General features: G+C 48.8%; 1 long non-coding RNA gene across 2 annotated transcripts; it reads left to right on the forward strand.

Moving 5' to 3' along the window:
- The first annotated feature begins 62,211 nt into the window (after nucleotides 1-62,211).
- Nucleotides 62,212-121,260, forward strand: LOC139049562 (uncharacterized). Of its 2 annotated transcripts, none has more exons than XR_011508403.1 (5): nucleotides 62,212-62,420; nucleotides 74,206-74,416; nucleotides 109,424-109,634; nucleotides 112,537-112,801; nucleotides 121,056-121,260. It is a non-coding gene; the product is annotated as an uncharacterized lncRNA (long non-coding RNA). The 2 variants fall into 2 exon arrangements; XR_011508404.1 differs by lacking the exons at nucleotides 62,212-62,420; nucleotides 74,206-74,416 and adding exons at nucleotides 87,048-87,077; nucleotides 97,799-98,007.
- Nucleotides 121,261-126,922: the final 5,662 nt, after the last annotated feature.

Raw genomic sequence — 126,922 nt, forward strand, 5'->3', positions numbered from 1 at the left:
GCCTGATGGTCTGATCCGAGTGGTTGCTGGAGTTCACCCACTCATATAGCTGAAGCCAGTCTTCAACATCAGTGTCGTCGGTGCCAGGAAAGGTTCCTGGGTCGCGGGGTTGTGCTAGAATGACGGTGGGCGTGGGTGCCGACGGGCCCTTAGCATCCTCTCCTTGTGCTTTATTGTAAATGTAGCCAGGGAGCGCCCTCTGCATAAATCTGTCTTGATAATGATCCCGCAACCTCCACCAAAACCGTTACCGGGTTAAAAACAATTAGACGTATATTTAATTGATGTTTATAATAATCATAGCGGCTGACAAGATGGTAGACAGCGCGCGAAGTCCAGAGAGTCGTCTTCCGACTAAGCTGACAACATCATCTTCGTCAGCGCGTCACAATATAAGAGACTGGCAATTACACTAAAATGGGTATTGTGAATTGTTCCAAATCAAAAGAAACACCCGGTATATTACCGCCTCGACGCCCAAGGCATTCACCATTCTCGTGGCGAAGCATGTACGATATGTTCTTGCTGGGGTCGTGGGAGGCGGTGGGCGTGCGTTTGGGATCCAGCTCACAGCCGATGGGCATTATGGCCCGAGTTGGCTCAGATGTCAAGACACACTGGGCCAATCAGGGCACGCGTACCGTTTTCAGACGGACAGGAGGGGGCACATCAATCTTGACAGTGGTTGCTGGCACCGATCACCCAACGTAGAAACCTGCTGCTTGAAAGCTACGTATAGTTTGATTTTAACGCGTAGTTGAAGTTCGCTAAACTGTAGTGGTAAGCCTAGGAGCCAGTGCAGTTTGCTGATTTTCTGCCGGTTCTCAATCAACTGCGGTAGAGGAAGGAGTCTATGTGGCATAATGTTCTGGCATCTATGTGTCTATTGAGCATGTGTATGTGTTATGTATGTGTGTTTGTTATGTAACGTGTTTATATGTATGTGTTTGTTTGTTATGTATGTGTTTGTATGTGTGTTTGTTGTGTAATGTGTTTATATGTATGTTTGTTGTTGTGTATGTGTTTGCTCTTCGGCACATGAGTATTCCACACCGCTGCCCATTGGAATATAATTACATAGTCGTGTAATCTCGACTACGCGTTTCCTGCGAGACCCGAAAGAGCCGCAGCTTAGTCACGCAACGCGAGTCAATAGACTTGCGTTGTTGCCTCAAATAGCTTTAAGTATAATGGTGGTGAATCCAACTTTTTGAGATGATGGTGAGGTTCCTGCGATTAGCAGTCCTTACTATGATGGATGTCAAATTGTTGATGATATGTCGTCATATGTTGTCATTGAAGTCCATGCCATCCGTGAATCGGCAGACAAACCAAGTGGCAAGATCGCTCACAAACACAGGGCGGCGGGAGTGAACGCAGGCTCTCCCCGGCTCGCCATCGCTACCGCTCCACCACAGCATTCGGAACGTCCCCGTATCATCGTACACACGCACAGATCTCAAACGCTGAGGATGTCTTGAACGGAGCAGAGTTCTACCTGCACATTGTCGCTTCAACTCTTCATTGAGCCTGTATTTTTAATGAAGTTTGACCAATTTTATTACTTAGCCGCCGTGGTGGCTTTGCAGCGAAGGTGTTACGCTGCTGAACGTGAGGTCATTGCATGAAACCCCGGCTAGTGGATCAGTGGTTCTTTTTGTGTCGCAACGTTTATACGTAGTGTGGCGCAATACGGCAAATAATGATAGTACTGGTTAACGCTTTCCCCGCAGGGGCTCTGCGTAAGCAGGCGCTTGGTGTGTTGCGACACCACGTACCCGAGCACACGAGGGTTGGTCCCTCCCGCGTGTAGCCATGCGCGGCTCAGCCGTGTCCGGGGAAATCGGGATACTGGAGGTTGAGCCGATGCCGGGTGTTTGGACCTTTAAGGCTCCCAGGTGGAGGCAACACACCTATTTGCCCTCTGCTTCAGGTAGACGGCACCCCCGGACTGACCCACCCGGGGTAAATCGGTAGTTGCCTTTTCCTCTCTCTCGCTCTCCCTCCAACCTTCGTCTTTCTCTTACTTTCCATCTTTCCCGTCTTCTCCTAGCTTCCGCTCCCTTCAAATTTTCCAGGCAGCAAGGGTTAACCTTGTGTGAATAACCAACCTAGGTTATCTCATATTTGGTTATAGTGATAACATACAGCTGGCGTTTGCAGGACCTGTTCTTACACTCCGTGTAGCGTCCCCTTGTAGGACTGCACGGTGGGTGGCTGGCGTTATTGCCGAAAACTGAATCCCTTTGTGGCAACCTCTTTCCCTCCGCTTCCTGATCGCCTTGAGAAAAGAGGGCACACCGATGACATATTCCACTTTTTTGGTCGGCAAAAAGAATCTTTCCCTTGTTTTCACGTGATCCTCTCCGAAAAACCAGCTAAACCAGTTCGAACAATCTCACCATTCCTTGTTTCGAAGACATTGACTGAAGTCTTTGGTCCAGGTTATAAGGCGTCGAGGATGGCAAGCGGTGATCTCCTCTAGGAACTCTGCCATCAGAAAAATTATGGGAATATAACAAAACTAGTATCATTTGGGGAAACCCAAGTAATTGTAACCCCGCACCCTACGAAGAACACAAGCCGTGGTGTTGTCTCGGACGATGACTTGCTGGAGCTCACTGAGGATGAACTCTTGCCGGGCTTCAGTGACCAAAATGTTATCAATGTTAAAAGAATTAAGATCAGGCGGGAGAGCAAAAAAATCAAGACCAAACAACTTATATTGACTTTCGGCTCATGTATTCTGTCCGAGTCTGTAGAGGACGGATACATCAAGCTCCGTGTTAGACCATATGTGCCAAATCCCCTCAGATGTTTCAAATGTCAACCTTTCGGCCACAGTTCGCAAAGCTGCCGAGGCCGTCAAACCTGTGCGACGTGTATTGCCCACGAACATATTTCTGAAGCTTGCATGAACACTCTCCATTGTGTAAACTGTGAAAGGGACCACGTCGCATACTCGCGGTTGTGCCCATCCTGGGAAAAAGAAAAAGAAAGAGTCACAATCAAAGTTACGGATAACATATCGTTAAAGAGGCACACAGGCGGGTACCATACCTGCCAAAGGAAAGCTTTGCCGAAGTGGCGCGTTGTCAGGGGGCAGCGTGACAACGGCCTCCGGTGGCTGTACGACCTACAAGCAGTGAGTCGGCAGTTACGCCGTCTGCCCCGACGGTGGTTGCAGCTAGCGCTGCTCCGCCAACTCAAGAAATGGGGCCGTCGACCCCGAAGGTGGGCGCAGCCGATGCTGCCCCAACCTCCCCGGCCCCTTCCAGCGCTGGCAACAGCCCGCGCAGCCAAATCCCCCAGGTAGCCCCATCGACCTCCGGGCTGGTTGGAGCAGGGGTCTTGCCCTCTAAGGCAGGACTCTCCCTGGTAACTTCTCTCTCGCAAGAGCACGTGTCCAGCGCCTCACAAGAGGCAATGGACACTACACCTATCCCCATGGCACGCCAAGCGCCTAAGGAGCGGCAAAGCTTCATCGAACGCTCCAGAAAGGGCAAAACCCCAATTACAGGGCCTCGAGAGAGCTCTGTAAGCTAATCTCTGAAATCTCTAATTAACACATCTGTTTCTGTACACACAGCACCTATTGACTTCCAATATGGATACACAAAAATACAATGGAACGTAGACGTCTTCTTGGAAACCTTGATGATGTGCGGGAGCTCATCCAAAAACACAATCCAAAAGTGCTGCGTTTACAGGAAACGCACCTAAAACCGCAACATACAAACTTTTTCCGACCGCATGTCACGTTTCGCAAAGATCGCGATGATGCTGTTGTATCATCACGCGGTGTTGCCATTTTTATCCATAAAAGCATTTAGTGTCAGCGCTTACAGCTACAAACGCCCCTTGAAGCTCTGGCAGTTCGAGCTGTTCTTCTAAATAAACCCGTCACCATTTGCTCGTTTTACATGCCCCCCACGTTACAAATTAAACAAACTTGAATTTCAGTCCTTTATAGATGAATTGCCTGAACCTTATGTTGTTCTCGGCGATTTCAATGCGCACAGCTCCCTTTGGGGCGACTCTCGTATAGATGCGCGAGGCCGTCTTCTTGAACAGTTCCTTTTTTCTTCTGATGCATGCCTTCTGAATAAGAAGAAACCCACATATTACTCTCTTGCAAACACAACCTTTTCTTCAATTGATCCCTGCATAGCTCCCCGTCTATACTGCCTGAACTCGATCGGAAAGTTACGAACAATCCTAACAGAAACGACCACTTCCCCATACTATTAAGAACACTTAAAGAGAACGAATATCCACCACAGGCTTCTAGGTGGAAGATCGGCACAGCTGACTGGGTGAAATTCCGAACCCTAACTAGAATATCATGGGATGACATGTCCTCGTTAACAATTGATGCTGCTGTGGAGTATTTTACAGCCTTCATAATAGATCCCGCATCTAAATGCATACGTGAAGTAAGTAGCTCGGCATGCAAACGGCGAGTCCCGTGGTGGAACAATGAATGTAGAATCGCACGTATGAGTCAGAACAAAGCGTGGGGGTTGCTTTGCGCTTCGCCCACTGCAGATAATCTTGTCAACTTTAACAAAGTAAAATCTCAAGGCAGGAGAACCTGCCGACAGGCCAGAAGAGAAAGTTGGCAGGAGTGTTTATTGAGTATTAACTCGTTTAAAGATGAGACGAAAGTCTGGAACAGGGTAAATAGAATTAGAGGGCGACAAACATATTCACTCCCTCTGGTAAATACACAGGCCGATACACTGCAAGATGGGGCAGACTCACATGGGGAGCACTTTGAGAGCGTGTCAAGTCCAACAAATTATTCACAATCCTTTCTCAAATACAAACAAATAGAAGAATGTAAGCCTTTCATCAGAAAATGTCGACAGAATGAACCATACAACTGTCCTTTTAGTATTTCCGAGCTGCGAGATGCCTTGAGTTCATGGTAGAGCTCCGCACCGGGTTCTGACAGAATCATGTATGAAATGATCAAAAACCTACACAATGACACCACAGTTACATTACTCACAATTTTCCACACCATTTGGGCTGCAGGATACTTTCCAACTGCATGGAAAGAAGCAATTGTGGTCCCTGTTTTGAAGCAGGGGACAGACCCATCCATGGCGACAAGCTATCGCCCGATAGCTCTTACAAGCTGCCTGTGTAAGCTTTTTGAAAAAATTATTAATCGCAGACTCATACATTTCTTTGAACTCAACAATATACTTGATCCCTATCAATGTGGCTTCAGAGAATTCCGGTCGAAAGCAGATCACCTTGTACGCATTGAAGGATATATTCGGGACGCATTTCTACATAAGCAGATTTTCTTATCAATATTCCTTTACATGGAGAAGGCATATCACACAACATGGCGCTACGGCATCTTGCGAGACTTGTTGGAAATGGGCATCTCTGGCAATATGCTGAAAATAATAGAAAGCTATTTTTGAATCGCATCTTCCGCGTGAAAATTGGCAACGTATTATCGCGACCTTTCAGCCAAGAAACAGGAGTACTACAGGGAGGCGTGCTGAGCTGTACGCTCTTCATCGTGAAGATGAACACGCTTCGTGCTTCGCTACCACCTGCCGTTCTTTGTTCTCTCTGCGTGGACGACATTCAAATCGGCTTCAAATCCTGTAACCTCGCAATATGCGAGAGACAGGTGCAGCAGGGCTTGAACAAGATTTCCAAGTGGGCAGACAAAAACTGATTGAAAATAAACCCTCACAAAAGCTCTTGTGTGCTTTTTACAAGAAAGAGAGGCCTAGTTCTCGATCCTTCCTTAGAGCTGCGAGGACAACGAATACCTATCAACAAAGAGCACAAATTCCTAGGTATTATATTTGACTACAGACTCACTTTCATTCCACTCATAAAATATCTGAAAGAGAATTGTCTAAAAACAATGAACTTAATGAAACTTCTATCCCAGACTACATGGGGTAGTGACAGGAAGTGTTTAATGAACCTATACAAGAGCCTAATTCAGTCTCGATTGGATTATGGTGCTGTAGTACATACCTCTGCTGCCCCGAGCACGCTAAAGATGCTAGATCCTGTTCACCATCTAGGCATCCGGTTAGGCACTGGCGCTTTCAGATCAAGCCCGATTGAAAGCTTAAATGCGAAATCAAATGAATGGTCTCTCCATCGACAGAGAACTACATCAGCCTTACATATTTCCTGAAAATCCACTCCAATCACTAACATCCATGCTTTAACACTGTTAACGATATGACGTGTACTGCACTTTTCCCATATTCGACCCTCGATAAGACAGCCTTTCTCGCTTCGTGTGAGGGAGCTTAGTCATGAAATACATGGCCCACTCCTCAAGTTTCACATAATGCATCCAACCAAGTCGTTACCACCTTGGGAATGGCAGGTCGTAGAATGTGACATATCCTTTTTAGAAGTAACAAAACACGCAACAGAGATCTAAATCCGAATGCATTTTCTAGAACTACAGCACAAGCACTCCTGCCCAGAGTTCTACACAGACGCTTAGAAGTCAAATGCCGGGGGTGTCCCATGCTGCTGTCGGTCCATCCTTATCAGAATCCGGTGTACTGCATCTGGAAACAAGTATCTTTAAGGCCGAGGCATACGTATTACTGTCTTCTGTATAGTATATAACAAAATCAAAACTTCCAATAGCAGCGATCTAAAATCATAAAATCTCGTATTTAATGAACCTATTCCGTCTTGTGTAAAGCGTACTCATCTAACCAGCATATCATAATATGCCGGGTACCTGGTCATAGGGGAATCGAAGGTAACGTTCTGGCGGACGAGATGGCCACGTCGATCGCATCGCGAGCCGTAAACCCTACCGCTCAGGTGCGTGTCACACATCTGAGGCCTTTCTTGCGAAGGAAGCTGCGAGCCCACTGGAACACATGTGGGACACGGAAACGAATAATAAGCTCCACCTGGTAAAGCCAGTTAGGATTTTGGCCCTCTGCAACAAAATCACGCCGAACAGATGTCCTATTCTGTCGTCTCAGAATAGGACACACATTTGACACCTTTTTACTTACCGGAAATGATCCTCCAACCTGTGGTACATGTGGGGAGAGGCTGACCTTGCTCCACGTTCTCCTGGAGTGTAGGGAAGCTAAGTCTGAGAGAATAAGGCATATTTTCTTAGCATACACGCAGCACATTCCTCTTCATCCTGTAATGTTCCTTGGTCCAGAACCGCTTTTTAATACAGATACACTCCTAGGTTTCCTCAGAGATGTGGTCTTACATATCATTAGTCCCATGCATTCGTAGCGCTTTGTCTGTTCGTAGCGGCTCCTCTCTTCAGAGGATGCCGCTGTGATAGCTGTTTCTTATAGCACATACCTCCAGGCCCTTGTGTTTCAAGGGTTCTAAAGAGGCAGTAGTGCTCTAGTAAATTTTTTAGAATGAGATATATTTTATACATCGTATCATTCTTTTGAAATGCATCTCAATGTTCATAGTACAAGTCACACGTCATCGCTTATATTATTAGACAGATTTTACGCGCTTTAGAGCAAGTATCTTTAAAGCCACTTTACATCCACGTCACACCAACTTCATAGAAATCATAATTACACTGCAAACTCATTATCAAAGACATGGCGCTCTTTGGTAATATTTGGTTCTTGCGCCATTAAACCTCTATTCATTTATGGTTAATGCCTTAGCCATCATGGAGGCCAAAGTAGCCACAAGAGTCCATAGATGAGGCTCGCACCGTGCGACCTGTTGGTGGCGCCACCCACCACCCTGTTCAAAAGGGGACGCTCACAGCATCCTTTCATTCAGCCTGTTTTTGCTGCCGTACCCTCCTATATATTTAAACCTACCGACATAGAGTTTCTCACTATTATCGCCGAGAACCACCTATAGGGGTGCTGCGAGCGCCGCTCGCGTTTAAACCCCTTACATTTTGTATTGCAGTGACTCTCCTCCTCCGCCTTCACTCCTCCTCGTTTTCTCCTCTTTTTCACGCTCCCTCCTCGACCGTGGCACCGCCTACACAGCTCGAGCGTAGCAACGGCGCTAACATGAGCTCTTCGCCACTCTGTAGACGCTTCTCGAGCAAAAATGGCGCTGATGGACGGCGCGAGGGCACACGTGATGCTATTAGGCCAAAAGCGACGCGCCGTTGGCCTCGGCCAGAGCGTGCAAAGAGGAAGCGGCATTCTACAAAGCGTGGCAGTACTTTACGAAGTTTAAGGGGCTTTATGCTCGCCTGACGTCAGTGCACGGACTCGCGCCTGTCGTCTGCTGCGGTTCGGGCAGTGTCCGGACGCCTTCTGCAGTGTTTCCGTTTGTTCGCTCTCGTTCCCAAACCTTGTATACTTATGACGGGCCTCGCAAATATATATTTTACGATGACTTCCTTCGAGAAAATGTAATCAAGGAGATTATTTCCTTGACGACAGTACATTTCTCGAAGGCTTCGCTATAGTGCCACGCGAGGGAGCTCACACCAGCCCATTACGGGGTTTTCATGCGTGGATCTACACTTTCCATTGGAATCTCACGTGAATTATAAAAGCACAGACGCAAATGCTCAGCACTTAAGAATCTAATTAGGATTCCATACCCCCCATGGTTCAATATGCGTGTCACAATTAAATGCTGACAATATATGACTTCTACAACATTTATCTTGATTTTAACCCGCTAAAAAATGTTTGCTCAGGACAAATAGTTCAAGGTATAACATCCAATTGTTCTATTTCTTCACAGAGACCCTCGGCACTAAGACGAGCACTTAACTACCCCTGCAGTTTAGATTCGGCCAGCACCACTTGCGTTTTTAACTTGTTCTCCAAATTCGGCCATTCTTCACCGGTTAAATTTAAGTTGCGCTAACTTGAAGCAAAGCTGATTGATGTTTACAACTCTTTGAAGCACACAAAAAGGAATGTAGCAATAGTTATTCCCCTTTCCCTGCTACACGTTCAACACACTCGAGCAATTTACTGGTGCTTCTTGCTTGAGAAACAGACATGAGAAATCTGTTTGGAGAACTGACGCAGGCTGCTCCGGTCGAATATTTGAGTGAAATATGCCTTTTGGACTGGTTCGCTGCAGCCAGCAAGAAGCCGAAGGCCCATTCATGAGCAGTGCTGCACCTAATTATGGTATCATTGTTCTCCAGTGGAGGTCAAATGTTCATGTGAGACTTGTGGTGTCTTCTTTAAGAGGTGGGTACGCGACGTTTTCTTTTATGCACTGACGAAGCAAATAGTTTTCTTTCTGTGTAATTAAACAACGCCGGATAGAGACATGTTGAGGAAGAATGTGTTTGCATTTTCCATTTCAACGCAGCCTAAGCTGCGCTGTAGTGCCTCGAGTATACTATAGGCATTGTAATTGGAGCTGTAAATAGCTGCGTCATGGTTTCTATTCGAAGTTGTACTGAACTGCTTCGTTTCGCGAACAATGGGCGCCTCGCCATGACGACAGACTTTTCTTCCGTTGCGGGAGGAGTGTGCCATATCGTCGATAAAAGCTACTGAGGGTCCCTATGACACACTTCATCGCCTGCATTTGGTTTCTTCTCTCTCTTAAAAACGAAATTTTCTTTCGTGTGATTGATGTTATGGTATTCGTGAAATAAATAAATAAATAAATATATATATATATATTTATATATATATATATATATATATATATATATATATATATATATATATATATATACTTTACATACTTTACAGGATGCGCCATCGCCTATCTCTTCCATTTAGACCTTAATACAGTTACAACATTTGATTAAAACAACTCACCGGAGTGATAAGAGGTATGATGAAAGCTTCGCTGGGCAGAGTCCTTCTAACACGTATTCATAATTTTGACACCAAATATCAACGTATTTCGTCCATGGAAAATGCTATGTCTCTCATACTTAAGTAATGAATGTTAAGTGATCATAGGAGCATCATAAATAAGTTCGCGTTTTGAACTTCCAGACGTTATTTTTAAGCAAACTTTGTTTATAGACAGGGTGCATATATGCATTGCCAGACCAGTAGACGCCATCACCGCTACATAGCTTGCGATATCCAAGTCGCAAATTTTCATGACTCACACGCTTTTAAAGAAAAACTGTGGTCCACGTATGGCAACAGAAATAATCCGAAATAAATTTCTGTAACTATGGCTCAAGCCGCCAATACCCCAAGCACGCACCAAGAAAACGAGCGTGCCCGGCAGCCGAGCGAGCCGGAGCAAGCGGCGTCCTGGCCGTGACGTCACTCGCTAGAGGACGCCGCTCCCAATTCTCTCCGCTAATAACACCTAGAGGGAAATCTGCCGCCACCGTCTGTGGGAGTTTCCTAAGCGGCGCTGTGGCGTCATGGGAACGACGGCATATGTGTCTGCGAGGCATGTGCTGGCTGGTTTTGTAAGAGGCTATCATCTAAAACGTGAATACCGCTGCACAAATAACGCGTTCCTAAAGCAAAATGTTCATGAAATGTTTACATCCACGCATATTCCATTTCCCAGGGAAGTTTACTCACCTACAATGCATAACGAAGCGAAGAAATGCAAGAACAGACGACAAATTATTCTAACGCGAGCGCGAATCTTGCCAACTTTGGCGGCCTGCTGACACTTTTTACATTTAATATAATTGTAGATGGAATAAAAATTTCGATCAGTTAAACATGACATGCTTTTGTGTAAGAATAAAGCTAAAACAAAGCTAAAACAAACCAATTATAAAGCTAAAATGAATCCTTGTGACAGACGGAACGCTGCTGGCCAGGCACGTCTTCAAGGTGTCCTGGCTCTCCGAGAACGATGCCAATCCGAAATCACAATATACTGCCATGCCAATGCATACCACGGCGCAGCAGCGCCAGATTTCCCTCTAGGTATAGTGAGAAACTCTATGCCTGCACATCGGCACCATGAACGCAGACAACCGATCGTCGCGCCTAGTTCCGTCGCTGACAACCATATGGTGGTGCTACCCCAGACTGTGAGGCACAGAACAAGCTCTGAGATATACAGAACCTGAATTGATTAAGAAAGAAGCCAGGCTGAGCAGGTTTATCGGCGCCCCTATAAGATGGTGCCACACCACCAGCATGACTGTCCTCCTGCCGAGCTCAAGTGTATTTGCTGCTCTGGTGTCTGTGTGCCACACCACACGCATTCCGGCCGATTATGATTTGTGTGCATCTTCATACATAAAGTTTTTATTCCATTATAAAATATTTAACCCTTAGGTATATCTGTCAATTCGTTTATGTAGAGATGCATTGACACAGGTGTCACCGTGGAATGCCCCTTCAATTCAATCCAGTTTGCAATGTGTAGCCAACCTCACATCGAACATGGGGCACATATACTATTCAGCATTATGTAGCAAAGGATGGCTTCCATTTGAATCCTTAGTCACTCGGCAGTGCAGGTATGGATGTAAGAACGTAGAGCCTACGACAAGTTCTATGTATTTAGGAATAGGTGTAGTGTGCTTAGCTGTAATAAGTACGCTCCTTTCTATTAGGCAGACATGCTTTATAAGATATCAGAAGATTCTGATTAAGTTAGCCTCCAGTAGTGCATTTGGAACCACCCTACGAATAGTGAGAGTTTGGGTCACCGATAAAATTTACCTGGAAAAGAGCTGACGGACTATATTTTGAAATTAGAACCCTCCAAGTTACTAATCTGCTTGTATGCATAGAGTACTATTATCTTGTTGGCTAATACCGCTAGCTTGAAGTGGCACATGGAGGTTCACATGTTAACTTGCAATGCACCTTTCTGCAGGTTCCATTCTAGTTGAGGCATAGGCAGGCCTGATGCAATCATTGCAAATAATTACATATTTCTTCAAGAAATTTATGTTTCAGAGTGAGGTGAGCCATTTGAAGACAGAGTACCATTTGCTTATAATGGAATCAAACCTTCTGCATGGTGTCAAATTTTTTAAGTGACATGACGCATCACATTTGGCTACTTAGGTTGCCCTGGAGAAATAGAAGGAAAAAGCAACTGTTAAGTCTGGGTGGCGACTGGTGAGCTGTTAAGTCTGGGTGTAAGTTAAGTCTAAGGAACCTGTAGGCTTGTGTGGGGCAGTTACACACAGACCGACCATTTCGCATGCCTAGCGGCATGCTGCGATCTCGGCACTAAGGCTGATAGGCTAGCCACTACCTCCATAAGGTCAAGCAGAACTGGAGGGGCTGGCAGATTGGTTTACAAGAGGATGATTCCTTCGAGACCAGTTTCAACTTATGCTAGCTTATCCTCACTTCACCTCTATCGGAAATGCCTTGTGATTAAGCGGGCACTGCAGTCAAGAAAGTCTAACTTCATGGGCTCGGGTGGAGCACTGGAGCAGTCAGGAGCCAGAGGAGAAGGTGGCTGTCTTTCCAGCACAGTTTTCGTGAAATATTCCTTGTTCCAAGCCATGCATTTACAGCAGGGCTCTAGGGGGTGGAGGACAGGGTCAGGTCAGCAAGGCCGTACCGACATCTCCCATCGACTCGTGATAGCGCATATCAGCACCAGTGAATTGCATTGGCCTAGTTTACACCTGAAAACTATGCATGTTCGCATGCACTGTGAGGAAATACGTGTTTCGTTAAGTTCCACCTATTTACCTTGTCGTTTATTTTAATACTACGCATGATCCAAAGTAGGCGGCATGCGGACCCTCATGGCACTTCGTGAATGCATTCACACAGTTGTCCAATTTATATTGACGTTATCAGCACTTTGCACATTGAGTTTCCCACGGTAGGAATGTTAGCTATGCTCATATCGCTGGGTTTTGAAGCATCTACTTGAGTCAGAATGAATGGCCCAACTGACCAGCTGACGAAACCTAAGGCGACTCTCATGCACACACATTCACTTAAGGTAAGGACTGCATGGTTGTGTTTATCTCAGTTACTTGCCTTTTTTAGTGTTATGCACCAAACTGCAGTGATCACTTGATCAAGCAGCGCATCTAGAATGACCGTCTTTTTCAATTAACAAATATTTTAAGTAGGTCATAGAATACCAAAACAGGAGTGTTTGGACCATACTAAGAGCGCGTGTGCATTACCAATGTCATTTCTTCCACTAAAAATAACCGGAACTAGTCATTCTGTTTCTTCAATATTCCCTGGGGGAAATACGACACTGAAACGGTTAAGGATGCATAAAAACTAAACGTTCTTCAATTTATGAGAACAATGTTTTATTATGAAGCAATTGTAAGAGTTTTCAAAGGTCTGCAGGGACCATTACCTGCAAGAAAATTTCATACTAGTGCAGCTGGTGTCATTGAAACCAGTTGAAACATAGTAGGAATCGAAAAAGCACATAACTGCATTATAATTTCAATTCCTGGAAAAAGGTTGTTTTAGTTGCATTACATGACAATAGTAAATAGCCACTAAATTCTTTTGAAGCATTGGGCATAATAAAATGCACATGAATTGAAACGTTAGATGCTATCAGTGCAAGTATTGAAACATCGAAAATGAGCAAAAGCCAATTGTAATTTTATTTAGCGCACTGAAACAAACTCACACAACTGATTTAGTAATGATCAGTTAAACGCTTCAACGCAACAAAGAAGTGCTTGTCTGCAAGGGAAACAGCATAAATATCGTAATAATGAAAAGTGAAACGACTTCCTGTGATTCATACCTACAGAACTAAAGGCGTACAAACAGCTGAGCTTCCATAAAAAAAGAATAAGAAAAACGTGAAAAGCAAGTAGGAACAATGAGAAGTGCAAAACAAATGAGTATTGATGCACAACACATGTCAGGTGCACTTGTCGTCGCATCATCATCATCATCAGCCTGGTTACGCCCACTGCAGGGCAAAGGCCTCTCCCATACTTCTCCAACAACCCCGGTCATGTACTAATTGTGGCCATGCCGTGCCTGCAAACTTCTTAATCTCATCCGCCCACCTAACTTTCTGCCGCCCCCTGCTACGCTTCCCTTCCCTTGGGATCCACTCCGTAACCCTTAATGACCATCGGTTATCTTCCCTCCTCATTACATGTCCTGCCCATGCCTGCACATGTCCTGCACATGAAGGGCACTAAAACAGCCTCTCACATTAGTGGAAGTGAAGATCAGTGTGAGCTTCCCCAAGTACCTTTGAGGACATGAAGAGCTCTAACACTGCCTTTCACTGAGTGGATGCACAGGTGATCCTTCAATAAGGACTTTTGAGGATTGCTTCGGGCATGCAGTGCACTGAAATGGCCTCCCGCCTATGAGGATGCATGGCTGTTCGTTTAATGCAGACTCCCGCAAGAAGTTCTCAGGACATGAACGGCTCTGAAACAGCTTCTCACTTCAGTGGAGGCTTAGGTGAACCTTTTATGCCGACTTTTGTGGGAAGCTTTGATGGCACAAGTGTTCACTGAAATGGCGTCTTGCCTGTCTGGGTACGCAAGTGTTGATTTAGAGTACTTCTTCGTGAAAAGCTCTGAGGGCGCGAAAGGCAATGAAATGGCCTCTTACCTGTGTGGTGCGCAGGTGTTTGTTCAGAGTACATTTGGGTGAGACTTAAGCTTTGAAGGCACGAAGGGCACTGAAATGGCCTCTCACCTGTGTGGGTGCGCATGTGTTTGTTCAGAGAACATTTTTGTGAGAAGCTCTGAGGGCGCGAAAGGCGATGAAATGGCCTCTTACCTGTGTGGTGCGCAGGTGTTTGTTCAGAGTAAATTTGGGTGAGAAGCTTTGAGGGCACGAAGGGCACTGAAATGGCTTCTCGCCTGAGTGGTACGCAGGTGTACGTGGAGATAAACCTTTCGCGAGATGCTTTGAGGGAAATCAAGGCAGCGAAGCGGTCTCTTGCGTGCGTGCGTGAACAGGTGTCCGTTCATGACTTTCGTGGGAAGCTCTGTAGGCACGAAGCGCACTGAAACGGCCTCTCACCTGTGTGGTACCGCAGGTGCTGGTTCAGATGACTCTTTTGTGAGAATCTCTGAGTGTACGAAGGGCACTGAAATGGCTTCTCGCCTGTGTGGATGTGCAGGTGCTTCTTCAGGGTAGATTTCACCATGAAGCTGAGCATAGCATAGGACAGAACTAGCAATGAAATGGCAGCTCACCTCTTTGGATGCACAGGTGTTGCTTTAGATAAAGTTCTTGTGAGAACTTCTGAGGGCATTAAGGGAAATGAAATTGATTTTCGCCTGCGTGTGTGTGCAGGTGTTGCTTCAGCTTGAACGTTCGCAAGAAGTTCCGAGGGTGCAAATGAAATTCGTACACACGCTGGCCTGCATGGATCCTGGTGAGCAATGTAGATCTCAATTTATTCACCTCATAGGTACAAGAGTTACAGCGGTGGTGGTGGTATCTTTCATGTAAGTGCATCTGCATTTGCTGGACAGCTGGAATATTCCTCAATTCTGCACGAAGAAAAGAAGACAGGTTACCCGAGTAATGTTTTTCACTTAAAAATAAAAATGTAATTACAAAATGCCGAAGAAATCAGATTACATAGATACTAGCGCTAAGGATCAGCCTTTTCTTATTTCAGTGTGTTGGCGGTGATTTCTGATTACGTCAGACCACAGCAGGTCAACAATTTTGATTTTGAAAATATATCTTTATGATTGCTCATGACAACATTTATGACTTTGCACAAATTCTTGCTTAAAACATTTTTTACCTGCAATAAATAGTGAGAAGACTAGGAGCATGGTATCAGTGCAAACTATTGTTGCAGCCAAGTGAGACCAGCCCGAACATTCAGCAATACCACCATGGGCATGATGACCCAATTAGGAACAGCAGTTCGCCTGGAAGTAGGTTTCACGGTATTATCTATTGTGGTAGATAGATACATTTCCGAAATTTATTCATAAATGCTGCCACTCACTCGAATCCAAGGAAGAATGAATATACAGAAAATGTAATAAAGGGACAAAAATACAAACATGGAAAAATATTATTATAGCCAAACAATACAAATCAGAAATATGACTATATAATTTCAGGGTGTACCAGGTACTTGAGAACACAAATCTCGAGACCCCCATCCTCTTGGTACATAATAGCTGCGAATACTTTTCTGCTGCAGGTAACAATGGCAGAACTTCAGCGATCACAACATTCTTGAAGGTTGCCCGATCATTCGTGTTCAAAGTTCAAAAAGAACTCGAAGCTGCCAAGGATGATGTGGCGCTGTCTCACAAACTAAACGTAATTGTCAGCCTTCTGAGACTTTTAGGACACGTAATTCGTTTGTAACGTCCAAGGTATCACTGATGAAGACCGTGGAAAGACGATAGGGGCGCACACAAAGTAGGTGGAGGTTGACGAGGCCGCTGTCGGACGTGTGATTCTTCTTGACTTTAGCTAAAAGCCTTACCCTATGCAGAGAGGATAGTTCTTGTCTGCGAAAACCTAGGAGGATTGCCTGACCAGACCTAAGCGTCTCCTGATCAAACTCAAACACCCAAAGGAGCCCGTAATGTTCTGGTTTTTCTCCGATGAGAAAGACTTCATCCAGGACCATAAAGCGAACCTCAAAAATAATCGGTGGCTGTGCAAAAGCCTCGAGGATTTTCCAACTGTCCTGCGCACAAAATTTCCATCATCATTGATTTCCAGGTGTCGTGAGCAGTGAAGGACACTTGATGCCACCACATTTTTTTTCTCCAAGGTGCCAGAGTTAACGCTGTTGCTTTTACTGATGTATTGAACATGGTTGTGAAGCCCTGGATTATTGCTGCAGCCCGTGAGAGGCAGTATGTTTTCCAGCTAGGCTCTGCACCATCCCACACAGCCCATGCCAAACAAGAATGGATGGCCGAAAACCTCCACGACCACGTTACTCCAAACATGTGGCCTCCCAGCTCCCCAGATCTCAACCCCATGGACTACTACGTATGAGGCGTAGGTAAAAGGGAGTCCAACACACACCCACACAATACCCTTGAGACTCTCAGGGGCGCTATTGTTGATGCAATGGCAAATGTTCCGAAGACACACCTCATCACAGCCTGCGGTCTGTTTCGGCAACAAGTGGAGTCTGTGATTGTTGCCCTTGGCGGTTTCATTTAATGATGACATTCATTGCATGCATAAGCTCCTGTATACAACGTTAGCCGTAAACAATCTATATCCAGTATATGTGTCTGTTTGCGTGTGGGCATAACCCGCTACTTTCAACAATGGTCTTAGGCAATTCATTCCATTCTTTGTCTTACTCGCGGCGTCAGCAGCCCGCGCTCCATGTTTGGCGCCCTGTCAAACGGTAGCGATGGTGCGAAACAGCATGCCGATATTAATTTTAACCGGGTTTCGGGAATTACAAGATCTCCATAGCTTTTTTTGTGAAAAGAATTTAAACAAAGGAAGTCATCAATTTGAAGTGGGGCACATCTACGACGTGAGGGAAGTGTTGAACTCGCACTGATCGGAAGTGACTGCTTGGTGTATTCCGCAAACGAAAAATAACGCACCAGCGAGATGCGTGAAGCTCACCGTAAGTTACTTCGTTATCCACGGTGTGGACGCATGAAATTATAGGCGACATTGATTCCTGAAGATCGGCGACAGCACACAAATCCTAGCGGGGAGCTGCGATTGCCGTGCTGGCATCGCAGGGAAGTGCAAGGACGCCGCGTTAGTTTCCCTGTATATACAGGACGGCAAATACGAATCCAAAAAATCTCATACAAGAACGTGGGGCGTACGTACGACTCGTAAGACCTACCCGAGGTATTCTAACGTTGTTCTCCCCAAGCACAAAAAAAGGGGGGAGGACCTTACCGGTTGTGTTATACTACGTTGGGAAAATATTTTCGCCCAAGTTACTGGCAGTGCGATACTTTTATGTTGCGATTTTCCAGTGCGTGCAAAGGAGGTTCCAATAAACGACGCCGTCAAAAATTTTGGGGATCTCAACTGTCCCTTGGTTGATATGCTGGGCGCATAAGGGTGTATGCCAGCTCAAACAGCTGCAACCCCTCCTCAAATCTCTAAGCAAGCCCTAGCGCTCTTTGAATGGGAGAAGATTGGGAAAGAGTTCCACTGCTTTACTGCGGTACGGTGTGGGAACAAACTACTTTGTTTTTCTGTATATCCTGGTACGCACTCCAGGAGTCCCGTTGCTGCCATCATTGCTGTAAAAGCAAACAATTCACGTTAACGCGCTTGGCATAATGCCGGAACATAAAGCGGCTGATGCCGTCGGACGAGCGCTATCCAGTGTTGACGCCGTTCTGCTTCATACGGTCGGCTTGGAAACCTGTAAAACTTTGTTCCTCGTGAGTTGGTGTAGGTGCTGTTGCAGCCCACTACGCAACAGATCGTGTTGCACTTCACCATTGCTCAGAAAAGGCAACAGCTACGTGCGAAGCAGTGCGCAGTCAGGCTTTCCGAACGCAAGCGGGTCGGTCGTATCCTGCCGGTTCCGCGCTCGCCTCCGCGAGGGGCGCCCTTGTAGACGCTGGAACTACGTTCGCAACCTGCCTATACATTTACCTGTATTTGGACTCCTGTGAAATTGCGTTAAAGGTCCATAAACTTCTGAGAGCGCTCATGCAAATGCTTTCAATATGCTCGGCACACCTCATGTGTTCTGTTAGAATTACCCCGAGGTTCTAATAGGTAGAAACATCCTTCGGTATTGTTGCCAATGAAACAGCGAAAGTGAAAGTTGTCTCCTTGCTGCTTATCTTCATAACACATCAGGTATTGACGCTCCAGCTCAGTAATGTTCAAGTGTCAAATCTTATGGCTATTGCTGAACTTAGTTTCATCGGCCTATGACTTAGCTGCTGAGTGCAATAGATCCACACAAGGTTCTATCTAAAATGAGAATCAACTATATTTACTTTGTCATTGACAATTAGGAACAGGAAAGGTCGCAAGAATGACCCGGGTGGTAAACCTGATATGAAAAGAAACGCCTCAAATACGACTGCCGACTTTGACGTACTGAACATGGTTTTCGAGATAGGATCTGATTAAATGCAGGTTTGGTGTCCGTTCGGACTTCATAAACTTATATGGACCTTTATGTTCGAGCATTTATTCAACAGCGCTGGCAAAATCTAAAAATATTGCCACTACTTCATCCCTGTTCATCATCATCATCATCAGCCTGGCTACGCCCACTGCAGGGCAAAGAATTCTCCCATACTTTTCCAGCAGGCGTTTGGTGTTTTGCGACACCACGCACCCGAGCACACGAGGATTGGCCACTACCGCGTGTAGCCGCGCGCGGCTTAGCCATATTCGGGGAAAAGAGGGTCCTGGGGGCTGAGCCGATGCTGGGTCTTCGGATGTTTAAGGCCCCCCGGCAGAGGCAACACACTTCTTTGGATTCTGCTTCACGTAGACGGCACCCCCGGACTACACCCACCCGGGGGAAATCGGCAGTCACCTTTTCCTGTCCTCTCCATCTTCGTTTTTCTCTCTCACCTTTTTTATCTTTTCTGTCTTCTCTTCACTTCTTCTTACTTCCGTATTTCCTGGCGGCAAGGGTTAACCTGGTGTAGTTTATCCAACCTTGGGTCTATTATATTAGGTTATAGCGGCTATGTACAGCTGGAGTCTGCGTTTCCTTCGGGTCTTGTCGCGTCTCCTTGTTGGGCTCGATGGTGGGTGGCTGTCATGGCTGCCGAAATTAAATAAACATATGTGGATTTATCATGCTTCCCCCGTCTGTCTGATCGGCCTCTAAACGAACGAGGACGCACCGATGAAAAGTTGCTGGTTTCTTGTCAACCTAAGATAACGTTCGCACGATTTCACGTAATTCATACTGAAAATCCTGAAAAGACAGAATCATTTCGCCGTTCACGGTTGCGAAATGTCTCACTGACTCTGTTGGTCCAGGCTACAAAGTCAAGAAATGGCTAGCGGTGACCTCCTGCTTGAGGTCCGTCATAAACAACAGCACGACAAGCTCCCAAATCTGGTCTCCTTCGGTAATGTAAATGTAAGTGACTCCACATCGATCCATGAATACAAGCAAAGGAGTAATTTCCGACAACGACCTGTTGTATCTGAGCGAGGAAGAACTTCTAGAAGATTGAAAGGAACAGAACGTATCCATAGTAAAGATAATTTTAATCAAACGAGAAACCAAAGAAATTCCAACAAAACATCTGATCGTTACCTTTGCGTCCAGTGTGCTGCAAGAAACATTAGAAATAGGCTATACTAAAGTTCGAGTCCGACCATACATCCCGAAACCTCGGAGATGTTTCAAGTGTCAGAGGTATGGCCACGGCTCACAAAGTTGCCGCGGCCGAAAAACCTGCGCAGCGTGCGGTGTCCAGGATCACCTTTCAGATAATTGTAATGGCGCACTCCACTGTCCCAAATGTGGCGGTGGACATGCAGCTTTCTCTAGAGCTTGCCCTACATGGCAAAAATAAAAAGAATCACCCCCAAAGTAAAAGAGAAGATTTCCTTCCTGGAAGCGCGAAAGCGCTTATCGTTTCTTCATACCGCATGGTATGCTGCTGTGGCGCGTAAGGGGGCAACGCCTCAACAGTATCCGGCTTCGGCCCGGAACACAAAGAATGTGGTCGCGGCAGAGCCACCAGCCCCCCAGGCGACAGCAGCCGGCTCTGCTGCTCCATCTCTGAAGGAGGGTGCATCGACCTCTGGGTTGGTGGACTCCAAGGCCCTGCTTTTCCAGGCAGGCCCTAAGGTGAAAACACCCCGCTTGTGTGAGCGGAAGTCCAGCGGCTCCCAAGAGTCGATGGACACACCCCCGAGCCAGAAAGCACATCCAGCGCCTCGGGAGTGGCGCGAGTCTCGCGACTGATCCACAAAGGCAAAACCCGTACCATAACCACGGGCCCTGAAACAGTTCCATAATTCATTTCTCTAACTTGACTCCTCTTGACACACAGCAACAAACACAAACAATATGGATAAACAAATATTACACTGGCATGTGAGAGGTCTGATCCACAACGTCGGTGATAGCAAAGGACTCTTACACAAATACAATCCAAAGGTGCTGTGTGTTCAGGAGACACACGTTAAATCTACGCAAACAAACTTTCTTAGGCAATACGCTATTTTCCGGAAGGACCAAGATGATGCTGTTGCATCGTCCGGCGGGGTAGCATTAATAGTAGACAGAGGCGTTGCTTGTCGGCAACTGCAACTCCGAACTCCTCTGGAGTCAGCTGCTATCCAAGCAGTGCTAATCAATGAGCAAGCTACTATCACGTCCGTATACATCCCCCCAAGTTATCGACTCTCTAGCACAACATTTCAAAGCTTTATTGATGAGTTGCATAACCCTTACGTAGTCGTCGGTGATCTAAACGCGCATAGCCCATGTGGGGCGACTCTCGCTGTGATGCGAGAGGACGGCTTGTAGAAAACTTCCTATTCTCTTCAAGTTCCTGCTTTCAGAACAAGGAAAAGCCAACATTTTACAGCTCTACACACAAAACATTTTCTTCGATAGATCTAAGCATAGCCTCTAGTACAATTGTGCCATATCTGGAGTGGGATGTCATTTATAACCCTTATGGAAGTGATCACTTCACCATCGTTCTAAACTTTAAAAAACAAAGTGAGTGCCATGCAAATTTTCCTCGATTGAAAGTTGGCTCGGCCGACTGGACGAAGTTTCGCGAACTAACACAGCTGCCCTGGAATGATATCTCTGAACTTAGCTTAGACGACGCAGTAGCATACATAGCGGCGTTCCTTATTGATGCTGCGTCGGTATGCATTCCCCAAATGAATGGGTCGCCCTCGAAGCGACGTATTCCATGGTGGAATGAGGGGGGTAAGGAAGCCAGGAAAACGCAAAACAAGGCTTGGAACCTCCTCCGTAACTCTCTAACCACAGAGAATCTGAATTATTTCAAGGCGATCAAGTCGCTAGGTAGACGAACGCGCCGCCGCGCTGAACGAGCAGGTTGGAAAAACTACATAAGCAGCTTCAATTCATATACAGACATACGAAAAGCCTGGAACAGTGTGAACAAAATCAAAGGCCGTGAAACTCATCCCTTACCCTTATTAAATACACAAGGAGACACTCTTGAGGATAAGGCAGATTGTCTAGGATCACATTTTGAACACATTTCCAGTACATCTCATTACACAGATACATTTCTAAAATACCAGCAACTAGCAGAACAGATTAATTTGGGTCGAAACAGCTCATCCAATGAAGTATACAATCGTCCATTTGGAATGGCTGAGTTCCAGGCCTGACTGAACTGTTGCAACAAGTCCGCCCCAGGAAGTGACAGAATAATGTATGAGATGATCAGACACCTACACCCTGAAACCCAAGAAACACTACTGTCACACTTCAATTCTATGCTCTCCCAGGCTACATTCCATTTGCCTGGAAAGAAGCAATGGTAATCCCCATTCTCAAAGAGGGCAAGGACCCTGCCTCACCCGACAGTTATAGGCCTATAGCTCTGACAAGTTGTCTATGCAAATTATCTGAGAAGATGATTAACCGTCGCCTCATCCATTTTCTTGAAAGCAACAAGACGCTCGATCCCTTTCAGTGTGGATTTAGGCAGGGTAGATCCACAACAGATCACCTTGTCCGCATCCAGACGAATATCCGTGATGCCTTTGTCCACCAGCAGTTTTTACTGTCAGTATCTTTAGATATGGAGAAGGCATACGACACAACCTGGCGCTTTGAAATCCTCCGTGACCTGTCTGAAATGACAGGAAATGAGAGTTCGAGGCAGCTTGCTGAACGTGATTCAGAGTTACCTCTCCAATCGCAAGTTCCGTGTTAGAGTTGGCAACGCTCTGTCTCGCCCATTTACGCAAAACAGTGCCAAAGAACACACCACTGAAACTTGTGAGAACGCTCTCCACTGCGTAAACTGTGATGGGGAGCACGCCGCGTACTCGCGGTCATGCCCATTCTGGAAGAAAAAAAAAGAAATCGTAACGATCAAAGTGAAAGAAAATATCTCATTCAAGGAGGCACGCAGATGGGTAGCAGACCTGCCAAAGAAAAGCTTTGCCGAAGTGGCGCGTGAGGGGGCAGCGTCACAACGGCCTCCGGTGGCTGTCCGACCCACAAACAGTGAGTCGGCAGCTACGCCATATGCCCCCGTGGCGGTTGCAGCTAGCGCTGCTCCGTAAACCCAGAATGAGGGATCATCGACCCCGAAGGTTGGCGCAGCTGAGGCTGCGCCGACCTCCCCGGCCCCTTCCAGCGCTGGCAACAGCCGGCGCAGCCAAATCCCTCAGGGAGCCCCATCGACCTCCTGGCTGGTGGGCGCAGGGGTCTTGCCCTCCAAGGCGGGACTCTCTCTGGTAACCTCTCGCTCGCAAGAGAACGTGTCCGGAGCCTCACTAGAGGCAATGGACACTACACCTGTCCTGAATGCTCCAGAAAGGGCAAAACCCCAATTACACGGCCTCGAAAGGGCTCTGTAATTTAATCTCTGCAATTTCCATAATCACTACTTCTGTTTCTGTACACACAGCACCTATTTACTACCAAAATGGATACACAGATAGTTCAATGGAACGTCACAGGTCACCTTAGAAACCTTGATGATGTGCAGGAACTCATCCAAAAACACAATCCTAAAGTGCTGTGTTTGCAGGAAACACACTTAAAATCTAAACAGACAAACTTTCCCCGAAAGTATGTTACGTTTCGCAAAGACCGCGAGGATGCTGTCGCATCATCTGGCGGTGTAGCCATTATTGCTGACAGAAGTGTAGCGTATCAGGATTTAAAGCTCAAAACGGTCCTTGAGGCCGTGGCCGTTTGAGCCGTACTTTAAAATAAGCTCATTACAATCTGTTCTCTGTATATACCACCACATTATCACCTTCACAGACGCGACTTAGAGTCATTGATAGATGAGCTCCCGGACCCCTATTTTATTCTTGGTGATCTTAATGCACACAGTACTTTGTGGGGCGATCCACGCTGTGATGCGCGAGGTCGTGTCATTGAACAGGTGCTTTTTTCCTCTCGAACATGTCTCTTGAACACGAAGGAGCCCACATATTTTAACCTGGCCAACAAGTCATACTCTTCCATAGATCTTAGCATTTTAGGCTGTTTCGTAAACACCCGGCCACTTGGCCTCCTCTGTCTCTCCGGTTGGAAGCACTCTCAGAAAATACAGGGGTCCCTCTTATACACAGTGTCCTTATGGCTCCTACACGGCTTCCACCGCCTTGGGAGTGGCAGACTATCAAATGTGACATCTCTTTCTTAGAAATATCAAAACAAGCACCTGAGGCTCACATACCATCACATTTTCTTGAACTTAAAGAGAAGTACTCCTGTGACGAATATTACACAGATGCTTCGAAGTCTCCTGCTGGTGTTGCTTACGCAGCTCTCGGACCCTCATTTTCAACATCTGGGCCACTAAACCCACACACCAGTACCTTTACGGCAAAAACGTAGGGCGCAGAAATGTCGCTAAGGCTGTTGTCTTTACAGACTTCTTAGGTGTCGTGAGAGACGTAATTAGCTTACGAAAGCATAAGAATCCCGTTTTGAATGAGCTGTATAGATTGTTGTGATCCGCATATATGTGCAACCAAACGATTATCCTATGCTGAGTACCTGGCCATAAAGGTATAAAAGGCAACGTAGCTGCTGAAGAAAACGCTACGTCAGTGAGGTTTAGCGACACAGATGGAAATATCCCCATTCCTGCCACAGACCTAAAGCCCTCTCTGCGCCGTAAATTGAGGCAACATTGGCAAGCAGAGTCGGATACACAAACATTGAATAAGTTAAAGGTCATAAAACCAAAACTACGGAATTGGATAAGTCAGAAAACAGCGCAGTACAAGGAAGTGCTTCTTTGCCGATTAAGAATAGGACACACTTACAGTACTCACTCCTACCTCTTGACTGGCGGGGATCCTCCTACTTGAAGTAGGTGCGATGATAGCCTGACAGTCCTTCATGTTCTTATCCAATGCTCTGCAATAGAAAATGAGAGGAAAAAGTATTTCCCTTCTGCATATCGGGAAAATATACCACTTCACCCTGGATTTTTTTCTTAGTGATGAAATGCTTTTAAACTGCAAGTAATCTATATTATTTTTATTATTTATTTATCAATACTGCAATCCCCATTGGGGATTTTAGCACGGCGGGAAACAATACATATGTAAAGAATACTATAGCATAGGCAACTAAAACAGTACAAATCAGGTTAACAGAGCTTAAACATAGCAGTGCCACAGCAAGAAAACAAATTGTTACTCAATACTTGAAACAAACGCCGAAAGTGATGATTTTAAAACTTCGTCATTGGCTAGATGATTCCATTCAACGACTGTTCGGGGAAAGAAGGAATACTTAAAACAATAATGACGTGTACTAAATGGGGTTATTGTTCGGCTATGTGGCTGTCTAGTAGCATAACCAGATGAAAAAGTAATTATTCCCGTGAGATGACCGTTAATAAGTTGAAAAAAAATTTTAGTCGTGATACACGATTTCTTTGCAATAATTAGATTTCTTAGCGGAAACCGACATTCTGAAACTAATTTGGCCAGGAAATTTTACCACGTGATTACCAGCCCATGTATTCGAGGGCCGTCTTGATGGTTTAGTGTAACTGTTGTCTCGTTTTCGTATGTTTTTTATCAAAACACAGCTGCCATCGTCAACGTCCATAACTAATCAGTGTCATTATTTTACTTGCTATAGATTTACGTCATTCACAGCGAAAGTTTTTAGGCCCTTGTACAGCCATGTCACACCTGCCATAATAAATTCACTGTCCACGCCATTGAGAATAAATCCTTTAAATTACCATTAGTCATGGCGCTCTTTGGCCATAACTGGCCCTTGCGCCATTAAAAACTACATATCATCATCATTACTGGTATCTCAGAAATGTATCTGAATAGTGGGATGAGCTAGAAATCCTTTCAAAATGTACCCCTGGAGAGTCGGCGTGGTCAATGAGTGTGTCTCCTTGTGTATTTACTAATGGTAGAGGATGAGTGTCGCGACCTTTTATTTTGTTTACCCTGGTCCAGGCTTTTCTTTCACCTGTATAAGAATTATTACTAGAGATGTATTTTTGCCAGCTTTCCCTTTTGGCAAGGCGGCGCGTTCTTCTACCTTCTGATTTTATTTTCTTGAAGCTGATCAAGTTCTCGGTAGTTGGGCAGTCGCGAAGGCGACTCCAAGCCTTATGTTGATTTTTGCGGGCTTCCTTACACTGCTCATTTCACCAAGGAATATGCCGTTTAGAGGGTGATCCATTCGTTTGAGGGATATATATTGATGCAGCATCAGTTATGAATGCCGTCAAATGTGATACTCTATCATCGATTGAGAGAGTACAGATGTCATCCCAGGCCAAATGTGTCAACTCTCTGTATCGTTTCCAGTCAGCACAGTCGACCTTCCAACGTGGCAGATGTGGGGAACACTTATCGTCTTGTGTTAACTTTAAGACAATTGGGAAATGGTCACTCCCATATGTATTTTTGATCACGTCCCACTCCAGGTATGGAACTAGTGTACTTTAATTTATACTTAAGTCAATGGATGAGAACGTTTTGTTCGCCACGCTGTAGATGCTGGGTTCTTTCTTGTTTAGTAAGCATGCATTGGAGGCTAAAAGAAACTTTTCTACTAAGCGCCCTCTCGTATCACCATTAGAATCTCCCAGAGGGTGTTATGCGCGTTCCAATCACCTACTACAATGTAAGGTTCGGGGAGTACTGCGATAAAGCTTTGGAATTCTGTTGTGGAAAGTTGATGGCATGGAGGGATGTACAGAGAGCTAACTGTTACTAACTTATCAAATAGCATGGCTCTGATTGCCACTGGCTCAAGGGGTGTTCGCAGATGTAAATGTTGGCAAGCGATACCTTTATCAACCACAATAGCAACACCGCCTGACGAGTCGAGAGCGTCACTGCGATCTTTTCGGTAAATGGCGTATTGTTTGAGAAAGTTAGTATGTGAAGAATTGAGGTGTGTCTCTTGCACGCACATCACCCTTGGATTAAACTTGCGAAGGAGTTCCTTAATATCATCGAGATTGTCAATTAAACCTCTCACATTCCAATGCATTATCTGTGTGTGCATATTGGAAATGTTTTATGGTGTGTGTCAAGAGATCAATTAGGTTGGCTCAAGAGACCTTTGAAGGCCCCTTGATGCGCGGTATTTCTTTTTTGCTGGCGCACTCCAGGGAGCAACGCCGTTCCTGCGGCGTCTGAGAGGCCAGAGAAGTCTTTGTTACATCCATCGCCTCTTCAGAGGCGCCCGCTCAGCGGGCACTCTCGGGAGTTTTTCGGGCCTGTCTGCACGAGCAGTGGCCCTGGGACCGGAGGCTCGGAGGTCTGCTGGCCCTTCGTGGTAGTGTGCGGAAGAGCAGTGGGTGCTCCCGCTAGGGGGACTGATGGCGTAACCGCCGTCACACTCCGTGTGGCTTGCGCGGCCGCCAGAAGATGTGGCGCTGCCCCCCGGCGCGTCACATCAGTGTACGACAGATTCGATTGGTAATGGAGAGAAAAACGCTTGCGCGCTTCTGGAAAAGAAATGTTTAGTTTGACCTTCAGTTCGATTTGTTTTTCTTTCTTCCGTGACGGGCACGATCGCGAATATGCGGGGTGGTCTCCATTACAGTTAGTGCAGTGGGTTGCGGAAGAACAGTTATCGGATGTGCGGTCTTTAGATGCACATTTTCCACAAGTAACACGCCCTCGGCAGCTCTGAGATCCATGCACAAAACGCTGACATTTAAAGCATCGGCGCGGATTGCGCTGTATGGTCGCACGCGAATTTGCAATATCCGGTCTCTATCGAATCAGGCAGTTCACTTGTTCCAAACGTTATTATTACATGCTTTGTTGGAATTTCCTTGTCATCGCGTCTTAACCTAATTAGTTGCACATTTACAACGTTTTGGTCTTGTCATCCATCCAACAGCTTGCTTTCACTGAGGTCAAGGAGGTCGTCATCAGAAATGACACCACGCACAGTGTTCATTGACCGGTGGGGGCCCAGAGAGACAGGAATGCCACCAAACGCAACAAGTTTAGTCGGTTTGCTGTATTGAAGCTTGTATTGATATTGTACGGACTGTCTTGGTTTCATGTTGACTATGTATTACGTGGTATTTGGGAAATATTTCTCTTGGTTTCATCAGAAAGTTGAAGGTTTCATCGGTGCGCCCCCTCCTCAGGGGGCGATAAGGGAGTGTGGGGTAATTTGAAGCAATATATAGGATTACTGTGTTCGGTAGGAATGCCCGCCGCCCACCTCGGAGTCCAGCCTGGGGACGTCACAGGATTAGAATTGTTCTATTCTGCGTACGCCAGCGGTACGTTCCCACTATAACCTAATATATATATATACCCAAGACTGGATATATTACACAAGGTTAACCCTTGCCGCCAGGAAATAGCAAGTTAAAATAAATGAGCAAAAGAAAGGAAAGATGGAAAAGTGGAAGAGAAAGACGAAGGTTGGAGAGGAGGACAGGAAAAGGTGACTGCCGATTTCCTCCAGGTGGGTCAGTTTGGAGGTGCCGTCTATGTGAAGCCGGGGCCAAAGAGGTCTGTTTCCTCCGCCGGGGGGCCTTAACGGTCCAAACACCCAGCATCGGTTCAACCTCCAGGATGCCCCTTTCCCCAGACAGGGCTAAGCCGCGCACAGCTAAACGCGGGAGGGTCCAACCCTCGTGTGCTCGGGTACGTGGTGTCGCAACACGAATCGCCTGTTTACGCAGACGCCCCTGCGGGGGGTTGTGACAGGAGATGCGGCTTCTATTTCACGTCGGATGATATAAAGGACGTCGTCAGAGCGATCGGGCGTGGGCGGACTGCGGAGGTCTTCGCAGGTAGACGTAGCAGCCGTGTTGGGAAGGCGGGGAAACGACTGGGCAATGCGCGACTCTTAGCTTCTTCAAACCACCGGCATTCGGTAATAATGGCTTCCATAGTGGAAAAATTTTTGGAAACAAGGAGGTGCAAGGCATCATGTGTTAGGCCCATAATGACGTGCGCAACTTCATCAGGTTCGGACATCTTCGGATCCACTATGCGGCACAGAGCGAGCACGTCCTCGATGTACGTGAGGTAGGATTCAGTGCACGTCTGGACACGCGAAGCGAGGTCTTTTTGGGCGGCGCGCTGACGTGCAACAGGCTTGCCAAACAAATCTTTCAGCTTCTGTTTACAGATTTCCCAGCTGGTAAGTTCCTCCTCGTGGGTCTGAGACCAGACGCGTGTCGTGCCCGCGAGGTAAAATAACAAATTAGCGAGCGTGCTGGTCTGATCCCAGTGGTTGCTGGAGCTCACCCGCTCATCTAGTTGAAGCCAGTCTTCAACATCAGCGTCGTCGGTGCCAGAAAAGGCTTCTGGGTTGCGGGGTTGTGCTAGAGTGATGGTGGGCGTGGGTGCCGACGGGCCCAACGCATCCTCGCATTGTGCTGGCATTGTAAATGCAGCCAAAGAGCGCCCGCTGCGTAAATCCGTCTTGGTAATGATCCCACAACCTCCACAAAAATGTTACGGGGTTAAAAACAGTTAGACGTATATATACAGGATACCCCCGCAGGGGCGTCTGCGTAAGCAGGCGTTTGCTGTATTGCGACACCACGTACCCGGGCACACGCCGGTTGGACCCTCCCGCGTGTAGCCGTGCGCGGCTTAGCCGTGTCCGGAGAAAGGAGGATCCTGGGGGTTGAGCCGATGCCGGGTTTTCGGACCTTTAAGGCCCCCCGGTGGAGGCAACACATCTCTTTGGCCTCTGCTTCACGTAGACGGCACCCCCCGACTGACCCACCCGGGGGAAATCGGTAGTTGCCCTTTCCTGTCTCTCTTTCCCTCCAGCCATCGTCTTTCTCTGACTTTTCATCTTTCCTGTCTTCTCCTGGCTTCTTTTACTTCCAATTTTCCAGGCAGCAGGGGCTAACCTTGTGTGAATAGCCAACCTAGGTTATTTCATGTTTGGTTATAGTGATGACGTACAGATGGCGTTTACAGGACCTGTACATACAGTCCCTGTAGCGTCCCCTTGTAGGGCTCCTTGGTGGGTGGCTGGCGTTATTGCCGAAAATTCAATTCCTTTATGGCTAGCTCCTTCCCTCCGCTTCCTGATCGCCCTCACAAAAGAGGGCGCACCGATGAAGTTTTCCAGTTCCTTGGACGTCAAAGACCAAACTTACCACGTTACCTTGTGACCCACTCAGAAATATCCGATAAACACGTACGAACCATCTCCCCTTTTCTAGTTTCCATGTCCTTAACTGATGTCCTTGGTCCAGGCTACAAGGTATCTAGGCTGGCAAGTGGTGATCTCCTGTTAGAGCTGCATGATCAGAGACAGTACGAAAAGTTGCCAAGTCTAGTATCATTTGGAGATGTTCCATTGACAGTAACTCCACACCGCACGCTCAACACCACCCGCGGCGTTGTCTCGGATGACGATTTGCTCCAGCTGACAGAGGCTGAGCTCCTGGAGGGCTTCAGGTATCAGAATGTTGTCAATGTGAGAAGAATTAAGATGAGAAGGGATGGAAAAGAAATTCAAACGAAGCACCTAATACTCACATTTCCTTCAAGTATTCTGCCCGAGTCTGTAGAGGCCGGGTACATCAAGCTCCGTGTCAGACCATATGTGCCGAATCCCCTAAGATGTTTCAAATGCCAGCGTTTCGGCCACAGTTCTCAGAGCTGCCGGGGCCGCCAAACATGTGCGAAATGTAGTGCCCTTGAACACGCCACTGAAGCTTGTAAGAACTCTCTCCACTGTGTAAACTTTGACGGGGATCACGCTGCGTACTCGCTGTCGTGCCCCTCCTGGAAGAAAGAAAAAGAAATAGCAACGATAAAGGTAAAAGAGACTATATCGTTCAAAGAGGCACGAAGGCGAATAGCATACCTGCCAAAGAAAAGCTTTGCTGAAGTGGCGCGTCAGGGGGCAGCGTCACAACGGCCTCCGGCGGCTCTCCGACCCACAAGCAGTGAGTCGGCAGTTACGCCATCTGCCCCCATGGTGGTCGCAGCTAGCGCTGCTCCACCAACCGAGCAGAAGGGACTACCAACCCCGAAGGTGGGCGCAGCCGAGACTGCCCCAACCTCCCCGGCCTCTTCCAGCGCTGGCAACAGCCGGTGCAGCCAAATTTTTCAGGGAGCCCCATCGACCTCCGGGCTGGTGGGCGCAGGGGTCTTGCCGTCCAAGGCGAGACTTTCTCGGGAAACTTCTCGCTCGCAAGAGCACGTGTCCGGCGCCTCACAAGAGGCAATGGACACTACACCTATCCTCAAGGCGCACCAAGCGCCTAAGGAGCGGCGAGGTTCCCTCGAACGCTTCAAAAAGAGCAAAACCCTGGTTACAGGGCCTCGAAAGAGCTCTGGAACCTAAGTCCTGAAATCTCTGTAATTAATACTTCTTTTTTCCGTATACACAGCACCTATTTACTTCCTATATGTATACACCAATAATTCAATGGAACATCAGAGGTCTCCTTAGGAACCTTGATGACGTGCAAGAGCTTATCCAAAAACACACTCCAAAAGTGCTGTGTCTACAGGAAACACACTTAAAACAACAACACACAAACTTTCTCCGACCGTATGTCACGTTTCGCAAAGATCGCGATGATGCTGTTGTATCATCAGGCGGTGTTGCCATTTTTATTCATAAAAGCATAGCGTGTCAACCTTTACAGCTACGAACGCCCCTTGAAGCAGTGGCGGTTCGAGCGGTTGTCCTAAACAAACTCAACACCATTAGCTCTCTTTACATAACCCCACATTACAAATTAACGAAACATGAATTCCAATCCTTTATAGATCAATTTCCAGAACCTTATGTTGTTCTTGGCGATTTCAATGCACACAGCAGCCTGTGGGGAGACTCTCGTATCGATGTGCGAGGTCGTCTCGTTGAACAGTTCCTTTTCTCTTTTGGTGCGTGCCTTCTGAATAAGAAGAAACCCACATATTACTGTCTTGCAAATAATACCTTTTCTTCAATTGATCTGAGCATAGTTTCCCCGTCCATACTGCCTGAAGTAGAATGGGAAGTTACCAACAATTCTAACGGAAGCGTCAACTTCCCCATACTATTAAGAACACTTATTAAACAAAACGAATATCCACCACATGCTCCTAGATGGAAGATTGACACAGCAGACTGGGAAGAACTGGGAATGGGACTGCAGAAGAGACAGCGATCGCCCTAGCGACTACCACGTGCATGGACGCAGCTGTCATCTTCTCCGATTCTCAAGCAGCCGTCAGAAACTACGCTAAGGGTCGCGTGTCAACACAAGCACTGAAGCTATTGAAGCACCGCAGTACTCCGATCCCCTACACCTGCGTGACATGGGTTCCTGGGCACGAGGGGCTGGAGGGGAACGAAGCGGCACACGCCGCGGCCCGAGGCCACACCTGCCGGGCCACCCTTCCTACTCTCGAGACGCCCGGTCTGCGCCAGCGGAGGCAGAGACCGTACCCATCACGTACTCAGGGATCCTTCAACATCACAGGCTGGAACGCAGGGTGTACCCACTACCTCACCCAAAGCTCAACAAAGAAGAAAGCACTACACTCAGAAGACTGTAAAGTAATACTTATATCCACGGAATCATCATGCATAGACTGTACCCAACGCTACAAGGACACCACTGCCCAATGTGCGGCGTACCGGACACCTTAGCGCACCTGATCATCGAATGTCCATGGCATCTAGACAAAGACGCATTGCCTTCACCGAGAGACTGTTGCAACGCCAGACAAAGCGAAGACCTCATGGAAACGTGGGAGGCCAAGCTAGTCTCCGAGGACCTGGAACAACAACGACGTCTCGTTGCCAGGGCCAAGGAAGCAGCGAAGGCCAGAGGGTTCCTGGAAAGAGGAGACCTCCCACCGAGAGTTGAACCAGGGCTTACCCCGGAATACTGTTTCCAAAATAAAAGTTTATTCCTCCTTAACTAGTATATCATAGGATGACATGTCCTCGTTAGAAATTGATGCTGCTGTGCAGTATTTTACAGCCGTCATAATAGACGCCGCATCTAAATGCATACGTGAAGTAAATGGCTCGGCATGCAAACGGCATGTCCCGTGGTGGAACGATGAATGGAGAATCGCACGTAGGAATCAGAACAAAGCGTGGGGGTTGCTACGCGCTTCGCCCACTGCAGAAAATCTTGTCAACTTTAAAAAAGTAAAGTCTCAAGGTAGGAGAACTCGCCAACAGGCCAGAAGAGAAAGTTGGCACAAGTTTTTATCGAGTATTAACTCGTTTAGATATGACGCCGAAGCCTGGAACAGGGTTAATGGGATTAGAGGGAGGCAAACATATTCACTCCCTCTAGTAAATACACAGGGCGATACACTGCAAGATCAGGCCGACTCACTTGGGGAGCACTTTGAGAGTGTATCAAGTTCAAATCATTATTCGCAACTCTTCCTGAAATATAAACAAGTAGAAGAACGTAAGCCATCAACAAGAAAATGTCGATAGAATGAGCCTTACAACCGTCCTTTTAGTATTGCCGAATTGAGAGCTGTCCTGAGCGCATGCAAGAGCTCCGCACCAGGATCTGATAGAATCATGTATGAAATGCTAAAAAACTTACACAATGACACGCAAGTTTCGCTACTCACACTTTTCAACGCCATCTGGTATGCAGGGTACCTTCCCACCGCATGGAAGGAAGCCATAGTGGTCCCTGTTTTGAAACAAGGCAAAAACCCTCCCTCAGTGGCAAGTTACCGCCCGATAGCCCTCAGAAGCTGCATATGTAAGCTGTTTGAAAAAATGATAAAGCTGCGACTGACTATTTCCTTGAACAGAGCAAAATGCTTTATCCTTATCAGTGCGGCTTCCGAGAAGGACGCTCCACAACTGACCATCTTGTACGTGTAGAAGCAAATATCCGGGACGCATTTGTACACAAACAGTTTTTGTTATCCATATTCCTCGATATGGAGAAGGCGTACGATACAACGTGGCGTTACGGAATGTTAAGAGGCTTGTCCGAAATGGGCATCCATGGGAATATGCTAAAGCTAATAGAAAGCTATCTGTCCAATCGTACCTTCCGGGTAAAAGCGGCAATGTACTTTCACGCCCTTTAATGCAAGAAACGGGTGTACCCCAAGGAGGCGTGCTCAGCTGCACGCTCTTTATCGTGAAGATGAACACGCTTCGTGCTTCATTACCACCCGCCATCTTTCACTCTGTCTACGTGGACGACATTCAAGTAGCTTTCAAGTCTTTGACAGCAACATGGCTACTGTCATCGGGACCGTTCCACAAAAATGTCTACAAACCAATCCGATGCACAAAAGTAGTGGGAACTTGCTGAGAAAGGATCTGACTGATAGAAAATGAGACGGTGGTCGGGGGCGGTCAAACGTCAGTCTTCCTTGGAATGCGGCGCGGGACGATGGGTTGACGTGCTGGTAGCGGCGGTGGTGGACGACAGAACTCTGGTGTCACTGGGCCCTACCACGGGCGCGGAGTGACAACGTTATGGAGGACAACGGTAGCGTACGTCATCGCTTGCGGCTGAGGGTGCGATGATACAGGCACTACGAGTAATTGTTGGTGCTCCTCACGTACTACATCGGCAATCGAAGCCACTTGAGGCTGTGATGAAGCGAACAAGTTCTGAAGTTCCTCCCGCTCAACCGCTCTGATCGTCTCACGCAGGTCGTCTGTGGCCAGTGAAGGAACTCCGACGTAGTTTGTTGAGTTCGTGCGGCGGTTGAATTGTCTGTTCCACATTTGCAGTGTTTCTCGATGTTGGTTGCTTCACGAAGAAACTCTTCGACGGTCCTCGGTGGGCATCATATATCATTGCACCGAACGGTCCTTTCTTCACACCACGCATGAGTTGGCGGACTTTCTTCGCCTCGGACATTTCCGGGTCGGCGTGTCGGAACAGACGACTCATTTCTTCCGCAAAGATGACAACGTTCTCGTTAGGTAGCTGCACTCGGGTTTCTAGTATAGCTTGGGCTCGTTCTCTGAGTTCGACGATTGTGACTGTGTGCAGGAAGCCACTTCGGAACAGATTTCACGTCGTTAAGGTGGCTTCCCTATTATTGAACCCCGTCCTGGCGGTGCCTTTCATTGCGAAAAAGGCATGTCGCAGCTTCTTGTCGGAGTCCCAGTTGTTGAAGGCCGCGGTTCGTTCATACGTTTCCAGCCAGGTTTCTGGGTGTTCAGACGATAATCCATGGAAGGTTGGTGAGTCCAGAGGCTGTTTCAGCAGAATGGGGAACGCTGGGGCAGCCATTGGGGTTGCAAACTTCGGCTTGATCCCTCTGGTCGTCTCGGGAAAAGGTCCGCATTCCGGTAGCAGTCCTTGCAGCCAATGGCTAGCTCGCTGGTTCTTGGCGACGTTAGTGATGTAACGTGCGACCTCGGTGGTCAGGCGCGGCCAGTAATACATCACTGCAATTTACACGTCCGGATGAAAACACTCAGATGCCGACTGCCTGTCGCGCTGCCATGAACCCGCCGCCCATCGATGACCAAGACGACGACGCCTTTTTAGCAACAATGAGTGCAAACGGTTGCTGAGCAGCATAGAGCGGACCCCAAGCTAAAGAGCCTTGCTGAGTTCTTGGAAGGCAAGACCGACTTTGTCCCAAGGACATTTAGGCGCAAGTTGTCTTCGTCTTTCGTGTGAAATGAAGTCCTGCTGAAGAAGACCTTTTCCCCAGCCCGTGAAAACTACCTCCTCGTTGTGCAGCACTCCAGGCAGAATCCCTGCACGCCTTGTACGACGATCAAACAGCTGGGCACCTCAGGAGTTCCCGTACGCTTGCAGGAATATAATAGAAGTATTACTGGCCGCGCCTAACCGCCGATGTCGCCATTTACGTCAGGACTTGCCGTGACTGCCAACGACGCAAGAGATCGCCAATGAGGCCAGCGGGATTACTACAGCCGATCGAGTCACCTTGCCGACCATTTCAGCAGATCGGGATGGATTTGTTGGGACGCTTTGCGACATCAACATCTGGAAACAAGTGGATCGTCATGACGACAGACTACCGCACCCCCTTCGCTCAAACTTAAGCTCTACTGAAAGGTAGTGCCGCAGAAGTGATGCAATCCTTTGTTGCGAACATCCTGCTGCGACATAATGCCCCAGAAGTCCTCATCACCGACAAAGGAACTGCCTTTACAGCAGAGCTCACCCAAGCCATTCTGCAATACAGCCGGACAAGCCCCAGAAGGACAACTGCCTACCACCCGCAGACGAATGGTCTTACGGAGCGGCTAAACAAGACTCTCGCCGACATGTTCGCAATGTACGTCGATGTCATACACAAGGCATGGGATGCCGTCCTGCCTTACGTGACCTTTGCTTACAACACGGCAGTGCAAGAAACAACACAGACCACACCGTTCAAGCTCGTTTACGGAAAGAACCCGACGACGTCGTCACCTATCTCCAGGGCGCCGAAGAATCCCGACAGCTCGCCCGCCTGAGCATCAAGAACAAGCAGAGGACGGTCAGCCCCCACCACAATCTTTGACGACGCTACATGGAATACCAGTCCGGCGATCGTGTTTGGGTTTGGTCCACGACAGGTCGACGAGACCTCCGTGAGAAACTATTACGCCGCTACTTCGGACCCTACAAGACAATGCGGTGCATTGGCGCACTCGACTATGAGGTCGTGCGAGATGGCATTTCGCTATCACAGCAGCGCCACTCCCGACCTGAAGTAGTCCATGTTGTGCGGCTGAAGCCATTCACCAACGCTAACAATCTTTGGGACTTTGCATAGCTGGACTTTGTACTTTCGTTCTTTTTGGATTGTGTTACTTTCGACTTTGCTTCTTTGTTGCTTCATTACTTTTGTGTAATAAGCGTCCTTTTTGTTTTTCGTTCTTCTATTTGCAGCATCGGGACGATGCTTTTTGAGAGGGGGCATTGACACGTGCACTTCTTTATCTTTTCCGGATGACCACTTTTAGAGGCAGTTTGCTGGCGGAAGCTGCAAACAGGACCCTTCCAAAATCTACACATACTAAGCATAATGTTCCCAAACCAATACACGGACATATGCCCATGGTGTGGTGCAAACCCCACCCTTCATCATATCACGTGGGAATGCAGCAAAAGCAAAACATTCCACAACATAGAAAATCCGAGTGCGGAGCGGCGGGAGAGTGTGCTCTCCAGCGGCAACCCATCCTCCAACGGGGGCTGGTGCACCATGCCCGACGAGCAGCCACGCCCAGTGGTGCCCTGGAATATGGGCGCCAACCCTGCAAGACGGGAGTCACCATCGACAAGTAGATCGAAGCACTCGGTCTGACTGCTGAATGACTCTGTAGATTAGAACAATAAAGTGTATCCTGTCCTATCCTGTCACCACCTAACGAATGTAATCGCGTAGTGCAGGACGCACCAGCATGTATCGGAAGTTTCTCGAATGTTATCGATGGTTCTATCCACTGTCTGTTCTCGTTGAACCTTGTATAAACTGATTTCATATATGCGAGACGCGAATGGCGTAGAACTTTCTGGAAGACACGCGGGCACCAGCGACTGGTCTGAAACCTTCGATGACTGCTGTATAAAAGCCGGCGCATTTGACTCGCTTAGCAGATTTTCGACGACCGCCGACTGTGCTCGCCGCTGTCGCCGTTCTTTAAGTCTAACCTATTTTAAGGGCGCAGGTTTGCCCAATAAAGCGCTAGTTTCGTCTTTCCCTATTTTTGCTACTTTCTTCACCGTCACTACTACGTGAAACTATAACGGCCAAGTGCTCACGATGTCGAAGGACGCCATCCAAGCACTGGGCTCCGATGACCCCCAAGAGACCATCAGGACCATTGCGCGCGGAGAACTGCGCAAGGTCTTGCCTTCGCCGCAACCACAGGTGGCCTTGGACACTGAGGGGGTCCCGGATGAACTACAGCGATCACTGGAAGTTCCTCAGGTGCAGCCGCAGTCGCCGCAACTCCAGCCGAACGCGGTGACACAAGCCACCGTTTCCCGCGCCAGGGCCCTCCGCGTCGACGCCAGGAACCCGCAGCGCTGCAATTCCGTCTTCCCCTGTCGCCGCTGCCAGAAAGCCCAACTGTGGCTCAGCGCAGCGTTCTAAGAAATACCGACGCCTGGCGCACCCCCGACCGCCGTCCACTTTGCTATCACTGCGGAGAAGAGGGCCATATCAACCGCTGGTGCCCATACCGTTAAATAGGATTACGAGGGTTCACACTCAACGCTCCACGCCCTCAGCAAGGTGAACGCCCTCCCGATATCACCCACTACCTCGCCGCCACACAGTGGAGCCCCCGACAACCATCCCATTCGCCGTCACCAGGCCGCTACCTCTCGCCGTAGCGCCGACCACACATTCACCAAACCTGGGGCCGGTACGTGAGTCCGTATCCGAAAAACTTTGCATGAAGACGCCTTCTAGGAACTGTAGCCATGGCTGCACTCGCCACCGATGCTTCGACACTTCGATGAAGACGCCGAGATGGAAATCAACACCGACGCAAGTAGCGTAGGCCTCAGTGCCGTGCTAGCTCATAGAAAACGCGGAGTTGCAAGCATAATAGCTTACGCTAGCCATTCAGTGGCAAAAGCACAAGCGAATTATTGTACGACAGAGAGAGAGTGCCTTGTGATCATTTGGGCTGCGGCGAAATTTCGGCTTTCCATATACGCAGGCGCTTCAAAGAGCGAAAAGCGACCACCACGCCTTGCGTTCGCTGGAAAACTTAAAGGATCCATCAGGTCAACTAGTGCGATGGAGTCTCAGACTCGAGAAATTTGGCGTCACCGTGCTGCGTAAGTCCAGGAGAAAGCATTCGGACGCCGACTGCCTTTCGCGCGCCCCTACTGACCCGCCAGCGCAAGGCGAACTTGACAACGACGCCTTCCTAGGAGCAGCGCATGCAGACAACACCGCCGAAGAGCAACAAGCAAATTCGGAGTTACGAAGCCTTGTGGAGCATTTAGAAGGCAATACCGACGTTGTCCTTAGGGTATTTCGTCGTGGATTGTCTACGTTTCGCTTGTGAAACGACCTCCTCGTTAAAAGAACTTCACCCCAGCCCACGCAAACTACCTTCTCGTTGTACCAACAGCCCTCCGGCCGGAAGTCTTACACGCCCTGCCCGACGATCAGCGAGCCGGGCACTTTGGGCTTTCCCTTACGGTCGCAAGAATAGAAGACAAGTACTACTGGTGGCGCCTGACCACTCACGTCAGCCACTACGAAAGATAAGCCGTGACTTCCAGCGACGCAAGAGACCATCGACAAGACCAGGAGACTTCCTAAAGCCGATGGAGCGTCCTTGCCGACCATTTCATCAAAGTGGGATGAATTTGTTAGGACCCTTTCCAACGTCAATACACCATGGCGGTGCAAGAAATAACGCAGATCGCGCCGTTCAAGCTGGTTTATGGCAGGAACCCAACGACGACTCTCGACGCCATGCTGCCGCACATCACCGACAAAGTGTATCTGGAAGTCGCCGCCTATCTCTAGCTCGCCGAAGGAGTACTACAGCTCTCCCGCCTACGTATGAAGAACCAGCGTAGCACCGAAAGCCAAAACTACAATCTTCGACGACGCTACTTCGAGTACCAGTACTGCGACCGTGTTTTGATTTGGACTCCCATACGCCGACGAGGACATAGCAAGAAACTTTTGCGAAGCTATTGCGGACCCTACATGATCCTGTGACGTATTTGCGCACGGGATATGAAGTCATGCCACACGGTACTCTGCAATCACAGCGCCGCCGTTCACGGCCTGAACTAGTCCATGTTGTCCACCTGAAGCCCTTCTACCAACGCTAACTAAGGGAGTCTTTCTTTATTGAGGACCAGGCAACATTACAGGTTCATACAACGTTGGTGCTGATTACATGAGTAGGTTGTAACAACAGGCACTATGCAGATAATATAGGACCTTTCTTGCTTGTTGACTGCTATGCGCTGATTCATTGTCCTTGTGCAACAATTTGTGTCTCAGGGTACATTTAAGTGCATTCGTTCAGTGATTGCTTTGCGCGAAAATATGTGTGTTTGCGGTCTCGCGCCCATTTAGGACAGTTCTTTTTAACTTTCAAAAAGGGGGTGGGGGGCTTTTGTCATCTCGTGCGCAGTATTCAAATGCGGAAAGCGGTGTCCGTGGTGCTCTGCGGTTCTCGTACGAAACGACGCGAGCACGACGAAGGCGATGAAGAGGCAATGATGCTTGCATAGGGCGATCGGAAGATGCAAAAAAAAGAAGACCGGAAATGACAAACGAACAAATTTCACCAATAGCGATTTAACACGCGAAGAATGAGAAAAAGGAAAAAGATGTGCTGGGAGAAGCTCGGGGAACAGCTTCTGTGCTGTTCCACGAGCTTCTCCCGGCACATCTTTTTCCTTTTTCTCATTCTTCGCGTGTTAAATCGCTATTGGTCAAATTTGTTCGGTTGTCATTTCCGGTCCCCCATCGTGGGTAGGAGCCACACGTGCCACAGGCTACAACTACAACTACAACAACAACAACAACAACAGCACAGAAGCGATCAGTGCCAAGCAGGAAGAGCTCGTCGCGTTCGCGTCCCGAAGCCCAGCTGCTGCCTGGCTACTCCATTTACCTGGCGATTCTTCAGCCGGCCATGGCCCGCTGCACTTGGACCGGTACGAATTCTAGCCCTGGGCCTTCCGTTGGTTGTCCGGGACCAGACTGTGCCAGGCCGACCCTCCTGTTCCTTCCTAGGCCTCCCATAACCCGTCCTACCATGCCGCGCTCTTTCCTGGCGTCATCGTGAAGCGGAATATATCGACCCGCCAACAATGCATCGACGTCCACAAGGTGAACATTTACAAATAATATTTATCGCGATCTGGCACTATATAGTTCTGCGAGACTTTAGTGGTTGATTCTCTGGGATTTTGGTTCTATTCGTCAAGTGTGTAGTACTTCATATTTTTCTAGTGTTTCTCTAACCCGGTTACTTTCACCTCGCTCAATCTTTCATTAAAAGTCACTAAAAATGCAAATGCCCTCGTTCCTATCGGTAACGAAGTTTTCGCATCCGTTAGTCATTTTTAAAACCATCCCTCACGGGGAGGGCGTATACGTCCTTGGTGATTTTGTTCAGGTTACGCTATTCGATCCAGAAATGGGGAATTCTATCCATCGCGATGACTACAGGAGACGCTCACGGGCTTTTCCTTTGCTGGATGATGTCGTCATGCGCCATTTCGTAAATTTTTTGGTTTTATATAGCTTCATGTTTGCGCGTTAAAACTGGGTAAGGGCTCTGGCGGAGTGGTCGAACGCATATTCCGATCATTAACCCAAAGTAAAAAAAAAAATTGTGGGGTTTTACGTGCCAAAACCACTTTCTGATTATGAGGCACGCCGTAGTGGAGGACTCCGGAAATTTCGACCACCTGGGGTTCTTTAACGTGCACCTAAATGTAAGTACACGGGTGTTCTCGCATTTCGCCCGCACCGAAATGCGGCCGCCGTGGCCGGGATTCGATCCCGCGACCTCGTGCTCAGCAGCCCAACACCATAGCCACTGAGCAACCACGGCGGGTAAACCCAAGGTAGCTTTTCTATGCACAATAGGGGGGATGTACTTTTACAAGCAGAAACGATAATAATTCCCACCGTTCACCGTAAAGGCGCGTACACCCACTAAAGAGAAATTAAATAAGGTGTATTTCACAAGTACGCCTGTGATATACACTTATCCTTTACATGACAAACCAGGAACCACATCAAATTGGCTTGCGCAGGAAAGAAACGAAGAAAGGAAACAATTAGGAATAAGTAAACAAGCGAAAGCGTAAAATGAAAATTTCTAGTACTGTTTTTCTAATTAGTTCAGGAAGAATTATCGAGAACGATATATTTGTGGAACAATCACAGTTCTTTTGTACCCCTCGTTTGCTTCTCTACCAAACTAGGTGCCAAAACCGACTCGTATCGTTATTTGGTAAGTTGCTTAATGACGCGTGGCGACCAGTCCCGTACAACCGCGTAGAGCGCTGGACGATGCGTTTCTAGACGCACTACGCCCCCGCGGAAGGTTAGAAAAACATCTAGATAAGCACAGCAGAGAAGTGGCTTCATCAGGCGGTTCGAATGATAACTGTAGAAGCGTCTTTCAAAACACATAGAACCATTTTTCACATCCGGCGCCATTTTCTCTACTTCCTTTTTAAATAAAAAGATTTTCATGGACAAATGTTTTCACAAAGAACGGCTAAATTTGTTATTGCTTGCTTTTCCTTCTTGTTTGGCTGTTTCCTCGGCTCTCTCTCTCCATAGATTGCCTAATTTTGAATTTCTTGCGACTCTTTTCTCCCGTTGCCAATTTTGCACGAAAAGTGGTCTACAATTAAGGATAAAATGCGACGAAATAACGGGCGACATTCATATTTCTTATGGAGTGAAGAGTTATTGCGCGGTTTGCTTGAAATTTCGAATTCTTTTTTTTTTTGGCATGGCTCTTAAACGTGGATCGTTGAAAATATACCAGTACAGCCTTTCCAGCGGCAGCACCTTGAAATTTCGAAACAAGCATCGAGATAACGAGAAAGGCGAAAATATTCCGCCATCTCCTAGCTGAGAGAATATCAAGCTCTTTTGTGCCATCAGTTCAGCGGCCTCTTCCTAGACCCGATGAGCGATCATTTCGACGCCTCGGCCACAATATTGCAACAGCAGCCCACTGTTGACCGCCGAATAGCCGTCAAGTCTCAAGACTGGTTTGGCGTCGCTTTAGGGACGTGATTCAGGAATGGCGATGCGGGGGGGGGGGGGGGGTTGCCGCTTAATTTCGGAGAACTATACATATCGCAGCGTGTCGTCGTATAGTTGGAGTGTTTGAACGCGGTGACCCTGTCGCGAGTTTCTCACCAGCTTTCCTGGTTTTGAATGAACATCCGCGGTAGGTCGGTGGCACACTGGGCCGCTGCACCACTTTCGCTGCAAGTTCCACTGAAGTTGCCATTGTGGCTTCTGTCGTGGCACTTATCGCTCATCTGAGGAATAAGTTCTTGCTCCGGGGACAGATATTTCAGCCTGCAGCTGGCTCGATGATGTGGGGCAACGCTGGTATTCTCTCAGAGATTCGGGTCTGTTTCACGGTTTTGCGGGGGCGTCCGTTACATGAACGCAAAGTGCATCTACCAGATGCCACGTTTTAGCGACGATGAACAGAGGAGCGAAAGCTGTGAATCGTGAAACTCATCATTCGATGAATCTGAGCCCCACAACAGCAAGTGATACTCAAACACAACGGTAACGGCGAGCACAGTCGGTGATCGTCGAAATCTGATCAGCGTGGTAAGCGTGCCAGCATAATCGCTGGTGCCTGCGTGCCTTGCATAACGCACTGCCGAATTCTGGTCGCGTGTACAATCGGGTCAGACAACGTGCGATGACAACAGGCAACGAATAGAACCGCCGATAACATTCGAGAAATTTCCGATATACGCAGGCGCGTCCTCCACCGAGCGATAACGTTTAACATGTGGCAGCGGCTGAAAAGCCGTCAACGGAAAAATATGAACAAGTGCATGTTTCAATATGCCGTAAATCTGCAAGTGTCATTTCATTCGGAACGCCACATGTACAGTTTCATCGGTGCCTAAATTGCACATTCTTTTTTCGTGTGGTAAACATTTGACAGCAAGTGAATCAGATCACGCCATGGAAGCATGTTTACTTTTTTTATCTATATTCAAAAGGAATGACTTTATCACGTCGTGCAGGCGCTGCTACAGTCTTCGTCGCAATATCTTCACCCAGCAGCAGATGGCAGATTATACTTCAAGCCGGTAGCCATCGATTTCCCCAAGACGTGGCCAGGGAGGATCACAGCCCGACCCATACAGCCGAACTATTTCGCCGATAGCGACGTTCCGCATTGACAACCCTGCATCACTCGTAAGATGTGGACTTGCTGAACTTGTCAAAATGCAGGCATGCCACTTTCTTTTCTTTTTCTAAAACGGTGCCTGAAATAAGAAATTTGCAGTTTCAGCTAAAATGCTACGCAGTCAGACATAACTATCGCATTCATATGAGACGCAGCACACACGCAGCCGGAGTTACCAAAACTACTAGTACCCGGGTTTTTCCCTCAGGGAGCCCATCGACCTCCGGGCTAGTGGGCGCAGGGGTCTTGCCGTCCAAGGCGAGACTTTCTCGGGAAACTTCTCGCTTGCAAGAGCACGTGTCCGGCGCCTCACAAGAGGCAATGGACACTACACCCATCCTCAAGGCTCACCAAGCGCCTAAGGAGCGGCGAGGTTCCCTCGAACGCTTCAAAAAGAGCAAAACCCCGGTTACAGGGCCTCGACAGAGCTCTGGAACCTAAGCCCAGAAATCTTTAATTAATACTTCTGTTTCCATATACACAGCACCTATTTACTTCCAGTATGGACACACCAATAATTCAACGGAACGTCAGAGGTCTTCTTAGGAACCTTGATGACGTGCAAGAGCTTATCCAAAAACACAATCCAAAAGTGCTGTGTCTACAGGAAACACACTTAAAACAACAACACACAAACTTTCTCCGACCGTATGTCACGTTTCGCAAAGATCGCGATGTTGTATCACCAGGCGGTGTTGCCATTTTTATTCATAAAGGCATAGCGTGTCAACCTTTACAGCTACGAGCGCCCCTTGAAGCAGTGGTGGTTCGAGCGGTTCTCCTAAACAAACTCATCACCATGAGCTCTCTTTACATACCCCCATATTACAAATTACCGAAACATGAATTCCAATACTTCCAATTCCAGATCAATTTCCAGAAACTTATGTTGTTCTTGGCGCTTTCAATGCACACGGCAGCCTGTGGGGAGACTCTCGTATCGATGCGCGAGGTCGTCTCGTTGAACAGTTCCTTTTCTCTTCTGGTGCGTGATTCTGAATAAGAAGAAACCCACATATTACTATCTTGCAAACAATACCTTTTCTTCAATTGATCTGAGCATAGTTTCCCCATTCATACTGCCTGAGCTCGAATGGGAAGTTACCAACAATTCTAACAGAAGCGACAACTTCCCCATACTATTAAGAACACTTATTAAAGGAAACGAATATCCACCACAGGCTCCTAGGTGGAAGATTTACACAGCAGCCTAGGAGAAATTTCGAAACTTAACTAGTATATCATGGGATGACATGTCCTCGTTAGAAATTGATGCTGCTGTGCTGCTGTGCAGTATTAATAGATGGGGGCGAAAAGTGAGAACACTCGTCTACGAAGTATTAGGTAGGCACGCTAAAAAATCCCAGGTGGCCCAAATTTCCGGACTCCCCCACTGCTTCGTGCCTCATGATCAGATCGTGGATTTGGCACGTAAAACACCATAATATTTTTGCGTGAAATACACCAGTACGCCTCTTGGGCTATGGTCTTGTACACGTGGCAAGCACATGCAGCACTAAACAAGCTTGTGAAAAACCGATGCCTAAGTTATGCGTATACGAACACGTTTACAGAATTAAGAGCGCGGTTGCATAGGCACTTCAAATAGATTTCGAGCTTAACATCTTCCAAAGCTCTACACTCTGTCACAATGGACTCCGCCGTTGAGACCTGCGGTTTGTGTGTTATCACCTGTGGTTCGTTACCACGCGCTAAAACCATGGTCTGCAAGCTTCACACCCGTAATGCAATGCACCACTTGGTTTTGGTACTCACTCTCCTAGAGGCTGGTTTTCCATATGGCAATCATAAATCCTGACCTTTATGGTAATACACAGGCGGCTCTCCATGTCGCTGGCATGGGCTGTTGTCGCTTCAGACGTGTTCCTAGAAATCCCGTATATCCTACAGAGAGAACCAATGTACACCTGCACACGCACATGGTGTACATATTGTGCCTGAAAAAGCAATAATACGTTCAACAAGGCACAAAAAACCAGCATAGTAGCCGGCGCTATAACGGCGACAACAGTGGTCCAAATTGCACTGCTCGTGTGTCCACATACGACAATCCTGAGGCACTGTTCTCTCTCTCTCACTGTGTGCATCTTGTGCGCTGCTTCCGTTGTACGAAACGAAGAGGCTTGTCCAATAAGTGGAAGCTATGCTTAGTGTTTAAAACTACTGGAGATATTTTTGCGGCAGGTGGGTTACTGAAATAATGGTGCAGGCGAAAACATCTTGAAGGTTTATACGAAATAATAGCTGAGGTTCTTTCTCCAAGTAAAGTCTGTCTTTGTAAAGACAAGGCGTCATTAGCCATTTAGACAGTTCGGTCTCCCGAGTCCTAGCTATTCAATGGCTGTATAGTTGGCGCTATGCACCAAAGCTTCCATGCCAGTTCCCCTGTGCTGCATATGCGGTGTAAGTAATAACGGAAGCTACCATACCTCCTGGGCAGAAAAAATGCTTTCTAGCCACTGTGTTGGTCCAGTTGCACTATGCTCCTACAGATATATCCATAGCGTAAGGCATTCAAAACAAGAACGCAAAGGACATGGCGAAACTTCCAACGGAAGCGGCATGCAACCGCAATTTTTTCGAATTCAGAATGTCATTCTTAACCTGATACGCGCCTGTGCAAGCGCTAGGGAGAAAATCAATGGGAAAAAATTATGCGGATCCGACGCACTGTGGAACTCGACGTAAGCCAAGCGTTCTGTGCTGTTTGCTTTGACTGACAAAAACTAGCGGTGATATTCACGCCGAATGTTTCATTTATTCAGCGTTTAGTGCAGTGCGAGAGTGGTGAGTTGATGGCCACTGTTACCTTGTGTGTACCGCTGCTCTTTGTCGTCGTAGTACACAGAACACACAGTAAGACGTGTTTGCTTGAGTCGTTGTTATGCGCCATTGTTCAAAACCTCCGAGTAGGTTACCATTCTCATTGCGTCACACGGCACATAGCCCTTCACCGGCAGATCAATTTTTCGACGATAACGGCCTGTGTTTGCAGCTATCGTGCTTTGAGCGTAACTTCCTTTGTGGGTACAGGTTCGTTCAATAAAAACTTAGACTATTGAGAGTTTTGCAGCCGTGTTTCATCACCTGCAGGAGGTACCCATGCATTCATGTAACGAACGCCACCGCGAAGCCGCGATCCAAGCCCGACACCCGAGGACAATGCCAACGTTACCAAGTACCAGAGATATGGGCGAAGGCAGCAAGGACTGCAACCCCAGTACGGATTTCTACTTGAAAAGGCGAGGAAGTGCACGGCCATGACAGCAGCTACAAGGGCAGCCCCTGTGTTGCCAGCACCAATCGTGCTGCAGCTGCCCAGGGAAACACCCACGTTCCACGGATAAACATATCAGGACCCGGAAACCTGGCGTGACTGGTATGAAATTTACCAATTAAAAGAACAACGACAAGCTGCGCCATGTATTTTTCGCATTGTAAGACACCGCCAGGACGTACCTCCAGAATCGAGAAACCATCTTAACAAAGTGGCACCTGTTGTGCAGCGGTTTCCTGCAGACATCCACAATCGTTGTGGGCAAACAGCGAACCAAAACTCAACTAGAAAGCCGAGCGCAGCTGCTCAATGAAACCATCGCGATCTTCACGGAAGAGATGACCCGTGCTTTCTGGCAGGGTGTTCAGGAAATCTCGCAGTAGAAGAAAAAAAGTGCGCTTCTTGGTGCGGGAAGTCAAGGAAGAAATTTTCGCCGAACTGATCCGCAACCCGCCGAAGGCCATAGCTGAGTTCTTGAGAGAGGCAACGACGACTGAGAAAACTTTGTAAATGCGTACAACATAATATAACCGCCAAGTGGTCACGACGCCGCAGGGCGCCATCCAAGCACTGGGCTCCGATGACCTCCAAGAGATCATCAGGACTATTGCGCGTGAAGAACTGCGAAAGATCTTCCTTTCGCCCCAACTACAGATGGCCTCGGTCGCCTTGGAGCCCAGGAGGAACTAAAGCGATCACTTGGAATTCTTCAGATGCAGCCGCAATCACCGCTACTCCAGCCAGACGCAATGACATAAGGCACCGTCACCCACCGCCATCGTACCCCTTCGCGCATGCGCAAGTGCGCTGCAGCACCACAGTTCCGTCTTCCACCGCCGCCGCTGCCAGAAAGCCCGACAATGGCCCAGTGCAGCATCCCAAGGAAGACCGACTCTTGGGGTGCCCCCGACCACCATTCGCTCTGACATCACAGCGGAAAAGTGGGTCTCGTTTATCGCTGGTGCCCATACCGTGAAATGAGACTACGAGGGTCCGCCGTCTACGCTCCACTCCCTCAGCAAGGTGAACGCCCTCACGATATCGCCCACTAGCTCGCCGCAACTCAGTGGAGCCCTCGATGCCAATCCCGTTCGCCGTCCCCACGCCGCTACCTGTCACCGTAGCACCGACCATACACTGGCCAAGCCGGGGGCCGCTGCGTCAGCCCTTATCCGGAAGACTGAATGGAGCTGCCGATGGAGATGCGCGTGCTGTTTTCAGTTTTGCAAGACGACGCCTTTTAGGAGCTGCAACGACGGCTGCACTCACCACCGGTGCTTTCAAGCTTCAACGAAAACACCGAGATGGAAATGAACACCGACGCAAGGAGCGTAGGCCTCGGTGCCGTGCTAGCTTATAGAAAGGACGGAGTTGAAAGCATAATAGCTTACGCTAGCCGGTCACTGTCAAAAGCGCATGCGAATTATTCTACGACGGAGAAAGAGCCTCTTGCGATCATTTGGGTTATGGTGAAATTTCGGCCTTCCATATACTGCAGGCGCTTAAAAGTGGTAAGCGACCAGCTCGCTTGCGTTGACTAGTAAGCTTAAAGGATCCATGAGGTCAACTAGGGCGATGGAGTCTCAGACTCTAGAAATTTGACATCCCCGTGATGCGTAAGTCCGGGAGGAAGTATTCTGACGGCCACTGCCTGTCGCGCGCCTTTATTGACCCGCCACTGCAAGGTGAACTCGACAACGACGCCTTTCCAGGAACAATAATTGCAGACAACACCGCCCAATAGCAACGAGCAAATGCAGAGTTATGAAGCCTTGTGGAGCACTTACAGGGATATACCGACGTTGCCGTTAGGATATTTCGCCGTGTATTAACGCGACAGCGTTAAGGAGCTCGTGTCGCAGAAAAGCCGGTGTCATCGGCGTCGGCGGCTTTGGCCGTGAGCAAAAAATGGCGGAAGACAATTCATAAATAAAAGTAACTTGCAAGGTGGGCTGGGTGGGAATCGAACCAGGGTCTCTGCAGTGTGAGACGTAGACGCTACCACTCAGCCATGAGTTTTTTGTTTTTTTTATTTATTGCCTGTTTTGTACTTCTATATCAAACAACAAATGATATTTGAGAAAACAAGATAAATTAGCAAGTTTTCAGCACCAAGTGTCAGCCTTACAGGGCCGACTATTTTAGAATCCTTTGAGTGCGGTCAAGGGTTCCACGCTTGACAGCCACGCAGGTACACAATCTTGTGCTTTCTGAATTTCCACAAATCTCGATATGCATTATCGAAAAGCATTCGTGCACGCCGAGCATCCGGATCGCAGCGATACCCTGCCATACGGGCGCGCCATAGACAGGGATGGCCAACTAGCATAAAAAGGGCAAGCGGCAGTCCATCATCGTTTTCTATAGATAAATATCTAATACCCTGTAGATCTAAAGGAAAGTCCTTTTTGATAGTCCTCTGAAGGACATCCCAAAAGAAGACACCCACCCAACAATCTAGAAGTACATGATCTATAGCTTCTGGTTTCTCACAGATCAAGCAATGCCAGCCCCAGGGTAAGAAAAGCCCACGATCTTCTAAAAAGGTTTTGACATTGAACGTACCCGTGTGAAGCTTAACAAAAAAAGAGTTGGTCTCTGGCGTTACTTGCATTCTTTTCACCCGATTAAGCACGTCTTGCCCCTGGCCTCCACTGTATATGGCCCTGTACATTGGCACAGGGAGAACTACATCGCATACATCTTTGTACAATGTTTTACGTTTCACTGAAAAAAAGTACTCATATGAAAATCTAACGGACAAAAACCTTACACTTAAAATTACTTCTTTAGGAAATCCACAAACAGGACCACTCATATTGTCTGTACAGACTACATAACCAGGTAACGCGCTCCTTAGCATCACTTGGCACACCGTGCGCAAGAAAGGACCGCTTAAGCCGCGGAAAAATAAAAACCGGTTTACGTATAAAAAGGTGCATCATTTCCAAACCCCCGTCTTTAACTCGCCTGAACAAATTCGTTCGACTGCATCGTTCCCAATTCGAAGCCCACACAAATACTGCGAATACTCGGTGCAACTTCTGTATATTTACCCTTGAACAATGCAATACCTGCATTACACACCATATTTTTGCGACAAAAAATAGATTGCAAACTGTAGTTCTTGCAAACATTGGCAGATGTCCACCTTTCCACTTGTTCACTTTTATCTGTGTTTCTCTTGTTCGATCTTGCCAATACTCATCGTCTCATCGTTATTTTTATCATATTCCAGCGGGACGCCTGGGTATTTACCGGGTGTCGTCAGCCACTTCGCGTTGGCGAAAGTGACCGGGGTGGAAAGCCAGTCTCCTTGCCAGGAGCCAAGGCACTTTCCCCAGTTTACCATGCTTCCAGTCACCTTGCCGAAACCCTTCACTACAGAAATAGCTGCAGCTACACTCTCTTTATCTGTACAACAAACTGCGACGTCATCCGCATATGCCAGAATTTTAACTTCCGATGCATTTAATCTGAAGTCGTGAATGTTGCTGCTTTCAATGATCGCTAGGCACATTGTTTCTATGTATATATGAACAGAAGGGGACTCGGGAGGCAGCCCTGGCGTACAGAACGCTTTAGGGTAATGGGGGCCCCCACCGACTTGTTAACAATGACTCGCGTAATGCAGTTCCGGTACGCCAAAGCTACCCCATCTCTAATGATGGATCCGACATTAATGTAGTCTAGGATGTGAAGCAAAATATCATGAGGTACACAATCGAACGCTTTCTCAAGATCGATCTGTAGAATTGCTACCCCTGCTTGCATAACGTCGCAGCACTTCATCACGCACCGCATATTATGTATATTAGTCACATCGAACGCCCCATAATTCCACATGGTTGGTGAGAACCAACCAACTCCTTAATTACTTTCTGTAGTCGCCTTCCTAGCACTTTCATCAAAATTTTATAATCACAATTAGTTAAAGATATAGGCCTGTATGAGGAAACCAATCTTAACTTTTCTGTCTCTTCTGTCTTTGGTATTAATTCAGTATGTGCTTCCCCAAAAGACCGGGGCAGGACATTTAGTTCGTGAGCCTTATTAAAAAAAACTGTAAGCAGATGAGACAATTCTTTTTTAAACGTCTTGTAAACCGAAGCGCTCAGACCGTCAGGCCCTGGCGACTTGCCGAGATTCCGGTTATCTATAGCATTTTCTACTTCCGTTTGTGATATGGGTGATTCCAACTTTGTTCAGGTGTCATCTTGCAGTCGTGGCATTCTCTCAAGAAATTCTTTAAACTTCTCTGCATTCACAGGTCTAGAAGCAAAAAGCGCTTCGTAATGCCGAGCAAAAGCACGTCCTATGCTGTCATTGTATGTCATTACTATCCCGTTATCTTCAATAACATCTATATAGTTCCGCCGGGCGCGACTTTTTTCGAGTCCAAGTGCGCGTTTTGTTGGACATTCATCTATAGCCATCGCTTCTACCCTTGCTCTCACTTGCGCTCCGCGATAATGGTTCTCATCATAAAGCTCCAGTTTCTGTTTGATACTACGCAGATCTTCGGCATACACACTTGGCGTTTCGCATTCAAGCGCTGTCAGCTTTTCAAAAATCATCTTGCGCTCTTTCTCTTTCTGTTTGGCTTCAAACAATAAAATGCTGGATCTTTCTATCGCTTTAATTTTTATCTGTTGCTTAAAAATTTCCCACTGCTCTCCTATTCTGTCCCCACTATCTTCATGGATATTCTTAATTGCATGAATCACAGCTTCATTGAAAGATTTTACCTTTATAAATTGGAATTCAATTTCCGTTGCTCCCATGAAAAGCTTTTGCTCTCTTTCCTTGATCCTATTTGACATTTTACAAGGCAGTGATCTGTAAAATAAATTGGCGAAACACCATAACTGTGACACTTTGGGATCGTATCCACTGACAGGTACAGTCGGTCCAAGCGGGCATGGCTGTTGCCCTGAAAATGATTGTACTTCACAGCTCGGCAGCCCTTCAGGCACTCTGCAATATCCTCTAGCTCATGATCTGCAATCATTTGTGACAACACATCACTGCTTTTTTCTCTAACCATTCTTCCAGTTGACCTATCATTTGAGTTCAAAACGCAATTAAAATCCCCAACCAAAACAAGCTGCTTATCGATGCATAGATACTGTCTTAGGTGAGAAAAGAAATTAACGCCTTCCTGCGCCACACTTGGAGCATAAACACACATAACACATCATGCAATATCACTATATGTGAAATTACACAGCACAAATCTACAGCAAGAACACGGAGAAACGTTTTGCTCTGACAGTCCTGGATTCCTTCGAACAAGGAGGACGCACCCAGCGGAACTGCCGATAGCGTGGCTCACAACGGCGTAGTACCGTGCAGTGAACCCCCCCCCCCCCAGCATGTTCGCAGTCTCCTCTTCTCCTTCCACTTTGGTCTCCTGCACAGCCAAAACGTCCAGATCCTTCTTCCATTAACAACCGGTACAGTTGACTTTGTTTTTTTCCTAGAGGCGAGACCTCGAACGTTTAAAGTGGCGATTGCAAGTGACGTTTGAAAAGCCATCGTTCATTTCTGGAAACGGTAGGCCCGGAGCAGGGCGCTTACATTGCGCGTCTAGCTCAATGCTAGACGCCTCCGGGACCGCCCGGTGAGATGGTCTTACTACTTTGCGAATGTGGCTTGTCGTCAACTTTTCTATCCGCCATGCCCCCAGGCGCGCCAACCTTGTCTCCTTGGCTTATGGCGTCTTCCAGGGGTCTTTTAACTGCCGAGCTGATGCCAGTACTCCCCGTGACGCCCCTGGCATTCGATGACTCACCGAAAGCGTTCATGTCGACACTTGAACTACGAGGGACGCTTTTCACCACCACCCTTTTAGACACTTCGTTTGTGGGAGTTTCGGCTACTTGAGAACTTACTTCTTTAGCAGAGTCGTCTCTTCCCTCAGCCATTTTTGCCGCAGAGTCCGGCGGGCTGTGTACTGCCTCTGATCGACCTTCACTTGCTGGAGTTGCATCGCAATGCGGCCCAGCTGTGCTCACATCCCCGCTACCTTTCGCTGCGTCCTCCACCTCGGTCACGTCCATAATGTCCACCGTTGAATCCTCCTCACCGGCGTTGCGGTCACTGCGGTGTAGGAACGAACGCACTCGGCGTCAACGTGACCGACACGCCGGCAATGTGAGCAACGTGGCATCTTGCACTCGCGACGCACATGTCCCGAACCATGGCAGCGCAAACACTGCATAGGCCGACCTGGTGCAACCAACAGCGCTAGTTCACCGGCGACGCGAATCTGGTATGGCGGGTCGTCAACCTTGAGACCACTCTTGAGCTTCAGGAGCACAGTCCGAGAAGTCGATCCTTTCTCGTTCACTCCTTCCGCACGCCAGCGTTCCCGAGTAACCTCGGTCACTTTGCCAAACGCCGCCAACACCGTACGCACGTCGTCGTCCGCAACGCTGTGTAGCAACCAATGAAGCCGAAGCCTCACCTGCTGCTCCTGCGGGTCGATGACGAGACAGCGTCACCCTTTGACCTGAAGTTCTTTAAATCCAGCCAACTGCTTCGTCGCCTTTAGGCTGTTTAATGTCACCGCCCACACATGGTTGATCTGGTAGACACCCAAAGCCACAACGTCAGGGAGCAGCCGTTCCTTGTGCAAAGCGTCCCGGAAATCTTCGACCCTGAAGGGCCGTGCTCGTACATCTCCGTGCAAGAACAATGGGTTCAAAATGACGCGTCCTGTTGGCAAATGCGGCAAAATAATCTGCAAATCCTTCTCGTCTTCTGCTACCATCCTGTTACCGCGCTCCGGGTGGGCCACTGAGACCGCTCGTGAAGAGCCCGACATTCCGCGTCCGCACACCTCGGTGGCTGAAGAGGAAGTGACTCAGCCATGAGTTCGATGTTTCGAAGCGGCAAAAAAGCGCCTCTAGTCAAAGCGGTGTTGCCTTAGAAACGCGCCGTAGAAAGTTATACTGCGCTGTATTTCAGTAAATATGAGAATATAAATTACAGAAGTCGCAGTTAAACGAGTAGCGAAGTACGTTTCCGCTACATTTCTTTTGCGCTTGGCGCACACGCAGAGCCATCTTGCAGCAAACGCAGAAGATCCCCTCCTCACAATGTACTGCGCTGCCCGGACAGGTGACGCGCCACTCGCCCGCTTCTGAAGCTGTGTTGAAGCTGAAGCTGTGCAGGGTGATATGGGCTGCACTAGTTTTGAAGTTAGGGAAGCTCGCAGTAAAATTGAGTGTGAAGCACGGCTAAGGAATATGGAAGAAAGAAATCGGCTGGGAAAGTGTTCAGGTATCTGTACAGAAAAAACATTGATTCACAGTGGAGGAAAAGAACTAGGAAGCTTACCAGCAAGTATGCGGCCTGTACCAGCTGGCGGCCATGGCAACACAGCCACAAAGAAGGTCAAGCGGTAAGTAAGAGAGGCTGAAATAATCTCATAGGCAGCGCCAATGGAAAAGACACTTGCCATGAGTAACTACTTAAGAGGAAAAAATGAAATCAGGAAAGAAACAATTTATGATTAACTCAGAGAAGTTCATTACTTTTCGAAGCGAGATCGGGATGCGTTAGAACATGTACCTATAAAGCAAGATATAAGGCGGAAGAAGAAGCATGGTGCTTGCTGCGGTGAAACTAGGGAGACTATGGAGCATATTTTATTAAAATGTGAAGACGTCTACCCAGCGGTCGAGTTGGGCGCCACTGGCCTCCTTGAAGCACTTGGGTTCAGCGAGAGCAGTGGAAAAGTAAACATGTCCGCAATAGGCCTTAGTAAGATGCGATTAGAGGATTAGTGGAAGAAAAGTAGGGAAACGACAAAAACGGGGACGTAAATGCACAGTTCGAAATAGGGGATCAGAAAATTTGGGTGGGGTAGTTCATAGCGTTTTTTTTTTCTTTTTAGTGTGTTACCTAGGTAGGGCATTAGGCAATATATTAGCAAGAGCTTGGTGGCGAAATCCACCGCCCCGCTCCAAAGGGGACGCTCATAACATCCATCCATCCATCTCGCCTTCGTGTCCTTTGAGCGCACTGGGGCCGTGCGGGGACCGGTGCGAGAATGCCCAAATACCGTTGCGTTAAAAAACTTTTCTCGCTCTCTCCCCTTCCAACTTCTAGCGTGCGTCACTCGAACCCTCATGTTTAGGCGACGCGGCTCCTCTTTCCGCTCACAGCGCAATTCCCAGGTGCGGCGTCCGATCCGGGACCCCTGTGACGAGATCGCTGCTCCGTAGCGCGTGTGCTGGGAAAGGTCACCTGCGATGTGTGCCGTGCTGCTGGCGAGGAATCATGCGTCTGCGTGGTGCTCTTAAGAGAGATAGTGTACGATCCCATCGAAGCGTCAGCCCCATCATCGCATCCACCTTCATAGAGCGTCGCGGCCCGGCTGTGCGTGCCGATCCCGACGGTTGGCTCGCGTAGATCGTTTCTCCCTCCGAGACACCGAGTTCTTTGGTTCGTTTTGTCTTCATTTTCCTTGCGCAACGACGTCCTCGTAAAAAGAACTTCTCCCCACTCCGTGCAAACTACCTTGTCTTTGTGCCAGCAGCAATGCGGCCAGAAGTCTTGCACGACGATCAGACAGCCGGGCACCCTGGGTTTTCCCGCACGCTCGCAACAATACAAGTACTACTAGCCACTCGTGACCACTAACGTCACCCGCTACCTCAAGACAAGCCGGGATAGCCAGCGACGAAAAACACCACCGACAAGGCCATCACGTTTACTACAGCCGATCGAGCGTCCTTGCCGACACATTTAGCAGATTGTGGTGAATTCGCTGAGACCATTTCCGACATCAATATCTGTAAACAAGTATATCTTCGTGGCCACCGACTACTCTACCCGCTACGCCAAAACGAAAGCCCTGCCCAAAAGTAGTGTAGCGGAAGAAGCGAAATTTTTCGTCGAGAACATCCTGCTGCGACATGGCGCCACAGAAGCCTTCATCACCAGCAGAAGAACGGCCTTTACAGCGGACCTCACCCAAGCCATTCTGCAATACAGCCAGACAAGCCACAGGAGGACCACTGCCTTCAAGGCGCAGACGAACGGCCTAGAGAACGTGTGAACAATGAACAAAACGCTCACCGACATGTTAGCGATGTATGTCGACATCGAACACAATATGTGGAATGCCGCCGTCCCGTTCATAACCTTTGCTCACAACACGGCTGTGCAAGAAACAGCGCAGATCGCACCGTAGGCTGGTTTGCGGCAGGAACTCGACCACGACTCTCGACACCATGCTGCCGCACGTCACCGACGAAATGTATCTGGATGTCACCTCCTACCTTCGCTGCGTCGATGAAGCCCGACAGCTCACCCGCCTGCCGGTCAAGAACCAGCGGAGGGCCGAAAGCCGACCCAACAATCTTCGACGACGTTACGTCGAGTGCCAGTCCTGCGACCGTGTTTGGGTTTCGACTCCAATACGCCGACGAACAGTTATCGAGAAGCTTTTGCGACACTATTTCGAACCCTACAAGATCACGTGACGTATTCCCGCACAGGACATGAAGTCGTGCTAGACGCTATTCTGAATTCACAGCGCCGCCACTCACGGCCTGAACTAGTCAATGTTATGCACCTGAAGCCCTTCTGTCAACGCTAACTCAGAATTCGGGGGGGGAGGGGCGGGACACCATGCAAAATCACAGTTGGTTGTAACCACAGGCGCTAAGCTTGTGACAGATAATATAAGAGTGTTCTTGTTTGTTGACTGCTCTGGACTGAATTTTTGCCCGTGTGAAATAATTTGTGCCTCGGTGTACATTTAAGGCAATTAGTTCATGGATTGTTTTGTGCGGAAATATTTGTGTTTGTGGTCCCACGCCCGTTTAGGAGAGTTTTATCTTTCACAAAGAAGTGGGGGAAGGGGTTATATTGTGCGAGGTATTCAGATGTGGTAGGCGGTGGCCGTGGTGCTGTGTGGTGCTTGTCCGAAACGAATTGAGCACGACGAATACGACGAAGAGGCAATGATCCTTCCGTGTGGCGAATGGAAGGTAAAGAAAAAGAAGAAGCCGGAAATGACGAACGAACAAATTTGACCAATAGCGATTTAACACGCGAAGAATGAGAAAAAGGTAGTGCCGAGAGAAGCTCGAGGAACAGCAAAGGATTGAGGCTTCATCATCATCATCATCATCAGAAGCGAGCAGTGCCAGGCAGCAAGAGCTCGTCGGGCTCCCGTCCCGAAGCCCAGCTGCTACCCGGTTACTCCATTTACCTGGCGGTTCCTCAGCCAGCCACGCTACCCTGCACTTGGACCGGTGCGAATTCCAGCCCTGGGCCTTCCGTTGGTTGTGCGGGACAAGATTGCGCTAGGCCTACCCTGCTGTTTGTTCCTAGATCTTCCATGACCCGACCATACCGACCCGCCGACAATACATTGACGTCCACAAGGTGAACATTCACAAACATTATTTATCGCGGCGTGGGACTTTATAGCTCTTTGAGACTTTACTGGTTAATTCTATGGGACTTTAGCTCTATTATTCAGGTGTGCAGTGGTTACATGTTTTACTGGTGTTTCTCTCGGTAACGTTCCTCTCGATAACGAAAGTTTCGCATCCATGAGGCGTCTCGGTAACGAAAGTTTTGCATCGCGAATGAGGCGTATACCTCATTCGTTATTTTGTTCACGCTACGCTAATCAACGCAGAAATGCAGAATTCTATCCTTCTTCGCCAAGAATACAAGAGACGCCCACGAGCTCTTCGACAGCCGCATGATGTTGTCGTGCAGCTTTTCGTCAATTTGTTGTTTTACATAGATTTGTGATGTGTGGTACGCGACATAGTGCGGTGGTCGGGTCGGACAGGAGCAGACGACAAGGGGTGCGCGGGCCGAGGCGAATTCCGTGCTGGAAGGAGAAAAACGACAACACCGAAAAGCGTCCTGCACCTGAACGCGTGGCGCAAGAAAAGCAACTAAAAGAAGAAAAGCCAACCAATTAGGAAAGACCATGGGGCTTCAGGCAGCCAATCGGGGAATGCCTAATCCGCCAGAGAAAAGAAAAAAACCGTGGTGCGCTGGCAAGACGGTCGAGACGCAGAAGATACGCCGGGAGAGTTCCAGGAAGCGACGCCAGGAGGAGGTGAACCAGCGGACCGGGAGTTGAAGACGCGCCATCGGGTTCCGGACCCGAGCCACCAGGACTTCACCCGACAGGGGCCTCCTGCCAGCGCGTTCCTGTGCGTTGCGTCCACCCGAGCGTGCCGCCAGCTGCTCAAGACAGGTGAGATTCTGCGCCCATGGGCAGGACGAGACCAGTCGGGCTACGGGCCCGAGTTCTACGCCAGCTGCCCGGCCAGAACGCCGCCCCCGTCTGTCTGCGCGAGGCCGGCGTTCGAGCTTCTGTGCCCATGGGCAGGACAAGAGCAGTCGGGCTACGGGCCCGAGCTCTTCACCCAGCTGCCCGGCCAGAACGCCGCCGCCGTCTGCTTGTGCCACCAAGCCGCCTGCTTTACCTCTCCAAACCAGAGCTGGCGCGCTCGGGTCGCCCGGTCAGTCAACTTACACCACGACCTTTGGTGAGGCCGGCGCAACTCCTTGCGCCAACTTGTCACCGCGTCTCCACATCAAGACTGTATGCGTCCCTGCCGTCGTGGCAAGCCCGGAGTTGCGCACTAGTTAGCTTCACACTAGCCCCAAATGTGTCTTATTGCCGGGCTGTCTATTTGAGTGTTTATTTTATTCTTTCTATTTCTTCCTATAATTTATTTTACGCTTCTAGTTTCATGAAAAGTCTTTGTGCGTGTGTTCAAAACCAACGGCTTTCTCCTCAATTGGGTTCTCGGAGGCTCCGCCTAAAAGAACGTTTAAAACCTTTAAGTACATGAACCGTTGTCCTCATATTTGGGACAACATTTATGTTTGTGCGTCAAAACAGGGTAAAGGCATTGGCGGAGGAGTGGAGCGCATTTTTCGGTTATTATGCGATGCTTAGCAACTGCTGTATCTCGGATCTTTGATGACGACGAAAAGCAGTCCTCATAAAGCAGGAAGATGCCATTGAGCTGTTCTTGCTTATGACAGGAAAAAGATGGTAAATATCAAAGAGTGGTTTAAGGCCACGTGCCGTCATTATATCTTCGGCAAAATCCAAACGGGAACAAGTGCATCGCTGACTGCTGCAACTTCTTCCGGCTGTGCCATATTCATGCATTGTTAAGGTGTTTATGTTCATGGCTGAAGTTCTTCGCCAATAGCTGTGCTTTTCCTCGGCTTAACTCTGCGATACCGTTTGCAACGCCGATTTGAAAATCGACCAGCAGCTGTTCGTCGCTCTCGACGATGGCTTTGACGCCTCCGGCTGCTTCTGTGGCAACGAAAATCATGATGCACGCGCGACGTGCGATACTGACTCGGGTCTTCAAGTACATTTGGTGCGCAATTGCTGTGAGAACGCTGCGGTGGTATCGTATGGCTTTATCAATTTTAAGTCGATGACTTCACCACGTTGACTCAGGAAATATATGCCGAGGATTACGGCCCATGAGCATTGTTGCAAGACAACGACGGTCGTAGAGTAAGTCCAGTCATCAACTGTAACCCTTGCCATGCAGATTCCGGTCAGCGTTAATAAGTGTCCTCCAGCTGCCAAGATTTGATGGCCTTCCTAGGCACTCATGACTTTCCTCAACTTGTCGGGGAAGGAAGGGGCCAGCGCCGACAGAGCAGTCGGCTCCTGTACAGACTAAGATAGTGACGCTGTGATCATCAACCAGAACATCAAGCTCGGTAGCTCTTAGCCTTACATCGCAGAGAGTGTCTTGTAGGTCGCGTCGTCAGGTATTCTTTTTGCGTATTCTTCGCTTCGAGGAAGCACGTACCCAGGATTTTTTTTTCAGGAGGGAGGGGGGCGCATCCCCAAAGTAACTTTTCTATGCAAATGAGGGGCGGTGTACTTATACTAGCAGAAACCTTAATTCTCACCATTCGCTATAAAAGCACGTACACCCACTAAAGAGAAGCGAAACAAGGTGTATTTCGCAAGCATGTCTGTGACATACAGCTATCCTTTACATGACAAACCAAGAACCACATCAAATTGGCTCGCGCAGGTAAGAAACGCAGCAAGAAAACAACCAAGGACAAGTCAACAAGCGAAAGCCTAAAATGAAGATTTCTAGTACTGCTCTTTAATTAGCTCTGGAAAAATTATCGAGAAAGATATATTTGTGGAACAATGACAGTTCTTTTGTACCCCTCGTTTACTTCTCTACCAAATTAGGTGCCAATACCGACTCGTATCGTTATTTGGGCAGTTGCCTAATGAAGCGTCGCCACCAGTCCCGTACAACCGCGTAGAGCGCTGGGCGCTGCGGTTCTAGGCGCACTGTGACACCGCGGAAGGTTAGAAAAACATCCACATAAGCACAGCAGAGAAAAGGCTTCATCAGGAGGCTCGAAAGATAACTTTAGAAGTTTCATTCAAAACACATAGAACCAGTCTTCACATCCGGCGCCATTTTCTCCACTTCCTTTTTAAATCAAAAAAACACTTCGTGGATAAATACTTTCACAAACAGCGGGTAAATTGGTTATTTTTAGCTTTTATTTCCTGTTTGGCTGTTTCCTCGGCTCTCTCTCTGTCTGTAGACAGCCTAATTTTTGAATTTCTTGCGACTCTTTTGTTCCATTGCAATTTTGCACGAAACGTGCTCTACAATGAAGGATAAAACCCACACGAGATAACGGGCGACATTAATATTTCCTATGGATTGAACGCTTATTGCACGGTTTGATTGAAATGTCGAATTTTGGGGGGATGGCTGTGAAACATGGAAAGTTGAAAAGATACCAGCACGGCCTTTCGAGCGGCAGCACGTTGAGATTTCGGAGCAAGCATCGAAATAACGAGAAAGACGAAAATATTCCGCCATCTCTTAGCTGGGAGAATGTCGAGCTGCTTCATGCCATCAGTTCAGTGGCCTTTTCCTAGACCCGTGAGCGATCGTTTCGACGCCTCCGCCATAATATTGCAACAGCAGTCCAGTGTTGACCGCCGAATAGCTGTCAAGTCTCAAGACTGGTTTGGCGTCGCTTTAGGAACGTGATTCAGGAATGGCGATGCGGGAAGGGGGGGGGGGGGGGGGAATGCCGCTTAATTTCGGAGAACTATACGTGACGCAGCTTGTCGTCATAGTTGTTGTTGAACGCGCTGACCTTTTCGTAAGTTTCCAGCCAGCTTTCCGGGTAACGAATGAAGATCCGAGGGAGATTGGTGGTTCACTGGGCTGCTGCAACACGTTCGGTGTAAGTGCCACTGACGCTGCCATTGCGGCTTCTGTAGCGGCACTTATCGCTCATCTGGGGAACAAGTTCTTGCTCCGGGGGCAGATATTGTAGCCTGCAGCTGGCTCCATGATGTGGGGCGGCGCTGGCGTTCTCTTAAAGATTCTCGCCGGTCCCACGGCTTTGCGGGGGCGTCCGGTACATGAACGCAAATCGCCTCTACGAGATGCCACGTTCTAGTGACGATGAACTAAGGAGCTAAAACTGTGGATCATGAAACAAACTCTTTATTGGAGGGATCTGACCCCACAACAGGAAGTGACATTGAAAGTAAAACCGTAGCGGTGAGCACAGTCGGTGATCGTCGAAACCTTATCAGCGTGCTAAGCGTGCCAGCAGAATTGCTGGTGCCTGCGTAACTTGTATAACGCACTGCAGAATTTGGGTCGCGCGTACAATCTGGTCACAGAACGTGCCATGACAACAGACAACGAATAGAACCACTGATGCCATTCGAGAAACTTCCGATATATGGAGGCGCGTCCTCCGCCGAGCGATAACGTTCATCGTTTGGTAGCGGCTGAAAAGCGGTCACCGGAAAAAGATGAACAAGTGCATGTGTCGATACGCCATCAATCTGTAAGTGCCATTTCATTCGGAACGCCACATGAACAGTTTCATCCATGGCTAAATTGCTAATTCTTATTTTATTGTGTGGAAAACATTTGAAAGTAAGTAAATAGATCTTGTGGTGGTTGAACGTGTACACTTTTTTTTCCATCTATATTCAATAGGAATGACTTTTTCACGTCGCGCAGGCGCTGCTACAGTCTTCATCGCAAATCCTTCACCCAGCGGCCAAACGGCAGACTCTACTTCAAGCCGGTAGCCATCGACTTCCCCAAGACGTGGCCAGGGAGGATCACAGCCCGACCCCTACAGCTGAACTATTCCGCCAACAGCGACGTTCCGCATTGACAGCCCTGCATCAGTCTTAAGACGTCGACTTGCTGAACCTATCAAAACGCAGGTATGCCCATTTCTTTTTTTTTCTAGAACAGGTGCCTGAAATTTTGAAATTTGCAGTTTCAGCTAAAGTACTACGCAACGCACACGCAGCGGGTGTTCCCAAAACTACTACCGCCCGGGTTTTTCAGTGAGGCAGCAGTGAAATAATTTCCTCGTAAGCCCAGCATAACGAGAGCCCGAACAGCGCTTCCACCCGAGTTGTCGAAGCGTATCAGATCGGAAAGTGATTCTCGATACTTGCACTGGCCTTGGATATCAGCGAACAAAGCGATCTGTCATGCCGAGGGCTTGCGTTTAATAGATGGCGGCGAAATGCGAAAACACTCGTCTACGCAGACTTGGGGAGCACGTTAAAAAATCCCAGGTGCTCCAAATTTCCGGAGTCCTCCACAACTTCGTGCCTTATAATCAGATAGTGGATTTGGCAAATCAAACACCATAATAATTTTGCGTGAAATACACGAGTAGGCCTCTTGGGCTGTGGACTTGTACAAGAGGCAAGCACATGTAGCACGAAACTGGCTTGTGAAGAACCGATGCGTAAGTTACGCGTATAGGAAGAAGTTTACAGAATTAAGAGCGCGTTTGCGCAGGCACTTTACGAGGAACAAAAACTGAAACAGGTTTCGGGCTTAACATCTCCCGATGCTCTACTTTCTGTCACAGCGGACTCCGTCGTAGAGAACTCCGGCTTGTGCATTATCGCCTGTGGTTCGTTACCACGCGCTAGAAGCACGGTATGCATGATAAACAGCCCTAATGCAATGTACCACATCGTTTCGCAACTCACTCTTCTTGAGGCTGGTTTTCGATATGGCGGTCGTAAATTCTCACCTTTATGGTAATACACAGGCGGCTCTCCGTGTCGCTGGCCTGTACTGTCGTCGCTTCAGAAAGCGTGTCCCTAGATATCTGGTATATCCTACAGAGGGACACTATGTACACCTGCTATTGCACATGGTGCACATGTGCCTGAAAAAGCATTAAAAGGTTCAACAAGGCACAAAATCCAGCGTAGTAGCCGGCGCTATAACGGCGACAACGGTGGTCCACACTGCTCTGCTGGTATGTCCACATACGACAATCCTGAGGCGCTGTTTTCTTTTTCACTCTCTCTCTCTCACTGTGTGCATCTTGTGCGCTGCTTTTGTTGTACAGGGTGGTCCTTTATGAAAGGGAACACGCGAGCACGTGGCCCGTGCTCTGTGAAGGCTGCTTAGAGCACCAGCACGTGGCAGCAAGCAGAAGCACGTCTGCTTGTGGCGCGCATCTGCTGGAGGCCAGAATAACCAGGCGTGGCTGATAAGCAAGCGCCTGCTGGAATCAGCTGGAATCCCTCCCCCCTCCTCGTATGTCTGTTGAGCGAGGAGCGGGGCCTGCACCTCAATGCCTGCTGCTAGCAAACCGCGTTGTATACACAAGTGCACTGGAAACGTGGAAGCATCAATATACGCCCGGTTGTTATTAGGCACTCCTGGCGTACCCATATTATTGCGTGAGCATTCTAGGCCTTCTTCCCTCGACACATTACCCGTCCGTCAGTCCGTCCGTCCAGTTTTCTGTCTCTAACGCGTGACAGGATGCATTTCATGCGTAGACACACCTCAGGTGCTATGGAGGTGTATATGAGAATGCCTTATAACTACGTATGACTAATGAGATTCATGATATTGAAACTATATAGTGAGTGCTGAGAGGTACAAGTGTAAGGTTGAAAAGACTAAGAAAATTAGTTACGATAAAATTAGTGAAGTCTAAAGGCGTATAATAGAGTAACTAGGAATACTGCGGCTAAATTGGTGTTAAATTATTAGACTAATCAAAAGTTACTAACTTTAGATCAACGGAGCCTAATCAAGGAATACGGTTACATTGATATTAGTTATACGGAATTAAAAATAAACTTAATTACCAATTACATATATAAACATCGTCGTGGTAATTTTAACTAAGATTAATTCATTATGTAATTCAGCAAACGTCGTCAATATAGAAATAACTAAGCCTGAATATAAGTGACAAAATAATTACGTTTTTTCATCTAAGCTTACGTTTCACTTGAGTGCAGTTCTCTCCGAAACCGCTTCGACTCAGATGACGTTTATTCATGCTATGAGGGGATGTAGCCAGGGCTCCGTATTGCAAAAAAAGTACGCAGAAACTCTACTAGAGTTGTCAAAGCATGCATAAGCCTACCCCCAAATTTCCATTGGCCCACCCCCAAATTTCAACTTGACCCACTTCCAAACTTGAGTTGTCCCACGCTCGAATGTCACGTCGGCCCACCTCCAGGTTTTTCAAAATTTCAAGTTGGCCCACCCCCAAATTTATGTTGGCCTACACCCAAAATTCAAGTTGGCCCACCCTCATATTTCAACTTCACCGACTACCAAATTTAAGTTGGTCCATCCTCAAATTTCAATATGGCCGACCCCGAATTTCATGTCGGCCCACCTCCAACATTCAAGTTCGTGCAACCCCCAATTTATATTGGCCCATTTCCAAATTTATGTTCCCTACACCGAAATTTCAAGTTGGCCCACCCATACTATAGGCGTCGCCATGGATTTTCTGTGGACCCTATGTATCTGTACGGTTATACTCTCTGATCAATCTTTTTTCAATTGTTCCTCATCACTGATACAGCTAACAGTCATCTACATTTACAGTATAAGTTCTATAACGATTAGATGTCGTAACGTTGCACATCACCCTTTTTGGCCAGATACAAAGCATTACAAATTTCGCGTGGCGGACCCATCTTGGTACGGTACTCGCCAAAGAATGCTTACGCACTAAAATACGCTGGGAGTGCCTAATACCTAGCGGGCATATGTTGATCCTTCCATGTTTCCAAGGTGCTAGCATACCAGGTGCGGTTTGCTAGCAACAGACGCTGCGTTGCAGGACCCGCCTATTGCGCATCCTCCAGGCGTGGGAGGCAGTCCACAGCCGCTTGCCTATCAGCCGTTTCTGCTTGTTCTGGCCACCAGTAGATGGCGCTACAAGCGTACGTGCTTAAACTGGAAGAAAGCGGAAGAGAAAATTCCTGAGCGTACAGCCACAGGGCTAGACGAGGTTCCCATTAGGCTGATGAATGAACTACGACCAAAAAGTAAGGAAGCTCTGGTGAAAGCAGTGGAAAGAACTTTAGAGATAGACGAATACCAGACAGTTGGCGACAAAGCAGAATGAATTTCATTTATAAAGGAAAAGGGGAGAAAGACAGAATTCACTCGTATAGACCGTTGACCATTACATCGGTAATATACAGGCTACCAATGCAGGCAATCAAATTAAAGCTTCAAGCATGGACAGAGAATAATGGCATTTTGGGAGAGCTTCAGAATGGCTTCAGAATAGGTAGGCGTTTGGATGACAACTTGTTTGTTCTTACTCAGTGTATTGAAATATCACAAGCAGAAAGCAGACCGTTGTATGTGGCCTTTTTAGACATTACAGGAACCTGCGACAACGTGGACCACAACATTTTGTGGGATATCCTGGAGGGGAAGGCTTAGGTAACGATTGCATACAGCTTTTGAGAGAGATTTACCTACAAAATACCGTTTGCGTTGAATGGGAAGGGATGAGGAGCGAGGAGAAAGTTCGTATCAACAAGGGACTGAGGCAGGGGTGCCCTTCATCCCCGCTGTTGTTTATGATGTACATGGTGAGGATGGAGAGGGCGCTAGAAGGAAGTAATATCGCGTTTAATCTCTCATACAAACAGGCGGGTACAGTAATAGAGCAGCAACTCCCAGGTTTATTTTATGCGGACGACATTGTGTTGCTAGCTAACAAACAAAGTGATTTGCAACGTCTGGCTAATATCTGTGGATAGGAAGGCAACGATTTAGGTTTGAAGTTTAGTGTTAGAAAATGAGGTGTTATGGCATTCAATGAAAACAGTGAACAGACAGTGGAGATACAGGGCCAAGAAATACCTCGGGTAACAGAATATAAATACCTTGGTATATGGATAAACGAAGGCAATGGATATCGGAAACACAGGAAAAAACCATAACAGTAAAGGGGAAGAGAAATGCAGCCATAATGAAGCACACAGCGCTATGGGGATACAGTAGCTACGAGGTCCTCCGAGATATGTGGAAAGGTGTAATGGTTCCAGGACTTACTTTTGGAAACGCGGTTGTTTGCTATAAATCAGGGGTACAATCAGGACTCGACGCCAACCAAAGGTCAGTGGGTCGCCTCGCATTGGGCGCTCACGGGAAGACTACAAATGAAGCTGTGCAGGGTGATATGGGCTGGACTAGTATTGAAGTGAGGGAAGCTCGCAGTAATATTGAGTAGGAAGAACGGCTGAGGAATATGGAAGAAAGTAAATGGGCTGGGAGGGTGTTCAGGTATCTGTACAGGAAAAACATTGATTCACAGTGGAGGAAAAGAACTAGGAAGCTTACCAGCAAGTATGCGGCCTGTAGGGTGGACAGCACAACAAAGGTCAAGCGGAAAGTCAGAGAAGCTGAATTAATCTCATGGGTGGCGGCAATGGAAAAGTAACCTGCCATGAGTAACTACTTAAGAGGAAAAAACGAAATCAGGAAAGAAACCATTTATGATAACTCAAAGGGAAGCTCATTACTTTTCTAAGTGAGATCAGGATGCCGTAGAACACGCACCTATAAAGCGAGATATAAGAAGGAAGAAGAAGCATGTGCTTGTTGTGGTAAAGCTAGGGAAACTACGGAGCATGTTTTATTAGAATGTGAAGACGTCTACCCAGCGGTCGATTTAGGCACCACTGGCCTCCTTGAAGCCCTTGGGTTCAGAGGGAGCAGTGGTAAAGCAAACATGTCCGCAATAGACATTAGTAAGAGGCGACTGGAGGATTGGTGGATGAAAAGCAGGGAAACGACAAAAAACGGAGACGTACAAAAGCACGGTTCGCAATAGGGGATCAGAAAATTTGGGCGTGGTCGTTCATAGTGGTTTTTTTGTCTTTTTTCATTGTTTAACCTAGGTAGAATATTGACATGTGTACTTATCTTTATCGGGCGACCGCGTTTCACAACTGTAATCGCACAGCGAGGCACGCGCCTGCATGTATCCGACGTTTCTGGAAAGTTATCGATGCTTCTACCCGGCTCTGTTGTCACCGAACCTTGTGTTATCTGATTTCATTGCGTAACGCGAATGGTGTAGAACTATGTGGAAGGCACCCGGGTCCGAACGATTAGTCTGGAACATTCGACGACTGCTCTATAAAAGCCGACGCGCTTGACCCGCTGATCAGATTTTCGACGATCGCCGACTGTGTTCGCTGCTATCGTTGCGCTTTAAGTGTAGCCTGTTTTGTGGGCACAGGTTCTCCCAATAAAAGCTAGTTTTGTCTTTCACAGTACTGCTACTGTGTTCTTTAGCGTCACTACCACGTGACATCTGGTGGAGGTGCTTGTGCGTTCATGTACCGAACGCCCCCGCAAAGCCGCGACCCAAGCCCGAAGCCCGAGGACAGAACCAACACGCCGAAGACCAGCGTGCTAGCCGCAGACTGCAAGGACTGCCCCCAGAGCACGGATTTCTACCTGAGACGACAAAGAAGATCGTGGTCAAGACAACCCCAATGGCTGCCCCAGCGTCCCCTGTTATCCTACAACAACCTCGGGACCTACCAACCTTCCATGGAGCAGCGACTGAAGACCCGGAATCATGGCTGGAGACCTACGAACGAATCGCAACATTCAACAGCTGGGACTCCGACGAGAAGCTGCGGCATGTCTACTTCGCCTTAGAAGACACCGCCAGAACTTGGTTTGAGAACAGGGAATCGACCTTGACAACGTGGGACCTGTTCCGTAGCGGCTTCCTACGCACCTTTACAAGCGCCGTGCGCAAGGAAAGGGCGGAAGCTATGCTGGACGCCCGAGTGCAGCTACCAAACGAGAACGTTGCCGTTTTTACGGAAGAAATGAGCCGTTTGTTCCGCCACGCCGACCCGGATATGGCCGAGGAGAAGAAAGTCCGCCTACTGATGCGTGGGGTAAAGGAGGAACTTTTCGCCGGGATGGTAAGAAGCCCACCGAAGACCGTCGAAGAGTTTCTTTCTGAGGCGACGAACATCGAGAAGACACTCGACATGCGGAACCGGCAATTCAACCGCCGTACAAGCTCTACCCACTACGCAGGAATTCAATCACTGGCCACGGACGATCTGCGCGAGACCATCAGGGCCATTGTGCGCGAAGAACTGCGGAAGGTCTTGCCTTCGTCGCAGCCTGAAGTGGCCTCGATCGCCGACATCGTAAAAGAAGAGGTGCACCGATCGCTTGGACTTCCTCAAGTGCAACCAGAACCGCCGCAGCCTCAGCCGCAAGCGATGAGCTACGCCGCCGTCGCCCGCCGTCAAGGTCCCCTTCCACGACCGCGCCAGGACCCCGTAACGCCGCAATTCCGTACACCACCACCGCCGCCGCCAGCACGCCCACCCGTCGCCCAGCGCAGCTACCCGAGGAAGACAGACGTTTGGCGTGCTCCTGACCACCGCCCGCTCTGCTACCACTGCGGAGAAGCAGGTTACGTCTACCGACGATGCCCGTACCGAGAGATGGGACTGCGAGGTTTCGCCGTCAACGCGCCGCGTCCACAGCTTGGAGAGCGCCCACGTGACATCGCCGATTACCTCGCCGCCACTCAGTGGAGCCCTCAACGACCGTCCCGTTCGCCGTCACCAGGCCGCTACCTGTCGCCGCAGCGCCGCCCCTACACCGGCCCAGCCCGGGGCCGCTCTGCGAGCCCATATCCGGAAAGCTAAAAGCAGCAACCGATGGAGGTGCGGTTGCTGTTCGTCGAACTGACGAAGATCCTCCGCCGCCGACGAAGACGACGAAGAAACCATCTCGACGACCTAATGACGACACGCCGCCGTCCCGAAGAAGTCGGGAGGCCAAGACTACACCGACGAAAGACGACTTGACGACGCAACGTTCCAGCTTCAGCTCAACACGACGCAGCCGTGATCCGACGCCAAGACCCAACTGCAACGCCAGACAAAGAACAACCAACCTCGACGTGCTTCTCGACGGCCACGCAGTCACTGCCTTAGTCGACACAGGGGCTGATTACTCCGTAATGAGTGGACACATGGCCGCCCAGTTGAAAAAAGTTAAGACTGCATGGGAAGGCCCTCAGATTCGCACCGCTGGAGGACACCTCATCACGCCGACTGCGATCTGCACGGCAAGAATAACCATTCATGACAGGACTTACCCTGCCACCTTCGTTATCCTCCAACAGTGTTCACGAGACGTCATTCTCGGTATGTACTTCCTCAACCAACACGGCGCAGTCATCGACCTGAAGTCGAAGTCAATAACACTGTCGGAAGATCATGCGATACCGCCGGAGAGCCCTCGTAGTCACCACGCCTTCAGTGTGCTCGAAGATCAAGTGAGCATCCCGCCTCGCTGCAGCATTATTATTTCGGTCAGCACCGAAACACCCGCTGACGTAGAAGGCGTCATCGAAGGCGACCAACGTCTACTGCTAGACCGTGAAATTTGCGTCGCAAGAGGGATCGCTCGACTGCATGGAGGGAAAACTGAAGTGTTGCTGACAAACTTTAGCCAGGAGTTCAAGCACATCAACAAGGGCACGACGATCGCGTACATCGAGGAAATTCTGGAAACAAGTAATGCGTTTGTCCTCTCGGATTCTGCCGCATCTACCCCGACGACTATGGTTGCCGAACCAGACTACGACATTAATCCAAATCTCCCTATGATTAAGCAACAGGAGCTCAGAAGTCTGCTCCGACGATACAAAGGCTGCTTTTCGACGTCATCGAGGATTCGACAAACACCAGTCGCCAAGCATCGCATAATCACCGAGGAATGCGCTCGACCACTCCGTCAGAGCCCTTACCGCGTTTCGCCGCGAGAACGCGAAGCTATAAGAGAACAAGTCGACGAAATGCAGCGCGATGACATCATCCAGCCATCGAAAAGCCTGTGGGCATCCCCTGTTGTCCTGGTGAAGAAAAAGGACGGAACCGTGCGTTTCTGCGTCGATTATCGTCGTCTGAACAAGATCACAAAGAAGGACGTATACCCCCTCCCACGGATAGACGACGCATTGGATCGGTTCTGCAACGCCAAATACTTCTCGTCCATGGACCTCAAGTCTGGCTATTGGCAAATAGACGTCGACGAAAGCGATCGCGAAAAGACCGCCTTCATCACCCCAGACGGCCTCTACGAGTTCAAGGTTATGCCATTCGGACTGTGCTCGGCGCCTGCAACGTTCCAGCGCGTGATGGACACGGTTTTAGCAGGATTGAAGTGGCAGACCTGTCTCGTATACTTGGATGACGTCGTCGTCTTCGCCGGAAATTTCGACGTTCACCTTAGGTGGCTTGCAACAGTACTAGAGGCCATCAGGTCATCAGGACTTACTCTGAAGCCGGAAAAGTGCCGCTTCGCTTACGAGGAGCTTCTATTTTTAGGCCACGTCATCAGCAAATCTGGAGTCCGCCCCGACCCGCAGAAGACAGCTGCCATAGCAAAGTTCCCGCAGCCCATCGACAAGAAGGCAGTGCGTAGATTTTTTGGCATGTGTGCCTACTACAGGCGATTTGTCAAGAACTTTTCACGCATCGCTGAGCCGCTGACGCAGCTAACTAAATGCGACGTCGAGTTCAAGTGGGAAAAGCCGCAGGCCGACGCATTTCAAGAACTCAAACGACGCATGCAGTCGCCGCCCGTACTTGCGCACTTCGACGAGCACGCCGATACCGAAATCCACACTGACGCCAGTAGCCTAGGCCTCGGTGCCGTCCTAGTCCAGAGAAAAGATGGACATGAACACGTGATAGCTTACGCTAGCCGGTCGTTGTCAAAAGCGGAAGGCAATTATTCTACAACCGAAAAGGAATGCCTCACCGTCGTTTGGGCTACAGCGAAATTTCGCCCTTGCCTATTTGGCAGGCCACTCAAAGGCGTCAGCGACCACCACGCCTTGTGTTGGCTAGCGAATTCAAAGGATCCCTCTGGACGGCTGGCACGGTGGAGCCTCAGACTACAAGAATACGACATCACTGTAACATACAAGTCCGGACGAAAACACTCAGACGCCGATTGCCTATCACCTGCCCCCATTGACCCGCCGCCGCAAGATGACGAGGATGACGACGCCTTCCTTGGAATAATAAGCGCGGAAGACTTCGCCGAACAACAACGAGTGGACCCGGAGCTTAAAGGCCTCGTCGATTATTTGGAAGGGCACACCGACGTTGTCCCCAGGGCATTTAAGCGCGGATTATCTTCCTTCACGCTTCAAGACAGTCTACTCGTGAAGAAGAACTTCTCACCAGTCCGCGCCAATTACCTTCTTGTTGTCCCGTCAGGACTTCGTCCAGAAGTATTGCACGCCCTACATGACGATGCGACCGCTGGACACCTGGGATTTTCCCGGACACTATCGAGGATACAAGAAAAGTATTATTGGCCGCGCCTGACCGCCGACGTCGCCCGTTATGTCAGAACATGCCGAGACTGTCAGCGACGCGAGACACCCCCGACAAGGCCAGCCGGATTACTACAGCCAATCGAGCCTCCTTGCCGACCATTTCAGCTGATCGGGATGGACTTGCTGGGACCCTTTCCGACGTCACTAACCGGAAATAAGTGGATCATCGTGGCGACGGACTACCTCACCCGCTTCGTTGAAACAAAAGCACTGCCGAAAGGTAGCGCAGCCGAAGTGGCGAAATTCTTTGTCGAAAACATCCTGCTGCGACATGGCGCCCCAGAAGTCCTCATCACCGACCGAGGCACGGCCCTTACAGCGGCGCTCACCCAAGCCATTCTGAAATACAGTCAGACAAGGCACAGGAGGACAACGGCCTACCACCCGCAGACGAATGGTCTTACGGAGCGGCTGAATAAGACCCTCGCCGACATGCTAGCGATGTACGTCGACGTCGAACACACGACCTGGGATGCCGTCCTGCCGTACGTAACATTCGCTTATAACACGGCGGTACAAGAAACAACACAGATCACGCCATTCAAGCTGGTCTATGGCAGGAATCCGACGACGACGCTCGACGTCATGCTGCCGCACGTCACTGACGAGGAGAACCTTGACGTCCGTACCTACCTCCAGCGCGCCGAAGAAGCCCGACAGCTCGCCCGCCTGCGGATCAAGAACCAGCAGAGGACCGACAGCCGACACTACAACCTCCAACGACGCTTCGTCGAGTACCAGCCCGGTGACCGTGTTTGGGTTTGGACCCCTATACGCCGACGAGGACTGAGCGAGAAGCATTTGCGTCGCTATTTCGGACCGTACAAGATCATCCGACGTATTGGCGCACTGGACTATGAGGTCATGGAAGACGGTATTTCGCTATCACAGCGGCGCCGCTCACGACCTGAAATAGTCCACGTTGTGCGACTCATGCCCTACTACCAGCGTCAATGAACTTTGGGGCTTCGCGACTTTGTTTCTTTTTGTTGTTGCTTATGTTTAATAAGTGTCCTTTTGTGTTTCGCTCTCTTATCTTTGTAGCATCGGGACGATGCTTTTTAAGAGGGGGGTATTGACACGTGTACTTATCTTTATCGGGCGACCACGTTTCACAACTATAATCGCACAGCGAGGCACGCGCCTGCATGTATCCGACGTTTCTGGAAAGTTATCGATGCTTCTACCCGGCTCTCTGTTGTCGCCGAACCTTGTGTTATCTGATTTCATTGCGTAACGCGAATGGTGTAGAACTTTGTGGAAGGCACGCGGGTCCGAACGATTAGTCTGGAACATTCGACGACTGCTCTATAAAAGCCGACGCGCTTGACCCGCTGATCAGATTTTCGACGATCGCCGACTGTGTTCGCTGCTATCGTTGCGCTTTAAGCGTAGCCTGTTTTGTGGGCACAGGTTCACCCAATAAAAGCTAGTTTTGTTTTTCACAGTACTGCTACTGTGTTCTTTAGCGTCACTACCACGTGACAATATAAGGCAGTATAGTAGCAAGAGCTTGGTGGCGCAACCCACCGCCGCGTTCCAAAGAGGACGCTCATAACATCCGTCCATCCATCCTTCCCTTTGTTGCTTGTTGATGGCGCTCTAAGCTACCTCCGCTTTACCTCCGCAGGGCACAGGCCATACGCTCGCATGTTGCCTTTCATAAAGGACCACCCTGTACATGAATGCAAAGCGCCTCTACCAGATGCGACGTTCTGGTAACGGTGAAGAACATCGGAACGAAAACTGTGAAACATGAAACTAACTCTTTATTGGACGGATCTGAGCCCACAACAGAAAGTTACACACAAAGTACAACGAAGCGGTGAGCACAGTTGGCGATCGTCGAAATCTGATGGATGTGCGAAGCGTGCCATCATAATCGCTGGTGCCTGCGTACCTTGTATAACGCACTGCAGAATTTGGGTCGCGCCTACAATCTGGTCACAGAACGTGCCATGACAACAGACAACGAGTAGAACCACCGATACCATTCAAGAAACTTCCGGTATATGCAGGCTCGTCCTCTGCCGAGCGATAACGTTCAACCTTTGGTAGCGGCCTAAAAGCGGTCACCGGAAAAAGATGAACAAATGCATGTGTCAATATGCCGTCAATCTGTAAGTGCCATTTCATTCGGAACGCCACATGTACAGTTTCATCATGGCTAAATTGCACATTATTATTTTTTCGTGTGGAAAACATTTCACGGTAAGTGAATCAGATCATGCGATCGTTCAACGTTTATTTTCCTTTTAATTTATATTCAACCGGAATGGCTTTTTCACGTTGCGCAGGTGCTGCTACAGTCTTCGTCACAAGTTCTTCACCCAGCAGCAGACGGCAGACTATACTGCAAGCCGGTAGCCATCGATTTCCTCAAGACATGGCCAGAGAGGATCACAGCCCGACCCCTGCAGCCGAACTATTTCGCCGATAGCGACGTTCCGCATCGACAACCCTGCATCGGTCGTAAGACTTGGACTTGCTGTACTTGTCAAAACGCAGGTACGCAAATTTCTTTGTTTCTAGAACGGGTGTCTCAAATTACAAATTTGCAGTTTCAGCTAATATACTACGCAGTCAGACATAACAACAGCATTCATATGAGACGCAACGCACACACAGCCGGATTTCCAGAAACCACTTGCGCCCGGCTTTTTCAATGACCTAGCCGTGAAATAATTTCCTCGTTACCCAGCATACCGAAAGCCCGAACAGTGCTTCCACCCGAGTTATCGAAGCGTTTAAGATCGGAAACTAATTCTAGCACGGGCCTTGGATATCAGCGCACAAAGCGATCTGTCATGCCGAGGGCTTGCGTTTATTAGATGGGGGCGAAATGCGAAAACACTCGTCTACGCATACTTGAGTACGCGGTAAAACATCCCAGGTGGTCCAAATTTCCGGAGTCCCCCACTACTTCGTGCCTCATAATCAGATCGTGGTTTTGGCACGTAAAACACCAAAATATTTTTGCGTGAAACACACCTTTAGGCCTCTTGGGCTGTGGAGTTGTACATGTAGCACGAAACTGGCTTGTGAGGAACCGACGCGTAAGTTATGCGTATACGAGCAAGTTTACGGAACTAGTGCGCGTTTGCGCAGGCACTTACCGAGGAACAACAAATGACAAATACGTTTCGGGCTTAACATCTCCCAAAGCTCTACTTTCTATCACAGCGGACTCCGTCGTAGAGAACTCCGGCTTGTGTATTATCGACTGTGGTTTGTTACCACGCGCTAGAAGCTTGGTGGGCAAGATAAACTACCCTAATTCAATGCTGCAGATGGTTTCGGAACTCACTCTTCTTGCGGCTGGTTTTCGATATGGCGGTCATAAATCCTCACCTTTACGGTATTACACAGGCGGCTCTCCGTGTCGCTGGCGTGGACTCTCGTCGCTTCAAAAAGCGTGTTCCTAGAATTCTGGTATATCCTACAGACGGACGCTATGTACACCTGCATACGAACATGGTGTACATGTTGTGCCTGAGAAAGCATTAAACGTTCAACAAGACACAAAAAACCAGCGTAATAGCCGGCGCTACAACGGCGACAACGGTGGTCCATATTGCTCTGCTCGTGTGTCCACATACGACAATCGTAAGGCACTGTTTTTTTTCTCTCTCTTTCTCTCTCTCTCACGGTGTGCATCTTGTGCGCTGCTTCTGTTGTACGCAAGGAATAGGCTTGTCCAAAAAGGGGACGCTATGCTTAGTCTTTAAAGCTACTGGAGATGCTTTTTCCGCGTTACTGAAATTATGGTGCAGGCGAAAACATCTTGAAGGTTTATACGCAGCATAAGCAGCAACGGACGCGGTGGACCAGTACGCCAGGGAAAGAGGCCTCCAGTGTGCGCAGGAGAAGTCCGAGTTGCTCATCCTGAAGAACCCGAGGACACCCCTGGCGCAGAACATCACGGTATATATAGACAACCAATCAGTACCGAAACCCACGGAGATAAAGATCCTAGGGCTGTTTATCCCGCAGAGGCGACAGAACACCACCACTATGAAGAAGCTTACAACATCCACCGAGCAAATCCTCTGGATGATACATCGTATCAGAAATAAGCACCATGGCATGAAGGAAAGGGACGCCATTCGCTTAGTGCAGGTTTTCGTGATTTCTCGGATAATGTACGGGACGGCATTTCTTAACCACTCCAAGTCAGAAGTTGAAAAGTTGGAGACACTGATTCGGAAGGCCTACAAGACGGCACTGGGGCTACCAAACTCCACGCCAACGGCAAAGCTCGTGGCTCTAGCAGTACATAATACCCTCAAAGAGGTGCGGGAAGCACAATGCCTCTCACCACTCAATAGGCTCGCACTCACAAAACCAAGTAGATATCTGCTCGAAATATCCATACTAATCTGCCCTACACGATAGACCAAAGGTAAGAGGTACCACGTGATGTGAGGAGACGCATCAACGTGTACCCCATTCGGCGGAACATGCATCCCGCATATAACATCGAAAGGAGAAAAGCAAGAAGGGAAGCCCTGCAGAAGAAATGGGACGAGCAATCTAACACCCTCTATGTGGACGCCGCAGAGCCAAAGAATGGAGTGATGACTATTGTGGTCTCAACGCCTTCAGGATCGATGGTGAATTGCGCCTCGATGAAAACATCCAACCCCACTCACGCAGAGGAAGCAGCTATTGCATTAGCTATAGTATCTAACCCCGACGCCGATGTGCACACTGACTCCCAGAACGCTTGTCGCAACTTCAATAATGGATTAATTCACAGCTCAGGGTTGTCATTGCTGACTAAGCATCCACCCAGCCAAGCCTCAGTCATCTGGTTTCCCGGTCACCTGGACCTACCAGGAAGAAACGAAGCCGCTCACAGGCATGCCCGAGCTCTTTTATACCGGGCGTCTCCCCCTGATGACCATGCAGGGTGCTGGGACCTAACTGCTTCAGTAGTGTATGCTGACAAACTCGCACCATACAGAAAGGGCAGGAAGGAGTAGCCAACACCACAGCAATCCCTCAATAAGTTACACGAGAACACTCTTAGGAGACTACAAACTAATACATACCCAACACCAGCTAAGTTACACCAGTGGTACCGTACACTATGATCCCCGCAATGCCCACACTGTGGAGAGGTAGCTAACCTCTACCACATGGTGTGGGCTTGCCAATTTAATCCCATAGTTGATCCAATTCAAAATCCCTGAGAAGAGCAGTGGGAGGCTATTCTACTCGGCGATGATCCTGACCGTCGTCACTGGCTGGTGGGGAGGGCCTGCGCAGCAGCAATAACCAGTATATTACCGGGCTAGGCGGCCCACCCACGAGTTCTACGAATATCCTGCAAATAAAGATGTTTTCAATCAATACGGAACAACAGCTGACGTTATTTCTCCATGTAAAGTATGTCTTTGTGAAGGCAAGGCGTCATTAGCCATTTACACAGTTGACTCTCCCGAGTCGTAGCTGTTCAATGGCTGTATAGTTGGCGATATGCATCAAAGCTTCTATGCCAGTTCCCCTGTGCTGTATATGCGGTGTAAGTAATAACGGAAGCTACCGTACCACATAGGCAGAAAAAATACTTTCTAGCAACTCTGCTAAACCGGTTGCACTGTGCTCCTATACATATATATCCATATTGTAAGGCCTAAGGCATTCAAAACGAGGACGCAAAGGACATGGTGAAACTTCCAATGGAAGCGGCATGCAGCCTAAATTTTTTTGAGTTCAAAATGTCATCCTTAACCTGAAACGCATCTCTGCAAGCGCTGATGAGAAAATTACTAACGCAAAGAATTATGCGCGTCCAATGCACTGTGGAAATTGACGTAAGCCAAGCGTTGTGTGCTGTTTGCTTTGACTGACGATAACTAGCGGTGATATTCACGGCTAATGTTTCATTTTTTCAGCATTTAGTACAATAGCAGAGCGGTGAGTTGGTGGTGACTGTTACTTTTCGTATGCCACTGCTGTTTGTCATCGTAGTACACAGAACACTCAGTGACACGTGTTTGCTTGAGGCGTTGTTATGCGCCATTGTTCAAAACCTCCGAGTTGGTTACTATTCTCATTGCGTCACATGGCACATAGCCCTTCACCGGCATATCAATTTTCAACGATAACCGGCTGTGTTTGTAGCTATCGTTGTGCTATGAGTGTAACTTGCTATTGTGGGCACAGGTTCGCCCAATAAACCTTAGTGAAGCTATTCAGAGTTTTGCTGCTGTGTTCCACCATCTGGAAGAGGTGCCCGTGCGTTCAGGTAACGAAAGCCACCACGATGCCGCAATCCAAGCCCCACACCCGAGGACAACGCCAACGTCAACAAGGACCAGCGAGATGGCAGTAGCTAGCAAGATCTGCTACCGTACTACAGACTTCTGCTTGAAAAGATGAGGAAGTGCACCCCCACGGGAGCAGCCACAATGGAAGCCCCAGTGTCGCCAGCACCAATAGTGCTGCAGCAGCCAAAGGAACCACCGACGTTCCAAGGATAAACATGTGAGGATCCCGAAAGCTGGCTGGAGAGGTATGAAATTTAGCAATTAGAACAGTGACCACAAAATGCACCATGTCTCTTTCACATTGTCAAACGGCGCCAGCACGTGATTCCAGGATCGACAAACCACCTTAACAAAGTGGCGCCCGTTCTGCAACGGCTTCCTTTAGACATTCACAAGCGTCGTGCGCAAAGAGCGCGCCCAGACTCCACTAGAAAACCGAGTGCAGCTGCACAGCGAGACCATCGCTATCTTCTCGCAAGAGATGACCCGTCTTTTCCGGCAGGCCGACACAGAAATGCCACAGGAGAAAAAAAGTCCGCATCTTGATACGGGGCGACAAGATAGAACTTTTTGCCGAAGTTATCCGCAACCCGCCGAAGGCCATAGCTGAGTTCTTGGGAGAGGCAACGACGACTGAGAAAACCTTGTGAATAGGCACTACATAATATAACCGCCTAGTGATCACGACGCCGCAGGGCGCCATCCAAACACTGCGCCCCGATGACCTCCAGGAGACCATCAGGACCATTGTGCGTGAAGAACTGCGCAAGATCTTGCCTTTGCCGCAACCACAGCTGGCCTCGTCCAGTGAGAGGGTCCAGCAGGAACTACAGCGATCACTTGGAGTTCCTCAATTGCAGCCCGCCGCCATGGTACCCCTTCGCGCCAGGGCTCTGCAGCCCCGAAATTCCGTCTTCAGCCGCCGCCGCTGCCAGAAAGCTCGACAGCAGCCCAGTGCAGCGTTCCAAGGAAGACACGCTTGGCACGCCTCTGACCACCGTCCGCTCTGCTATCACTGCGGAAAAGTGAGTCACGTTTACCGCTAGAGCCCATGCCGTGAAACGGTACTTCGAGGGTTTGCCGTGAACGCTCTGTGCCCTCAGCAAGGCGAATGCCCTAACAATATCGCCGACTACCTCACTGCCACTCAGTGGAGCCCTTAACGACAACCCCGTTCGCCGTCACCAGGTCGCTACCTGTTGCCGTAGCACCGGCCATACACTGACCAAGCCTGGGGCCGGTCCATCAGCCCTTATCCCGAAAACTAAAAGCAGCAACCGATGCAGATACCGTTGCTGCTTTTAGTTTTGCAGGACGACGCCTTTTTAGGAGCTGAAACGACGGCTTTAGCCAGCACAGGTGCTTTCACACTTCGACGAAGACGCTGCGACGGTAATCAACATCGACGCAAGCAGCGTAGTCCTCGGTGCCGTGCTGGTTAATAGAAAGGACGGAGTTGAAACCACAATAGCTTACGCTAGCTGGTCACTGTCAAAAGTCGAAGCGAATTATTCTACGACGCAGACAGAGCGTCTCGCGGTCATTTCGGCTACGGAAAAATTTCGGCCTTCAATGTGCGGCAGGCGCTTCAAAGTGGTAAACGGCCATCACGCTTGTGTTGGCTGGCAAACTTAAATGATCCATCAGGTCAGCTAGTGTGATGGAGTCTCAGACTCTAGAAATTTGACATCACAGTGGTACGTAAGTCCGGGAGGAAGCATTCTGACGCTGACTGCCTGTCGCGAACCCCTATTGACCCGCCACCGAAAGGCGAACTCGACGACGACGCCTTCCTAAGAAAAATAACTGCAGACAACACCGCCGAACAGCAACGAGCTGATGCGGAGTTGTAAAGCCTTGTGGAGCACTTACAAGAAAATAGTGATGTTGTCCTCAGGCTATTTCACCATGTATTGTCTCGATTTTGTTTGTGCAATGACGTCCTCGTAAAAAGAACGTCTCCCCAGTCCGCGCAAACTACCTTCTCGTTGTGCCAGTAGCACAACGAGAAGGTAGGGAGTCTTGCACACCCTGCACGACAATCAGACAGCAGGGCACTTTGGGTTTTCCCGTACACTCGCAAGAATACAACAGAAGTACTATCGGCCACTCGTGAGCACCGACTTCGCCCGCTACGTCAAGACAGTCCGTGATTGCCAGCGACGCAAGACGACACCTGCAAGGCCATAACGTTTATAACAGCCGATCAAGCGTCCTTGCCGAATGTTTTAGCAGATTGTGGTGAATTTGTTGCGACCCTTTCCGTCATCAATAACTGTAAACAATTGGATCTTCGTGGCCACCGGCCACCGCTACACCAAAACGAAAGCCCTGCCTAAAAGTAGTGCAGCGGAAGTAGCGAAATTTTCCGTCGAGAACATCCTGCCGCCACCACTGCCTACCAGGCACAAACGAATGGCCTAACGAACGTGGGAACAAGACGCTCACCGGCATGTTAGCGATGTATGTAGACATCGAACAGAATACCTGAAATGCCGTCCTCCAATACGTAACCTTCGCTCACACTATGGTGGTGGATGAAACAACGCAGAACGCACCGTACAAGCTGGTTTGCGGCAGGAACTCGACCACGACTCTCGACGCCATGCTGCCGCACGTCACCGACGAAGTGTATCTGGAAGTCACCGCCTACCTTCACCGCGTCGATGAATCCCGACAGCTCACCCACCTGCCGGTCAAGAACCAGCGGAGGGACGAAAGCCGACCCTACAATCTTCGACGACGTTACGTCGAGTGCCAGTCCTGCGACCGTGTGTGGGTTTCGACTCCAATACGCCGACGAACAGTTATCGAGAAGCTTTTGCGACACTATTTCGAACCCTACAAGATCACGTGACGTATTCCCGCACAGGACATGAAGTCCTGCTAGACGCTATTCTGAATTCACAGCGCCACCACTCACGGCCTGAACTAGTCAATGTTATGCACTTGAAGCCCTTCTGTCAACGCTAACTCAGAATCGGGGGGGGGGGGGGGGGGAACCAGGCAAAATCACTGTTGGTTTTAACCACAGGCGCTAAGCTTGTGGCAGATAATATAAGAGTGTTCTTGTTTGTTGACTGCTGCGGATTGAATTTTTGCCCGTGTGAAATAATTTGTGCCTCAGTGTACGGGAATTAGTTCATGGATTGTTTTGGGCAGAAATATTTGTGTTTGTGGTCCCACGACCGTTTAGGAGAGTTTTATCTTTCACAAAGAAGTGGGGGAGGGGGTTATCTTGTGCGAGGTATTCAGATGTGGTAAGCGGTGGCCGTGGTGCTGTGTGGTGCTTGTCCGAAACGAATCGAGCACGACGAATACGACGAAGAGGCAGTGATCCCTCCGTGTGGCGAATGGAAGGTAAAGAAAAAGAAGCCGGAAATGACGAACGAACAAATTTGACCAATAGTGATTTAACACGCGAAGAATGAGAAAAGGGAAGTGCCGAGAGAAGCTCGAGGAACAGCACAGGATTGAGGCTTCATCATCATCATCATCAGCATCAGAAGCGAGCAGTGCCAGGCAGCAAGAGCTCGTCGGGCTCCCGTCCCGAAGCCCAGCTGCTACCCGGTTACTCCATTTACCTGGCGGTTCCTCAGCCAGCCACGCTACCCTGCACTTGGACCGGTGCGAATTCCAGCCCTGGGCCTTCCGTTGGTTGTGCGGGACAAGATTGCGCTAGGCCTACCCTGCTGTTCGTTCCGAGGTCTTCCATGACCCGACCATACCGACCCGCCGACAATACATTGACGTCCACAAGGTGAACATTCACAAACATTATTTATCGCGGCGTGGGACTTTATAGCTTTTTGAGACCTTACTGGTTGATTCTATGGGACTTTAGCTCTATTATTCAGGTGTGTAGTGGTTACATGTTTTACTAGTGTTTCTCTCGGTAACGTTCCTCTCGGTAACGTTCCTCTCGGTAACGTTCCTCTCGGTAACGTTCCTCTCGGTAACGAAAGATTCGCATCACGAATGAGGCGTATACCTCATTCGTTATTCTGTTCACGCTACGCTAATCGACGCAGAAATGCAGAATTCTATCCTTCTTCTTCGCCAAGAATACAAGAGACGCCCACGAGCTCTTCGACAGCCGCATGATGTTGTCGTGCAGCTTTTCGTCAATTTGTTGTTGTACATAGATTTGTGATGTGTGGTGCGCGACATGGTGCGGTGGTCGGGTCGGACAGGAGCAGACAAGGGGTGTGCGCGCCGAGGCGAATTCCGTGCTGGAAGGAGAAAAACGACAATGCCGAAGAGCGTCCGGCACCTGAACGCGTGGCGCAAGAAAAGCAACTAAAAGAAGAAACGCCAACCAATTAGGAAAGACCACGGGGCGTCAGGCAGCCAATCGGAGAATGCCTAATCGGCCAGAGAGAAGAAAAAACCGTGGTGCGCTGGCAAAAGGGTCGAGACGCAGAAGAGACGCCGGGAGAGTTCCAGGAAGCGACGCCAGGAGGAGGTCAACCACCGGACCGGGAGGTGAAGACGCGCCGATGGGTTCCGGACCCGAGCCACCAGGACTTCACCCGAATGGGGCCTCCTGTCAGCCCGTTCCTGCGCGTTGCGTCCACCCGAGCGTGCCGCCAGCTGCTCAAGACAGGTGAGCTTCTGCGCCCGTGGGCAGGACGAGACCAGTCTGGCTACGGGCCCGAGTTCTACGCCAGCTGCCCGGCCAGAACGCCGCCCCCGTCTGTCGTGCAGCCTGCTGCCCGAGGCTGGCGTTCGAGCTTCTGTACCCGTGGGCAGGACAAGAGCAGTCGGGCTACGGGCCCGAGCTCTTCACCCAGCTGCCCGGCCAGAACGCCGCCGCCATCTGCTTGTGCCACCAAGCCGCCTGCTTTACCTCTCCAAACCAGAGCTGGCGCGCTCGGGTTGCCCGGTTAGTCAACTTACACCACGACCTTTGGTGAGGCCGGCGCAACTCCTTGCGCCAACTTGTCACGGCGTCTCCGCATGGAGACTGTTATGCGTCCCTGCCGTCGTGGCAAGCACGTACTCGCGCACTAGTTAGCTTCACACTAGCCCCAAATGGGCCTTACCGGCATGATGTCTTTTTGAGTGTTTGTTTTATTCTTTCTATTTCTTCCTATAATTTATTTTACGCTTCTAGTTTCATGAAAAGTCTTTGTGCGTGTGTTCAAAACCAACGGCTTTCCCCTCAATTGGGTTCTCGGAGGCTCCGCCTAAAAGAACGTTTAAAACCTTTAAGTACACGAACCGTTGTCCCCATATTTGGGCAACACGAGATTCATGTTTGTGCGTCAAAACAAGCTAAAGGCACTGGCGGAGGAGTGGAGGTCATTTTTCGGTTGTTATGCGATGCTTAGCAACTGCTGTTTCTCGGATCTTTGATGACAAAGCAAAGCAGTCCTCATATAGCAGGACGATGCCATTGAGCTGTTCTTGCTTATGACAGGGAAAAGATGGATAAATATCAGAGTTGTTCAAGGCCATGCAGCGTCGTTGTATCTTCGGCAAACTCCAAACAGGAGCAAGTGCATCGCTGACTGCTGCAACTTCTTACGGGTATGCCATATTCGTGCATTCTTCAGGTGTTTACGTTTGTGGCTGAAATTCGTCACGAATAGTTCTTCTTTTCCTCGGCTTAACTGTGCGATACCGTTTGCAAAGCCGATTTGACAATCGACCAGCAGCTGTTCGTCGCTCTCGACGATGGCTTTGATGCCTCCGGCTGCTTCTGTGGCGACGAAAATCATGATGTAGGCGCGACGTGTGATACTGACTCGGGTCTTCAAGTACACTTAGGGCGCGATTACGGTGAGAACGCAACGGCGGTATCGCATGGCTTTATCGATTTTAAGTCGATGACTTCACCACGTTGACTCAGGAAATATATGCCGTGGATTACGACCCATGAGCATTGTTCCAAGACAACGACGGTCGCAGAGTAAGTCCGGTCATCAACTGTAACCCTTGCCACGCAGATTCCGGTCAGCGTTATTAGGTGTCCTCCAGCTGCCGAGATTTGATGGCCTTCCTAGGCACTCATGAGTTTCCTCAACCTGTCGGACAAGTAAGGGGCCAGCGCCGACACAGCAGTCGGCTCCTGTACAGACTAAGATAGTGACGCTGTGATCATCAGCTGTGATCATCAGGCCGGTAGTTCTTAGCCTTACATCGCGGAGAGTGTCTTATACGTCGCGACGTCAGGTCTCCTTTTTGCGTATTCTTCGCTTCGAGGAGGCACGTCCCCAGGATTGTTTTCAAGGGGGAGGGGGGGCGCATCCCCAAGGTAACCTTTCTATGCCAATGAGGGGCGGTGTACCTTAACTAGTAGAAACGTTATTAATTCCCACCGTTTGCTATAAAGGCGCGTACACCCGCTAAAGAGAAATGAAATAAGGTGTATTTCACAAGTGCACCTGTCATATACACCTATCCTTTACATGACAAACCAGGAACCACATCAAATTGGCTCGCGCAGGAAAGAAACGCAGCAACGAAACAGCCAAGAACAAGTAAACAAGAGAAAGCGTAAAATTACGATTTCTAGTACTGTTCTTTTATTAGCTCTGGAAGAATTATCGAGAACGATATATTTGTGGAACAATCACAGTTCTTTTGTACCCCTCGTTTACTTCTCTACCACATTAGGTGCCAAAACCGACTCGTATCGTTCTTTGAGAAGTTGCTTAATGAAGCCTGGCCACCACTCCTGTACAACCACGTAGAGCGCTGGACGCTGCGGTTCTACGTAAACTGCGACACCGAAGAAGGTTATAAAAACATCCACAAAAGCACAGCTGAGAAGTGGCTTCATCAGGCGGTTCGAATGATAACTTTAGAAGTTTCATTCAAAACACATAGAACCATTCCTCACATCCCGCGCCATTTCCTCTACTTCCTTGTTAAATAAAAAGATTTTCGTGGATAAATATTTTCACAAACAACGGCTCGTTAGCTTTTCTTTCCTGTTTGGCTGTTTCCTCGGCTCTCTCTCTCCGTAGATAGCTTAATTTTTCAATTTCTTGCGACTCTTTTCTTCCATTGCCGATTTTGCACGAAAAGTGCTCTACAATGAAGGATAAAACCCACACGAGATAACGGGCGACATTAATATCTCTTATGGATTGAACGGTTATTGCACGGTTTGATTACAATTTCGAATTTTAGGGGGATGGCTGTGAAACGTAGATCGCCGAAAAGATACCAGTACGGCCTTTCTAGCGGCAGCACGTTGAGATTTCGAAACAAGCTTCGAAATAACGAGAAAGTCGAAAATATTCCGCCATCTCTTAGCTGGGAGAATGGCGAGCTGTTTCACGTCATCAGTTCAGTGGCCTTTTCCTAGACCCGGTGAGCAATCGTTTCGACGCCTCGGCCATAATATTGCAACAGCATTCCAGTGTTGACCGCCGAATGGCTGCCAAGTCTCAACACTGGTCTGGCGTCGCTTTAGGAACATGATTCAGGAATGGCGGTGTGGGTGGGGGGAGAGGAAGGAGGGGGGCTACGCCACCTAATTTCGGAGAACTATACATCACGCAGCTTGTCGTCATAGTTGGAGTTGTTGAACGCGCTGACCTTTTCGTAAGTTTCCAGCCAGCTTTCCGTGTAACGAATGAAGATCCGCGGGAGGTTGGTGGTTCACTGGACTACTGCAACACGTTTCGGTGTAAGTGCCACTGAAGTTGCCACTGTGGCTTTTGTCGTGGCACTTATTGCTCATCTAAGGAACAAGTTCTTGCTCAGGGGACAGATATTGTAGCCTGAAGCTGGCTCGATGATGTGGGGCGAAGAGGCTGTTCTCTTAGATATTCTGGCCGGTGCCGCGGCTTTGCGAGGGCGTCCGGTACATGAACGCAAAGCGCCTCTACCAGATGCCACGTTCTAGTGACGATGAAATAAGGAGCGAAAACTGTGAATCATGAAACTCTCTTTATTGGGCGAACCTGACCCCACAAGAGAAAGTGACATTCAAAAAACAAAGATAGCGGTGACCACAGTAGGCGATCGTCGAAATCAAATCTGCGTGCTAAGCGTGCCAGCATAATCGCTGGGGCCTGTGTAACTTGCATAACGCACTGCATAATTCTGGTCGCGCGCACAATCTGGTCACAGAATGTGCCATGACAACAGACAACGAATAGAACCGCTGATACCATTCGAGAAACTTCCGATATATCGAGGCGCGTCCTTCGCCGAGAGATAACGTTCAACGTTTGGTAGCCGCTGAAAAGCGGCCACCCGAAAAAGATGAACAAGTGCATGTGTCGACATGCCGTCAATCTGTAAGTGCCATTTCGTTCGGAACGCCACACGTATAGTTTCATCCATGGCTAAATTGCACATTCTTATTTTTTTCGTGTGGAAAACATTTGACAGTAAGTGAATAATAATAATATATGGGGTTTTACGTGCCAACACCACTTTCTGATTATGAGGGACGCCGTAGTGGGGGACTCCGGAAATTTTGACCACCTGGGGTTCTTTAACGTGCACCTAAATCTAAGTACACGGGTGTTTTCGCATTTCGCCCCCATCGAAATGCGGCCGCCGTGGCCGGGATTCGATCCCGCGACCTCGTGCTCAGCAGCCTAACACCATAGCCACTGAGCAACCGCGGCGGGTAGTAAGTGAATGAGATCATGCGATGGTTGAACGTTTACTTTTTTTCATTTATATTCAAACGGAGGGGCTTTTTTACGTCGCGCAGGCGCTGCTACAGTCTTCGTCACAAGTTCTTCACCCAGCAGCAGGCGGCAGACTCCACTTCAAGCCGGTAGCCATCGACTTCCCCAAGAAGTGGCCAGAGAGGATCACAGCCCGACCCCTACAGCCTAACTATTTCACCGATAGCGACGTTCCGCATTGGCAACCCTGTATCAGTCGTAAGATGTGGACTTGCTGAAGTTGTCAAAATGCAGGTATGCCACTTTCTCTTTATTTCTAGAACAGGTGCCTCAAATTTTGAAATTTGCAGTTTCAGCTAAAATACTACGCGGTCAGACATAACTATAACATTCATATGAGACGCAATGCACACACAGCCGGAGTTACCAAAACTACTACCGCCCGGGTTTTTCAGTAATGCAGCCGTGAAATAATTTCCTGATAAGCCCAGCATAACGAAAGCCCGAACAGCGCTTCCACCCGAGTCATCGAAGCGTATCAGATCGGAAACTGATCCTCGATACTTGCACGGGTCTTGGATATCAGCGAACAAAGCGATCTGTCATGCCGATGGCTTGCGTTTAATAGATGGCGGCGAAATGTGAAAACACTCGTCTATGCAGACTTGGGTGCACGTTAAAAAATCCCAAGTGGTCCGAATTTCCAGAGTCCCCCATTACTTCGTGCCTCATGATCAGATCATAGTTGGGGCACGTAAAACACCATAATATTTTTGTGTGAAATACACCAATAGGCCTCTTGGGCTGTGGACTCGTACATGTGGCAAGCACATGTAGCCCGAAACCGGCTTGTGAAGAACCGATGCGTAAGTTATGCGTTTACGAACAAGTTTACAGAATTAAGAGCGCATTTGCGCAGGCACTTACCAAGGAACAACAAAAGTCAAATAGGTTTCGGGCTTAACATCTCCCAAAGCTTATCTCACAGTGGACTCCATCGTAGAGAGCTGCGCCTTGTGTATTAACGCCTGTGGTTCGTTACCACGCGCTAAAACTATGGTGTGCAAGCCTCACTGCCCTAATTTAATGCAGCACATGGTTACGGGAATCACTCTTCTTGAGGCTCGTTTTCGATATGGCGATCATAAATCCTCACATTTATGGTAATATAGACGCGGCTCACCATGTCGCTGGCGCGGACTGTCGTCTCTTCAGACAACGGGTTCCTAGTATTCTGCTATATCCAACAGAGGGACACATCGTACACCTGCATACGCACATGGCGTACGTATTGCGCTTGAAAAAGCATTCAAACGATCAACAAGGCACAAAAAACAGCGTAGTAGCCGGCGATATCACGGCGACAACAGTGGCCCACACTGCTCTACTCGTGTGTCCACATAAGACAATCCTGAGGCACTGTTGTTTTTAACTCTCTCTCTCTCTCTCTCTCTCTCTCTGTCTCAGAAAGAGAGGACAATGACAGTACTGCCATTGCCTCACACGGCACAATGCACTTCACCGGCACATTGCGCTTCAATTTTCGACGATAACCGGCTGTGTTTGCAGTTATCGTTGTGCTTCGAATGTAACTTGTGTTTGGGTGCTCAGGTTCGCCCAATAAAAATATAGTCCAACTATTAAAAGTTTTTCAGCCGTGTTTCATCATCTGGAGGAAGTGCCCGTGCATTCATGTAACGAACGCCACCGCGAAGCCGCGACCCACCCGAGGACGAGGCCAGCGTTACCAAGTACCAGAGAGATGGATGAAGGCAGCAAGGACAGATACTGCAGTACGGATTTCTACTTGAAAAGACGAGGAAGTGCACGGCCATGACAGCAGCTACAACGGCAGCCCCAGTGTCACCAGCACGCATCGTGCTGCAGCAGCCCACGGAAACGCCGATGTTCTACGGATAAGCATATGAGGACCCGGAAAATTAGCTGGACTGGTATGAAATTTACCAAATTACAGAGCGACGACAGGCTGCGCCATGTCTTTCACGCATTGTAAGACGCCGAAAGAACATGGCTCCAGAATCGAGAAACCATACTAACAAAGCGGCACCTGTTGCGCAGTGGCTTCCTGCAGACCTTCACAAGCGTCGTGGACAAAGAGCGAACCCAAACTCGACTAAAAAGCCCAGCCCAGCTGCTCAATGAGACCATTGCAATCTTCACGATTGAGATGACCCGTCCATTTTGGCAGGATGTTCCGGAAATGTCTCAGGAGAAAAAAGAAGTCCGCTTCTTGGTGCGGGGCGTCAAGCAAGAAATTTTTGCCGAAATGATCCGCAGCCCACCGAAGGCCATAGCTGAGTTCTTCAGAGAGGCAACGATGACTGAGAAAACTTGGTACATGCGCGCAAGATAATATGAACGCCAAGTGCTCACGAGGCCGCAGGGTGCCATTCAAGAATTGGGCTCTGATGACCTCCAAGAGACCATCAAGACCATTGTGCGTGAAGAACTGCGCAAGATCTTGCCTTCGTCGAAATTACAGATGGCCTCGCTCATTGAGGGGTTCCAGGAGGAACTAAAGCGATCACGTGGAGTTCTTCAGATGCAGCCGCAATCCCCGCTACTCTAGCCAGACGCCATGACATAGGCCACCGTCACCAGCCGCCATGGTACCCCCTCGCGCCCGCGCCAGGGTTCTGCAGCACCGCAGTTCCGTCTTCCACCACCGCCGCTGCCAGAAAGCCCGACAGTGGCTCAGCGCAGCATCCCAAGGAAAACCGACGCCTGGCGCACCCCCGACCACCGTCCTCTCTGCCATCACTGCGCAGAAGCGGGTCACGTTTATCGCTTGTGCCCGTACCGTGAAATGGGACTACGAGGGTCCGCCGTCGACGCTCCACTCTGTTAGCAAGTTGAACGTCCTCACGATATCACCCACTAGCTCGCCACATCTCAATGGAGCCCTCAACGACAATCCCATTCGCCGTCCCCAGGCCGCTACCTGTCGCCGTAGCACCGACCATCACTGGCCAAGCCGGGGGCCGGTCCGTCAGCCCTTATCCGGAAAACTAAACGGAGCAGCCGATGGAGATGCGCTTGCTGTTTTTAGACGCCGCCTTTTAAGAGCTGCAGTCACCACCGGTGCTTTAACACTTCGACGAAAACGCCGAGACGGAAATGAACACCGACGCAAGCAGCGTAGGCCTCGGTGCCGTGCTAGTTTATAGAACGGACAGAGTTCAAAGCATAATTAGCTTGCGCTAGCCGGTCACTGTCAAAAGCGCATGTGAATTATTCTACGACGGAGAAAGAGTGTCTTGCGGTCATTTGGGTTACAGTGACATTTCGACCTTCCATATACGGCAGGCGCTTAAAAGTGGTAAGTGACCAGCTCGCCTGCGATAACTAACAAGCTTAATGTATCCATCAGGTCAACTAGCGCGATGGAGTCTCAGACTAGACCTTTGACATCACCGTGATCCATATGCCCGGGAGGAAGCATTCTGACGGCGACTGCCTGTCGCGCACCCCTATTGACCCACCACTGCAAGGTGAACTCGACGACGACGCCTTTCTAGGAACAATAACTGCAGACAACACCACCCAACAGCAACGAGTAAATGCAGAGTTATGAAGCTTTGTCGAGCACTTACAAGGATATACCGACGTTGCCCTTCGAGTATTTAGCCCTGTATTAAAACGCGACAGCGTTAAGGAGGTCGTGTCGCAGAAAAGCTGGTGTCGTCAGCGTCGGCGCCTTTGGCTGTGAGCGAAAAATGGCGGAAGGTAATTCATAAATAAAAACAACTTAAGGATGGGCTGGGTGGGAATCGAACCAGGGTCTCCGGAGTGTGAGACGGAGACGCTACCACACAGCCATGAGTTCGATGGTTCAAAATGCGACAAAAGCGCCTCTAGTGAATGCGGTGTTGCCTTATAAACGCGCCGAAGAAGGTTATACTGCGGTGTATATCGGTAATTATAAGCATATAAATTACAGAAGTCACAGTTAAACGAGTAGCGAAGTACGTTTCTGCTGCATTTCTTCTGCGCTTGGCGCACACGCAGAGCCATATTGCGACAACGTAGAAGACCCCCTGCTCGCAATGTACCACGCTGTCCCGAAAGGTGGCGCGCCACTCGCCCGCTTCTGAAGCTGTGCTGAAGCTGTGTTGAAGCTGAAGCTGGGCAGGGTGATTTGGGCTGGGGTAGCTTTGAAGTGAGGGAAGCGAGCAGTAAAATTGAGTGTGAAAACGGCAGAGGAATATGGAAGAAAGTAAAAGGGCTGGGAGAGTGTTCAGGTATCTGCACAGGAAAAACATTGATTCGCAGTCGAGGAAAAGAACTAGGAAGCTTACTAGCAAGTACGCGGCCTGTAGGGTGGGCAACACAGCAACAAAGGTCAAGCGGAAAGTAAGAGAGGCTTAAATAATCTCATGGGTGGCGGCAATGGAAAAGAAACCTGCCATGAGTAACTACTTAGGAGGAAAAAATGAAATCAGGAAAGAAACAATTTATGATAACTCAAAGGGAAGCTGATTACTTTTCGAAGCGAGATCGGGATGCCTTAGAAAAAGCACCATAAAGGAAGAAGCAGAAGAAGAACGGAAGAAGAAGCATGTGCTTGCTGAGGTGAAGCTAGGGAGACTATGGAGCATTTCTTATTAGAATGTGAAGACGTCTACCCAGCGGTTGATTTAGGCATCACTGGCCTCCTTGAAGCACTAAGGGTCAGCGAGAGCAGTGAAAAAGTAAACATGTCCGCAATAGGCATTAGTAAGGTGCGATTAGAGGATTGGTGAAAGAAAAGTAGGAAAACGACAAAAAATGGAGACGTACAAAAGCACAGTTCGAAATAGGGGATCAAAAAATTAGGGTGGGGTAGTTCGTAGTGTTTTTTCTTCTTTTTATTGTTTAACCTAGGTAGGACATTAGGCAGTATAATCGCAAGAGCTTGGTGGCGCAACCTGCCATCCCGTTCCAAAGGATACGCTCATAACATCCATCCATCTCGCCTTCGTTTCGTTGAGCGCATTGGGGCCGTGCGAGGACCGGTGCGCGAATTCCCCAATACCGTTGCGTTTAATAAATTTTCTCGCTCTTTCCCCCTCCAACTTCCACCGTGCGTCACTCGAACCCTCGTGTTTAGGTGACGCGGCTCCTCTTTCCGCTCACAGTGCGATTCCTAGGTGCAGCGTCCAATGCGGGACCCCTCTGATGTGTGATCGCTGCGCCGTAGCGCGTCTGGTGGGAAAGGTCCCCTGCGATGTGTGCCGCGCTGCTGGCGAGGAGTCATGCGTCTGCGTGGTGCTCTTAAGAGAGATAGTGTAAGACCCAATCGAGACGTCAGCCCCATGATCACGTCCACCTTCATGGCGCATCGCGGTCCGGCTGTCCGTGCCGATCAAGACGTTTGGCTCGCGTAGATCGTTTCTCGCTCCGAGGCACCGAGTTCTTTGGTTCGTTTTGTCTTCGTCTTCCTTGCGCAACGACGTCCTCGTAAACAGAACGTCTCCCCACTCCGTGCAAACTACCTTGTCGTCGTGCCAGCAGCACTGAGGCCAGAAGTCTTGAACGGCGATCAGACAGCCTGGCACCCTGGATTTTCCCGTACGTTCGCAAAAAAAAAGTACTATTAGCCACTCGTGACCACTGATGCCGCCCGCTACCTCAAGACAGGCCGTGATAGCCAGCGACGAAAAACACCACCGACGAGGTCATCACGTTTACTACAGCCGATCGAGCGTCCTTGCCGACACTTTCATCAGATTGTGGTGAATTCGCTGGGACCATTTCCGACATCAATATCTGTAAACAAGTGGATCTTCGTGGCCACAGACTACCTTACGCGCTACGCCAAAACGAAAGCCCTGCCCAAAAGTAGTGCAGCGGAAGAAGCGAAATTTTTCGTCGAGAACATCCTGCTCCGACATGGCACCTCAGAAGCCCTCATCACCGACAAAAAAACGGCCTTTACAGCGTAGCTCACCCAAGCCATTCTGCAATACAGCCAGACAAGCCACAGGAGGACCACTGCCTACAAGGCGCATACGAACGGCTTAGAGAACGTGTGAACAATGAACAAAACGCTCACCGACAGGTTAGCGATGTAGATCGACATCGAACACAATACGTGGAATGCCGTCCTCCCGTTCATAACCTTCGCTCACAACATAGCTGTGCAAGATACAGCGCAGATCGCACCGTACAAGCCGGTTTACGGCAGGAACTCGATCACGACTCTCGACGCCATGCTGCCGCACGTCACCGACGAAGTGTATCTGGATGTCGCCGCCTACCTTCACCGCGTCGATGAAACCCGACAGCTCACCCACCTGCCGGTCAAAAACCAGCGGAGGACGGCCGAAAGCCAACACTACAATATTCGACGACGTTACGTCGACTGCCAGTCCTGCGACCGTGTTTGGGTTTGGACTCCAGTACGCCGACGAATACTTATCTAGAAGCTTTTGCCACACTATTTCGGACCCTACAAGATCGCGTGACGTATTCCCGCACAGGAAATGAAGTCGTGCTAGACGCTATTCTGCAATCACAGCGCCGCCGCTCACGGCCTGAACTATTCAATGTTATGCACTTGAAACCCTTCTGTCAACGCTAACTCAGAATGTGTGTGTGGGGGGAGGGGGGGGGGGGGCACCAGGCAATATCGCAATTGGTTGTAACCACAGGCGCTAAGTTTGTGACAGGTAATATAAGACTGTTCTTGTTAGTTGACTGCTGTGGACTGGCTTTTTGCCCGTGTGAAATAATTTGTGCATCAGTGTACATATAAGGGAAATAATTCATGGATTGTTTTGTGCGGAAATATTTGTGTTTGCGGTCCCGCGCCCGTTTAGGAGAGTTTTTTATCTTTCACAAAGAAGCGGGGGGAAGGGGTTATTTTGTGCGAGGTATTCAGATGTGGTAGGCCGTGTCCGTGGTGCTGTGTGGTGCTTGTCCGAAACGACGCGAGCACGACGAAGACGACGAAGAGGCAATGATCCTTCCGTGTGGCGAATGGAAGGTAAAGAAAAAGAAGACCGGAAATGACGAACGAATAAATTTGACCAATAGCGATTCAACACGCGAAGAATGAGAAAAAGGAAAAAGAAGTGCCGAGAGAAGCTCGAGGAACAGCACAGAATTGAGGCTTCATCATCATCATCAGAAGCGAGCAGTGCCAGGCAGCCAGAGCTCGTCGAGTTCCCGTCCCGAAGCCCACCTGCTACCATGTTACTCCATTTACCTGGCGATTCCTCAGCCGGCCACGGTACCCTGCACTTGGACTGATACTAATTCCAGCCTTGGGCCTTCCGTTGGTTCTGTGGGACAAGACTGTACCAGGCCTACCCTGCTGTTTGTTCCTAGGCCTTCCATGACCCGTACGGCCATATCACGCTCATCCCTGGCGTCATCGTGAAGCGGAATATACCGACCCGCCGACAATATATCGACGTCCACAAGGTGAACATTCACTAACATTATTTATCGCGGCGTGGGTTTTTATAATTCTTTGAGACCTTACTAGTTGATTCTCTGGGACATTAGCTCTATTATTCAAGTGTGTAGTGCTTGCATGTTTTCCTAGTGTTTCTCTTCACTTCGCCTCGCTCGTTCTTTTATTAAAAGTCACTCAAAATGCAAACTACCTCGTTCCTCTCAGTAACGAAAGTTTCGCATCCATTAGTCATTTTTCCACCCATCTCTCACAGGGAGGGCGTATACGTCATTCGTTATTTTGTTCAGGCTATGCTAATCGACGCAGAAATGCAGAATTCTATCCTTCTTCTTCGCCAAGAATACAAGAGATGCCCACGAGCTTTTCGACAGCTGGATGATGTCGTGCAGCTTTTCGTGAATTTGTTGTTTTATATATATTCATGTTTGTGCGTCAAAACATGGTAAAGGCACTGGCGGAGGGGTGGAGCGCATATTTCGGTTATTATGCGATGCTTAGCAACTGCTGTTTCTCGGATCCTTGATGACGACGAAAAGCAGTCCTTGTATAGCAGGAAGATACCATTGAGCTGTTCTTGCTTATGACAGGGAAAAGATGGATCAATATCAAAGAGTGGTTCAAGGCCACGCGCCGTCGTTATATCTTCGGCAAAATCCAAACGGGAACAAGTGCATCGCTGACTACTGCAACTTCTTCCGGGTATGCCATATTCGTGCATTGTTCGGGTGTTTATGTTCGTGGCCGAAGTTCGTCACGAATAGTTCTGCATTTCCTCGTCTTAACTGTGCGGTACCGTTTGCAGCGCCAATTTGACAATCGACCAGCAGCTGTTCGTCGCTCTCAACGATGGCTTTGATGCCTCCGGCTGCTTCTGTGGAGACGAAAATCTTGATGCAAGCGCGACGCACGCGACTGACTCGAGTCTTCAAGTACACTTAGGGCGTGATTACTGTGAGAACGCTGCGGCAGTATCGCGTGGTTTGTCTACAGAGTTATCGATTTTAAGTCGATGACTTCACCACGTGGATTCAGGAAGTATATGCCGAGGATTACGACCCATGAGCATTGTTGCAAGACAACCACAGTCACAGGGTGAGTCCGGTCATCAACTGTAACCCTTGCCATGCAGATTCCGGTCAGCGTTATTAAGTGTCCTCCAGCTGCCAAGATTTGATGGCCTTCCTAGGCACTCATGAGTTTCCTCAACTTGTCGGACAAGGAAGGGGCCAGCGCCGACACAGCAGTCGGCTCCTGTACAAACTAAGATATTGACACTGTGATCATCAACCAGAACATCGACGTCGGTAGATCTTAGCCTTACATCGCAGAGAGTGTCTTATACGTCGGGTCGTCAGGTCTCCTTTTTGCGTATTCTTCGCTTCGAGGAGGCACGTACCCAGGATTTTTTTCTCAAGCGGGAGGGGGGCGCATCCCCAAGGTAACTTTTCTATGCAAATGAGTGGCGGTGTACTTATACCAGCAGAAACGTTAATTCGCACCATTCGCTATAAAGGTGCGTACACCCGCTAAAGAAAAATGAAACAAGGTGTATTTCGCAAGCACGCCTGTGACATACAGCTATCCTTTACATGACAAACCAGGAACCACATCAAATTAGCTCGCGCAGGAAAGAAACGCAGCAAGGAAACAACCAAGAACAAGTAAACAAGCGAAAGCGTAAAATGGAGATTTCTCGCACTTCGAGAACGATATATTTGTGGAACAATCACAGTTCTTTTGTACCCCTCGTTTACTTCTCTACCAAATTAGGTGCCAAAACCGACTCGTACCGTTATTTGGGAAGTTGCTTAATGAAGCCTGGCCACCAGTCCCGTACAACCGCGTAGAGCGCTGGACACTGCGGTTCTAGGCGCACTGCGACACCGCAAAAGGTTATAAAAACATCCACAAAAGCACAGCAGAGAAGTGGCTACATCAGGCGGTTCGAATGATAACTTTAGAAGTTTCATTCAAAACACGTGTAACCATTATTCACATCCGGCGCCATTTCCTCTACTTTATTTTTAAATAAAGATATTTTCATGGCCAAATATTTTCACAAACAACGGCTAAATTGGTTATTTCTTGCTTTTCTTTCCTGTTTGGCTGTTTTCTCGGCTCTCTTTCTCCATAGATACCTTAATTTTTCAATTTCTTGCGACTCTCCCGTTGCCAATTTTGCACGAAAAGTGCTCTGCAATTAAGGATAAAACCCACACGGGATAACGGGCGACATTGATATTTCTCATGGATTGAACGGTTATTGCACGGCTTGATTGAAGTTTCAAATTTTGGGGGGATGGCTGTGAAACGTAGATGATTGAAAAGATACCAGTACGGCCTTTCCAGCGGCAGCACGTTGATATTTCGAAACAAGCATCGAAATAACGAAGAAAAAGTCGAAAATATTCCGCCATCTCTTACCTGGGAGAGTATCGAGCTGTTTCACGCCATCAGTTCAGTGGCCTTTTTCTAGACCCGGTGAGCGATCGTTTCGACACCTCGGCCATAATATTGCAACAGCATTCAAGTGTTGACCGCCGAATAGCTGTCAAGTCTCAAGACTGGTTTGGCGTCGCTTTAGGAACATGATTCAGGAATGGCGGCGTGGGCGGGGGGACAGGAGGGAGGGGGGTACGCCGCTTAATTGCGGAGAACTATACATGACGCAGCTTGTCGTCAAAGTTGAACTTCTTGAACGCGCTGACCTTTTCGGAAGTTTCCAGCCACCTTTCCAGGTAACGAATGAAGACCCGCGGGAGTTTAGTGGTTCACCGGACTGCTGCAACACGTTCGGTGTAAGTGCCACTGAAGCTGTCATTGTGGCTTTTCTCGTGGCACTTATCGCTCATCTAAGGAACAAGTTCTTGCTCCGGGGACAGATATTGTAGCCTGCAGCTGGCTCGATGATGTGGGGCGAAGCTGGTGTTCTCTTACATATTCTGGCCGGTCCCACGGCTTTGCGGGGGCGCCCGGTACATGAACGCAAAGCGCCTCTACCAGATGCCACGTTCTAGCGACGATGAAATAAGGAGCGAAAACTGTGAATCATGAAACTAACTTTTTATTGGGCGAACCTGACCCCACAACAGAAAGTGACACTCAAAGTACAACGATAGGGGTGAGCACAGTCGGCGATCGTCGAAATTTGATCAGCGTCCTAAGCGTGCCAACGTACTCGTTGATGCCTGCGTACCTTGTAAAACGCATTGCAGAATTGGGTTTGCGCGTACAATCTGGTCACAGAATGTGCCATGACAACAGACAACGAATAGAACCGCCGATACCATTCAAGAAACTTCCGATATATGGAGGCGCGTCCTCCGCCGAGCGATAACGTTGAACGTTTGGTAGCGGCTGAAAAGCGGTCAACGGAAAAATATGAACAAGTGCATGTGTCAATATGCCGTCAATCTGTAAGTGCCTTTTCATTCGGAAGGCCACATGTACAGTTTCATCCATGGATAAATATCACATTCTTATTTTTTCATATGGAAAACATTTAACAGTAAGCGAATCAGATCATGCAATGGTTGAACGGTTACTTTTTTTTCATTTATATTCAAACGGAACGGTTTTTTACGTCACGCAGGCGCTGCTACAGTCTTCGTCACAAATTCTTCACCCAGCAGCAGACGGCAGACTACTTCAAGCCGGTAGCCATCGACTTCCCCAAGACGTGGCCACAGAGTATAACAGCCCGACCCCTACAGCCGAACTATTTCACCGATAGCGACGTTCCGCATTCACAACCCTGCATCATTCGTAAGACGCGGACTTGCTGAACCTATCAAAACGCAGGTATGCCAATTTCTTCTTGTATCTAGAATAGGTGCCTCAAATTTTGAAATTTGCAGTTTCAGCTAAAAAACTACGCAGTTAGACGCAACTATACTATTCATATGACACGCAACGCACACGCACCCGGTGTTCCCAAAACTACTACCGCCCGGGTTTTTCAGTGATGCAGCCGTGAAATAATTTCCTCGTAAGCCCAGGTGCTCCAAATTTCCGGAGTCCTCCCACTACTTCGTGCCACATAATTAGATCGTGATTTTGGCACGTAGAACACCATAACATTTTTAAGTGAAATGGACCAGTAGGCCTCTTGGGCTGTAGAATTGTACAAGGGGCAAACAAATGTAACACAAAACTGGCATGTGAAGAACCCATGCGTAAGTTATGCGTGTACGAACAAGTTTACAGCATTAAGAGCGCGTTTGCGCAGGCACTTACCGAGGATCAACAAAAGTCAAATAGGTTTCGGGCTTAACATCTCCCAAAGCTTATCTCACAGTGGACTCCATCGTAGAGAGCTGCGCCTTGTGTATTAACGCCTGTGGTTCGTTACCACGCGCTAAAACTATGGTGTGCAAGCCTCACTGTCCTAATTCAATGCAGCACATGGTTTCGGGAATCACTCTTCTTGAGGCTGGTTTTCGATATGGCGATCGTAAATCCTCAACTCTATTGTAATACACAGGCGGCTCAACATGTCGCTGGCGTGGACTGTCGTAGCTTCGGACAACATGTTCCTAGAATCCTGCTATATCCTACAGAGGGACACAATGTACACCTGCGTACGCACATGGTGTACATATTGCGCTTGAAAAAGCATTCAAACGTTCAACAAGGCACAAAAAACAGCGTAGAAGCCGGCGCTATAACGGCGACAACAGTGGCCCGCACTGCTCTACTCGTGTGTCCACATACGACAATCCTGAGGCACTGTTGTTTTTCCTCTCTCTCTCTCTGTCTGAGAGAGAGAGAGGACAATGACAGTACTGTCATTGCCTCACATGGCACATTGCGCTTCACCGGCTTCACCGGCACATTGCGCTTCAATTTTCGACGATAACCGGCTCTGTTCGCAGCTATCGTTGTGCTTGGAATGTAACTTGCGTTTGTGGGCTCAGGTTCGCCCAATAAAAATATAGTCAAACTATTAAAAGTTTTTCAGCCGTGTTTCATCATCTGGAGGAGGTGCCCATGCATTCATGTAACGAACGCCGCCGCGAAGCCGCGACCCACCCGAGGACAACGCCAACGTTACCAAGTACCAGAGAGATGGATGAAGGCAGCAAGGACAGATACCGCAGTACGGGTTTCTACTTGAAAAGACGGGGAAGTGCTCGGCCATGACAGCAGCTACAAGGGCAGCCCCAGTGTCACCAGCACGCATCGTGCTGCAGCAGCCCACGGAAACGCCGATGTTCTGCGGATAAACATACGAGGACCTGGAAAATTATCTGGACAGGTAAGAAATTTACCAAATAAAAGAGCAACGACAAGATGCGCCATGTCGTTTTCGCATTGTAAGACGCCACCAGAATGTGCCTCCAGAATCGAGAAACCATCTTAACAAAGTGGCACCTGTTGCGCAGTGGCTTCCTGCAGACAGTCACAAGCGTCGTGGACAAAGAGCGAACCCAAACTCGACTAGAAAGCCGAGCTCAGCTGCTCAATGAGTCCATCGCGAACTTCACGAAAGAGATGACCCGTCCATTTCGGCAGGATGTTCCGGAAATGTCGCAGGAGAAAAAAAAGTCCACTTCTTGGTGCGGGGCGTCAAGCAAGACATTTTCGCCGAAATGATCCGCAACCCACCGAAGGCCATAGCTGAGTTCTTCAGAGAGGCAACGATGACTGAGAAAACTTGGTAAATGCGGGCTAGATAATATGAACGCCAAGTGCTCACGTGGCCACAGAGCGTCATCCGAGAACTGGGCTCTGGTGACCTCCAAGAGACCATCAAGACCATTGTGTGGGAAGAACTGCGCAAGGTCTTGCCTTCGTCGCAACTACAGATGGCCTCGGTCTCTGAGGGGGGTCCAGGAGGAACTGAAGCGATACCGTGGAATTCTTCAGATGCAGCCGCGATCCCCGCTACTCCAGCCAGACGCTATGACATAAGCCACCGTCACCCGCCACCATGGTACCCCTTCACCCCCGCACCAGGGCCCTCCGCGCCGCCGCCAGGGTCCTGCAGCACCGCAGTTCCGTCTTCCACCACCGCCGCTGCCAGAAAGCCCGACAGTGGCCCAGCGCAGCATTCCAAGGGAGACCGACACTTGGGGCATCCCCGAACACCATCCGTTCTAAAAGGACTTCTTCTTGGGCAAGTTGGTGCTTAGATTTCCTAGGTATACTGTGTGGCGCCACGAAGTATACCTAGGAAACCATCCGTTCTGCTATCGCTGCGGAGAAGCGGGTCACGTTGATCGCTGGTGCCCATACCGTGAAATGGGACAACGAAGGTCCGCCGTCTACGCTCCACTCCGTCTACAAGTTGAACGCCCTCACGATATCGCCCACTAGCTCGCCGCATCTCAGCGGAGCCCTAAACGGCAATACCGTTCGCCATCCCCAGGCCACTACCTGTCGCCGTAGCACCAATCATACACTGGCCATGCTAGGGGCCGGTCCGTCAGCACTTATCAGGAAAACTTAAAGCAGCAATCGATGTGCTTGCTGCTTTCAGTTTTGCAAGACGACTCCGTTTAGGAGCTCAAGGGACGGCTGCTATCACCACCGGTGCTTTCACACTTCAGCGAAGACGCCGAGAAGGAAATCCACACCGACGCAAGAAGCATAGGCCTCGGTGCCGTGCTAGTTTATAGAAAGGATGGAGTTGAAAGCATAATAGCTTACGCTAGCCGGTCACTTTCAAAAGCGCATGCGAATTATTCGACAACGGAGAAAGAGTGTCTTGCGATCATTTGGGTTACGGTGAAATTTAGGCCTTCCATGTACGGCAGGTGCTTAAAAGTAGAAAGCGACCAGCTTGCTTGCGTTGACTGGCAAGCTTCAAGGATCCATCTGGTCTACTAGCGCGATGGAGTCACAGACTCTAGAAATTTGACATCGCCGTGATAAGTAAGTCCGGGAGGAAGCATTTTGACAGCGACTGCCTGTCGCGCACCCCTATTGGCACGCCACTGCAAGGCGAACTCGACAACGACGTCTTTCTAGGAACAATAAATGCAGACAAGACGGCCCAACGGCAACGAGCAAATGCAGAGTTATGAAGCTTTGTGGTAGCACTTACAAGGATATACCGACGTTGTCCTTAGGGTATTTCGCCGTGTATTAACGCGATAGCGTGAAGGAGCTCGTGTCGCAAAAAAGCCGGTGTTGTCCGCATCGGTGGTGTTGGTCGTGAGCGAAAAATGGCAGAAGGCAATTCATAAATAAAAAAATGGCTGTGGCTTAGCTAAGGTTAAGCCCAGGATGCGAAGCATACTAGACTTTATTTTAGTTGTTGAACCACTGTTTAGCCTGGTGAACTGCTGTTGCTTGGCTATATTTGGTTCGGCTAGACGAAGAAACAACTCATGCGTTACTCTGCTTCGCCTTCAAGAGTGGAACGCGACAGCGTTCCCGTCGACCCGCCAAGGGGTGTAAGACAATGGGCAACGGCGCAGCGACTACGCGCCCCGCATTGGACGCGGTGAGCGTCGCAACGCAGCGTTCGGCGCGGCAACGAAATGTGCGCCTGAGCAAGCGACGCACGCCTGAGCCTTAGAAACAGCTCGTTTCTAAGGCAACACCGCATTCACTAGAGGCGCTTTTGTACCACTTTGAAGCATCGTACTCGTGGCTCAGTGGTAGCGTCTCCGTCTCACGCTCCGGAGACCCTGGTTCGATTCCCACCCAGCCCATCTTGCAAGAGTTGAGCCAAAGCCACCTAAAAAATCAGTCTCTGTAGCACGCCGCAACCTTCGCTTCTCATTCCAACGAGCAGCTCTGTCTCCAGGAGGCATCTCACCTCGTGAGTGTCTAGCAGAGGCAAGCGCAGCTGCTTATATACCGCCGCGACGCCCCGACCGACGGCGCGAGTTGGAGCCCCGTTTTTTCTCTGTCGTGACGTCACGGTGTCACGTGCTATTGAAGGTGACACCGTCGCGCCTGAGAAGCTGGGTTGAGCTCTCGTAATATGCTTCGCATAAAACAACTTTCAAGATGGGCTGGGTGGGAATCGAACCAGGGTCTCCGGAGTGTGAGACGGTGGCACTACCAATCGGCCATGAGTTCTTTCTTTGTCTTTATTGCCTGACTTTGACAAAGAACAGCAATAGCAATACACAAAAGAAAATATAAAAGATACAATGGCCACGTCGTATTTACCTAATCAGCTGGGTAGGGGGCTGGCTCTTCAACATTAAAATTCATTTAGAGCCTTCAATGGCTCCACCTTTGAGAGCCACTCGGGAGTATCGCCACCGGCCTTCAAAATCTCAATAAACCGATGCACAGTTCGAGAACGCCAAATGCTGTGGAGGCCAATTACCATTAATAAATCACATGGAAAACCATCCTCGTTAGTAATCCCTAGATACCGTATTCCATGAGGGTCGAGGGGAAATTGTTTCTTTAACGTTCTTTGTAGTACGTCCCCAAAAAATACCCCTCCCCAACAATGATGAAAAACTTGATCTATCGTTTCTGGTTGTTTCCAGATAAGGCAGGGAGCTCCCCATGGAAGAAATAGGCCCTTTTCCTGTAAAAATATTTTTACTGGCAACGTTCAAGTGCGTAACTTAACAGAAAAAAGTATTTAACCCCTGGCATAACTTGCATCTTCCTTACTCTCTTTAGCACGTCCCTACCAGGGCCTCCACTGTACAAGGCTCTGTACATGGGCTCCGGCAGAACAACGTCACACAAATCCGTGTACAATTTTTTTTCTTTTTGACAGTAGATAAATGTTCATTTGAGAACCTCGTTGCAAGGAATCATACACTTGCGACAACTTCTCTAAAATATCCAAAAACGCCTCCCGTGAGTGTTTCGGTTGAAACAACAAAGTCTGGCAACGCGCGCCCGAGCCTTAATCGGCATGCGGTGCGCAAAAAAGGATCGCTGACGTCGCGAAGAAAAAGAAACCTGTTAACAATCTGCCGCAAAAAAGGCGTCCCAGGCCCAATCCACCATTCTTGACTACTCTGAACAAATTCGTTCGGCTGCACCTTTCCCATTGCGCGGCCCACACGAAAATGGCGAAAATTCGATGCAGCTTCTGTACATTGAGCCTTGCACAATGTACCACCTGCATTACATACCACAGCATACTAATAAAGAACAGATTGCACACGGTGGCTCAAGCAAAAATCGATAAGTTCGTTCCTTTCCACCTTTCCGCCTTTCCACGTGTATCACGCGTCTGCGCTGTCCAATATCTCGCGCTATCACGATAGCGTTCTAGAGGTACTCCCAAGTACCTCATTCGGGTCGTAACCAGGACACGTTTGCAAAGCGGTCGGGCGTCGATTGCCATTCTCCGTGCCAGAGCCCTAGTGATTTGGCTAAGCTCACTCTGCTGCCTATGACTTTGCAGATGTTCTCTACACATTTATTAGCCTCAGTTACACCTTCCCTACTGCTTGACAAAACCGCCACACCAGCCCCATATGCCAACAGCTTGACTTCTGCTGCTTGCAACCGAAAGCCAGGAATTCCCTCTTTTTTCACGATGTTTAAGCACATCGCCTCTATTAAGATGCAAAACTAGAGGGCTAAGGGGACAACCCTGGCGTACCGACCGCTGCACACTAATGGGGGCCCCCAGACTCTGGCTAACGATCAATCTCGTCGTGCAGCTCCGATACGCCAGGGCGACACCCTCGGGAATAACAGAACCAACATTAACGTGGTCTAGTATGCAAAGCAAAATTTCATGCGCGACACAGTCGAAAGCTTTTTCAAGGTCTAGTCGCAAGATAACCACGCGGCTATTTCTAATATCACAGCACTCCAGCACGCATCTTGCTGTGTGAATATTAGTCGTAATAGATCGTCCCTTGATCCCGCACGTTTGATGTGGTCCAACGATTTCCTGGATTACTGACTGTAATCTTCGCGCTAAAACTTTCATATATATTTTGTAATCCACATTTGTGAGTGCAGTTGGCCTGTACGCTGTTACTTGTCGTAACTTCTCTGCTTCGTCAGTTTTGGGGATTATGACAGTGTGTGATCTTGCATAAGACGGAGGCAATTCGTTAATTTCGTAAGCTTCATTAAACACGACCGCCAATAGGCTTAAAAGCTTTGTAAAACGCCGCGCTTAACCCGTCCGGTCCTGGCGATTTACCAGGGTTTAAATTGTATATCGCCTTTTCTACCACTGATTCGGTTATTGGCAGCTCTAACATATTCATCTGCTCATCGTTGAGTCGCGGCAGTGCCCCAAGAAACTTATCCTTAAACGTGTTCGTGTCGGCAACATGTAAAGCTAACAACACCTGATAGTACTGAAAAAAATGCACGCTTAATATGTTCGTTATCATCCGATAAGACACCTCCTCATTCTATGTTTATGTGATTTCGACGAGCGTGGGCTTTTTCAATTCCGAGCGCTCGTATAGACGGCGTCTACATGTTCCGCTCTCGCCCTGACCAGCGCACCGCGATAACGCTCCTCTTCTATCATTTCAACTTTTTGTCTCGTTTTCCTAATGTCATCGATACATTTACCAGGCACTTCGCATTCTTTCTAGAGCAGTTTTGCAAGCACAGACCTTAGGTTACGTTCATTTAGTTCCTCCTCGTACGCCATGGAACAAGACTGCTCTATTGCTTTTATTTTAAGTTGCTCCTTACAAAGCTCCCACTGTTGCCATATCTTCAGTTCTTTATTCAGCTCTATTTTCCAATTTCTTCAATTACCACACGGTTGAAAGCATCGTCTTTAATCAGCGTGTTATTTATCTTCCACAGTTCCCAGCTAAAAGCACTGCCACGTTTTTGTGCCCCAATCTCGCACTCTACTAAACAGTGGACTGAGAAAGACACCGGCACTACTTGATAACTGTTGCATTTTGGAATCACGTCCAGTGTTACATAAATGCGGTCCAGACGGGAATGACTTGCATGATGGAAATGTGTGTTCTTCACACACCCCGCGCCTTGCATACACTCCACCACATCCTCACGGTTCCATTTGTCTATGATTAGCGACAGTACCTTAGTACTTGCATCCCTGAACCCCCGATCACTAGTCTTATCGCAAGCACTGAGGACACAGTTGAAGTCGCCCATGATAATCAGCTGTTTATCGAAACTGAGACGCTGCTCAACGCTTCGAAAAAAATCGGCCTATTCATCCACAACATTTCGCGCGTACAAACATAAAACACGCCATTCTGTATCGCTGAGTATGAAATCGACAGCTACACACCGACCTGACAAGCACGAGAAATCAGCATGAACTACCAGAGCCGGCAACTTCTTAATAAAAAGGACAACCAGCAGATGTGCCGATGGCATTGCTTACAATAGCATGGAATCTAGACGTGAAACATCGCACCATGCTCCCGGTCTCTTCCTCCCCGTCAACTTTTGTTTCCTGCACGGCCAATATATCAATGTCGTGCTCCGTTAAAAGCGGATACACTTGACTTTGCTTTTTCTTTCCTGCCAAGCGCCTGACATTAGGTGTAGCTACCTTCAACGGAGATGCAGGAGCCATTTTCGCAAGGAAGTGAAGAGGCCGAGAGCAGGGTGCTTACCCTCCGCGTCTAGCGTGTGGCTAGACGCCATCGTTGATGCCGGAACCGCCCTGTGCAGGCTCCGAACCTTGCAGCGTAGGTGCGGTATCGCCGGTTCGCCTCTCAGACTAAACCTTAGAGAGAGAGAAAAAAACTTTTTTACGCGAGCGTCCGGTGCTCAACCCTAGTCGGTCAGCTACCAGTCCTCACCCAACACGTCTCTGACGTGCTGGATAAGCACCGGCAGGAGAATGTTGCATGGGGTGGTGAAGTGAGCCAGTCCGTCCATCACCGTGGCTTGATGTAGTGGGAATGTTAGAGAGGGCTGACTGCAGTTTGGGTTCAGTGTGAGGGTAATGCTATAGACAATGCTCTAGGGACAGATACTCCATGCAGTTCAGGCATTTCGGTGGCCCAGGTAGGCATTGAATATAGTGATGGAAAAGAGGAGTCACTATTGAGTTTGCTTGAAGTCTTCGGAGAATAGCGCTGTCTTCTCGCGAAAGGTTAGCAGGGGGAGTAATAAAGGCGACGGCATTGGCGTGAAGTTGCTTTAAAAGTGATCTGCGCTCGTTGTGCAAAGTCTTTCTGTGTTCCCTTGGTCTGAATTCGGATGGCCATAGGCAGGGGTACCCGGAAAACTAACTACGCGGGTGAGCTCATGAGCGCGGGAGTTCCCTCACATGCCTTGCTGCCCAGGTATCCACTGCAAGGTAACAAAGAGCGATGGGGTGTGCATCCAAGTGACATTGAAGTAGGCTGTGTATATGCTCAGGTAGCAAGTTGTCGCGAAACATGTGGCATGCATCTTGGCTATCAGTGCGAATTTCGATGCGTTGGGTAGGATGATGAGGCCGGGTGACTGCTTCGAGAATAGCAAGAGCCTTTGCGTCGGAGGGGTCGGGGACTCCTGTGTGTGCGTTTACATGCTCGAAGGCAGAGCCGACTACTGCAGTTAGACATCTACCCTCAGAGTGACTAGCGTCCGTATAATAATACGTAAGTTCAGACGAAACGTTACGACGCTGCCGGAGACTGGCCCGCCTCGCTTGAGTTGTTTTTGCAGGCGGCTCCTCGACGCTGGAGGCTTCCATCTTATCCCCTACGTTGCCGGTGTGGTCATAAGGACGCTTGGCTGGCGCGGAGACGCTCACTGCGCGGCGGCCGCTCAGGTCCGCGTTCGGCGGGCTGTTTGCTGGTTCGACGACCTTGGGTGCCGGAACGCTCTTCCCTTTCTCCGACGCCTTCGCCCGAGACGCAGGCAATTTCTTCTCCTAGGGATGCGTCTCTCCGTTGCTTGACGTGGTTGTGTCACCACTGGCAAGCCCCAACGGGTCGGTCATTCCTGCTGGCTTGCCCACTTCCTCGCCTACTTTCGCTGCTTCTTCCGCCTCGTCGACGTCCATCAGCAGCTCCGTCGACTTGTCTTGCGATGCCGGCTCCGTAGCCACCGCGTATGTGCGGACACAGTCGATGTCGACGTGACCATAGCGTCTGCATTTTGAGCACCGTGGCACCTTGCATTCACGTCGAACGTGGCCCGTACCACGGCAGCGTAGGCACTGCATAGCCCGCCCAGGCGCCACCACAAGGGCAACTCTCCTGCAACGCATAGCTGGTGAGGTAGGTCATCGACCTCCGAACCGGGTTTCAGATTCAGGAGCACGCTCCTCGTTCTGAGCCCCTTCTCCTTGACGCTTCAGACGCGCCAACGCTTCGGATGTCGTCGTCTGCCACGCCGTGCAACATCCAGTGAAGCCGTAGTTTCACCTGTTGGTAATCTGGATCGAAGATAATGCATCGGCGTCCTTTTACTTCCACTTCCTTGAGAGCGGCCAGCTTCTTAGTTGCTTCGGTGCTCTTGAGAGTCACCGCCCAAACATGGTTGATTTGGCACGCCCCCAACGCCACCACGTGGGAAAGCGCACCAGCGTTAGCTAAGGCGTCGCGGAAATCCTCAACACTGTAGGGCCTTACTCGTACGTCGCCGTGCAAAAAGCGGTGTTAACCACAACACGTTTCACTTCAGTGCACTTCTCTCCGAAACCGCATTGTATTTATCCTATGATGAGATGTAGCCAGGGCTCCGTATTGCAAAGAAGTACGCAGAAACTCTACTGGAACTGTCAAAGCGTGCGTAAGCCTACCCCCAAATTTAAGTTCGCACACCCCCAAATATCAGCTTGACCTTCTACCAACTTTGAGTTGTCCCACGCTCGAATGTCACTTTGTCCCACCTCCAGATTTCTAAAAATTTCACGCTGGCCCACCCCAAAATTTTAAGCTGGTGGCCCAACAAGGAACCTAAATTGGCCCACCCCGAAATTTATGTTGGCCTACACCCAAACTTCAAGTTGGCCAATCCCGAATTTCAAGTTGGCCCACCCTCATATTTCAACTTGGCCGACTACCAAATTTGAAGTTGGTCCATCCTCAAATTTCAAGTTGGCCCACCTTCAAAGTTCAAGTTGGCCCACCCCGAATTTCATGTTGGCCCACTCCCAAACTTGTTGGCCTACACCGAAATTTCAAGTTGGCCTACCCCTCCTACTATAGGCTTCCCAATGCATCTTCTGTGGACCCTATGTATCTGTATGCTTATACTCTCTAATCAATCTTTTTCTAATTCTTCCTCATCGCTGATAAAGCTACCAATCATCTACATTTACACTGTTATAAGCTTTATAACGATTAAATGTCGTAAAGTCGCACACCACGCATTTTATGCAGATACAAGGCATTACAAATTTCGCGTGGCGGACCCATCTTGGTACGCTACTCGCCAAAGAACGCTTACCCATTAAAATGCGCTGGGAGTGCCTATAACCTAGCGGGCATATGTTGATCCTTTCATGTTTCCAAGGTGCTAGCGTACCAGGTGCGGTTTGCTAGCAGCAGACGCTGCGTTGCAGCACCCGCCTGTTGCGCATCCTCCAGGCGTGGGAGGCAGTCCACAGCAGCTTGTCTATCAGCCGTGTCTGCTTATTCTGGCCGCCAGTAGATGGCGCTACAAGCGTACGTGCTTCCCTTTGTTCCCTGTTGATGGTACTCTAAGCAGCCTCCGCATAAAGCCCGCAGAGCACAGGCCACGCGCTCGCGTATTTCCTTTTATAAAGGACCTCCCTGTGCATTAACGCAAAGCGCCTCTATCAGATGCGACGTTCTGGTAACGGTGAAGAACATCGCAGCGAAAATGGTGAATCATTAAACTAACTCTTTATTGGACGGATCTAAGCTCACAACACCACAAGACACTCAAAGTACAACGATAGGGGTGAGCACAGTCGGCGATCGTCGGAATCTGATCAGCGTCCTAAGCGTGCCACCATACGCGCTGGTGCCTGCGTACCTTGTATAACGCACTGCAGAATTCGGGTCGCGCGTACAATCTGGTCAGACAACGAATAGAACCACAGATACCATTCGAGAAACTTCCGATATATGGAGGCGCGTCCTCCGCCGAGCGATAACCTTCAACGTTTGGTAGCGGCTGAAAAGCGGTCACCGGAAAAAGACGAACAAGTGCATGTGTCGACATGCCGCCAATCTGTAAGTGCCATTTCATTCGGAACGCCACATGTACAGTTTCAACCATGGCTAAACCGCATATTCTTATTTTCTTGTGTAGAAAACATTCGAAAGTAAGTGAATCAGATCATGCGGTGGTTGAACGTTTACATTTTTTTTTCATCTATGTTCAAAAGCAATGACTTTTTCACGTCGCGCAGACGCTGCTACAGTCTTCGTCGCAAACTCTTCACCCAGCAGCAGACGGCAGACTCCACTTCAAGCCGGTAGCCATCGACTTCCCCAAGACGTGTCCAGAGAGGATCACAGCCCGACCCCTACAGCCGAACTATTTCGCCGATAGCGACGTTCTGCATCGACAACCCTGCATCGGTCGTAAGATGTCGACCTACTGAAGCTATCAAAACGCAGGTACGCCAATTTTTTTTTTTTCTAGAACAGGTGCCTCAATTTTTGAAATTTGCAGTTTCAGCTAAAATACTACGCAGTTAGACATAACTATACCATTCATATGACACGCAACGCACACGCAGCCGGTGTTCCCAAAACTACTACCGCCCGGGTTTTTCAGTAGTGCAGCCGTGAAATAATTTCCTCGTAAGCCCAGCATAACGAATGCCCGAACAGCGCTTCCACCCGAGCTATCCAAGAGTATCAGATCGGAAAATGATTCTCGATACTTGCACTGGCCTTAGATATCAGCGCACAAAGCGATCTGTCATGCCGAGGGCTTGCGTTTAATAGATGGCGGCGAAATACGAAAACACTCGTCTACGCACACTTGGGTGCACGTTAAAAAAGCCCAGGTAGTCCAAATTTCCGGAGTCCTTGCACTACTTAATTCGTGCCACATAATTAGATCGTGGTTTTGGCACCTAGAACACCATAACATTTTTGCGTGAAATAGACCAGTAGGCCTCTTGGACTGTGGACTTGTATAAGGGGCAAACACATGTAACACAAAACTGGCTTGTGAAGAACCGATGCGTAAGTTATCCGTATACGAACAAGTTTACAAAAATAAGAGCGAGTTTGCGCAGGCACTTACCGAGGAAACACAAAACTCAAATAGGTTTCGGGCTTAACATCTCCCAAAGCTCTACTTTCTGTCACAGCGGACTCCGTCGTAGAGAACCCTGGCTTGTGCATTATCGCCTGTGGTTCGTTACTACGCGCTAGAAGCATGGTGTGCAAGCTTCATTGCCCTAATTCAATGCAGCACATGGTTTCGGAACTCACTGTTCTTAAGGCTGGTTGTCGATATGGCGGTCATAAATCCACACCTTTATGGTAATGCACAGGCGGCTCTCCACGTCGCTGGCGTGGACTGTGGTTGCTTCAGAAAGCGTGTTCCTAGAATTCTGGTATATCCTAAAGGGGGACAAATTCTATACCTGCATACGGACACGGTGTGCATTTAGAACTTTCAACAAGGCACAAAAAACCGGCGCAGTAGCCGGCGCTATAACGGCCACAACAGTGATCCACACTGCACTGTTTGGGTGTTCACATACGTCAATCCTGGAGCACTGTTTCTTTTTCTCTCACTGTGTTCATGTTGTGCGCTGCTTCGGTTGTACGCAACGAATTGGCTTTTCCAAAAGGCTTTAAAGCTACTGGACATGCTTTTTGCGACAAGTGCGTTGCTGGTATGTAACAAATGAGCTACCGTACCTCGTAGCCAGAAAAAATGCTTTCTAGCAACTGTGGTAAGCCAGTTGCGCTGGGCTCCCGTATATATACATAGCGCAAGGCATTCAAAACAAGGAGGCAAGAGACAAGCTTCCAACGGAAGCGGCCTGCATCCAAAACTTTTTTTTTTACTTCAGAACATCATTCTTAACGAGATAAGCGTCTGTGCAAGCGCTGGTGAGAAAATTACTCAGACAAAAACTTATGCGAATCCGACGCACTGTGGAAATCGTAAGCTAAGCGTTCTGTGCTGTTTACATTGACTGACGATAACTAGCGGTGATATTCACGGCGAAAATGTTTCATTTATTCAGTGTTTAGCAAAATATAGGTGTGGTGAGTTGCTGGTGCCTGTTACCTTGCGTCTCCAACTGCTGTTTCTCGTCATAGTACGCAGAACACACAGTGAGACGTGTTTGCTTGAGACGTTCGTATGCGCCGTTCTTCAAAATTTCCAAGTAGTACGTTATTGTCATTGCCTCACACGGCACATTGCGCTTCACCGGCAGATCAAATTTTCGATTATAACCGGTTGTGTTTGCAGCTATCCTTGTGCTTTGCGTGTAACTTGCTTTTATTAGCACAGGTTCGCTCAATTAAAATTTAGACAGACTATTGAGGGTTTTGCAGCCGTGTTTCACCATCTGGTGGAGGTGCCCGTGCATTCATGCAACGAACGCCACCGTGAAGCCGCGATCCAACCCGACACCCGAGGACAACTCCAACGTCACCAAGTGCCAGAGAAAATGCCGAAGGCAGCAAGGATTGCTACCGTACTACGGACTTCTACTAGAAAATACGAAGTGCACGGCCACGGAAGCAGTTACAATGGAAGCCCCAGTTTCGCCAGCATCAATCCTGCTGCAGCAGCCCAGGGAACCACCGACGTTCCACGGGTAAACATATGAGGACTCGGAAAGCTGGCTAGACTGGTATGAAATTTACCAATTAAAAGGGCAACAACAAGCTGCGCCGTGTCTTTTTCGCGTTGTAAGACGCCGACAGAACGTGGCTCCAGAATCGAGAAACCATCTTAACGAAGTGGCACCTGTTCTTTAGCGGCTTCCTGCAGACATTCACAAGCGTCGTGGGCCAAGAGCGAGCCCAAACTGCACTAGAAAACCGAGTCCAGCTGCTCAACAAGACCATCGCGATCTTCACGGAAGAGATGACCCGTCTTTTCCGGCAGGCGGACCCAGAAATGTCGCGGGAGAAAAACAGTGCGCTTCTTAATTTGGGGCCTCAAGCAAAAAAAGTCGCCGAACTGATCCGACCCGCCGAAAGCCATAGCTGAGTTCTTGCGAAAGGCAATGACGACTGAGAAAACTTTGTAAATGCGTACAATGTAATTTAACCGCCAAGTGCTCACGACGCCGCAGGGCGCCATGCAAGCACTGGGCTCCGATGACCTCCAAGAGACCATCAAGACCATTGTGCGTGAAGAACTGCGCAACACCTTGCCTTCGTAGCAACCACAGGTGCCCTCGGTCACTGAAGGGGTCCAGGGCGAGCTACAGCGACCACTTAAGCTCCTCAGTTTTATTATTATTTTAATAAAGTTTATCTATCTATCTATCTATCTATCTATCTATCTATCTATCTATCTATCTATCTATTGCAGTCTAAATCGGCGCAACTCCAGCCAGCCGCGATGAAATAATCCCCCATCGGCCTCCGCCATGGTGCCCCTTCGCGTCCACGCCGCTGCCACAAAGCCGTACTGTGGCACAGTGTAGCCTTCCAAGGAAGGCCGACACTGCCCTCACGATATCCCCCACTACCTTGCCGCCACTCAGTGAAGCCGTCCACGACTATCCACTTCGCCGTCACCCGGCCGCTACCTGTCGCCGTCGCCTGTCGACTACCGTCTGCCCTTATCCCTAAAAGTAAGAGCAGCAAGCGATACTCTGTGAGACTTTAGTGCTTGATTCCCCGGGATTTTAGTTCTAATCGTCAAGTGTCTAGTAATTAATTGTTTTCCTAGTGTTTCTCTGACGCAGTCACTTTGACCTCGCTCAGTCTTTTATTAAAAGTCACTAAAAATGCCAATGCCTTAGTTCTTCTCGGTAACGAAAGTTTCGCATCCGTTAGTAATTTTTTCGAGCCATCCCCCACAAGGAGGCCGTATACGTCCTTCGCGATTTTGTTCATCCTGTGCCAATCGATGCAGAAATGCAGAATTCTAGCCTCCTTCTTCGCGATGACTACAGGATACGCCCACAGACTTTTCGACAGCTGGATGATGTCGTCGTGGAGAATTTCGCCGATTTGATACTTATATAGCATCATATTTGCGCGTGGAAACTGAGTAAGGGGTGTGGCGGAGTGGTGGACCACATGTCCGGTCATTATGCAATGCTTAGCAACTGATGTTTGTCGGATCCTTGATGACGACGAGAAGCAGTCCTTTCATAGCTGAAGGATACCGTTGAGCTGTTCTTGCTTATAACAGGGAAAAGATTTATCAATATTAAAGTGTGGTTCAAGACCACGCGCCCTCGTTATATCCTCAGCAATATTCAAAGGAGAACAAGCGCATCACTGACTGCCAGGCACATACCCAGGATTTTTTTTTGGAGGGGGCCCACCACCTTCATCATCATCATCATCAACAACATCATCGTCGTCGTCGTCGTGGTCGTCGTCATCATCATCATCATCATCAGCCTGTTTTAAGTCCACTGCAGAACAAAGGCCTCTCCCTGCGATCTCCAATTACCCCTGTCCTGCGCCAACCGATTCCAACTAGCGCCCGCGTATTTCCTAATTTCATCGCTCCACCTTGTCTTTTGTCATCCTCGATTGCGTTTTCCTTCTCTTGGTACCCATTCTGCAACCCTAATGGTCCAACGGTTATCTAACCAGCGCATTACATGACCTGCCCAGCTCCATTTTTTCCTCTTGATGTCAATTAGAATATCGTCTATACCCGTTTGCTCTCTGATCCAAACAACTGTCTTTCTGTATCTTAATGTTATGCCTAGCAATCTTCGTTCCATCGCTCTTTGCGTGGTCCTTGCTCTCAAACATCTTTGTCAGTCTCCGACTCTCTGCCCCAAATGTCAGCATTGGCAAAATGCACTGATTGCACATCTTACTTTTCAATGATAATGGCAAGCTTCCAGTCAGGAGCTGGCAATGTCTGCCGTATGCGATCAAGCCAATTTTTATTCTTCTGTGAATTTCCTTCTCATAATCTGTTCCCTGTGATTCACTGACCTAGGTAAGTGTGCTCCTTCGCAGTCTCTAGAGGCATACTGGTGATCCTGATCTCTTGTTCCTTTGCCCGGCTATTTATCATTATCTTTATCTTCTGTATATTAATATCCAACCCCACTCTTACACTCTCTCTGTTAAGGTCTCCAATGATTTGTTGTAACTTGTCTGCATTGTTGTTGAATAGAACATCGTCATCGGCAAACCGAAGGTTGCTGAGATATTCGCCGTCGGTCTTTACTCCTAAGCCTTCCCAGCTTAATAGCTTGAATTCTTCTAAGCAAGCGGTGAATAGCTTTGGAGAAATTGTGTCTCCCTGTCTGACCCCTTTCTCTATAGGTATCGCCCTGCTTTTCTTGTGTAGAATTAAGGTAGCTGCAGAACTTCTGTAGATATTCTTACGCGAAAGACGAGTCAGTAAGACGAGAAAATATTTATAGGTTATATTTACAACAACGCTTGCAGCGCTGACCGGTTGGATTCACAGCGCGAGCCCAGTTCCTTCTTCCGCCTCTTTTCCGGAGTGATGGCACCCACGCGCCTCGTTCAAACAAATACCACACGCATGTAGCAATATTACTCCTCCAGTTAATCACAGAAGCAAACAAAATCATCGTCATGCGGCCTTATCAAAATGGCGTCGTGCTTGATAGCTCCGGATCGTCCGCTGTTCTTGAAGAGTTTTTCCATCGGCGGAACCAATGAGGTATGCAGCAGACATGGACAAAGTGTACGGAGTCTGAGTATATTTCACTCTTCAAAAGTCTGCGGTACAGTTGTTTTCACTGCTGAGCCGGTTTACTCATGAAACTTCACTGCCAACTGAAGTGAAGCTTGACAACAAATAGTTGCAGCGAAGCAAGCATTTCAGTTCAATAAAGAATTAGGCTTTCGTCATTCCACTGTAATAGGCGAGGGAAAACGTGTAAAATTAAGCGCTAATAATTTTACTTTTTTGTGGTTACCGCCTTATTTGGGTAACAGGAAAAGTTTGAAGTACGGACTATTTGCAGCCTCGTGGAGGAACAGTGTCTGGTTGTAATGAGGGCGTGGGCGAGGCTTCACTGTAGACTTAAGTTGTCTCCGACTATAGTAGCATTTTTTTTATTAGCTCTGGAAGAATTACAGCGAAGTATATATTTGCGGAACAATCACAGCTGTTTTGGATTCCTCGTATACTGCTCCAAGTGCGAAAAGACTCGTGTTGTTATTTGGGAAGTTGCGTACCGCTGTGTGGCCGCCAGTCCCATACAACCGCGTAGAGCGCAGGATACTGCGATTGTAGACGTACTGCGCCCACCGCGAAAGGTTAGAAAAACACCCACAGAAGCACAATAGAGAAGTGGCTACGTGAGGTGGTTCGACCGATAACTGTAAAAGCGTCATTCAAAACACGTAATTGTTCTCCGCTTCCGACGGCGTTTTCTCTACTTCCTATTTAAATAAAAAGATGTTGATCCATAAATATTTTATGAAGTAGCGGTTATATTTGTTATATTTGTTGTTAAATTCTCTTTTCCTTGCTGTTTGTTTGTTGCCTTGGCTCTCTCCCTTAGTAGATCGCTTGATTTCTCAACTCCTTGCAATTTTTGTTTCCAGTTGCCAATTTTGCACGAAAAGTGCTATACAATTAGGGAAAAACCAGACGAGGTAACGGGCGACAGTCATCTTGATTATGGGTTTGAGGATTATGGGTTCGCAGGTTTTCGTGATGGACGCTGTTTCACAGTATTTTATTTCTCACCTTATCTAACCCATATCACGTGTATATGATTCCGGGCATCTGCGAGCGTCGCGACGAGCTGTCATTCAAGGAAATAATGAATCAAAAGGAAACGTTAAACGCAATTGGCGTTTTCACCGCCCGCAACTCGTTCCACGAGAGTACAGACCAGCTGACTAACAGCCGCATCCCTTTCCTGGTCCCAGGATGAGCCTAAACAAAGAAGGTTGAAATAACAAAAGCAACAGCTATGCACGTGACAGCTGAATGGATGGTGACAAATGAACGCATCTCGAGTTAATCTCGCGGGCGCCGAATCTATGAGAAAACTGGCCTTCACATCCCAAGAGATGCTGATAACTACCGCCATCCAAAAGGAGTGAAAAAGGCAGCATAATGCTGACCGATGAATAGCTGCCAAGTCTCAAGATCGATCTGGCAGCGCTTTAGGAATGTGTGAGGAGTGGTGGCGTGGGTGGGGAGGGGGGGGGGGGGGTATGCCATCTGATTTCGGGAGGGGGGCCCGGGCTCCCCCCCCCTGGGTACGTGCCTGCTGACTGCTGTGACTTCTCCCAGGCATGCGATCTTTGTGCCACAGTTCAGGTGCTTATGTTCGTGGCTGAAGTTCGTCACCAATACTTGTACTTTTCCTCGGCGTAACTGTGCGTTACCATTTGCAATTACCAATCACCCAGCAGCTGTTCGTCATTCTCGACGATGGCATTCATGTCACCGGCTGCTTCTGCGGCGACGGAAACCATGCTGGCGCGGCGCGATACTGATTCGGTCTCCAACTACAGAGTCCCCTTCAGTAGTATCGCTTGGTTTGTCGACAGAGTTATCAATTTTAGGTCGATGACTGCACCCTGTTGACTCAGGGCGTATAGATGCCGAGAATTACGTCCCGTCAGCATTGTAGCCGGACAACGACGGTGGCAGGGTAGGTCCGGTAATGAACTGTAACTCTTTCTATGCAGATTCCGGTCAGCGTTATTACGGGCCCTCCAGAAGCCTAGAGGCACTCGTGACTTTCATCATCTTGTCGGCCAAGAAAGGGTGCACTGACGACAGAAAGTCGGCTGCTGCAATGCCTAAAGTAGTTACGTCGTGATCCTCTACTAGAACATCAAGGCCGGTAGTTCTTGGCGTTACATTGCAGTGAATGTCTGGTACGTCACGTCGTCAGGTCTTCCTTGGTTCGCGTATTCTTGGCTTCGAAGCTTTGTAGGGATGGCGGCACGTCGATGCTACGTTGTCGACGTCGGCGGATTGTCTTCGGCATTTCGACGTACAGCAACTCCACTTCCTTAGGTTGATGCTTTTCGTTTTCCGGTAAAGGGGCTACGGGCCCGCCCACGGGTTGCGCAGGTGTACGTTTGGCGCGGCGGCAACAAGTAGTGGCTTGGTGACGGCGAACGGGACCGTCGTCGACGGCACCACTGAGTTGCGGCGAGGTAGTCGGCAATATCACGAGGCCGCTGACATTGCTGTGGGCGCGGCACATACACGACGAACCCTCGTAAAGCCATGTGGCTCTACGGGCATCGATGGTAGACATAGCCGGCTTCTCCGCAGTGATAACAAACAGCACGGCGTCCTAGAGCACAATACATCGATTTTTCTTCGGTAGCTGCGCTGGGCGGGAGGCAGAAGGGCCACCTCGTGGCTGCGGTGGCAGCCTACGGAACTGCGCTGTTTCTGGGTCCCGGCGCGTGTGCGGAAAAGGTGGGTGACGGCTGGCTATGAAGGTCTAGTGCGGCTTAGGTCATCGCTTCCTGCTGAGTCTGCGTTGAAGGGAGCATACTGCGCAGTTCTTCATGTACAACGGATCTGATTATCTCTTGGAGTTCGTAGCAGACTAGTGGTTGTATTTCGCTCTTCAACGAAAGCACTTGACGGTTATATTGCCCAGTACGCATTTCTAGCGTTTTCACCTTGGCCGTAGCTTCCGTTAAAAATTCTGCGATGGTCTTGGGAGAATGCGAATCAATCCAGGGAAAAGCTCTTCCTTCACGCCACGCATGAGGAACCGCGCATTCTTGTCCTCTGACATGTCCGGGTGGACATGGCGGAACAGGCGGACCATCTCTTTCGTACAGATAGCAATGTTCTCGTTTGGGAGCGGCACGCAGGATTCCAGTTATCGCTTCAACCCTCTCATTGCGTGCGACGTTCATCAAGGTGTTCAAGAGAGTGCTGCGCAAGAGGTCCCACGTTGCCAGGGCTGACTTTCGATTCTCGAACCGCGTCCTGGCGGCGTCTTCCAAGAAGAACTTTACATGACGCAGCTTGTCATCGTAGTTGGAGCTCTTGAACGCGGTAACCGTTTGGTAAATTTCCAGCCAGCTTTCCGGGTTTTGAATGTATATCCGCGGAAGGTGGCTAACTGGGCTGCTGCGGGTTTTGAATGAATATCCACAGTAAGGTGGCTAACTGGGCTGCTGCAAAACGTTCGGGGTAAGTTCCACCGAAGCTGCCATCGTGGTTACTGTCGTGGCATTCATCAGTGATCTGAGGAACAAGTTCTTGCTCCGGGGAACAATATGGTCTGGGGCGAAGCTGGTATCCTCTTCGGCGTTCGGGCCTGTTTCACAGCTTTGCGGGGGCTTCCGGTACAGGGTGGTCCTTTATGAAAGGGAACACGCGAGCGCATGGCCTGTGCTCTGTGAAGGCTGCTTCGAGCGCCAGCACGTGGCAGCAAGGAGAAGCACGTCTACCTGTGGCGTCATCTGCTGGCGGGCAGAATAACCAGGCATGGCTGATAGGCAAGCGCCTGCTAGAATCGGCTGGAATCCCCCCCATTCCTCGTATGTCTGTTGGGCAAGGAGCGGGGCCTGAATCGCAATGCCTGCTACTAGCGAGCCTCGTTGTATACGCAAGTGCACTTGAAACGTCGAAGCGTCAATCTACGCCCGGTGTTTATTAGGCATTCCTGGCGTACCTATATTAATGCGTAAGCATTCTATACCTTCTTCTATCGGAACGTTGTCCGTCCGTCAGTCCGTTCGTCCAGTTTTCTGTCTGTAGCGCGTGACAGGGTACATTACATCCATAGGTACACCTGAAGTGCTATGGACGTGTATACGAGAATGCCTTATAACAACGAATGACTAATGAGATTGATGATTTTGACTATATATAGTGAGTACCGAGAGGTATAGGTGTAAGTAAGGTTGAAAATACTACTAAAATTAGTTAGGATAAGATTAGTCAAGTCTAAAGCCGATTAATAGAGGGTAACTAGGAATATTGCGGCTAATTAAAATCAATTGATGTTAAATTATTAGACTAATCAAAAGTTACTAACTTTAGATCAGCGGAGCCTAATCAGGAATTAAGGTTACGTTGATATTAGTTATACCGAATTAAGTAATCCTAATTAACAAGTACATATATAAACGTCGTTGTCGTAATTTTAACTAAGATTAATTGATTAAGTAATTCAGCAAACGTCGTCAATATAGAAAGAACTAAGCCTGAATATAAGTGACAAAATAATTACGTTTTTTTCACCTAAGCTTACGTTTCATTTGAGTTCACTTCTCTCCGAAACCGCTTCGTATCAGATGACGTTTATTCATGCTATGAGGGGATGCAGCCAGGGCTCCGTATTGCAAAAGAGTACGCAGAAATTCTACTGGAGTTGTCAAAGCGTGCATGAGCCTACCCCCCAATTTAGGTTGGCCCACCCCCAAATTTCAACTTGACCCACTACCAAACTTGAGTTGTCCCACGCTCGAATGTCACGGTGGCCCACCTCCAGGTTTCTCAAAATTCCAAGTTAACGCACCCCCAACTTTTAAGCTGGTGGCCAACCGAGGAACTTATTTGGCCCACACCCAAATTTATGTTGGCCTACACCAAAATTTCAAGTTGGCCCATCCCCGAATTTCATGCTGGCCCACCCTCATATTTCAACTTGTCCGACTACCAAATTTAAGTTGGTCCATCCTCAAATTTCCAGTTCGCCCACTCCCAAATTTATGTTGGCCTACACCAAAATTTCAAGTTGGCCCCGCCCTACTATAGGCTTCACAATGGATTTTCTGTGGACCCTATGTATCTGTATGGTTATACTCTCTAATCAATCTTTTTTCAATTCTTCCTCATCACTGATAAAGCTACCAATCATCTACATTTACACTACTATAAGCTTTATAAATATAAATGCCGTAACGTCGCAATTTCACGCATTTTCAGCCAGATGCAAGGCATTACAAATTTCGCGTGGAGGGCCCATCTTGGTACGGTACTCCCCAAAGAATGCTTGCGCATTAAAGTACTGGGATTGCCTATTACCTAGCGGGCATATGTTGATCCTTCCATGTTTCCAAGGTGCTAGCGTAACAGGTGCGGTTTGCTAGCAGCAGACGCTGTGTTGCATGCCCCGCCTGTTGCGCATCCACCTGACGTGGGAGGCAGTCCAGACCCGCTTGCCTATCAGCCGTGTCTGCTTATTCTGGCCGCCAGTAGATGGCGCTACAAGCGTACGCACTTCCCTTTGTTGCCTGTTGATGGCACTCTAAGCAGCCTCCGCAGAGCACAGGCCATGCGCTCTCGTGTTCCCTTTTATGAAGGACCACCTTGTACATGAACGCAAAGCACCTCTACCAGATGCCACGTTCTAGTGACGATGAACTAAGGAGCGAAAACAGCGAATCATGAAAATAACTCTTTAGTGGACGGATCTGAGCCCACAACAGAAAGTGACACTCAAAGTACGATAGCGGTGAGCACAGTCGGCGATCGTCGAAATCTGATCAGCGTGCTAAGCGTGCCAGCATAATCGCTGGTGCCTGCGTATACCTTGTATACCGCACTGCAGAAATCGGGTCGCGCGTACAATCTGGTCAGACAACGTGCCATGACAACAGACAACGAATAGAACCACCGATACCATTCGAGAAACTTCCGGTGTATGGAGGCGCGTCCTCCACCGAGCGATAACGTTCAACATTTGGTAGCGAGTGAAAAGCGCTCACCGGAAAAGGATGAACAAGTGCATGTGTCGATATGCCGTCAATCTGTAAGCGCCATTTCATTCGGAATGCCACATGTACAGTTTCATGCGTGGCTAAATTGCACATTCTTGTTTTTTCGTGTGGAAAACATTTTAAAATAAGTGAATCAGATCATGCGATGGTTGAACGCTTACTTTTTTCATTTATATTCAAACGAAAGGGCTTTTTCACGTCGCGCAGGCGCTGCTACAGTCTTCGTCGCAAATTCTTCACCCAGCAGCAGACGGCAGACTCTACTTCAAGCCGGTAGCCATCGACTTCCCCAAGACATGGCCAAAGAGGATCACAGCCCGACCCCTACAGCCGAACTATTTCGCCAATAGCGACGTTCCGCATTGACAACCCTGCATCAGTCGTAAGACGTCGACTTGCTGAACCTATCAAAACGCAGGTATGCCAATTTCTTTTTGTTTCTAGAACAGGTGCCTCAAATTTTGAAATTTGAAGTTTCAGCTAAAATACTACGCAGTTAGACATAACTATACCATTCATATGACACGCAACGCACACGCAGCCGGTGTTCCCAAAACTACTACCGCCTGGGTTTTTCAGTAATGAAGCCGTGAAATAATTTCCTCGTAAGCCCAGCATAACGAAAGCCCGAAAAGCGCTTCCAACCAAGCTATCGAAGCGTATCAGATCGGAAACTGATTCTCGATACTTGCACGGGGCTTGGATATCAGCGCACAAAGCGATCTGTCATGCCGAGAGCTTGCGTTTAGTAGATGGGGGCGAAATGCGAAAACACTCGTCTACGCAGACTTGGGTGCACGTAAAAAAATTCCAGGTGCTCCAAAAAGCCGGAGTCCCCCACTACTTCGTGCCTCATAATCAGATCGTGATTTTGGCACGTAAAGCACCATAATATTTTTCCGTGATATACACCAGTAGGCCTCTTGGGCTGTGGACTTGTACAAGGGGCAAGCACATGTAGCACGAAACTGGCTTGCGAAGAACCGATGCGGAAGGTATGCGTATACGAACAAGTTTACAGAATTAAGAGCGAGTTTGCGCAGGCACTTACCGAGGAAACAAAAAACTCAAATAGGTTTCGGGCTTAACATCTCCCAAAGCTCTACTTTCTGTCACAGCGGACTCCGTCGTAGAGAACTCCGGCTTGTGCATGATCGCCTATGGTTCGTTACTACGCGCTAAAAGCATGGTGTACAAAATACACTGCCCTAATTCAACGCAGCACATGGTTTCGGAACTCCCTCTTCTTGAGGCTGGTTGTCAATATGGCGGTCATAAATCCACACCTTTATGGTAGTACACAGGCGGCTCTCCACGTCGCTGGCATGGACTGTGGTCACTTCAGAAAGTGTGGTCCTAGAATTCTCGTATATCCTATAGAGGAACTCTAATTACGCCTGCATACGCACGTGGTGTACATATTGCGCCTGACGAAGCATTAAAACATTCAACCAGGCATAAGGTAAGAGCGTAGTAACCAGCGCTAGAACAGTGACAACAGTGGTCCACACTGCTCTGCACGTGTGTCCAGATACGTCAGTCCTGAGGTACTGTTTCTTTTCTCTCTCTCTCTCTCTCTCTCTCTCTCTCTCTCTCTCTCTCTCTCTCTCTCTCACGGTGTGAATTTTGTGCGCTGCTTCCATTGTACGCAGCGAATAGGCTTGTCCAAAAAGTGGACTCTATGCTTAGTCTATAAAGCTACTGGAAATGCTTTTTGCGGCAACTGCGTAACAGAAATAATGGTGCAAGCGAAAAGAACTTGAAGGTTTATACGGAACAATAGCTGACGTTCGTTCTCCAAGTAAAGTCTCTCTTTGTGAAGACAAGGCGTCATTAGCCATTTACGCAGTTGAGTCTCTCGAGTCCTCGCTGTTCAATGGCTGTATAGTTGGTGCTACGCATCAAAGCTTCCATGCCAGTTCCCCTGTGCTGCATATGTGGTGTAAGTAATAACGCAAGCTACCGTACCTCGTAGGCAGAGAAAATACTTTCCAGCAACTGTGCTAAGCCAGTTGCACTATGCTTCTATAGATATATCCATGGCGTAAGGCATTCAAAACAAGGGCGCAAAGGACTTGGCGAAACTTCCAACGGTAGCGGCATGCATCCTAAACTTTTTTTTTTACTTGAGAACATCATCACTCTTAACGAGATAAGCGTCTGTGCAAGCGCTGGTGAGAAAATTACTCAGACAAAATATTACACGGATCCGACTCACTGTGGAAATCGACGTAAGCCAAGCGTTCTGTGTTGCTTGCTTTGACTAACGATAACTAGCGGTGATATTAAGGGCCCATATGTTTCATTTCTTCAGTGTTAGCAAAATATGAGTGTGGTGAGTTGCTGGTGCCTGTTACCTTGCGTCTGCCACTACTGTTTGTCGTCATTATACACCGAACACACAGTGAGACGTGTTTGCTTGAGGCGTTCTTATGCGGCATTCTTCAAAACTTCCAAGTAGGTTATTCTCACTACCTCGCACGACACATTGCGCTTCACCGGCAGATCAATTTTTCGACGATAACCGGCTGTGTTTGCAGCCATCGTTGTGCTTTGAGTGTAACTTGCTGGGTCCAGGTTCGCCCTATAACAATTTAGCGAAACTAATGACACTTTTGCTGCTGTGTTTCGCCATCTGGTGAAGGTGCCCATGCGTTCATGTAACGAACGCCACCACGAAGCCGCGATCCAAGCCCGACACCGGAGAACAACACCAACGTTACCAAGTAGCAGAGAAATGGCCGAAGGCAGCAAGGACTGCTACCGAAGTACAGATTTCTACTTGAAAAGACGAGGAAGTGCACGGCCATGACATCAGCTACAAGGGCAGCCCCAGCGTCGCCAACACCAATCGTGCTGCAGCAGCCCTGGGGAACGCCAACTTTCCACGGATAAACATATGTGGACCCGGAAAGATGGCTGGAGAGGTATGAAATTTACTAATTAAAAGAGCAACGACAAGCTGCACCATGTCATTTTCGCATTGTAAGACGCCGCCAGGACGTGCCTCCAGAATCGAGAAACCATCTTAACAAAGTGGCACCTGTCGTGCAGCTGCTTCCTGCAGACATTCACAAACGTCATAGCCAAACAGCGAACGCAAACTCAACTAGAAAGCCGAGCCCAGCTGCTCAATGAGACCATCGCGATCTTCACGGGAGAGATGACCGGGAGAAATCCCGGCCACGGCGGCCGCATTTCGATGTGGGCGAAATGCGAAAACACCCGTGTACTTAGATTTAGGGGCACGTTAAAGAACCCCAGGTGGTCGAAATTTCCGGAGTCCTCCACTACGGCGTGCCTCATAATCAGAAAGTGGTTTTGGCACGTAAAACCACATATATATTATATATAAAACCGGGTAAAGGCACTGGCGGAGGGGTGGAGCGCATTTTTTTTTATTATGCGATGCTTAGCAACTGCTGTTTCTCGGATCCTTGATGACGACGAAAAGCAGTCCTTGTACAGCAGGAAGATAACATTGAGCTGTTCTTGCTTATGACAGGGAAAAGATGGATCAATATCAAAGAGTGGTTCAAGACCACGCGCCGTCGTTATATCTTCGGCAAAATCCAAACGGGAACAAGTGCATCGCTGACTGCTGCAACTTCTTCCGGGTATGCCATATTCGTGCATTCCTCAGGTGTTTATGTTCGTGGCTGAAGTTCGTTACGAATAGTTCTGCCTTTCCTCGTCTTAACTGTGCGATACTGTTTGCAGCACCAATTTGACAATCGACCAGTAGCTGTTCGTCGCTCTCGACGATGGCTTTGATGCCTGCGGCTGCTTCTGTGGAGACGAAAATCATGATGCAGGCGCGACGCGCGTTACTGACTCAGGTCTTCAAGTACACTTAGGGCGCGATTACTATGAGAACGCTGCGGCGGTATCGCATGACTTTATCGATATTAAGTCGACGACTTCACCACGTTGACTCAAGAAGTATATGCCGAGGATTACGACCCATGAGCATTGTTGCAAAACAACGACGGTCGCTGGGCTAGTCCGGTCATCATCCGTAACACTTGCCATGCAGATTCCGATCAGCGTTATTAAGTGTCCTCCAGCTGCCAAGATTTGATGGCCTTCCTAGGCACCCATGAGTTTCCTCAACCTGTGGGACAAGGAAGGGGCCAGCGCCGACACAGCAGTCGGCTCCTGTACAGACTAAGATAGTGACACTGCGATCATCAACCAGAACATCGAGGTCGGTAGTTCTTAGCCTTACATAGCAGAGGGTGTCTTATACGTCGGGTCGTCAGGTCTCCTTTTTGCGTATTCTTCGCTTCGAGGAGGCGCGTACCCAGAATTTATTTTTCAGGAGGGAGGGGGGCGCATCACCAAAGTAACTTTTCTATGCAAATGAGGGGCGGTGTACTTACACTAGCAGAAACGCTAATTCCCACCATTCGCTAAAAAACCACGTACACCCACCAAAGAGAAGCGAAACAAGGTGCATTTCGCAAGCACGCCTGTGACATACAGCTATCCTTCACATGAAAAACCAGGAACCACATCAAATTAGCTCGCGCAGGAAAGAAACGCAGCAAAGAAGCAGCCAAGAACAAGTAAACAAGCGAAAGCGTAAAATGAAGATTTCTAGAACTGTTTTTCTAAATAGCTCTGGAAGAATTATCGAGAACGATATATTTGTGGAACAATCACAGTTCTTTTGTACCCCTAGTTTACTTCTCTACCAAATTAGGTGCCAAAACCGACTCGTATCGTTATTTGGGAAGTTGCCTAATGAAGCCTGGCCACCACTCCCGTACAACCGCGTAGAGCGCTGGACGCTGCGGTTCTAGGCGCACTACGGCGCCGCAAAAGGTTATAAAAACATCCACAAAAGCACAGCAAAGAAGTAGCTTCATCAGGCGGTTCAAATGAGAACTTTAGAAGTTTCATTCAAAACACATAGAACCAGTCTTCACATCCGGCGCCATTTCCTCTACTTCCTTTTTAAATAAAAAGATTTTCGTGGACAAATATTTTCACAAACAACGCCTAAATTTGTTATTTTTTGCTTTTATTTCCAGTTTGGCTGTTCCCTCGGCTGTCTCTCTCCATAGATTGCTTAATTTTGAATTTCATGCGACTCTTTTCTCCCGTTGCCAATTGCGTCCGAAAAGTGTTCTGCAAATAAGGATAAAAACCACACGAGGTAACGGGTGACATTAATATTTCTTATAGTTTGAACGGTTATTGCACGGTTTGATTGAAAAATTTCGATTTTTGGGGGGATGGCTGTGAAACATAGATCGTTGAAAAGTGACCGGTACGGCCTTTCCAGCGGCAGCACGTTGAGATTTCGGAACAAGCATCGAAATAACGAGAAAGGCGAAAATATTCCGCCATCTCTTAGCTGGGAGAATGTCGAGCTGCTTCATGCCATCAGTTCAGCGGCCTTTTCCTAGACCTGGTGAGTGATCGTTTCGACGCCTCGGCCATAATATTGCAACAGCATTCCAGTGCTGACCGCCGAATAGCTGCCAAGTCTCAAGACTGGTCTGGTGGCGCTTTAGGGACATGATTGAGGAGTGCCGGCGTGGGCGGGGGGAGAGGGACGAGGGGGGTTATGCGGCTTAGTTTCGGAGAACTATGCATGACGCAGCTTGTCGTCATAGTTGGACTTCTTGAACGCGCTGACCTTTTCGTAAGTTTCCAGCCAGCTTTCCAGGTAACGAATGAAGACCCGCGGGAGGTTGGTGGTTCACTGGGCTGCTGCAACACGTTTGGTGTAAGTGCCACTGAAGTTGCCATTGTGGCTTCTGTCGTGGCACTTATCGCTCATCTGAGGAACAAGTTCTGGCTCGGGGGATAGATATTGTAGCCTGCAGCTGGCTCGATGATGTGGGGCGGCGCTGGCGTTCTCTTAAAGATTCTCGCCGGTCCCACGGCTTCTCGGGGGCGTCCGGTACATGAACGCAAAGCGCCCCTACCAGATGCCACGTTCTAGTAACGATGAACTAAGGAGATAAATTGTGAATCATGAAACAAACTCTTTATTGGACGGATCTGACCCCACTACAGAAAGTGACATTGAAAGTAAAACCGTAGCGGTGAGCACAGTCGGT

This window comes from Dermacentor albipictus, chromosome 9 (assembly GCF_038994185.2).
Source record: "Dermacentor albipictus isolate Rhodes 1998 colony chromosome 9, USDA_Dalb.pri_finalv2, whole genome shotgun sequence".
Lineage (NCBI taxonomy): Eukaryota > Metazoa > Arthropoda > Arachnida > Ixodida > Ixodidae > Dermacentor > Dermacentor albipictus.